The sequence below is a fragment of the Carassius auratus genome, chromosome 2, assembly GCF_003368295.1.
Source record: "Carassius auratus strain Wakin chromosome 2, ASM336829v1, whole genome shotgun sequence".
NCBI classification, from domain to species: domain Eukaryota; kingdom Metazoa; phylum Chordata; class Actinopteri; order Cypriniformes; family Cyprinidae; genus Carassius; species Carassius auratus.
The window spans coordinates 3,457,709-3,582,069 of NC_039244.1; the positions used below are offsets into that span (position 1 = coordinate 3,457,709).

Genomic DNA, 124,361 nt, shown 5'->3' on the forward strand with positions numbered 1-124,361 from the left:
AGATCCATTGTCTATTGTCAATAGTGTAGTGATGCATGAAGCACAGCTCACTTTCAAACCAAGTATCATTCTGTTGGTCATTGAGACAAATCTGTGCGATCAACTTGAACCCATTGTGAAATCTGCATGGGGAAAACATTGTGAAAAATGTTTAATTTTTCAAAATGTTTTAACTTCATCTTGACCTTGAATTTTAGATTACCTTTCATGATATATCATGCAGCAAATGTTTGAATGATACGTTTTAGTGCTTTCCCTTTAAATGCAGTGATTTAATTGATGAATTTGTTCTTTTTTAAAAGCTTTTCCATTTTCCATCATCTTTCTTCCTTCATGAAAGCACTTGCAAGTCACATTCACGAAGCTAAAAACATTTATTATTAAAGGGGGGGGGGGGAATGGCCTGCAAATACACTCTGGAAATGAATCACACCATATGTGCTTTGTGAGATTTTTTTCCCTACTGTATACTTCCAGGGTACAAATATTAATTTATTAAATTATTTCCATTTCCTGTAGGAGACCAAGCTCTTTTTGCTTTTTTTGATTAGCAGAGAATTCAAATTAGAAGAAATAGATTCCAGAAGGGATTCAATATGGGGGGTGTCATATCATATTCATTTTCGTAACCATCTTCCTGTATGTGAGATTAAAGTGTCTCGCAAATCATGGAAAATGAAGTGCCTATCCACTGTACTTGATTCCCGTTTCTTCCCTGAGCCCGTCACCAGCCGCAGTGTTCCTATGCATGTGTATATAAACACCCCTCACCTGTGATGTGCCGTTTCAAACACAGAAATAGTGTGGTGTTTTAGCTTGTTATTCTGAAGGTGGATGTGGTTTTAATTAGATGCACTGTTGTCAAGACGTTTGTTTTAGTTTGTTTGTATTATCTTATTTCCAGTGGTTCATTTTCTATCTGTATCTCTTCCTCTTTTCCAGATTGATTTTCTATTCATAAGTTTACTGGATCATGCTATTGATATTTTCTTGCTCAATAAAAGTTGTGTAGATGGTGTACAATGATTGATCTCTGTCCTTTAACCCTCAGTTAAATATCAAATAAGAAAAACTTTAATTAAACGTTTATCTGGGCGAGAAATCATGGCTTGTGTCCAAATTAGTTTTTTCAGTTCAGGTACACTTTATGGTGAAATGACAAAAATGTGTTCTTCACATTCAAAAAAGTAGGTTTTCATGCAAGCAATGTGCTTATTCTGATATCAAAAAGGCTAAATTTCGGTCTCATCACACCATAAAACCTTCTTGCAAAACCATATCTGAGATGTCAGATGGCATCTTTGACCGTAGCTTTTCTTTGTGATTTGTGAGAAAGACCTGAGAACGTTCGGAGCTCCTTTAGATTAATCATTGGTTTCTTGGTGGCCTGCATGGTCAGTTTTTGAGGACATCCTAATCTTGGTGCACTGTAAGTTGCTTTAGATAAAAGTGTTTGCAAAATATGTAAATGATGTGAAAAGTTATTGTAACTGATCTTCTTCCTCGTGTTTTTCAATCACTTTTCTTGAGTTACTTTGGATTTTATTTTATTTTTTTTTACCTGATTGCGCAAAATCTGATTAAACTTAACATTAAGTGTGAAATTAGTGTCAGTTAAAATGGAAGATACATAAAAATCTACTCAGAAATTGCTGAATTAATGATTTATACAGACAAATTATATTAAGCTTTAAAGAACAAAAAGTGCTTTCTTTTCCAGTGTGAGTCTCCAGCAAGCTGAAAAATGAATTGCTGTCTTATCTTCTTTTGCGAGCAAGGTCAAGTTATTTTGGTCAAATTGCAGGTGGTTACTGTTTCTTGATTCTGTACTACTGCCTGGCTTTTCACACTGTAAAGTCATCAGAACAGATCTGGAGAAATTTCATCACTTGCTCACAAGTGGATCCTCTGCAGTGAATGGGTGCCGTCAGAATGAGAGTCCAAACAGCTGATAAAAACATCACAATCAGTGCTTTAAGTGGGCCGGTACGCACATACTCAGTACTGCCACTTCCAAATATAGCTCTTGAGCGTACCACCACCTCTCCGTGCACCCAGAACGTGCTTTTAGCTTACCGGTGCGTTTATTTTGGTTCTGTTTTTCTGTTTTAATAGAGGTTTTAATCCTTTGCCTTCACTGTTGCTTTTCAGAGCGCCCTTCACATTGCACGCTTCCTAATTCTTCCTAGTTCGCTATGGAGCTAGTGAATCATTTGAACCGGTTCGGGAGTTCGGAGCGTGATCGCAAATGATTTGAGTCAGTTTGGAGCGGGTTCGCGAATAATTTGAGTCAGTTTGGGAATCGCAAATCATTTCAATCAGTTCGGGAGTTCGGAACTGCTTCGCGGATCATTTGAATCAATTCGAGAGTTCGGAGCGGGTTCGCGAATCATTTGAGTCAGTTTGGGAGTTCGGAGCGGGATCGCGAATCATTTGAGTCAGTTCGGGAGTTTGGAGTGGGTTCGCGAATCATTTGAATCAGTTTGGGAGTTCGTAGCGGGTTTGCGAATCATTTGAGTCAGTTCGGGAGTTCAAAGCGGGTTCATTGAATCAGTTTGGGGATCGCAAATCATTTGAATCAATTCGAGAGTTCGTATAGGGTTCGCGAATCATTTGAATCAGTTCGGGAGTTCGTAGTGGGTTTGCGAATCATTTGAGTCAGTTCGGGAGTTCAAAGCGGGTTCGTGAATCATTTGAGTCAGTTCGGGAGTTCAAAACGGGTTCGCGAATCATTTGAGTCAGTTTGGGAATCTCGTCGCGAATCATTTGAATCAGTTCGGGAGTTCGGAGTGGGATCGCGAATCATTGGAGTCAGTTCGGGAGTTCAAAGCGGATTCGCGAATCATTTGAGTAAGTTTGGGGAACACGAATCATTTGAATCAGTTCGGGAGTTCGTAGCGGGTTCGCGAATCATTTGAGTCATTTCGGGAGTTCAAAGCGGGTTCGCGAATCATTTTAGTCAGTTTGGGGATCGCGTAGCGAATCATTTGAATCAGTTCGGGAGTTCGGAGTGGGATCGCGAATCATTTGAGTCAGTTCGGGAGTTCAAAGCGGATTCGCGAATCATTTAAGTAAGTTTGGGGATCGCGAATTATTTGAATCAGTTTGCGAGTTCTGAGCGTGATTAATTTGAGTCAGTTCGGGAGTTCGGAGCTGGTTCGCGAATAATTTGAGTCAGTTTGGAAGTTTGAATGCAGTAATGCAGTAGCTCTTTCTAAGGTATTTTTTCAAAATCCTTTTGCACATTTTATTTATGTTCAGTAGTTCTTTCTAGCTCAAGCAAATCCACAAACTAATAAAAGGATTTATTATTAAAGTTGCCTGTTGACTGCTGTATATAAAAGTCCTTCAATATAGTTATTGTTACCTCAGGGGATGAGGGGAATCATCAAAAAAAAAAAAAAAACAGACAATATTTTTTGGGTGCTATAATAGAGTACCGGCACCTCTTTTGGGCCACTTAAAGCACTGATCACAATAATCCACAAGTAACCCACATCACTCCAGTCCATCAGTTAATGAAGCAAAAAGCTGTGTGTTTGTAAGAAACAAATTCATCAAGTCCATAATAATGCATCCTCCAAAAAATCACCTCAGTTTATTTTTATTAATCTCATTAATATGCAACAACAATAATAATAGGATTTTGAAGATTATTTTTCTCATTTATTAATGATCACACATGTATAACAACATATTTAGCTGTGCTAACATTAGCCATTACATGTAAACCAATAGGCAGTTTTTAGAGTTTTGTTTTTTTTGAATTAGTGTTTCCATAGATGATTACTGTTCTGGACAGGTTTGCTTTGGACAGATTCATTTGCATTTATTTCATTGGCAGTCTGTTTTATCGAAGTGACTTATAAAGTGAAGTGACATTCAGCCAAGTATGGTGACCCATACTCAGAATTTGTGCTCTGCATTTAACCCATCCGAAATGCACACACACAGAGCAGTGAACACACACACGCACACTGTGAGCACACACCCGGAGCAGCCATTTATGCTCCGGCGCCCGGGGAGCAGTTGGGGGTTCAATGCCTTGCTCAAGGGCACCTAAGTCGTGGTATTGAAGGTGGAGAGAGAACTGTACATGCACTCCGCCAACCCACAATTCCGTTCGGCCCGAGACTAGAACCCACAACCCTTCGATTGGGAGTCCAACCCTCTAACCATTAGGCCATGACTTCCCCCTCACATAAGATGAGATGGTGCACCATCATATAAGATGGTGCTTGTATTGTTCTGTTAAAGTTACAGTCGCTGGAGATGCAAAGGAAATGAAAGAATGGTGTGCTGTTAGTAGCATAGCACTATAACAGATCCTCATTTATGGGTAGAAGATACACAAACCTAAAGAGTTATAAAACTCAGGACTGCTTTTAGAGACGTGTAATAAAGTGATAAAGTCTTTATCTTGGCTTTTAAACCCATAATGAGTTTTTGGATTAGATTTGGGAGCTCTTTCTACTGGGGTGAGTGAGTTTGATGTCTTTAAATGTGTTGCAGACAAGTGCTCAAAGGGAACCAAAGAAAACAGCAGAGAAAATACACACAAAAAAATTGTCCTTATTTATTCACCTTCATATGTGTGTGTGTGTGTGTGTGTGTGTGTGTGTGTATTCAATCTTCTTTTTTTTCATTCACTTCAACATGCTTCAAACTGATCAAATCAGATCTATAAACCTCTAACCAAGGGTCAACAAGTATTACAATAAATTTTACATGCACAGATAGTTAGTTGCACTTATTTCAACAATGCATTGAAATTATATGCGCTATCGAGACGTAACCGCATCATTTTGCCTTATGTGTGCTCATAGACATAAGTTATATTTATGCTAATTATAGCTTTCATGCTTGACTGAGCAATTGTGCCTCATTGTGGAAGAAATCGGTTGTCAGTTTTCAAGTGGCTTTTCTTCAGAATAACAGCCAACTGAGAAAAGTCGGCCATATTGTGTTTTGGACTGTGGATTTGGCTCAGGGTTTCTATGGCAACGGTGCAGAACATTTGCAGTCCGGTTTTGGAATCCATTTGGCCGGATCTTTGTGAGCTGTGTTCTGTACATCTGCTTCGAAACATGCTTTCAAGGAAGCTTCTGGAGCAACTGTAGATTTTTGGCCAGTTTAGCCTAAACTAGTCTTTTTGGATATACAGTATTAACCCTCTTTTTAATTTATATTACTGCCTACATCAATTTGTACTGTAAGTACATGGGAAAATATGTAATATTGACAGCTAGCGGTTGAAATGGGTACTGCAGTCTAAATTCACAATATTGGATTGCGGTTTTGATCTCCTTCAGACTCAACACACACAAGGGTTGCCAGATTGAGGACACGCAACAGCAACAAGCACAACTGAAAATGGAAGGTGAAAAGCCTGTAAGTTGATGAGTTTTAAAGTGTTTTTCTGAAGTATTTTAGGTAGGGTAGAATCTGCAATCTCTGAGCCAGTTCATTTGCTGGCTTCCATGACTGAAATAGACTGTGTTTTCCACCAACTGGCAACGCAAGGTGTCACCCAGGCACGTGCACAGGTAGGGCTCAACATGTGCAGAGCACATGCCCTTTTGCCCTTACACTCCGAAGTGCCCTTTTTTTGGTGGTGTTTTTTTTTTTTTATTATTAAACAATGCTATTGGTCACCCTTTACGTCTGTCTGTCTGTTTTACAAATATTTAGCAAATGAAAGTTCTTAAAACGAGCTTGTGTAAATCTTATTCGATCCTCAAGCTGTCAGTAAGCTGATAACTCCGCCCCCTCTATATTCATTGAATCAACTGAAGTTCCACAGCAGCCGCACAGTAGACACCAGCTGAGCTGAACAAAGTTTTGCGAAGGGTAAATAAATATCTTGTTGTTTGAATAAGTACTACTAAACACAATGGGTCTCATTCATGAAACACGAGCAGAACTAATTTTTGTGTAAATCGTGTGTAAAGTGGTTCTGTCGTAAAATTTCGGATTCATTAAAATGTTCGTATTTTCCAAATGTTAGTTGGTACGAAAGAAATCTACACCTGCTCCCAGCTACGCGTAAATAGTGCGTTTAACATCTGAACATTTTGCTCATTAATACGGCTGCATTTTAATTCACCTTAATCGGGTACATATTTACACAGCATTTTGAAAAAAAATATATTATATAAAGTAATTACATACGGTTTTTCTTTTTACTTTTATTATGAGAGTAGCCTAGTAGTATGTAGATATATGCTCGATGATGATGGTGGTCCTCCTCCAGTTTGAATACGATTTTTTCGAAGTGAACTAATTTGTTTTTTTGCTGTCAAGCTTCATGTCGAACCATTTTCTTTTCACTTCTGGGACTATTCGATTAACAGAAGAAACTCCATTAACAGCATCTGTAATATGCTGCCTAGCTTCCTTTTTTTAGGACCTGATAGTACGCCACTATGTACGCTTGAAAATAAAATGTGGCGTTTTGAATGAACTTCTGATAATAAAACTTCAATTTCTGCAGCTGAGAAATTGTTATTTTTCATTCGCTTTTGAGAAGAGACGTTGAAATCCTTCATTTGGTGTCATAATATGATGCTCATATATAGTTGTCTGTCGGATTTAATGGGCGGGATTTATGGTTATTGGAAAGAGCGTGCACGCGCGACCCATTTACGACTGATTGGAATTCATTAACACACACACACATTTCACTATCACATCTGACGTTTACGAAGTATTTGTGAATCAGGAGAAGGGTTTTCGGGAAGGTCTCTTTACGCGCAAATCACTCCCATATTTACTCATATATTTACGAATGTTTCATGAATGAGACCCTATGTCTATAAAGGCTCATATTTTATTTATTTGATGTCTGACTGACTCACTGACTGAGACATGTGGGACGTCACCTGAGAGAGAGGGCTAGCATTTGCCATCTAGTCATAGCCAATACATAGCCAACACTTAAATAGCCTGTGCATATAGTTGCATTTCATCTTTTATAAAATGCTATTTTGGCCAAATGCATTTTACCACAGGAAAAACTGAGCGCTCCGTATATATTGCTAAAAAAACTAGTTTGTAACATTAGATGAAAATGTAATGTGATGCCGGTGTAGCAGTCGATTCTGTTCCCCAATGTCTGTTTCCCCTCGGGTTGCCAGGTCCGTGTAATAAACCCAACCAAATAGTTAATCAAACATTTTCCCAAAGTAGCCTAAATTCCGCGGATTTGGCAACATTCCCGCATGAAAATACACCAAACACACCTGGATGTAAGGAAAGCAAAAAGGGACAAATTTCTTGCTACACTGCAGCATAGTAAAATTATTCTCACACTCCCGTTTATGTTCTTTTTTTATTATTATACATCTTGCAGTTGTTCCGTTATTTTTGTCTTATGTTTTTACATTTCAAGTTGAAAAACCTCTCGTCTTAAATTTATTTTCAAGTTTAAGATTTAGGACGGTATTTTGAACTATTTGACTTGCCGTACATCCAGTCACGCTTCTGGTGCACGCTAGTTCTGATCGTACGTACAGTAACTCGGCAACAACGCCAGAATTGTAGTATGTTTGCGTAAAGGGGAACAGACATTCCGAGGGGAACAGAATCGACTGCTACACCGGCAGTGGCAGGCGCCGTCGCCGTTTTAATGACGAAAAAAAAATAAAAAAACATTCACATTTGCACACATTCGCTGGTCAAAAACGATATATTGATAAGTAATACAACAACACAATTGTTTTTACCATCGGAAAATCGTGCGCCCCCGCGCTGTTTCGTTCTGGAACTTACACAAAGCGACGAGTGATCCTCGTCACCTAGATAACATATATTTCTAAGAAATTTATTCTTTGATTTATGATTGCTGATACACTTAATTTATTAACATTTAGGCTATTCATGTTATGGTATACTCTCCGCTCGTCCTCACATGTATAAAATGTTGTAAAACATGGTTTTACTACAGTAATGTAGTAGTAACTAACAAAAAAAAAATTACAGAAGATCACTGTGAAATCTTTATATTTTATCATGCAGAATGTAATTCATGATTCATTCCTAGGCTTCATTTATTTGATCCAAAATACAGCAAAATCAGTAAAATTGTGTAATATTTTTACAATTTTAAATAACTGTTTTCTATTTGAATATATTTTAAAATGTAATTTATTTTTGTGATCAAAGCTGGATTTTCAGCATCATTACTTACATTACAGTGTCACGTGATCCTTCAGAAATGCTTTTCACTGCAACTGTACTTTTCACACTATTTTTTATGTATTTTTTCATTGCTGGCTTATTTTAGGGAAAGTGTAGTGAATAAGAGACATTCAAGAGACCAACATCCCTGGTCCACCACAGTATCAAATTTTTGCCAGATACATGGCTCACAGAAGGTTGCTGTTGTAATTAGGTTTAAAGAAGCCCTTAAAACCCTGTTTATCTATATTATCTAATATTATTATTATGGTTGTTATTAATCGTGAATAAATCTAAAGCTTTTGAGACTATTATTTTGTGTTATTGAATTTGTCATGAAGATGTGACAATTTCTTCCTTTTATGCAGGGTTACTAAATAATCTTGATATAAAAAAGGGAGGGGGGTGCCCTTTTTCAGTTTCAGCACATGCCCCTCAAAAGGTCTGTGCACGGCCCTGGTGTCACCAATCAGTGTTTAATGTTTATTTACATTAAAGTCAAAACAACAAAAATAATAAGAGCACAAATTAGATCTGGAACTTCTTTAAGTCTGTCAAAATATCATTTAGTAATTGCAATGTCTTCTGATCCACATCCTTTCCTTAGGAAGGTGTGCTACATACTGATTAATGTAACATAAATATGCTAAACATATTTGTATATTTTGCTACTGTGTTATGGAGTGACACTTTCATAAACTTTTCTATACCCCTCTGATAATATAATAGTAAATATTACAATACCTATAATAATTAGGAACCACAGTTTGCACAAATCTCTTCACTTGATTGGGATGTCCTCTTTTATTCTGGAGGGCAAGGGCAATGACCGTAACATCGAGCGTATTTTGCAGTATTAAACGTGTTTATACCGATTTCATCAGTCTCTGAAAATTCTTCAAAAAGAACACAGAGAATGTTCTTCTCAGCTGCCATAGTTGTAACTCTTGCGTCATCAGAACAGAGTGTTCAACTCACCACCGTTTCAGTTTAAAAAACGTTTTGCACAGTTTTTCCAAAATGTATCAAATTGTAAGGGCAGTTTCTATAGAAAGCAGCTAAATTTAAAGTATTGTTCATGTGTGTAGCAAATACAATCAAAAATAAAAATAATGCTTTTTGCATATTAATTTATAATGCATTTTCTGCCTGCTGTTCTCTAAAGTCTCTTTTACGAGGCTTTGTTGGAAACACAGTTTCAACTTTATACTTGTAAGATGCAAAAATACTTCACCAAGTAGAAAATGTTGCTATGGCAACAAAAGAACACTTGTCTCTGATGCATAGGTTGAATGTTCTGAGAGTAGCCATAATTCATCAGATCATATGAGCATTAAAAGTTAAGCATAACTCACAGAAGTTTAGGAATTGTTTCCTCTAAGGCTTGTAATGATAATAAAGCAGGCGCTGTGATCTTTCACTGGTTTTCCTTGGTGCTGCTCACTAAAAACAGGTCCCTGGTTATGCTGAGCCAGTTTCAGAGTCAGAGCAAAAAGGCATTAAAGCAAATTAACTGACTCTGAGAGAAGTGAAACTGCAGCCTGATGTCAAACCAGACACGTTTTAAGAAACAAAATACAAGTAAACTGAAAATGAAGCTCATTTGGGAACCTGTTGAATTTCTGTTGATTTTATTTTCATTTATTATAACCATTTAACCGTTCTCTGCAAATATATGAAGTTGGGTCAGTGCCATGATTAGACATCATCTAGAGCTGTTGTTTTGCATATTTCCTTTTTTTAATAAAGCCATAATTCATAAACATTTCAGCTTTTAGTTTACAGTTTTAGTTAGTTTTCAGATTTTTGTTTAGTTGATTTTGTTTCATGTTATATGTTCTTTTAAAAATAAATTTGTCTAGTTGATTTCTACTGTATTTGGATGGAATAGAACTGCACAAAGATCTCTTTTCCATTTAATTTTTTTCAATTCTATTTTAGTACCCATTAATATATTGAATAATCTTTTATTTTTTTAAATGATATATTTTTATTTTTATTTGTCTGCGTAATTTTATGCATTTTTATTAGTTAATTAGAATTGATTTCTATATAATTTTATTTTTATTTTTAAATTTTAGTTTTAGTACTTCAACTTTAACTTATTTCAGTTAGTTGCCAATTTTAAGAAAACTTCTTGTTATTATCCTAGCTGCAAGTGAATCATATTTAATATAAGGTTCTATTTAGCATTTACATTACAGTTCTTTTGATAATCGTTTTTGAAGATGATGGCGTATCATCGTCTTATTTAGTGGTTAATTTGCTCTGAAATAACATATTTGATTGGACTTTGACATTACATTTAAACAATATACAATTATATGAGTAATTTTCTGTTATTATTTGTATGCAGCATTGTTTTCCCGTGCTGTGAGCGTCAGCACAGACCTGCGACCCACCGGTTGAGATGCTGCTCAATTTCCAGAAGTGTCTTTTTGTGTCGAGCGGTCTTGACATCTGTAACCTTCATCCTCATGAATTCTACTTTTTCTCCCCAGCTCTCAGTGCCATTACTGTAAATAGATCTGCATGAGTGTACGTGAGTGGGTCTGTGCACAAGAGGGTCTCTGTGGAAACTGTCTTCATATAAATACCATGACATATCCGTTTGGGTACCTTCTGTAACGTCTGAAATAGTTTCAGGAAAGAAATCATCAAAATATGTTTTTTAGCTAAAATATGTGCCGAATGCATTCATTAAATCGATTGGGTTGTTTTTCAAATCTCAACATTCTTTTCCTGTAAAGACACAAGGCAATATTTTATTCATGAAACATCTCAACATTTCAGCTTCTGGAACTTTTTTCAGTTTTGGGTTTTATAGGTTTCAGATTCTAAATTTGACCAAATTTATATTATAATTTTAAATACACATTTGTCAAGGTAGTTTCAACTGTCTTTATATAGAACATGGATGAATAAACATCTCATTTCCCATAGAGAAAATAACACCATTTAATTATTTTTTTTATATATTTATTAATATTGTATATTTTCTGTTTTAAAATTTTAGTATTTTTATGTACTTTTGTCTAGTTTTGTTTATTTACTTTTTAATATATTTTTAGATTTCACCTATTTTATTGTATTTCAGTTTTCAAAAACTGAAACTAAAACCTTCAAATAAACAAAATAAACGATAACTTAAAACAAAACAAAATAGATAATTTTAGGTAGCCAATGCAACATTTCTCATATTCATTTTGTTTAATTTGATGTACTAAAACTAAAATTAAAAATCACGGAAAACTAGACATTATAAAAAACTACCAACAATTACAAAAAGCACAACAAATTTACTACAACTTTAAAATGAAAATGAAAATAAAAACAGAAATATAAAAATAGTAACACATTCAAAATAGAAATAAACATCTATAGTATATTGATGATAATAAAATAACACTGTTTTAACTTTAACCTGTTTTAAAGTTAGTTGCCAGAGAAACATTTAACTTTTTTGAATTTCAATATTTTATTTTATTATTTTCATGACAGCCCCAACATGAGGATGAGTCATGTAAATAATGAGATCATTTACATTTTTGGACAACCTGCTTCTTTAAGTCTGGTCAAGATGAAAACAGTAAACGTTTCTGAATCTGAAGTGCCACTGAAGGGATATTGTGTTGCCAAATTTAAACCAAGCGAACAATACAAGCAAAATCAGGCAACAATTTAGTCCTCGTTTTTGCACTAATGTAAAACACAGGGCCCTTTACTCACCGGTGCAGGCTGGGAGTTGCGTTTGATTGGTCGGTGTTCTCCTCCCAGACGCCTGTGAGTGTGTAGATAAAAGCTTGTGTGGTGAGTTTTGATGATTGCGAGGCAATGGTGAATAAAGGAGCCAGAACGCTGCCGCACACCAATCACAGCCTAATCAACATGAGCAGAGAGCTCTAAAGGCACAGGACTTCGTTTTCAACTGCTATTTATAAAAGATCAAATGCTGCTGGCCGCTCACTGATATTTCGGTCAAAGCACAGCGCTGTGGTGTTTATTAGATGGCAATTTAGATTCGACCCCAGAGCTGTTGTGACCGGCCTTTGTTGGGTGCTTATGACCCACTTTATAGTGTGCACGTATATAAATACATGTGCACATATGGTACCTCGCTGATTGTGTGTATTCAAACCATTCATTAGAATGCACATCAGTCTGGTCGAGAGATCCACCCGGTCCGCCCCTTTCGTGGAATTTCGTACCCGCTCATCAAACTTCCACACTTCCACAACAGACAATTGGGAAAGGAAACAGAATTCACATTATTAGAGGTGAGTGTACCGTCAGAATGATGTTGAAACGGACATTTCAAGTTGCTTTAAACAAATGGCCTTGTGTTCAGAGGATCTTGGATGTATGAGCAGTCAGACTCATTTAAGTGTTTGAGTTTCTACATCTCGGCTATGTAAACAATATTTCATAATCCACAGATAATGTGTGGGACGATACTTTTTTTTTCTTTTTCTGGCAGGCTCCTCGCTTCAAGGTGAAGTGTGTGATTCCTGCAGCTGGCATCAATGTTGGATGAGCCAATGTTTCTGTGTTGGGCCGCTTTAACAGATTCATGTGTTGATAGCCCGCAGTGTTTACTACATTCAGGAAAAGCAACTTACACAGTTTTGCTGCATATTAAGCTGAAAATGGAGGAAATTAAACACATCATCTTTGAAATAATTCATGGTGATCCAAGCGTGAAGCACTGATCAGATAAAGCTTGTAGCCATGAATTATTAGTGTCATGGAGCACTATTATTTGTTATAAAAAAGAATGTATATAATTATAAGAAGCTTATGATTTAGATTAACATTTTGTAATTACATTTTTTGCAGGCATGTACTAGACTGTACTAATTTAATACAGTTTTCTGACGTCTAAAAAACTTTTAGTATCCAATCAACTGCTGATGCAGTGTAATAAATAAAATATGTCATGCACCAATAGATGCTCTGCAGTGAATGGGTGCCGTCAAAACAAGAGTCCAAACAGCTGATAAAAACATCACAATAATCCACAAGTAACCCACACCACTCCAGTCCATCAGTTAATGTCTTGTGATGTGAAAAGATGTTTTTAATTAAGAATCTTTGCTTTTTAAAGTCTGTAACCTGCTTTATAAAGTCCATCTCCTGTTCTTATCTCACATCGAAATCCACAGACAAATCTGTTTTGGCTTGTAAGAGGTGCTTGATCTGTGCATATTTCTCTCCTGATTCAAATGAGACTTCTTCTTTAATACTGGAGAAGGCAGTATAATGGATAGAAGACTCATATTTTAGCTGGAAGCAACGGTTTCTGAGCTATTGCTTTAATGTTAGTTTTAAACCTTGCTGCTCCTGGTGTATCATTTTATTTATAAAGAACAGCATGAACATCCTTCAAAACATCCCAGAAGAAAGAAAGTCCAGTTTGGACTGACATGAGGGCAAGTCAATTACATTTTGGGTGAAGTAATGATCTAAAAAGAGCCTCAGTAATCCTATAAATCGTTTTCACTGCTGGAGAGCAGACAACATTATTCAAACATCATCTCATGGGCTATCAGAATCCCAAAATATTAGCACTCATCTGCATTTAAAGTGGGCATACTCACATTCAGAACTGCTCGATCATCAGAGCGGTTGGGCAGTTGAACACAGTAATTATGGTTAATGAGTGTATGATTATATGATATTGATTTGTTCAGTGTGCCTGAAATTATATATATGTCCTCAAGATTCAGTAATGCCCAAGCTTTTTTGTTGCCTTCTGCATTGTTAATTTTTTCTTTCACAATCGAATACCAAAAGAATGACATAATAATATACTGTGTAAAATCTCAAATATTTTATATTAAATATTGCATTTTTTAAAAATGAAGAAAATGAAAATTAAAAACAACTAAAATTATGATGATGGAAAAATTAAGCTTAAAGATGAGCTTTCGGTGTATGGGGAAAATATTCTGAACAACAAAGTCAGTAAATGTCATTTTTGAGTGTAGATAGGATAGTGAAGTTAGGGGTTTGAGTCCCAGCAACTTGGTAAATGGTATTAGATCACAGGAACATTCTTTTAAGCTCTTGTTTTCTTCCTTGCCATTTGTCTGACAAATATAGCTCACAGTTGGTTCATTACACAATCTACAGTAAATTGTGTCACGCTAACATTCATGACATGAATCTGGCACAATGTTTAAAAATCAATTTTAGCCATGCACTCAGTCCTAACACTGGTATCCTTTGGAAGACAAGTAGTTGATGATGTGTAGGCATGGAAGTGTTAATGTGGGGGCGGTCATTAATTTCTATTATGTTATTATAAGGTGACAGAAGTGCAGAACGAGTCATTTTTGCAGCCTACTTTCAATGAATAATGGTTTTGGACTTGTTAAGAAGTTGTGCAAATGTTTTCACAGAATACTGAACTTTTTATCACAAAAAATCAATTAAAATTCAGTTCATTGGATGAGTATTTGTCCCTTTGGATTATCCATAAAGACCATGGTTGCATCACATAAAACACTAAAGCAGTTTATCCAAAGGCAAGCAGCCACTAGAAATGCATTCAACTATAAGTGTGTGATCAGAAGAATATGCAAATTGCAGTATATGTTATCATTAGTGGGTTGTTTTCATACTAATTGCGAACTGTGTACTGGAGTTCACATGAACCAAACCTATTAAAACAGACCTTTTTAACTTCAGTAAAGTGCTTTCGCACCAACCAAATGAATCAAACTCTGACGTCAGTCTGACTGGGATCACAACAGAAAGGTGAGAAAGTGGCCTAATGCTCAGTCACTCTGAGTTTGAAATTAGAGTTCGTCTTTCTGCAAGACTTATACTTGCGAAGTGTCAGAATGCATATAAAAATGAAAATGTTCTGTCTGGTTTCAGTGCAGAAGCATCTCCTAATGAGCATGCTGTGCTGAATGCAGCCGTTTCACTTAGACTGATGAATCAGCCTCAAATAAACACGTCCATCCGTCCTTACAGCACCTCCGTTCTGATATCTGCATATGTCATCTGTGATTATAATTTTACATTTAGAGAAGACAGATACAGTCGGCCTAAAAAATAGTTGCTCCTGCAAAGCAATAAGACTTCTGCATCCCAGAATTCTGTGTGATATGTCATTACTATCTTATTTTGCTTGGAGTTGTTCATTCATTACGAACCAGTACCTCATGAGTCTTTTGAGGTCATATATGAGTTTGTTGTTATTTGTTTGTGAAATGAATAAAAGAGGATCAAGTATTTTGATTCAAAAGAACCAGCTCATACAGTAAGTGTCTTTTTTTTTTTTTTTTTTTGTGAATCCGACTGCACTGTTTGCACCGTATGTTTTTGATTCACTAAAAAGAACTGGCTCAAAAGAGTCATTTGATGGTGAATCTGAAGCTTTATAGTGCCATATAAATGTAATTCACTAAAAGGAAACTAGTTATGCTGTACTAGTTAGGTTGTTGATTTACTTTAAAAAAAAAGGCTCAGTCAATTGTTGTGAATTGGAAACTTTTTTATTTTGCTGTCTATACTTTTTAATTCACCAAAAGGAACCAGCTCATGAGAGTCATTTTTCATTATCGAACACTAGTTAAGGAACTAAACTAAAGGAACCATTTTTACTTTTTTTTATTACATCCCAACCCTGGATGATGATTATGGTCTTAATCATTTCTCATCAAATTATTGTAAAGCGAAACAATTGGGGCTGCTAAATAATTTTTTACACTCTTTCTTTATGTCAAATGATTTATTTCTGTATATATACAGAAAAACTGTTTATAAAATACAGAATTTTATAAACAATTGAAGCTTTTTGAACTTTCCCAAGCTATAAATGAGCAACAAAAGTACCTCTAGCTCAACTATGGCTTTTAAAACCCACTTTATTGTTTTTCATTTTCAGTCTGGGTTTTTGAAAACTGTCTGTCATCAACATTCGGTGGCCTCTCCTTATTTGACGTAACCTGTTGAACACTCAAGATAATAGTTTAAAATGTGCTGTGTGGATGGTAAAATACTTTGTCCGATAGTTTAATATGCAAAGGCAGCTATAAGCATGACATTCTTATTTTAACTTCCTGAAGAGTGCAAGCAGCTTTCACAACACTGCTCTGTTTGACTCGACAAGTTTGCAACAACTTAAATGTTTCACCAGTATTAAACAGATTTCGATTTGCCTTGTCTGCTTGGTTAAAGCACAGGTACTGTGTATGTTTCTCTGATGTCATTAACTCCAGCAGCTCCAGAGTTATGGCTTAAAACCAGTAGGGTTCAGAGGTGAGCATCTATGCACAAAGATGGGGATCTTCAAATCATATACTTCAGTGGAGTAATTGATTTCTCCAGGTATGATGGCTCTGCTTGCATTCTACTGTCCAGAAGGTTTATTGTGGAACAATATATATACTACTATTTTTGAAAACTAGTAGCTAGTGTTCCATTCCCAACATTGGCGAAGAGCCAGTGTGTCCAGTTTTATTCCAATCATGAGCATTATATCCTCCTGTCAACACTGGCTCTATGGCTGTTGAACCGCTGACTGATGGCCATCTGTGATGTGTCAAAAGCACCAAATTAACCCACACAGATAGCAGTGATCACTCTAGTGTACCGTCCCAATGGTTTTATGTGTGTGTTGTTCAGGATTCAGGGTTTGTTGTTGTTGTGAAGCCGTGTGGACACTTTCTCCTTATCTGTGGTAAAAACACATATACTTGTTTATTTGGGTTTTATTTAGGTGTCATGAACAAGAATGATCAGTAAATTGAAGTATAATGTCTTAAGTTTTTCAAATCTTTTATATTCCCCCATGTTAGTCATGGATTCTTGGGCCAAAACTGTTTAGTTTTCATGACTACTTCCCACCTTCTCTTTGGCCTTTAGAATTAAACAGGCTATTTCTGCTGTTGTGCCTTATTGACTGTGTAAACACTTTTCACATTGCAGGCTTTGCTGCTTTTCCTCCTAAATTGCAGGGTTTCAAAATAAATAAATTCTAAATAAATTAGTCAGCCTCAACAACTGACTAGTCATTCAAGTTTTTGTGTAATGGTGAACTTAATGGTTTAGTTTCAGTTTAATGCATTCAGTTGCCATTCATAGCAAGTCATTTTTGTAGCATAGTTTTTGAAATATGCTCTTTGCATGGAAGTTTTGAGTTATTTATTAACTGATTATATTTATTTTTTATGCAAACCCTCAGAACTATCTTGCTTTATTCATATTTTAAATTTAATTGAACTGAATTAATTTCATTTTATATCTTTTGTTTTAATTTTAAATAGTTTTTATTAACATTTTGAATTGGCTTTCATTTTTATGTTTTCAATTGTCATTTTTATTTTAGTTTCATATTTTTAGTAAATGTGCTATGTGCTTTTGTCAGTATTATTATCATTTTTATAACAATAAACTAAAATTATATATATATATATATATATATATATATATATATATATATATATATATATATATATATATATATATATATATATATATATATTACATTTGACTATAATTAACTTATTTCAATTAGTTGCCAAGGCAAAAAAAATTCTACTATTAAAATCTTACTTTATATAACAAAAAATGTTTTATAGTAGAATTCCACAAATTTTTCCCAGTAACAATCACACTTCATAAACACTTTTTTTTCTCACTCAGTCTTTTTTTCCCAAAAGCAATTAAGTCCCTCTCTGTATTTCCCGTGTTTACATTGTCAAACTGAAATTGCTCAGAAAATCATTCAGGGGATGTTTTGTCCTCCTCATTAGGAGACATGTGAATGACGTTAACATGCTCATGTGGAAGACGAGTAGCCCATTTAGTGTTACTGTCACTAACCTTCCCAGTCTTTTTTAATGAGCATGCATCACATCAGTGCCGGGATTCAAAACACCCCCCATCTCCTTCTTCACGTGCAGACTTATTCATTTATTATTTCCTGGAGACGTGTACTGGAGTTATGAATAATCAAGCTATTAGCGCTCGAAGGGAGAGTCGCATCTGTTAAATCGACCACCAGAGATGCTGCAAACCATAGTAGCTAATGTTTTCCAGGAAATTAGAGATCGAAGATGACTGGAACAACAGGAAGGAAATGGTGGTGTTATTACTGAATATGATTCCCTCCCTTCTTACAGGAATGCTTGGAAATTCTCAAAAATTTAAGGCAAATGGATGGAAATGAACTTCTTTCAAAAATCTTGCTGACCCCAAACTTTTATTGTGTAAGGTGACAGAATAACAAGTAAATCCATTTTAGAGTATTTTATGGTACATAGATGTACGAAGTGAGAGGAAACAAAACAGGTTTGACTTGCTGTTCTCAATGCAGACGCTTGTACACAGGTTCAGATGGAGGTTTCGGCAGAGGCGTAGTAACTATTATAACTAGACAATTTTGCCACCCTCATTTCTGTGCAGATAATCAAAAGCCATGTCTTTAATGTGTCTCTCTCCACACTTGTCAAATCATCCTGGTTTTGGTTGGTGGAGGCATGCTGGGAGAATTATTGAAACACTGAAGCAGCTCTTTAGACACACATTTGGTGGAAAGAAATGAGTATATTCCTCCTGAAGCATTCAATAGATCAATAATTCATAGTCAAAAGATCTTTTTGACTGGTGCTTCGTTTTCCAAGTTGTGTCATGAATAGGGATAAATCAAGATCTATCTTTCAGTCTTTAGAGGATATGAAGTGTTTTAATTTAATTAAGAAGAGTGGATGGGTAACTGTCATGGGAGAAAAAATAATATTTATTTTTATTTTAATGTTTTTTTTTTATTATTATTTTTTATTTATTTCCCTATGACCATACAGAGGATAAGCAGTATGGAGGATGGATGTATTTTATTCTATTTTATTAAATGAAATGAATAAGTAAATCCACAAAGTATATTTGTACAATTAGTTGTGATTCAATGCATTAATATAAAATGTGCATTAATCTAATTTTTTTCAATGGGATCCAGTTGGAGTTGGACCTGTCTGTTTAATGAATATTAATACATTTTTAGGTTTTTGTTACATTTATAAATTGCTTTGGTATTCTTGGCACTCTTGCTATTTTTCTACAGTACATCTAAAAAAGTGTATTGAGAAATGTATACTTGCTTAATAAAAAATGGTTGTCCAATGCTAGCATGCACATACAAAATATATATATTTTATTAGTATAGAAAGGAATATATATTTTAATAGTATAGAAAAGAATATATATATATATATATTCCTTTCTATACTATTAAGGACTGCCCATTGGCAACACATCTGTTGCAACTTTTCCAGTCAGACCTCAGACATCTTTTAATGCCCTTCTGTACAATTTATTCTCTGTAAAAGGTTTCCCATCGATGCCACAAGAGAAGCAGAATAAGTCCTCAACTTCTTTGTGTTCCTCCTCACGTGGTGTACGAGTCAAACTGACACACTTGAATGAGTCGTGTCGCTGTGAGCCGCTGTCAGTCTCATGATCTCACGCTGACATTTCCTTTGAAGCGCGCTCCTATCCACCGCGTGACGGCGGAGTATGGAGAACATTGTGACGGTGTTTGTCAGAATCAGAATTTCTCTTTCATGTCTCCCCACTGGCAGCCACTCAGGACGAGCTTTAATAACAATACGAGGAGGACGTGACAAACTGACTGATTTGTCACAAAAGCACAGAGAAAATATTTATTTATTCTTATATGAAGACAGACGTGTAAAATCCCAGCGTACAGAACTGAATCAAGGCCTTTCGGGATTAATTTTAACAAATGAAATAGAAGTTGAGGAGAAATGGGTAAGTTTTAGGTGTGAGGTTGTAAAGTGCTCTTAAATGAGTCCTGGAGGATTGTAACGCACAGTCATGATTGAAGCGGCCTTCTTCTGTCCTGTCGTATCCAGCTCTGGCTTTGTTTTCTTTCATCCGTTTTTTTTCTCTTGCCATCACAAGCTTCTTTTTCATCGCATCCTCTTTGTTTCTTCCTCTTTTTTTTCCCTTCGTCACATTAAAGTCAATGATGTCGGTATCCAAAGAAACACATTTCCTCAACCATCTTAAACACACATGCAAAGCCGAAAGATGGATGAAGTCAACTTGTTTTTAAGGCAAGACACAACAGGTGAATAGGGTAAAAAATAATAATTTATAGATATCATCATATTCCACCAGTTATGCTTATCAGGGTTGAATTTATTTGATCAAAAATACAGTAAAAACATTTTTACAGGATTCTGTGATGTATTAAACATGAAAAAGAACAGCATTTATTCAACATAGAAGTAGATCATTAGTATCACTTTTCACCAATTTAACATTTTTTATTTTCTTTAAAAAAAAAACATATTATAATGAATTCTATAAGATCACTGAAATCTGGAATAATGATGCTGAAAATTCAGCTTTGAACACAGGAATAAATTACATTTTGCAGTATACTGAAGTATTTCAATTTTATTTTCACAGTATTAATGGTTTTACTGTATTTTTGATTAAATAAATGCAACAAAATCTTACTGATCCCAAACTTCTGAAGGGTAGTATATGTGCTTCTGAAGCGGTGTTTTGAGAAAATGACCTTTAAAGATGTGTGTATAATTAATATATACAAAGAATACATAAAGTGCTATAAAATAAACATTTAAATGGTACTTTAGATGTTTTCTTTCCCAAAGTCTGAATAAAGGCATGTTACGGAGGCTAAATAGCCCAAAGGTAATGAGAAAACAGAGGATTTGCCTGTAGTGTTTTTTTGCCTGGGCTGATTGTCTCTAGAGGGATATTCCAAGAGTTTTCCAGGTTCAGTGGAGTGGAGTAATTACACTCGGCATCAAGAGGCTGTTTCCATGCTTCTTGCTAACGGCACTCAGCATCAGATAGAGTCATGTGACCATTTATGTGTGCTAAAGCATTATTAATAATCATCCCCTTTAACTAGGAGATATCTAGCTCTGTATTGTTTGAGATTTATTACATACAAAATACTGAACATAACTCAATATGACATTGCACAGCATTGCAGTGTTAAAGTACACCAAATAAATAACTAATTATTTCAGATTTGAAAATGGTTTTTACTGTGCTGATACTGTTACCAAATGCCATTGCCATTATTTATGTTGCAACAGAGCATTTTATAATAATCGGATCGGTATTACGGTTGTGTTTGTTTTCTTTTGAGTTATGTGTCATATGTTGCGATAGATAGATAGATAGATAGATAGATAGATAGATAGATAGATAGATAGATAGATAGATAGATAGATAGATAGATAGATAGATAGATAGATAGATTTTACTCAAAATGACATGTACCTTGAAACACTGTTCTTGTTGCTATGGCAATAGGATGGGAGCCATATTATTTTCCATTTCAGCTAACTATCTAATTAGCGGTTGAGTGCTGTTGGTACAAGTTAGCTGCATGAAAACAACAATCTTCTCTATTAAATTACTTAATCCCAATTTTGGATGGCTGATGATTTCGAAGACGACAACATTTACTGTTTGAACAGGTTAGAGCAATTTGCAGAAGCTTAAAAAAAATAAACATTAAACATTTATTTGCATTTCCATGTTTTTAGATAATAAGTGCTGGGGGCGTGGTCAGATTTTGCTGCTTTTTTTGTCTCTAGCCGATCACATGGCTTAGCTTTTCACTTCACAACACATTAATTAATGGACTGGAGTGGTGTGGAACACTTGTGATGTTTTATCACAATAATCTCACAATGATTGGACTCTCATTCTGACGGCACCCATTCAAGTGATGTAATTCTAAGTTTCCCCAAATCTGTTTGCCATGAAGAAACAAACTCATCTACATCTTGGATGCCCTGAGGATGAGCACATTTTAACACATTTTTATTTTTGTGTGCACTTTTTTATCTAGTATTTGAAGAACAGCATACAGTTACAAGATGGTTATTTTTGCAGCCAGGAAGACACACAAACACAAATACCTGTGATTTTCTAATGATCACAAAGACATTGATTAACAGGCTCAGGTGTGTTTGATCAGGGATGGAGCTAAACTCTGCAGTGCACTGGTTCTCCAGGGCAAGATTTGAATAGCCCTGCCATACTGCACACCTACTGACCAAAACATTACTCAGTGTTTCAGCATTCATACAGAATGACCGGCATTTTCTCAGTGTGAATCAAAAGTGAAGAAACAGTCCGAGGTGAAGTGGCTAATCAAACAAGCGGGGTTCCAAAGCCTCCAGCCCTCGACAGCACGCTAGGCTCGCTATTAAAAGATCTCAGTGAGTCAGAAGAGAGCCGCTGTGCTGAAGGGTGTTTGTGGACCAGCTCCAGTATTTATAGTCATCCATCAAGAAAAATCTGCAGGGGCCTCATCACTGTAGATGATCGGCTACGAGCCGGCTAGAAATGCCTGCCAGTTCAGACCACTTCTCTACACCTCTCGAAAATAAGTGTACTCTTTGCAAGAGTTGGGCTGTTGACAGATTTGTTGTAGTATCATTGATATACTTTTATTGTTTATGTTAATATTTTAATTTTAGTTTAGTTTTTTATGTTCATATTGTTTGTTTTTAATTACATTTTTAGTTTTAGTTTATTTAGATTGAGTTATTTTACTTAAAATGAGAAATATTGCCTTGACTACTAGCTGAAGTAAAATACATTTATAGATTTTAATTGTAAAATATATTTTTTTAATCAATGCAACTTGAAAAAATGGACTGCTGCTAGAAAAACAAGCATATTTTGCAAATGAATTTTTGAGACACAAAGCCTTATGATAGAAAATCTTAATAATAGATTTGAATGATAAAATATATTTTTGAAAATCTATAAAATTTACATTGTATGCCTAATTTTTTTTTTTTTTTTTTTGCAAGATCTGAGCTGAGAAGAATTTTAGAATCATTGATTCTTAGTTTTGTTACTATTTTGATTTTGTTTGAGTTTTAGTGATTTTGTCTGGTTTTTGTGATTTTTATTCGTTTTTATAAATAGTAAATAAATAGTTTTCGGTTTTAGTATATTTAGTTAGCTAGCTGAAATACAATGATTTTTTATTCTTTTATTTCAGTTAATGTTTCTTTAATTTCGAGCAATGAATTTCTTTATGCTTGATTTAGTTGTTGACAATTAAAGCAGTTTACAGCAGCAGTTCTAATCATTAAACTGATGCAGATGGCATGTCTGTGTTTTATATAAAATCAAGATCTGACTACAAAATCTTATGCTTTCTGAACTCTAGACCTGCGGGTTAAACATCTCAGATTAAAGCTGTCTCACTTTCTCTCACTCTCCAGAGAAAGGGAGACCTGTCCATCCCATTACAGTAAGTGTTCTGTCTGTAACAAAGCTGCTGGTGGTAAATCACGATACAGAACATTCAGTGTAAAAGCCAAATTATATTTTTGATGAATGAAATGTGAGTGGGCGTTTGGTGCAAAATGTGGAAACGTCAAACACGATTAATTAGCCTATAGTGTACTTATTAAGTGTTCCTTGTTTCTGCAGAAGTAAGAAAATGTCCATGCCAGATGTGAGTGACATATGGTGTCATGTGCAGCAAGTAAACAGGTAAAAGTGACCAAAAATGTGAAAGGTTCACAAACAGCTCAAGAAGGTCACACACTGTATGTAGGTGTTTCTTAAACTATGTACTTTCAAAGCACACTTTAACAATCTTACTACTAATATGTGTCTACTAAAATTTGGCTGTATTTATTTTGTGCATATTAATATTATTAATAATCTAAAAAATCAAAGTGTTTCTAGTTGAAGAAACACCAATGCAAAGTGCAAAAAAACCTAAGCTTCAGTGGCCAACTAAGCTGATAAAGCTTTGGAATATTATATTGTTTAGTCATTTTATTTGGCAAGAAATGGCTTCAGCTTTATTAATAATCACTTTGTGAACAATGTCAGGCCATTTCCCATCGAATCTCTCTTTGCAGCTGTTTGAGTTGCCAGCTGAGCCAGAGTTTGACTTGCACCCAAACACTGAAAACAAGGCAAAACATGTACATAACACGCCACAGTTTAAATAACAGCATGAATATTTATAAATAGCTTGATGCAGTATTAATCAGGTCAGTCAGTAGTACTATTTGTTAGCAGTTGAACAGTGGAGTAAACTTTTATTACTTTCTTTTGGCAGGAAACAATATTCAAGGTCAGAGGTCATCTGATCCCTGTGGTGTGCGGGTGAGGTCAAATGATTTTTTTCCCATACCACTTTGGTATTCATGCTTGATTTTTTTTGCTTGACAAATCTTTGATTTTAGAGTGTTTTATTCAGTCAGAAAAGCTGCAGTGAGTTTGTAGATAGGAAATTATGCAAAACCAGCTGAGAGTGCATCATACAGATTTGTTTCATGATTTGCTATTTGTGTCAGTTTTGCACTACAATCATTATATCTGCACTGTTTGTTTACTTCACTGCTTTGCACTCTATCTGCCATGTGCCTTGTGCTGCTTTACTTCATTTTATTTTATTTTTTATTTTTTTATTAAATGCCCTTATTTGAATAGTTTTTTTTTTTTTTTTTTTTTTTTTTTTTGCACCAAGAGTCTGAGAGTAATGCAATACTCAAATCTCTATATGTATGTGCTGTACATGTGGAAGAATTGACAATAAACTTGACTTGACACCCTCAGGCCATCCACGATATAGGTGATTTTTTTCTTCAGTAGAAGAGTAACAATGTTTTTAGCTGAAACCGTGGTCCCTGGTGATAAATAAAATGCAAGTCAGCGGCTGCCTGTTATTGAGAATAAAAAGCATATCAAGGAAAAATTAATACCTGTGGCTCCTGATGATATATTGAGGTTTTATGAAGTGAAACGATCGGTCTGTGCAAGAAACCGAACATCATTTATATCATTATTACCTGTTTTCCGCTAAATGGTTGACAGTATGTTTCAATGAACTGGTTAAATTTACTAGTTCATTTATGTAATCTCACAATCCTGTAACATATACAAAATTATATTATTAAGCACCCAATAAGCATGTGAAATGTGGACTTTTCACATGCCTAAAGCATATAAAGTGAATAAACTAGCACAGAAATAATAAAAGCGTTCATTTCGCTGCTTCATTCAAGTGCTCGGTTCAGTTTAGTGACTGTTGAAGGAACTGGAGCACTGAATGAGTTTGATAAAACCAGTATCATAGGATCATATACGCTGGGATTTTCACTCATTTTGAGTCGGAGTGACTCTCAGGCACACCCAACATTGAGTTGTGATTGGGTAACTTTGCTTTGCTTCACGAGCTGTGAAATGTTTCAAATGGTTCAGTCCGATTTGGTGAACTGGTTCAAAAAAAAAAAAAATGGTTCAAAAGATTTATTATTTTACAAACCAGATGTCACTTGATTATTACAGGAAATAATGTTGTAAATAATGTTCAGTTTCTTGCACAGACTGATCATTTCGCTTCATAAGAACCTTTGGTATTAATTTTGTGCTCCTCCACGGTTTCAGCTGAAACAGTCATCTTTACTTTTCTACTGGAGAAATAAAATCACTTGCATCTTGGACATAACAGTTAACAGCATTTATTTATTTATTTATTTTAACATTGGCTCATTTTGAAACAGTCCGATACGTTACATGCTTAGTTTAATCATTGCTTCTTCGGATGGCACCACTGCTCATTTGGTATATTTGAAGACTAGCGATAATACAACCGTTCTTATGAAGTCTGAAACAACCATTTCAAGTTAACCATGAGAGAACAGGCTGTCCTCCAAACAAACAGTCCTGTTAATGAAGTGCTTACGTATGTACCGTACTTGAGAGCATCCAAATCTTCTGTTCTAGGCAATGTCAGCACACACTGCATGTAAAAATAACCAGCAAAGTAAAAAATGTCTCATTCAGACGAATATGGTTCTTCTGATGTTTGTTGGGTTCATTAGTTATGTTAGTGAGCTAGAAAAGAGGCTAATGAGAATGCGTTTACCTGTGGCTTCCAGCCTAATGAGTCGAGATGTGCTGCCAAGAGCGAAACGTGAACATTAGGACGCAGGCCGGTCAGGATGATCTTCCAGCTCTACATAAATAGCCAAAGCATTAACATTTAATATGAATACTAGTGATGCGAACAGTCAGTGGTAATAGATTATTTTTGTTAACTAGTTAACTCATGCCTTGCATGTTAATGTTGTTTTTGTTACACACTCAAGGAAACGTCATTCTGATGCTATTTCAACTCAATTCAGAGGAATTTTGGGGAAAAATGTGAAGGCCTAAAGTGACAATTCAGTCATCATTTGAAAAATGTAGACACTAAAGATGTGTTTTTCTGAAATAAAAAGAGATATAAATGAGCAAATTGTAAATTTGATTACTTCTCATATTTTGTCTTATTCTTATGAGTAAAACTCTCCAAAGTCTACATTTTCTCTGCATTTAATCTCATAACTAGGAGAAATAGTTGAGATTTATTTGGATGTTTCTCTTTTATTCTGTATTCCATCTCAGTCTTGAGCTGAGAAATGGATGCTGTCATTGGTGAATAACGGTGGACCATGAGATGCTCTTTCTCTCCATGATTTTCTGCTCTATTGTCAATAAGAGAACCAAACAGATGGAGGATGATCCATTTTCCAATTTCCGTTCAGATATTGGCACCCATCCCCTCCAGGCGTTCATTTTATGGAGTCATCATCGCCATTGATTTTACTGTCTTGGTAAATATTTTCATTTAGAGATTGAGATGAGATGTGGAAAAATTAGTGAATTAATAAGCAAGAGAGTGCTGAACACAAACAAGCAACTAATTGAACTGCATTGTTCTGAGTGCTCATGCTGATTTCGTCGCAGTTTACTGCCCCGCACCAAATGAGGACGTGTGGAAATGGATTCTGTTCTGCTCAGGAAGGTAAATTGAGTCCTTGTACATATATGGGTCCGGAAAATGCAGAGATGAATCCCCTAAATTACTGATCCATGTGTTTGCAGAGAAAAGGAATCACTAATGAAATGGACTGGTTAATATAAACATATAAAACCATATAATAATGATAGTAATTATTGTACACATTGTAAATGTATCATCTTTGTTTTTGTCTTTGTCTAATAGTAAATGGGTAATCTCCACATTTTCACTTGAGAATGGTGGCTGTTTATAAAAAATAAAAAAAAGCATGCAAATGGCCCAGAAAAAGGGGCCATTTATTCACAAACCCAATAAGTAAGAATATCTATTGGCCAAACCAATTACAGATATCTCTAGTTGTATTTTTGTCTCCAGTTCTCCAAAACGTTCTTCATTCATGGAAACTGCCAGGTGTAGTGTGTGCGTGATGCTGGTTTTGGTTCTCTGCTGCTAATTGAATTCAGAACAAGGAGAAGACTGTCAATTAAGCTCAGTTTCAGGCAGCTTGACCAGTCACGGCACGTCTCGAAACAGTGGAACAGAACCATGAAACATCTGCACATCAGACATGCTGTACGGAAAGAAGAGGACAGGCGGACGGGGAGATCAGAGGAGGATTGAGAGAATGAAATGCAGTTTGGAGGTAAAAGAGAAAGAGTATCGGGAGGGCAGCTCTGTCAGCACACAGACATACTGGACCTGTCCGAAGCTTTAATGTTTGTTCGTTTGGGTGCAATTAGGAAGGCCTAGTGGTACCTCACCAGCAGGAAAGTGACTTATTTCTTAGTCTGAGAGCTTCCCCAACCAGTGGACTTTACAGCAGGTCGAATCAGCCATTACTAGACAACACCATCGACTCATATCAGACGCAGAACAGGTGATTAACGTCAGAGCTCTAGAACTGACCTCACACCCTTCCACATATTCACTGCTCATTCACCTCTGGACAGTAATTGGAGAAAATGTCTATCACTCGTAGCATCTTTTATTATTGTGCGTGCTCGCAATCCACAGCTAACCGAAATGAGTGAAATGACTGGAGAATGTGGAGAGCTGTGGCCACCTGATGTGATCGGTTGAGCAAGCTTTTCTTGAGATTATATGATACTGACACTGATGCATTGTTGACTTGGGAATAATAATTACCATAAAATTTATGAAAACAGCTGGGCAAATTGATGCACTTTAGCATAGATGCACTCTAAATGCAGGTGCATGAAAAATACATAAATATATAAACTATAATTTATTATTAATGTTTTTTTTTTTTTTAAGATTAACACAGCTAATGATGTCCTTATTGCTAGAATTGCATATACATTTAATTTTTTTTTTTTTTTTTTTTTTTTTTTGCTGCCTTTGATGTAATGGTTAGATATTATTAAAATGTGTTACACTGCTCTGTGAGATACCTGATTTATCCAAATACAAAAATATTTGTACGGGCCCCTCCAAACATTACTGGTTAATGCTCCTTAAAGCTGCGGTAGGGAACTTTTGACGCTCTAGCGTATAGCGTCAATAAACAGAACTTCTTGCGTCTTGCGGAAGAACATTGTAGCCGGGACTACTTCTCTCTGTTTATGTCTATGAAGAATCACAAAGGTACTGGGTTACTCCGCCGCGGTATCCCCGAAGCAATCTAAAGTAGTCCGAATATAAACACTTATTATAGGTGCACCCTAGTGATTCAGGACAAGCTAAAAACACGGTTTGGAAAATGGATTCATGGTGTACTCGCTTATTATATACATTTTTCTACATTTTGAACACAAACAAAGTTACGGACCGCAGCTCTGATTGGTTGTTTTTTACCGGGAGTGATGGAGTTTCTGCAAATGGCAATAGGACACTGGGAGGAGCCAGAGGAGCTTGATTTTTTCACAGATTATCTGTCTCATATTCTACTGTCAGGACATAATGACAGGTTTAACAAATATGTAAAAAATACATTTTTACAAAAGTTACCTACTGCAGCTTTAATGTTGTCTTTTCTGAGGTAAATAACATTACAGGACTGTTCACAAGCTGTTTTAGTATAAATGCTTGGAAATAATATTTCATGTTTATTTGTAGTGCACCAGACACACATTAATCACAATAAGCATTTTGTTACTTTTAATGTAATACAAATTGTCTGTAATTCTGTAACTTTTATCACAAAATACAAACAATAATTAATTTTTCTGCTCTTTAATGTGGTGTGGGATCACTGCATTCACCTCAATTCAAGCGACATGTGGATCAATCGTATTTTCCTCTTTTCTTCTAGTCACAGCACAAGATGACATGAATGAACATCAGAAGATATGTTGAAAAACGTAATAAAATTAATGTCTCATGTAATTGATAAATAAGTGTTTTTAAAAAAAATCGTCAATAAAACAGAGTAGGTGGAATTTTCACATTAATGAACTTCATTCACACAATATAACAACTTTAATTTGGACTTTATTCTAAAAATATTATGCCACTAAAATGCTGCCTTATTTAGTAAATTACTTTCACACACTTGTGAAAGAAAGAAAGAAAGAAAGAAAGAAAAAGAAAGAAAATCTAGATAAAAATGAACTGAATCAGCAGGAAAAGCACTGAAGCTTGAAGGTGTGAGTGGGGTTTCTGAGTCTGGCATCACACGATTCTGATTCAGAAGTCCAGGGGTTTCACGTTCAGTGTGATCAGCATGAGAAACAGTCCTATTATCTGTGTAATTAAGGAGCGACACCCCCTCACACACCACAAGTGACTGCCCACTGAGCTGGAAAATTTAGAAGATGATGATCTCCTAATTCACTGTTCTGGGAATTGCTCTTCTTGTCATCGAGGTGACAGCGTGAGCGCTAAAAAAGAGCACTTCAGCTTACCAAAGCATTTATGCTGTTTTCTTAGTTTTCTGTTGTCTCATAAACGGAGAGGAGCCCAATACACGGAGCCCTTATGCAACCTATGTTCAATGCTTTGAGATCAGTTTAGACTGGCATACTTTACCTTCATAGGTTGATTAGCACTTTTGCATTGCTTTGAAGAGATGCATTGCTTGTTGCATTTTTTATACAACGTGATGGATGAGATGCAGCAAGCAAAACTTGAGCTGAGCTGATTCAGACATCATGTTTTGTATTTACAACAGGTTTAGGGTGTTTTTAAATCCCTATATCCATAAAAACAAGCAACAGCATAATAGTAATAGATAATGTGTGACTTGGAAAACAAGTATAAACCCTGTAAAGATGGATATGAAATAATATAGCCAGAAAAATCTGTTTTTGAAATGGAACAGTTTATTGAACCTTTAGTCAAATCTAAGAAAAATAAAAATAAATAATAATATATACTGTATGTCTTTTGTTGAGTCATATTTGATGCAGGCTTTTATGGATCATAGTATGATACAGGAGCATGTGGAGCTCATAATTGAGGAAAAATGAGCAACAATATGCAATTTGGTGATATTTATTTGGCTATATAGCTTTTTATGGCTTACAAAGCAAATAATGCAATGCAACACAGTTATGATTGAGAGATGAAGAAATAAACGTCTTTCAAAAACCTAATAGATCATATCTGATACATTTTAATATTATTTTTCTAAAAAAAACGTAGTTAAGTTTCTTCAGTCCAGTAAGTTTTTACCATGCTGAGGCCTTAGAAATGTGTGCATATATGATACAGCAGGCTTCATAGGGTTACATTTTGATGAATGACTCCTCATTCAAGCAGAATGTACTCCTCAAATCATTAATTCGATTTTTTTAATTGGATGTTCATTTATAAGTTAACTGAATAAGTTTCTGGTCCTTTCTCTGTCCCCGTGTTGGTCAGTCAGTGGTTGTATTTATGGTCATCTTGTAATGATAAACACAGATGGGGTTTCTTAGACACATTTGGCATCAGTAGGCATCAAAATAGATCTTGTAGGCATTAAAGAGGATGAATCGCGTCGCCCACACGTTTCACATGTTGTTGTTCTCAATCCTTTTTCTTTTTCTCTCACTTTCATTCTCTCTTTTTCCATTCTGTTTATTGTCTTACTGTACAATTCTTCCGTCTCTAATGGTACAAAATATTACCATGGTAACAACAGTATTTGCCAAAATGCCATAGTTACAACACTGTAGAAAATTTGAAAATGGTTCATGGTTGCCTCAGCAAGCAATCAGATTTAGACTAGACACCCAAACAAACCTGAGGTTCACTTATTACTCTCTGTTTGGATTCATTTTGAAACGCAACCTCTCGGAAACAGGTGAAATAGTCTGATACCTTCTTCAAAAAAAAATATCATAACCAACCAAACCCCATGTGCTCAAGAGATATTGTGGAGAGGTGATATTTTTCAAATGACAAATTAATGGAAATATGTGGGCATGTGAAAACGTGAGCAATGACCCGAAACGACCTGCTCGATATTGACAGACTTCTCATACAGCCATAATAAAACTCTATTCTCTCTTAAACTCACAGTAAATAAAGAGCAAAAAGGCCAGTCAGATTTGAGATATCACATCAACTTATGGGAGGTGTGTAACTGTTGATGTTTTTTTCAAAGGATAAAAATGATTTCCAACTCCACTTCACGATCTCGGCTTTTGAGCTGGGACATAAATGAATGTGTGAGAAATCGAAACCTTCATGCAACTTGTGCACTAGAGAGTTACTGAGAGAATTCATTACTGCACTAATGAGCAATATAAAACTAGACTTTAGGATGTAGTTTGTCCAAGATATGTCAAATAAAAAAGGACAATTAGGAGTCATAAAACATGGCAAACAGCTCTAGAAGTTGCATTTGCAAATGTACCATAACATTTTTATTCCAGTGTGAGGAGAGCGTGCAGGACAGTCCATGCTTGTTCAGAGGGCACGGTTCGTTTCTGGTCATTATAAGTTGCTTTACACAAAAACAACAGAAGTTAAAGCTACGTCTTCTTTCAGATAGCGAGGTAGATGTGTGCGTGCTTTAATTGTTCTGACAGGTGTGAAACAGACACCAGCTGTGATGTGGAAATGAAACAGAGAGAGGTGCCCGGGTGCAATAACAGCAGTCAGACCCACGGAGACAATAACTCAGCATCCACACGCTTCCCCTCAATGAAATTAATGTTTTCTTAAGGCTAATTGTAGCTTCTGGCCATTGATTTTAGTGTTGCTTTTTAAATCACATCCCCTGTCGCCGAATGTGTGGTTCATAATGTTATTTGCTAAAGAAATCACACAGTATGACAAGACACATACTGAGAATAAGAAACGGTTTTATAATATCGGTGATGCAAGTAATTAAGAAAGATAAAATTGCAGCTCTATCCCACATCTTTGTCAGTCTTTTTGCTACCATAACATTAACCATGGTTACACAGAATTTACCATGGAAACCCTAGTTTCTGCTAAGCATTACTACAGTTCCATACTGACTGGTTTGCTGGTCTTAGCTGGTTTAAGGTGGTTTAGTTAGTGTCAAAACCTCTCTTAATCATTAAACTAGCCCAAACTGGGAAACACCTAAAACTGGTTTAAGATGGTTTTAATACTGTAAAAATAGTATTTTATGATGGGATCTCTTTCTTTCACTTTCTTTACCTTCCATTCACTGCTAGCTAACACCAAGTTTTAAAAAGTAACTAATTTAATGTGTTATGTAAAATGAAAAAGAAATGCATTGTCCAGAAATGCAGTGATAAATGTCACCTTGGCTACTGTAAATGCATTGATCATGGAAGGCTTTTCAGCACTGGTCTCCATCTACATGGCTTAAATTCTGCATGCATTGTGTTATTGTAAAGCACATGAGTCACAGTGCAGCTTTAAATGGTCTTCGTTAGTCTTCTAATGTACATTCAGATTCATCATTAAACTTGTGCATGTACAAATGATGAAAGCGTCTCGGTGCAGAAAGCTAATCCCTTGCTTTCAAGACCCCTCTCTGGAGTTCAGATGCATGGATTCTTTTGGCTTCATTGCTGTCGCACCCCTGCAGTAAGTGAGCGCTAAGAGACTTCCTCAGTGGGGGGCTCGTCTCTCCACTCTAATTGGCCACTGTTTGCATGTAAAATATCTCAATACTAATAATGAAAATAGCTCATAGATGCCTCACATAAACCAGTCTGAGTCTGATCAGCAACAAGAAAAAAAGATTTTATAAAATAATTACCCAGAAACTATATATAGATAAACAAGAAAAGGGATATTAAAAGGGAGTGTTTTGTTTATTTTATTAAATTGCAATGCAATGGAGGTTTCATGTAAGGTTTAATTTCATTTTTTCATTTTTTTTCTAAAATGCCTAAAATGTCTGGAGAAACAGAAACAAAATATTGTGGATAACATTAAATTATTTGATGAGAAATGATCTTTGCAGTATTTGGCATCTTGGTATGGGTGAGCTCAGTTTGAGATGTTGAGAGACTTTGAAACACTGTCAGGAGAAACATCTGAGAAGCAGGAGATGTGAGCAAGAGTCTCTTCATTTAATCTCATTCTGTCTGGGAGAAACAACTGAGATATTAAAGAGATCTCAGTCCTTTTATGTGTTTCACCACCCATCAGCATTAGTTTTATCAGTTTGGCTTTTCTCCCATAATTTCTGATATAATATTTATGATATAAAAGTTTTTTTATTGCCATTTTTAATCATAATTCTCAGACGGTTTGTATGATCTGTTAATTAAAACTTGCAGTGGATGAGGAAATGACACTCTGATGTACATATAACAGTTAACCATGTTTCATTCGGATGTCCTTGTCTATGACACTGATGAGCTGTTTTATGATGTCATGTAGCCATTTTTTAAATGTTGAGTGGTGCTTGGCGCTGGTTTCATCCCATTCACATAATGTCAAGAAGAACTCCGTAGTCATTTAACAGGTCAATAGATTATAATAAGAATTAAAATTGTATTTCCTCTCAAGATTTCTCTTTAGAATCCAATTTTCCCCCTTGGTGGTGGCCATTTAAATGTGAAGTGTGTAATTTCTTGTCCATAAAACAGGACCAAATAGAATTGAAAAAAATTATTGCTGTGTTCAATTCACAGGGTCGCTACACAGTGTTGACTGCAATGACATCATGCACAGCCAAACCTCAAGATGAGCAGATAACACTTAAAGGTGTTTTAGTATGATTGTACTTTCATATGGAATCAATTGGTTTGGTTCAGTGTATTGATATTATGCATGTTGTGCGCGATGCAAGATTGGAATTGTACAGAATATCTTACAACATCAATTTCACATTGCAAATTGAACATGCTACAAAAAAAAAAATCCCCTCATCTTCCATTATTCAGTTGATGATGAAGCATGGACTTCAGAAACAAATCACATTTATAAAGTTTATGGCTCCTTCTGGCTGATTTTGTGTATCGGAGCACACAAATGATTCTTCCCAGTTTCAGTGTGACTTTTGTGCCATCTTGAAATGGCTCTTGGTGTCCTTGATAAAGCCAAGAAAACTTAGCTTTTTGGCTCTAAAATGATTCTTTAACAAGAATATTTGCCAGAAGTGTGAAAGGTCTTTAGTGCGAGTTGATACAGGCCACTCTCGTTACCTTTCTGCACACTTCTTTCTCTCAGCAATGGACTTCATGATCAAATGAAACCTCTGTGGTTAACACACTCTTTCCACACAGCCCGGATCAACCGGATAGCCTTATCTTGGTCTGCTTCACCTCTTTCTCATTTCCAACCCTCTGAACACCAGCAGGAAGCCCAGGCAGTGCTGCTGGAACATGTGGCACGCGTGTACCGGGTCTCTAGATGGGTGTCAGTGCACATGTTGCACATGATTAAAACCTTTGCGATGGATTTCTTCAGCTCATGGGACTCTCTTATATAATACCATCTCAATAATGTGGCTCTTTCTCATATGGTCGATTTACAGAGGGATCAATCCACCTAAATGCCACCTCACAAAGGAATAGCACTGGGTAAAAGCGGTGAACTTGGCTCTGTAAGGCAGAAGCACGTGATCAATATTTCCTCTCTTTTGATAAGTTTTGGTTGGTCAATAGTACATTGAATATCTAAGACTGACCCAGTACCAGAGACGGCAGGCGACGCCGCTCTCCAGTGCTGAAGTCAATTATGGAAACAAAGGCCACTCCAAAATGCCACTATAGTCACGACTGATTCATTCAGAGCGTACAGAGCACAGCTGTTGTGTTCCCATTTACAGACGTATGGTAGAAAAGAGAGTCAACAGCAGTAGTTTTAGCTGTAGTATCAGCCGCCGGGGCAACTTTCAATTTCAGCACTCAGTGTGTGCTGCAGAGAGATGGGAACGAAGGGAAAATAACAAAATATATCACATTTCTCAAACTCACACCTCTCCCCGAGTAATTTGCAGTATAATGGTTATTTACGATGGAAGGCAGCTGTAAAGTTTCTTTTCAGTCTCTGGAATCAGCCAGTGAAAAAAGCTCAGCGTTTACAGGTTATTACCAACCATAATAGTTAACTGCTGTTCCTGCAAAAAAAAAAAAAAAAAGCTTCAGATCCAAACAGGTGCTGAGGCTTTTTTCTCTCCAGATTTTGAGATGTATATAAGTAAGTAAGTTAGTAAAGTGTATTTATAGAGCGCTTTTCACAATCACAAAGTGCTTTACAAGGTACAACCACATTAATATTCAAATAAAATTAAAACAAATAAAAAGTCCAAAGTAAATTTAAGCCCAGTCAACTAAAAGCTTGTTTGAATAACAGTGTCTTGAGATGTATGGAGGTGGAGAGAGAACAGCGAGGTGTTTTGGAGGTGCAGTCCTGAACACCCAGGGCTTGACACTGCTCATCACATCACCTTCAAAATCTCACACTCCTGTCAACAACACCTGCAGGAGAGAACATTCACTTTCACTTTAACGTCTCAGTTGTTTACCATGTAGAGCAAATTGAGATTTTTTATTTTTATTTTCAAGCTTTCAAAATATATATTCTTTTCTTCTGAAAAAAAAAAACTTGGAGTTTCAGAAGAGATCTCAAATTGTGACCGTGAACCACAAAACCAGTCATAATGGTCAATTTTGTTTAAATTGAAAGCTGAATAAATAAGTGTTCCATTGATGTGTTTTTTTTTAGGATATGATAATATTTGGCTGAGATACAACTTCGAAATACTGAGAAAATCTCCTTTAAAATTGTCCAAAATAAGTTCTTTGCAATGTATATTACTAAACAAAAATAAGTTTTGATATACTTACGGTAGGAAATGAACAAAATATCTTCATGGAACATGATCTTTACTTAATTAATATCCTAATGATTTTTGGCATAAAAGAAAAATTTTGACCCATACAAATTTTTTTTTTTTTTTTTTTTTTTTGTGGCTACTACTAATCCTGTTCCTCGTGCTCTGCTCCTTTATATTGTGCTCCTTTCCCTTGTTCCTCTGCTGGTTTGTTGTGGTGTTTTCTTATTCTTTGTTTGGAAATTATCCTTTGATCTTGTTCTAGTGATTTATTTATTTACCCAGTATTTTTGTATCCTTGTTTCTGTTTTATTTTCTCTAGTCCTGACTAGCTTTAGTTTTTGATTTGGTGCATTCTAGGCTAGTTTAGTTTCTTCTTCAATTCAGAATTGTATTTATTTTTAATTTATTTTTAATTTTATATATGTATTTTATATATATGTCCGTGGCTATCTCGGGTTGTCTCGGTGTTCATCCCTCCTGCTCGTATTGTGTCGCTCAGTTTGGACTGTTTCACTCCTCATCCCCCCTGCTGTTCTAGGCTACGTCTTATTAACAAAATACCATTGTCTGCTCCTTTGCATTTGGGTCCCATTTCTTGCAGATCCAATACTGAGATTTCAATATGAAGCCAAATATTTTCAACCAGTTTTAAACCAAATGATCAGTGTCATGTTAGTATCACAGAGTAATTTTGTGGTTTTATTATTATTATTATAATAAGTTTTTATTTTCAGTTTTCGTTATTTTAGTACATCAAGTCATGCAATATGAGAAATGCTGCCTTCACTTCAACTAACTGAAAAACATTTAAAAATAAATTATAATGAGAATGTATTTTTATGGTTTTAGTTATAGTTAACTATAATAGCCATGCAAATTATATGAGCTGCTGCCCAGTTTTATATGGATGTGTTACCATGTGCAAAAAAAGCATGGCTATTCCATTGTACATTAAGAAATAACAGTAAACACAAATGCAACTTCAGACATATCAGTACAATTGCTTAGTTTTGCTTATTGAAGGAAACAAAGTTGAAGTCAAAGTTAAAGTGAAAAAAACAATCATAGATCAAGGAAGAAATCTTCTGGAAAAAAAACTGGTGGCACTGTGATAAAAGTGTTGGGGGGGGGGGGGGGGGGGGACAGACAGTATAGCATTTTAAAGGTATTAGCCAGCCTTCAGGTGGGTATTTGTTCTCTTTCTTTTGAGTATAAGTTCTTTAGTTCACACTTTGTTTCATTCACCCTCTTCCTGCTGCTTTGCCAAGATTGCTGTGTAATTATGGTGTTTCTATTTTGAAGATCTGACATATCTGTGTGGATAATCAGCAAACAATTTTAACATTATATTTCACATCCTGATTTCTAACATAACCAATGATGCTTGTTTGTTTGCTACAGCTAGCATCATTACGACTATTGGAGTGGAGTCAGTGATTTGATTTTGAAGGTAAAGAAAAGAATGAAAGGAGTAGGTCATAACATAAGTCATTTATGTAGACTAGATAAGTTCTCTCATTTATGTATTAAATTCATGCAAATGTACAATCAAGAAACATGCTAATTTATAGATTTAGGAAGCTCTGGAGACTTGAGAGCCATTCACCCAGAGAACGATAACTATTAAGATAATGATATAACGATAATTAAATTAGCACCCACATCAATGCATGATAACACTCTGTTTATTATAAGCGTGGGTAGCAGTTTTGCTTCAAATACTTGAGCTCTTTAAAGCAAGAAGGATTATGATTGGCTGTCAGAGATTTCAACTGGGGAAAAAATAAACAAATGTTTTGAAAGTGATCCCAACAATATCATTTCTTTCTGTCATTATTTATTAACTTGAGGTGTGGACTTTACTATTCTCATATAACTTGAATGATTATTAAACCTTAATAGTTCCTTAATCGTTATCATTATAGTTGATGTCCTTGATGTGAATGGGCCTTTATTGTAGTTCTCAGCTGAACTATCAGCTTTGTAGGATGTTTTCTCTTAAAATAGACACGAATGAGACAATAGTTGACATACAGTAAAAGTATAGAGCTATAAAATTAATGTGGCATAGCTCAGATAATCTATTCTTGAAAGATTTTGTTGAGAACTGCTAGAGTTTCTTCCTAAAAGGCTGTGAGATTTTTCCTGGTCTAAAGTCTAGAAGAATATAATTTATTTTAGTGGACTTGGCACAGTATGATTGGGCTCGTCCTTTATAGCTCAGAGTTAAACCAACCTTTCAGCCTCCTGTTGCTGGACAATTATTTCCTTGATTTCTCATCCTCGCCGACAGCAGACCTGTTTCAGGACCGACCGCTGTGCCTTCGTTTGCAGCCGTTCCTATTTAAATTCCCTCCCTGCCAATTAATCACTCTTTTAATTGGATCTGAGCATCTTAATTGCAAAGGGCATCTTGGTTAGTTTCAATCTGTGACTCTGATGTAGAAGGAAGGAGGTTTTAATCAAAGACTTGGGTTTGATACCAGAGATACCCCACTGTTTTCCTTCACCACAAGACCCCATCTAGCCCACACTCTCTGTGATAGATAACAGCAAACTCGTCAAAACACTGTCAGGAAAAGTGTGGTTTGTAAGCATGCATGTTTTCTGCAGAACTACAGAGATGAAATAGTATCTGTCAAGTGATTTATGTTATGAAAGTAGAAGCGTTCTGGTCTTTGTGGCAGTCACTGTCCCTGATGTGGGAACTCTCTTTGTGATCCTGACATCGAGAACAGAAGACACTGAGCACTCTGGGTATTTGTGTGGCCGTTTCCTGCAGCACCACTTGGGAGTATTCGTAATCCCGATGACGATGATGAATGTTTTAACCTAGCAAAACACTCAGCTATTACAATAGCACCTAAAAAGCATTTAGCAACCAGAGATAGCAACTGTATTTTGCAACAAGTTGCGAAGTTATTGCTCAATTAAGGATAGCGTTTTTAACCACCTACTATAAACTGCATTCTAGTAAAATCACTTTCCTAAAAACCTTAGTAATGACTTTTAAATATTCATATAACTACACATTTACACTCTACATTGTATGCTCTCATATATATATATATATATATATATATATATATATATATATATATACATATATATATATATATATATATATATATACATATATATATATATATATATATATATATATATATATATATATATATATATATATATATATATACATACACCCTATATTTTATACTTTTATATATATATTTGTCAGGACAAATTAATTATATATATTTTTTTTGTTTAGTACTTGACTCACCCAATTTTTTTTCAATAAATTCAAATAAAAAATAAACTTCCAGTTTTTATATGAATGAATGAATTAATAAATTAATGAATGAATGAAGTTTTATTATTGTGTCATGCGTATAATTACGCCCAGCCGCATGGACTTACAAGACACCAACATTAATAATCATAAGTAAGAGGATTAATATACAAGATAGATGTACCAGATAGACAGATCCAAAGTACATAGAATACATTGCTCCCCAAATAATAGTAATAGAATTAATAATAATAATAGTACATATGTGTTCAAATTCATGCATGTATGTAATCCTATACACATGTATTCTCATTTATTCACATAATCACCCATAAAAATCCATAATCCTACACAGAACAAAATTAAATCTAATTAAATAAAGAGGCTTGCCTTCTTTTCCAAGCCTTTGAAACAAAGTTTGCAAACTTAAACACATCATAGTTAAACAAGCACAATAATTTTTGATCATCAGCATACCAACATATTTCAGAAATTTGTTGTGTAACTTCCAGAAACAACGATTCCCTTAGATCATCATAACGTGTACAATACAAAAGGAAATGAGATTCATTTTCCAATTCACCAAGATCACATAGCACACACAATCTGTTTTCCTCTGGAGTATTTTTGAATCAACCAACCTCAATGGCTAAAGGCAAAATCCCACACCTCAGCTGTGCAACCAAAGATCTTTGGCTTCTAGGTAAACGAGATGTAACATAATTCTGGACTAAAATTCTGTTTGATATGCATATATGTGCTTAATTTTGGCTTTAATAAAACATTTTCAAACCATTTTTCTTCATATTTCATTAACAGCTTATGTTTAAGCGTTTATATTTGATAGAAATATTTCTAGGTTTGATGTAAAAAAAAAAAAAAAAAAAGAGTAATCTGGAAATTGAGTTATTTTAACTTCATAATTACGATGCAAAACATTACTATACTGAAACTGTGTGATAGTGACTGGTTTGTTTGTAAGGTTTTTTTAACATATTCTTAAATCAGCAGAATTTGCTAATATACAAATATGCACACAATGCACAGAAAATATTAAAATATAAAAAAATCAAATATTCACACAATACATAGAAAACTGAATGTAAAATACTGATAATGCACTGGTGACAACTAGACCGTACCTCTCTCACTATCCTTATTCTTGTGCCCTTTTATAGTCTACAGGTAAGTATTTATTTCCTTATGGTCCAATAATCAACATCAGTTATGATCATGTACATTTGTTTTTATGCTTTGCAACTTTGTTTAAATACTGTTGTTTTGCCCATGCTGACACCAAGCTAAATGTATCAAGCTGACTGACATAGATGCGGTTTTGTTATGTTAAATTCGGACAGTCGTGGATGATAAATGACTAATGTTTTGCACTGTAGGCTATGCCTTCAGTTTCCAGTTTACCATAGTTTTTGATAATATTACATTTTCATTTATTTATTCGTTTCTCTTTGTTTTTGTTTTTTTCTGAAAAAAAAAATGCATGGCAATAACTTCCCTGTAGAAACCCCTATTTTTGCCTAAAATAAGTCCCTGACACCAATAGAGAAAGTCTCAATTAGCATATATTTTTGTGACACTGTCACTGGCATTAATTGTGGGGGACGTCTCTGGGGAAGGGCCGGGGTTAAGTGCCCTAATCAAGTGTACAATAGCTAGAAGTCAGAAGTGACATCTTAATAATATTTTGGTTGCACAAGTCACTCCTTCTCATAAATGATCATGTGACCTTTATAGGAGAAGCACTAATCCTGAACCATTAATGTGTGCGTCCACATTGGCTTTCCAAATCCTTGTATAGAGCTGGATGGCAGACACAAGCAAGAGATTTTAACATTGACAGTGGAGTGGAGCAAACAGTGAGGAAAGAAACATGATTGCAGCCATTCTCTGAGGTGTCTGGCACAAATTGCAACCTTGAATGAAAAGTTCAATAAAAAAATTCAAATGACATTATTTATTCACTCATGTCATTCTAAACCTGAATGCTGTTGAACCCAACAGGAGCAACAACAATACAGAGACCATGGTTGTAAAGCTAGCAAAAATACACTCTCAGAATGAAGAGCGTTTACCCTCTTTACACCCAAAGTGTACATACTAGTACCTTAATGGTACATCGTAGTGCCTTTTGAAAGGATACCACTCCAGAGAGAACTTTTGTACCCTATATTCCTTAAATTGTACAGAAAAAGCACATGATTTAGAATGAGCTATTTGAGAGCTGCAGCAGAGAGGAAGATTTTCAGTGAATGCCTGTATTAATTTCACACAGCAAATGCATTTAGTGCAACTACAGCATGAGTTAATGATGACAGAGCTCTCATTTCTGTGTACAGGGTTCTGGCATTCAACACGTTCCATTACTGGCCGGGTGCTAAGATCACAAACTTCCCGCTGTGCAATCAGATGACGAGAGAAAGTTCTGCGTTCCCCGTGGAACTCTCTGGTCGCTGCGCTGAGCTGCACATATACGGTTGCTATTGGAAACAGAGGCTTGGAAGAGCTCTGGCGGGTATAAAGTGATCTCGGCCGCTCCCAGCTAAGATCCAGTTTAAAGCACATAAATCCAGGGCAAGACCTTCACTATCAAACATCAAAACTACAATCAGTTCTGCTTTCAGTTCTATCCACCTTATTTTGAGAGGGATTCCGATTGTCATTAGATTCCAGTTCAAAAACAGCTAGATATTGCAAATTGTTATATCTTATATATTCTTATATTTCTTCTAATTAATTATCTATAAGGGGCTAATGAATCAAAGTTACATGCATTCACAGAAAAAAAAAATATTGCAAAATAAAGTGGATTGTTTTCTGTGTTTTGGAATTGCATGCTCATTGTGGAAATCTTTTTTCCTCTTAAATATTTATATAATCAATAGTGTTACATATAACAGTCTCATTAAATATTCTGCAGAACGACCATAAAATGAGTTAAGAGCTGTCAAGCAATTTTTTTCCCCCCAAGGCAGGCAAAAGTCTCGAAGGTCTGCACAGGGACGCTTTGGCAATGTGTTTGCTGTTCAGCTGCCAGTGGCTGCCACATGAAGCAGCTTCTCTCAAGCTGTCAGCGGCCATGCATCTTACTCACAGCTTGTCTTTACAGGTTCACAGCTGTGGAGAGGCCCATATTGCATCTAGAGCAAAATGAGAAAAGAGAAAGTGAGACCGGAAGAAGCATGGAAACACGAAATTGGCAATGGCATCTAAGAAAACTGAAGAGTATGTTATGTGAAGTGAGTTTCAGTTCTGATAGCAATTAGAATAAAATTGCACAATGAAGAAATATGTGACGTATGTGCAAGAGATTCAATTGTTCTTGAGATCTGTACATGGTTGGATAAGTGTGAGTGTCTGAGAGCATTTATAATCGAACAGTGCCCTCTTTATTTGAAGAGACAAGTGAACAATGGAATAATCAGATTATTGCTCACAAACATCTGCTGCCCTCTGCTGTCGGGATCTAGTGTACTTTACTCTGAGAAGTACTCTAGAAAGCTTCTATTTATTTGTGAAATAGCAATCATATCAAACTACACTATTATGTCTTTCCCATATTTTGACTATATTGGTGTTTAAAGTAGCCTAATATTATTAGGTCACCCAAAAATTACAATTCATAATTTACTCATCCTTATGTCGTTTCAGAAGTGTATGGATTTCTTGTCTCTGCAAAACAAAAAATATATTTTGAAGAACACTTGAGTCCAACACTGTACCCCATTGACACCGAGGGTAAAATAATTCGAAATGGCCAAACTGTCTCTTTTATTTGACAAAACGTTGTGCATTTTTAGGCTGGTCTGCCTCAGTGTTTAAATGACTGAGATGGGCTTTAATGTTTCGGGGGGTAATGTGAATACCTAAACAACTTTACAACTTTTACAAAACAAATGTTAGACTGTAATATCCAGGCATGCAAACTATTTAGCCCTTATTTGTTTATTTATTGTCAAATTGTGTTGTTTTGAATTGAAAATATATGTTGCTATTTACATGATTGATATAATTCATATTTGACAAGACAATAAGTCTTTTTCCTTTTCTTAACAGATTAAGCATACAAATAATAGTCATTACACTGGGTATCCTCCTTTTGTCAGATTATTTGATTGATTTACATGACAGCACTGTAGGTTTTCTGCTTATCTGCTACACTTTATATATTTCCATGAATCTTAAAATTAAATATAAATGTCTGCATAACATACAGCATCCACCAAGACCAAGGCGACTTGATTTAGACATTGATATAAATTGGGGGTCTCTAAACTCGGTCCTGGAGGGCCGGTGTCCTGCGGAGTTTAGCGCCAACTTTCCTCAACACACCTGCTGGGAAGTTTCTAGTGTGCCTAGTAAGACCTTGACCAGCTGCTTCAGGTGTGTTTAATTAAGGCAGGAGCTCAACTATGCCGGAGTTTAGAGACCCTTGAGAAAATAAAAAATTAAATTAAAATTAAACATGCAATACTAGATGTGTCCACTAGATGTAGGCAGAGTTCAACAATTGTGTCGTTTAATTAAAGCACCGTTAAATTATTAACAGCCTATATGTACAATATGTTCATAACTTACTCTTTTAATTCCTGTCTTCGTATATAAAGGTGGTTATATTATTATCGTTTTGTGAGGGACATTAAGAAGAAGAAGAAAAATTATTATATAATTCCATGCCATTTTCCATGCTATGTTAACTAGTCAGATAAAATAAAATAATAGTAGTAGTTGTAGTAATCACAACAAAAACGATATAATAATAATAATTATTATAATAATAATAATAATAGTATAATCATATTTTAATTTTAATAACCATTATTCACATTTTCTTCGTAGGATAAAGTACTTTAATGATTTGCAGATCATAATTATTTCGTTTCTTTATTATTATTATAAATCGTATTGACAATTTCCCGTTTGGCATCATTAAAAAAGTATATTTATCTAATCTGAAGTGCGAACCATCCATGATTTATGCAGAAATGTGTTCTATAACGCGAGACTTATGTGGAAGTAATAGCGCTGTGTCAGTGCACACTGTTCCCTGAGAATGAGCGACACACCCCGGCAGTGATTGTGCCGTCGACCAAACTTGACAGTTCCTGGTTATCCGCCTCCAGAACTCGAGCTCGCACAGCTCCCGCCTTCTCTCACTTACTCCCGACTTGTCTCCCTGTCAATCATCCGTGGCCGTGTGGAACCACTCTAGTGTGCGCGCACGCAGCTCCGTCCGCTGATGTAGGAGGAGACGCTGCTGTCATCTGCTAAAAAAAAAAAAAAAAAAAAAAAAAAGTGGCATAACGTTTATCAATTTTTAAAGACAACTGGCTTTTCCCCCTTCCAGGAATTGTATTTTTCTACGAGTGTTGTGACTGAGCGCTCCCGTGTTATAAAACGACACAAAAGGGAATGTTTTTGACATTGTTCAGTTGCTGGTTGTGAGGCAGTAACGCTTCATCCACCCGATCGGACAGCTATTCTTCCTTTCCTGAGGGGGGATCTGTTTTTCCTTCATTTGAAGGGGTGGAGAAGGGGGACATAGGTTAAGTGGATGTCGCGACTGTGCGATCTGTCCCGTTTTCAACGGGACCCGTGTTGCTGGTGAGCCGCCGCGGATCTGTTGTGGGAGTGTCGCACGTACGCGAGGATAGTTTGCCCTGGATTTTTCAATAATTTGCGAGATAAGGCTCCTGGACCTCCTCCTCGCCGTCGTTGTCGTCGACGCTGCTCTCCCTTCCTCATCCTCCCGGTTTTTTCTTCATCTCTTGCCTCCGTTATTTTGTCGAGCACCGCACGCGGGGTAGAAGCTCGCGCTCACCGCGGGAAGACTGAACGCCGCGCGCGAGGCCCCCTCGGCCCCTCCCCCACTCTCACTCTCTAACCCCCTTCAGATCATCTCCTCTTATTTCTTCTTCTTAATATTTTTCCTCAAGAGGAGAAGGATTGGGGGATTATTTCATTTTTTTACCCGCTTTCTTCCCATCGGTCACTCGAACCGAGTGATATATATTTATTTTTTTTATTTTTCGCGTTTCTGAAGCCCAAACGAGGCCGGGCTGTGTAAAGTAAAGCTGTGGGGATGACTTTAGAGTCGATGATGGCCTGCTGCCTGAGCGAAGAGGCCAAGGAGTCGAAACGAATCAACGCCGAAATCGAAAGGCAACTGCGTCGGGACAAACGCGACGCGAGACGGGAGTTGAAGCTGCTCCTGCTAGGTACGAGAACCGTCGTTAAACTCACAAACACACACACACACAGTTAGTCGACAGGTTTCGCTGTGGTTTTCAGCGGTGAGTCGTGGTATTAAACACGCCACCTCCGTTTTATCGCGGTGGCGGTTTTCTAAAGTAGGTTTGAGGTTTTTTAGCGGTTAATGATCATTTTTTATTATCGTAATAATGTTTTGTATGCAAGTGAATAGTATACAGGCTATCAACGTTAGCGAATATGCTAAGGCGTTAGCGCGTTAGCATATGCGGGCCGAATACTGGACAGGGCCTGGCATGCAACAGGACACAAATCTCAGCATGCTCATTGTTTGGTGTATATGCATGTACACGTAAGTGTATACCAGAGGTCTGCTTTAAAGCGAAATGGTGGTATGCTGGCTATCAGTTTTTGACCAGTGGTCTGATGTATGATAATGCATGTTGCATGCAGTTTGATAGAGCTAAGTTAGAGAGGAATGTGTGAAAATGAGCAATGGAGAATGACAATAACGTCAATGTAAAGCTGAGTTGCTTTGCAAAGTGTCATTAAGTGCAACGTAAACGACAGTGGTTTGTGTAACTGTATGAATCCTCTTGGATTACAGTATTCAAATCGTAGGTAAATCAGCTGAGGTTTGTGAGTTGAGCGTTTATTTCTTTAGTAAAGGAAGTATCAATGCTTTTTATTTGGAGCAGATGATTTTTCCTTTGATAATCTTGACAAGTTAATGAGAAAATAAAAAGTATTTTAAGTATCATCTTTGAGTGCGAAGCATCAATCAACAAATTCATCTTGGGAGCATTGCTATGTCAGCCTGTGCCACCTGTCAAATCTGGGACGTCTCTGCACTTTTACCAATTATTCCTGGGTTGAATTATCTCAAAATGGTGGACAGTTATTGCCTTGTGAGGGCGTGATTGCTCTGCTCACTGGACTCTGGTTACTCCCAAGGAAGGAGAATTGGATGCTTTATCAAGCTGTGAAGTTTGGTTGCTGTGCTGTCTATGACTCAGTAAATTAGTAAGCAGTGATATCTGACACGGACAGCCTTCATTCACTTCCTATTAGTCAGGACTGTTTTTTCCGCTTGAAGCCACAAATTGAGCTGCTTGTATTAAAAATGGACAGTACAGTAGGATGAAACAATGAGCTGATGGCAAAGACCGATAGGGAGAGATGGATAGAAGTGTGAGTTTTGGTGAAATCACGCTGAGATAACGTCCAAATGAAACTCGATAAACTCTGGCCACCTTGGTTTTGGTTGCCAACTCCGAGAAGCTTTAAAGAACATCATAATGAAAAGAACTTGATAAGAATTCCTTTCAGTAAAATGTTTTTGCTCTTTTCTGAAGATACACCTCTATAGGGGCAGAAACTTAAACCAAAGATATCTGTTCCATTTATTTGGTTTTTAAATTAAGTTAATGTATCATTCATGATCATGTTTTACTGAAGATGTTCAGAGAAATTTCCAAGAGGTCTCTGGGATGTTCTGTGAAGCTGGGAACGGAGTGTAAGGAAGGGTCAATTGACTTAAACTTGGTGAACCTGTATGGAAGATTATTTTACCTTTCATTTAAAGTTTTCACCACCAAAGCTTGCCAACGCAATCTGAGCTTTGCATAAGCGTTCTTGAACTATGGATAGAAACCAGAGCATTTCTGTAACAGTGAAAGATCCTAAAGACACAGTTGCTCCTATGTGGATCTGTGACCTCTGTGAAAATACACAAGATTGACCTTTACCGCTATAAGAAAATTAATAAGTAAAAGTTCTGTCCCTTTCGCTATCCCTGTGCCACCAAAGAAAGAATTAAAAAGCAGCTTGTTGGTGCTCAGTCATCCTATTAATGGCCCATCCTAAATAAGTTAAAACTGTCAGCCTAGCGCTGGATAAGTCTTGGTTAGTCTGGATTAGCCAAGACCTTAATAGGCTTTAACACATATTTGCTCCATTGCTGATACCATAGCTGCTTTGTGTTAACCAGCATCTCACTCTGTAAAAACAGCTTAGTCTAGATAGTTAAGCTTTGACAAAATATGGCTATTAGTAGGGCTGGGTGATATTTCAGATATATTAACAATGTATATGCCATAAATTCTGCGTTCTTGTCTTATGGTTTGGATGTACGAGAGCATTGTCTCTATGTGGCGATATTCATGTGCTAAAATGTTTGATGGTAAATATTGCTGCCTATGTGATATTTTGGTTCATATATCATTCTGTTAATTTAGTGAAAATTAATATGCAGCACATGCCATGCCACTGTTTAGTATGTCTTAGCATACTTAATTTAATATTGTGCATTTAATTGACTACAGCTCTTTAATCAAAATATTGGTTTATTTGATTGAAAAAGGGTATATATATATATATATATATATATATATATATATATATATATATATATATATATATATATATATACTCACCCCCTTTTTATATGTATTATTTTTATTTATTATTATTATTATTATTTTATGCTATATGGCCCGGTACTAATTCTTTTGTATTTAGCAGAATAATATGTTAATGTTTAGTATATTTAAGTATATAAAATCCATATGGTAGCTGCGTTAAATAAAAAAATTCTCTACATTTATGTATTTGTCAGATGCTTTTATCCAAAGCTGCACTGAATGCAAAAACATTTAACATTTAACATTTGTCTTAGTTCTTACATTCCCTGGGAATCAAACCTGTAATCTACCTGTACTCCAACAGTAGAACAACACTGAGGTCATAGGTTCGATTCCCAGTGAATTCATGAACTAATGAATGCAGTGTCAGGGCTGTTTTAAATCCGATTCAAGTTTGTAACTCCAATGCCTGTTTTATCATCACTTTTTAGCTTTAAAGTTTGCTTGGGTTACACGTAATGCAGATTCACTGTTGAATTCAGTTAAATGTAGTATTTGTCCTATTTTCGATTGACTTTCATTGCACATATTCACACTGAAACATACTGGGAGGACAGTGTCCTACTTTCAGTGGGCTGCAAATTGAAAAGCAAGAGTACTGGGTGCATTGTTTTAAATTAACAGAACAAACATAGTAATGGCTGATTTCCTCATCAGAGGTGACTGGTTCAAAACAATAATGAATTGTTTTAATGTCATTGCAAAAAAATGCCTTGTTATTTTAAATTAAAGTTTATGAATTCCTTCCTGTCTATGGCTAGCGCTCAAGTAATGTGCTGTGTATTGTTTGAGAGCTCAGAGTTTTTATGTAGCTGTGACCCTTTGAACAGAAATCTGGATATGTTATGTCATTCACAATGTGAGATATTAAATCATTTCAAATGTACAGAGAATATAATTTATTCTCTAATAAAATGACTGATTCTTTTTGTTAAAGACTTTGTCTAGTTTTTCAGAGTGCGAACCATCTACAGTCTCTTCTAAATGTACAGAGAAGCCTCATATTTTCTGTATGACCTCTGAAAACAAAATAGTCTTGTGTTTTTGGCCTTTAACCGAACTTACTAGTACAGCAGCTCAGTCCTGCTTCTGGAGATTTAATTGACTGTAAAGGTTAGTTAGCCCCACAAAGAACATGGGAAACAGGATATGATGCCATGCTCAAGGACTTCTGTTTTTAATAAATACATTTGGAAATGTTAAAATATGCTAATCCATTTTCCTGCAATCCATGCATCTTAAAGGTTTGTATTGAGTTTATTAAGAGGTTAGTCTGTGTTGTTTAGCTTCTCGGATCTCCTCAGAAATTCTCATTCAAAAGTTTGGTATAGCAACAAAACATCTATGTATATGCACTACTTAGTAGAGTAACCATTAAAATTAAGCATGATTGCTCATTTAAGAAACTTCAGAGATTCCTAATTATGTAATCAAGAATCATTCAAAAATATGATGCACCTTGCTGTCATATGGGAACCAAGTTTGAGATCTTTACCACTGTGTGATCTCATACATGCTTCCAGTTATGGAAATTTTCTCCTGATGATATAATCATATTGTTTACAGTGTGTTCTGTGAACCACAGAGATGCTTTCACCCATGTAACTTTTAATGCATTGACAAGTATGTTGTAATAGATTGAATGGATTGTCAATTATTGAATATATTGCTATCATATGGGTGTTTGAAACGGTAAAGTGTTAGTTTTATCCAGCTTCTCGATGCTTTTATCCGGCTTTGTTTAACAGGGCCATGACTTCCTGCCAGTGCCAGTCGCTCACTTCACTGAGCTGGCTGCTCCACCCTTTCCCACTGTCCATGCGGTCTGTGTTGCCACTGGTCTGCCCTGAAGCCCTTATCAGGTTATGGAAGGGCCAGGCGCACTAGGCCGTGTCACTGTCTGTACTTGGTCAAAACAGATTAAAGCCAGAATTTCTTTGCCCACCAAAATTAAGTGTCCTATATTGGAATGGACAGTATTGTAGAAGTGATTCTGGTCCTTAACTTAACTAGTAATGGTTTGAGGTGAGCTGTTGATGATTTTTTTTAATGTGCTTTTGTCTTTATTATTGTTTTATTTATTTATTCTTTTTAGTTTTATTTTTACTTCTGTTTTAGGTTTGACATTAAACTTTAATTCTGTATTGTGTAAGTGGTTTAAATAATGTTCGGAACACTTCTGAGAGGGGTCTCTTTTCACTGTTGCATTGTGGCGAGGACACAGCTGTATGTGTTTCTTAGCATGAAAGTTCCGAAAATTAAGCTGTAGAACAAGTAGAACGTGATGAGACACAGAAGGACGTTTTCAAGCACCTGCTGCTTACTAACTGTTTGGAATTATAAATATGAGCATAATTCATCTGTTAATATTATGCCTTTTTTGTTTGTTTGTTTGTAACTCTGGCGCAGACAGTGCACTGCATGACACAAAAAAGTAATATGGCCAAAACCACTGCTGTACATGCATGTTGATTTTACCTGACGATGTCACGATTATAAATGAGTGACTCCTGGTTAACATGTATTAATGGGTGTTTTGTCCCTATTTAGGGTGGAATTTCTCTACAATATTCACTCATAATAACAGTATAAAATAGGCATTCTAGGTCAGACTACTGCAGTAGACTATTTCCTCTCTCAGTAGAAAATGGGGTTTACACCCGGTCATGCATGAAAAAAAAAAATATATAAATCGTCATATACCATGAAACCGGTATAATTTAGACAAATACATTGATATAATTTTTTGGACATACCTATTTCCAAGGCAACATTGCCGATTTGATTTCTTTTTTTTATGCACCAAAAACTGCCTGGTGATTTGGTGTGAGTTTGCAGTGTTGACTGCATGTTAGCATTGGCAGCTGTTATTTTGAAGTGCTTTGTTCCTGGCTGCCCTACTGAAGATTAAACTTTGCTTCTGACTGCCACGTCATGTTTCATCAGTAAGGGCCTTGGCTTCTACACACTTTCACTTTCAATTGTAGTGCTCATAGGACACATTTGTCTGGTTCATTTTCATTAGCAATCCTTTAACTAAGCCCGACCTTGTTTTCAAAGCAACAATTGAGCTGTCCCTTTTTCTATTCCCTCCCAAGCAAGGCTTTACGGTGATTTCCACAGCCAGTGCAAACAAGAGGATTTGCTCTTTGGACTATCACCTAGCAGGTGACGAAACTCTTGGCAGGCGCGCGCATCAGGTGTCTACGCAGGGCTTTTGTTTGATTGCGACCCGCCGTTGTAGTGCATAATGGATATATGAACATGCTGTGATATCAGTCATGATCAAATAAGGCAGTGCAGTCATGACTGTGCCTCTGTGAAAAGCGGCTATGACAGGCCCATCTAGAGCTGAAGGGGTTGCTTCCTGTCACCCCGGTCCATGTTAGGAGAGTTGATTTTATCACAGAACCGTCTGCTTTCTCTTCTTAGAGAGCAGTGGTTCTTTGCTGGATGTTAGTGCCAGCCATTGAGATGATTTTTCTCCTTATCACTACCAGGAGCTAGGATACTCAATAAAAATCCCTAAGATTCACCTTTATGCTGTAGCTAAATGCATTGTGGCATTATGATGTATCTATCAGCTGGTTTAGTCTGTTTGACTGTTACAGCCCTATCCACATTAATACAATGTTTCAAGAGTTAGCCTCCCATTAAGCTGATTGATTACATTTCAGATTGAACAACCGGCTCCTTTTCAATTCATAAGTGTGAATTTGAATTGACCAAAACACACATTTAAACTGAAATGAAAGGAAGTGGAATGGAATGAATTCCAAGAGCTTCAACAGGAATTTTAGAAAATAAAAAGCACTGTTCACCCAAATGTAAATTCTACCATCATTTAATCACCCTCATGTTTTTCCAAATTTATATGACTTTCTTTTTTTAATGAATGGGTTCAATGTTTGGTGAGTAAAATGACAGAATTTAACATTCTGAGCCAACTATCCTACTATATTAGTTGTTTATCCACCTTAGTCCACAAATCTGTCTATAAGGTTTCTAAAACTTTCAAACATCAGGCCTTTTGAATTTTTATTTAAAAATTTTAAATAAGGCTGTCAAGTCAACATTCAAAGTTTGCCTTGACTAAACACAATTGTAATTAATGTAACTAATATAAATCCTGTTTGCCATTTACTATGTCAGTTCAAATTCTGAAATTCCAGAAACTAACAAAGCAGTGTACACAATGTAAACACTGGAAATTGAAGTTTCTGAAGCATTTCTTTTTTTTTTTTTTAATGCTGACATTTGTGGACAACAGTGACATCATGAACATGGTTTGTAATAGTTGTTTATAAATATTGAGTGCTGAAATCTGACAAATGGCTTTTTGACTATGATAGTGGATGCCGGGTTGTATTGTTGTGGTCAGCTGTTGTAGGTTTAATTACATGTTTTTAAGTTTTAGGAAGTATTTTGTTTGTTTGACATCAGGAAAAAGGAACTTCAGTTGACATACGCTTTGGCACAGTTTCAGCAATTCCTTGCCTTGCATTATTATTCCAGTATTTGTATTATCATATGGAGTAACTGTAGGTGTCGACGGAATTTTTTTACATTTTTTTTTGGTTCACATTTATACAGATATTTTCGGATATTATTGTAAAAGTTCTCAATTGCACCCACACCGAATTTGCCCTAGATCCGATCACTCGCCTGTCTGTCCTTCAAGGTTGTATCAGAGTTTTGCATGACAGTGGAATCCTGAAGTGTCCCTAATGTGATCTACTCTTTAATGAGGCTGGATTTTAATTGGCCATGAGTCCCTGCTGTTACTCTTACATAAGCAGCCCCCATCCTAACCAGCCTGTAGAGAGTGCCGTTGTCAGAATGCTCATGCTGCCACACACGGCGTCTAGAACCAAACGGGGCCAGGTGCTCTCGGAGGAGAGCTTAGGGAGAGTGAAGCGATGCAGGCTATGGTGCCTTGCCTTTACCATGTTCAGAACAAATTGTGAATATTTTCATCCCAAACCTGCCTAACAGTGAGATTTCTTTGAAAAGAGTCTAATTTTCAATGACATGCATATATTTATAAACATATTCTCCGTTACCCCTGATGAAATTCTTCAAGGAGGTTGTCTCAGTTCGTCCGCTGCTCCCCCTGTGGTAGTATTTATAGAACCGGGGCCTTTCTCCAGCAACACCACAGAGACCTGCAGGGATGGATGGCACACACATGTCATTCTTTATTAGACCCCTTTCGTTTCATAATTTTTCTTCTGCTTAAGCTCAGCCGCATTATATTGAAAAACAGATATTGGGTGGCCAAAAATATGACTTTGTGTGGTGACTGAGTATCTAATTATACACCGCCAAACCTCAAATGGTCTTTCCTGTCAGCCATGTTGTATGCATACATGCATTTCCTTTTCTTATCCTTGACACATTTAATGGATCAATTTCCTCTCAAAGTAGGCCAAAGAAACACAAGCCCACTAAAGGGAAGGAACAGATGAGAGAGTGGGAGCTTTTAGCACATAGATGTGGAATACAGGCAGTATCCTTGCCATCTCATTGCTAGCAAGCTTTCTGTTAATAGTATGCTGACACGTAATCGCAGATGCTCGACTGTATACTGTAAATGCTCACATCCCAAACAATGCAGAGTTGGAACTTGAAATGATTTGCTTCTTTGTTAGGCATTGGCTTATTGCTGGTGTTATTTGAAGGATACTTGGTGTTTGTCTACAGGTTTGATGGCAAGGCCTATAACCATCTGGTTCCCAGGGCTGTGCTTCATTCAGAACTGAATTGAGAACGGCTTTTCTAGATCAATTTCTGATTTTGTATCGAGGTAGAAAACAGGATGCAAAATTTAATTTGAATTTGAATACATGTAGGATTAAAATGATTTGAAATTCAACGGAATTATGTAACAATTTTGGCTTGATTAAAATATTGGGTTGAAAAAAAAGTTTCAAAAGTTTGATTGATTCAAATATCACCTATAAAATATTAATTTATATGTTTTATGATATTTGATCATATTTAATCAATTCACTTTGCTGTTCCATAGTTTAAGAACACTTTGTTTTCTGAGAATGCATTACCTGTTCAGTTTCTTTGAATTACTACAGTTCAGTAAAGTTCTCTTCCTGTCATTCTAATTTAACTTCCTGTGTGTTGTGGGCAGTTCAAGTTCAAATCAATTTAAATTCAGCTAATGAGCTGAAAGGAAGCAATTCTGAATGTTGCAAAATCCTGCTGGTTACTAGCATGTGTTGTGTTTTAGATACTGCTCTCCAGCTTTGAATGTTGGTGCATGGAAAATATCTTTTGCTTCAGTATTTTTGTCTTGTTTTCAAGTAAACATGACATTTTAAATAACAAAACCAAACAACTAAAGTTCAGAAACTATTGGCCAGCGGGGTTGGAAAAATCAACTTGTTTTCCCTAAAAATAAAAAAATTCTGACCCCATTGGATTTTTTTTTTTTAGCCTACAGATCTCTAAATTAGGTTAGAATTCTCTGAAAATAAGACTTTTGAAAAGTAAATTAGTCTTTAATTAGTTGAATAAGTCTTGATTAGATTGACTTAGATATGTATACAGGTAAGCCAAACATCTTAGTTTTGTCGTTCCATCAGCTAGACCAGCACCCAGAACAGTTTTAACTAGTGCAGACAGGCATTTATTTTTTTAACCACATTTCGTGTTGATAATGCTTTCACATTGTCGTCTAGAAGAATGAAGCGCCGAATCATTGTTTTGTTTTTGACAGTTACTGTTCATCGTCTTTGTGGAAATGAAAGACTTCTTTAATTGTTATTGGCTCTGTCCCTGCAGCATTTCCTGTTTTGCTGTAGTAGCATTGAGGCATGGAGTGTCCCTGGTTTTCAGCATTTTCCTCAGTCACTTATAAAGAACACAGAAGGAACAGTAGGCGACTCTACCAGTTTACAAGTAGCCATTCATTTACATTACATTCCATCCAGACGGCTGCTATAACTAGGAATCATAAGGCAACTAGTGTGAGGGACCGAATACTTCTGAGAGATGATAGACGGCTCCAAAATGAGGACTTTTTAAGGCCAGTAAAATAGTCTATGGTTCCACTAATAACCTTTTAAAAAGAGACATTTTTGTGGACAGTACGTCCACATAACATACTAACATTTTGTTCAGATATTATTTGTATTTTGTTTTGCACTCCTTGATTTTTGTTTTGTTATGGAGTTTGACGGTGGTCATGTGATTCTAGAGATGGTTGTTTGTACTTGTTAGTTTGCCATCTCTCTGTTCATGAAGCAGGTAATCAAGTGTTAGAAGCATGTTGAAGTTTGGAGGGTTTTTAAATGTCTCGTTTCTATTAGTAAAATAGCATACGTCTGTTATGGTCCCTGTTACATTACCTCTGTATTTAATATTATTTAGTGCTATACCACACATTAAAGTGTAGTTTTTGCAACCAAAAAAGTAATTGTTGCAACCCACTGTAAATAAATGGTAGTATTGAAAGGAACTAAAACAGTCTATGGCCATCTAGTTTGTAGGTAATGCTTTTAATCTTTATACCTTAAATATGTAAAACTGGTATCTCATTGTGCAGGTGGAGCAGATGAATCTCAATTACTGATTTATACATTAATTCTATTATTAAATAGAATTCATGTTTCTATATATATATATATATATATATATAATATTATTATTTGTATGCCTTTTAAGACATTGCTTAGGCTCACCATTGCTGCATTTGCTTGATCAAAAACATACGGTAAAAACTTTTTTTGAAATATTGTTACAGTTTAAAATAACTGTTTTCTATTTGATTATTTAAAAACAGAATTTATTCCAGCAAGGGTAAGACTTCAGTGTCATGTGATCCTTCAGAAGGATCCAGATTTGGGCTTTATTATTATGTTCTATGTTAGCCTGCTGGATAACTTAATATTGGTAATAAATCAACAGCCTATATTTCTTGAGTTTTGATCCAATGGGATTTTTTGTTTTAAAAAGACATACTTGAAGTGTTTAGTTGGCTGAACTGTTGCCGTCATGTGACATTTAATATCACATCTCTGCAGAATTAGATCCATTTTAAAGCCACATTTATAAGTCAAGCTATGAGACTTGTTGGTCTTTTGCTGAAAGTTTGCTGCACCTTGTGCAATTCGATTTCACATAGTCAAATAAAATAACCAAGCACTTCCTTCTTGAATCATGTAAACCTCAGAAGGTAATCTCTACCGCCCATGCAAATTCTGTGGCTGCTGTTTATCTGATACACACATCTCAAACACTTCACTGCGGTTACGACTCGCTGCAAATGGCCTACTGGTTAGATTTGCATGCTTTCCAGGAGCAGCCGTGTCACTTCCCCCTCACGGTCTGGGTGTCTGCAGTGATTCAAACCTGCGCTGACCGTAGGGTTAGTGTTACATATGGAGGAGGGAGTGCAGTGGAAGTGGGTGCAGCCTGTTGTGTGCTTCATTCTGCTGAAATGCTTTATTAAAACTGAGCCGCCTTTGCTGTTTGACCCCAAGTTTGGAGTGTTGTTGTTTTTTTTGTTGTTTTTTTTACCAAATATCTCCTCCTCTTCCCAGCATCAAGTCCTCGCTTGACTGCAGTGAGGTGATAAGATGAAAGTGCATTTGTTTTATACGTACACTCGGGGATTGAAGCGGTGGTTTGCAGCGGGGGGGTTTGGCCTGTCGCTATGGCAACAACACAGTTTCTCGGCTCTGTCCACCCACAAGGTGCTCGCAGTCTGATTTGTTGCCCCCCCCCCCACACACACATAGCCACACAGTTTCAGGCCGGTCTCTGAATGAGACTCCTGCAGGACTTTAGAGACAGTTGTAGCCTAGATTAGAGTGACTTTTCTGGCTCGCGCACTCAACTGCTGCCAGCATCTCTGGTGTTATACAGGCCACTCGTGCTGGGCGGTAGCCCGAGGTGCCGCCATATCCTACATCCCAAACTGCTCTCCTGTTTCCACTGTTCTTGGAGTAATTATTGGACCTGAGAATTGGCTGAGAAGTGGTTTGTGGATTTAGTTTTGCATGATTTATTGGGTGAACATTGATTGTGTCAGTGTCAGAGTTTTGAGATCCAAACAATGACATGTTACTGAGCAACAAACTAAAATTCATATATTCGCTACTGAATATATTAAGTGTACTAACATGCAGAAGTTAGTGGTCAGTAATGTCTTTGATCGTTTTTATTGATTTGTTTTCTTGCCAAGGCTACATTTATTTGATCAAATACAGAAAAACAGTAGTACTGTGAAATATTACAATTTAAAACAACTGTGTTTTATAAATTAAATGTATTCCTGTGACATTAAAGCTGAATTGTGTTGTCTTCAGTGTCACAAGTTCACAAAATATAATTGTAGATATTAAATAATTAATTTTGGTCATACAGAAAAAAATTATTAATTTGAGAAAACCAAATGTGCAGTGTAATGCAGTGCTCTATGTGCTTCCAGTGTAGGCCGCTTTTATTCTAGTGGGAGTGATGGTTTATGCTATCTAGTTTTGTCTAGAGTCAGCTGATCCAGACTGAGTCATTGTTTTGGAACTTAACATTGTTAGTATTCTCGTCCATTGACGAGATGTATGGCTTCAGAAGACTAGAGGTTTACTACACAAGTTATATGAACTAGTTTTTTAGCGCTGTGTAATTCACCATTCACTATCAATGGAGTGAGTGAATTTACAAAATTAAGTCACCTGATAAGTCATGTATCTGCTTGCATTGATGTTTTTTTTTTATTTATTTATTTTTTTGCTCTGTTATAGCGGTGCTTTTCATTCCCCCAATAAAAGGTACAAACATACTCGTTCCCTCCCTAGTTCTCCTCCAACAGAGCCGGTTGTCCTGTCCGGTGTTTGGTTTAGTAAGGGAGCAGAAGCCGAAGCATGACCGCAGGCCTGCACCGTACCGGCTGGAGACTATAATAGCTGCCCCCTTATTTCTAGGTTGCTTCAAAAAATAGCATAGAGAAACATTTGAGTTATGAATATGCCTAATACAGGATGAGGAGGAGGGCCGGCTGTTCAGAGGAGCTAAATGACTGATTTAAGAGGAGTGTCTGTCTGTCCTTGTACACAAAGCAGAGTGAGAGGACGGAGATAACAGCTGCCGGCTGCTGGAAGGGTGGAGTGTATATTGGGTGGGGTGGGGGGGGTATAATCTTGTGACAGGGTCACGAGAAATAAATCAGATGTTTTAAAATTATTCTGTTTCTTTTCCTCGGCACGTCTGGGAAGGGTTTGGAGGAGGATCCACTTGCTTCATGAATGAATGAGTGCGTTTAGAGCTCGTTCGGAGGAAACTGCATATTTGATTTGATGTGAACAAAAACAGCGCTGCGAGCGACAGAAGTACAGGACGTTCAGTGTCATGATGTCCTGAGGTCACGTCTAAAATCACCACACTTCAAATCAACGATTAGTCCTTGTCAAATAGATCAAAGCCTATATCTATCTATCTATCTATCTATCTATCTATCTATCTATCTATCTATCTATCTATCTATCTATCTATCTATCTATCTATCTATCTATCTATCTATCTATCTATCTATCTATCTATCTATCTATCTATCTATCTATCTATCTATCTATCTATCTATCTATCTATCTATCTATCATGGTTAAATACGTACCTCTCAGTCCGGTTTGGTTCCCATAGCTTGGCACATAATAGGTTTTTTTTTTTTTGCAATTTAAAACTAAATTTTTAAACAAATAGATTGCCAAAGGAGTGGCTCAGATAACTACAAGAACTTTTTTTCAGGCAGGTACCCAACTGATTTACTAAAAAACTGAAATGTGATTTCAAATTTCACAGTATACTGTAGCAAGTGATTTTTCTGATTCTTCCTTCTGTAACAACTCCTTCACGAGAGATCCAGCATTTCTGTGACCGAAACTGAACTACGGCACACTAAGGGGTGGCATTGTTACTATAGCAACCAAATGACTGGCACTTTGAATGCAGATTGTTTTTCCTTTGAAGCATTGCAATTGTTTGTTATCAACCTTTTATTCACACATTCTTAGAGGTATAGAAGAGTTTGTGAAGCAGTGCCGGATGTTTGTCTTTAAGATTTCCCATTTCAGTTGAAAGCATTGTGAACATGAGTCTTTTTTGGGTTAAAGGTGTGTGCTGAATGAGGACTTGCCTTTTATCTTTACCTATTGTTTTGACAGATTTGAGATATCAATGGATCTCAGTAATAGAATGTAACTGAATGAGACTGTTATTGATTTGTAATAATGTAGATGGAAGCTTTAATTGGAGACCTTGGTATTTTGGCATATCTGAGCACAGTTTGAGACATTGTTGAGATCACTTCTGAAACTCTAGAGAAGGCACATGTGAGTTTCCTGGGGTCTCTTTTCATAAGTTAAACATCGTAGAAGCAGGAGACTTCAACAAAAGTCTCCATTTAATCTCATTACTGTCTTGGAGAAGCAAGTTTGGATTTATTTATATGTTGGACAGGGCTGAGACGTTCAGAGATGATCACATACTCATTAGATACTTTTCAGAGCTACAACAGATCTATTCAACATCAGACATTTCTAGAAAATTCCCTGCTACCTGAAATGAATCATGGGTCATTAGAGCCCAATCTCATCTGTCTCTTCCCCTAATAGGCTCTGGGGTTTGTTTTGATGAACATCCTATAATAAGCCAGGAGTCTCTTGGCCTTAATGCATACCTTTATTTGAATAAGATGTTTTTTGTGATCGGGAAAATCCCCTTTTCAGATGCTCTCAGCGTTCAGGACATTTCATGGTTGTGAGAGCAACAAAGATCCGATTAGAAACATTGTGGTGTGTTGCTCGGTTGAAACATATTGACACCCCTTGTTTTGCGGGTTGCACATGAGTTTTGATCGATGCACATATACTGTAATTTGATGCAGTTGGATTTGCATCTGTTTAATATTTAAAGGAAACACAGTTTGTCCTGTGAAACTTGAAGCTCATCGACTCTCCAGAGATTCAGCCTAAACATGACAAAATCAGCACTGACCCATTAAAAACCAGCTCAGGTTGACCTCTTCGTTTTTGCTTTGGAACAGCAAAGTACACTCTTTTATCTTCTCTCTTGGTTAAACCTTGGGTGTTGCCACCTCAGTTGTGTAATGCATCACGTCTTAATGTGTTTCCATTTTGGACCTGCTACACAGTCAGTGTGTTTAATGCATGAAAACACTGAGAGAAAAGAGAAAAATAACATTAATTTTGTTTCTCCTTAAAGATCAATAAGACTTATTTCTATAGTTTTCTATTTGGTACTTGATATCTGCAGAGATACAGTTGAATTTGACCTGTGTGATTGTGAAATGTAAATATATATATTTTTTATGAAAGTATATGCACGTTTTTATAGGGGCAGTAACTGCACTATAATGTTTTCTTTAATCAAAGAACCTTTTCTTTATTATAATCACCTATTTAAGTGTTTTTAATATGCAAAATAGAATTTCCATTTGTCTGCGTTTACACTGCAAAAGCCTAATGCACAGATCTGTCATGAAACAATGAATTTTCTATAATTGTGTACTTTTTGAAATTGTAAGAATTAATTTTTTTTTTACTTTGACAAAATGATGTAAAATTTTACTAAGTGTACATATAATTGCCATTGTGCCATTTAATGGCACCAGTTAATTAGAATAAAACAATTTGTCAACATCTATAATACATAAAAGCCCCCCCCCCCCCTCGCTAAAAAGTAACAAATATCAGTTATATAAAATATCAATTTTTAGCTTGAAATAGGTTGACCCTGCACAATAAATGCAGCCTTTTTGTTTAAAGAATGTTTGTTGCTCTTTTGTAAGATTAAGTGCTCCATTAAGTGAGAGGGATGCTCTGCACTCATTCAAGTGAACACACACACAGCAGTGAGTAGTGAACACACACACGCACACACCTTGAGCAGTGGGAGGCCATTTTTGCTGCAGCACCTGGGATCAGTGCCCTGCTCAAGGGTCTCCCCTCATTCGTGGAATGTAAAAAGCAAATGGGTGTGAAAAAATGCTTCATATAGGGAGTTTGGTATTGTGAAAAATATTGTGAAAACTCAAAAGTTGCATATAGAGAAAATGTTTGGAAAAACCTTCGGTAGTGGTGCTTGTGGACAATAAAAGTCGTAGAAAAATCTAGCAGATATTGTGCTGCAAGTAGTGTTGTTATTGCTCCAAGCAGCTTAACTCTTTAACCACATTTACCTTCCTCGCAGCCTCAACATTTTTCCAAAAACTTGTACAGATAGGCTCGTGCCCCGTCACTGATCGGTTCACTTCCTGCAGTCACAGAGGGGGTGAAAAAAAAAACTTTTGATATTGTTGGTGTCACTCAATAGGTTTGTGTGTCCAACACCTCGTTGCTCTTTAGAAAACCTGCTTGAAGAGTTTCACCTCCTTCTATTGTGGCTACAGTTTGAGAGAAGCTGCTTTACACTCATAGCGATACCACAGAAAAGCCATTTTTGGTTCCACAAAGAAACTTTCAGAGAGCAGTTCTTACCATTTTTTTTTTCTTAGTGTGAAGTAGGGATGTCAAATTTCGATTATTTCCATGATCGATCGTCGTTTAAATTAACGATCAATTAATCGATTAATCGTTAACCATAATACTGCAAAATGCGTCTATTGCAGGCACACAGTCAGCGGTATGACAGGATGTGCAAAAGCCACACACACACACACACACAACGCTTTCTCACTTGAATTAAAGAGGTTTTAGTCTGAATAAAATGCTAGTAGCAGGATTATAAAATGAATAGATGCGATTATGATCATTTGATAAAATGAAGAGAGCGCGCCATACTTTTGAGGTCATTTTACTTTGTTGACAGTTTCCAATCTCGCACGGAGAACGCTGAACGCCCCTCTTTAAATGGTTTTGTGGTGCTCGTTGTTGTATTTTAAAGCACAATTGCGATGTTTTCAACTGACATTATTGTATAAAATTATCCGAAATGTGGAGCGCGTGTGACTGCGCTGCACATTAAGTGAACTACATCGGCGCTGCTGCACCAAAACACAGTTGCTCACATTAATTTGATCCTGCTGGATTCTGTCCTAGAAAATGTCAGATTTTTAAAAATCCGGCATACAGCGCATTAGATCGTGACAGTGCATGCGTGCAGTCGAGGATGAGCGAGCGCGGATTTGGCTAGATTTATTTGGAGGTTATTGCTCATGTCTCATTCGGCACAAATCGAAATGTTTCCATATTCGCAATGTATTTGAATGTTAAACTATTATTTATAATGTAAACTAGGCTTGTACTTAACACGCATTCGCATATAGACGGAAAAGATGATCCTCTTCATATGAGCAAAAACGTCCTTGGCATAACAGCAGAGTGGACCGGTATACTACGGTCTATTTAAACTGAATGCTCCAGGAATGTGTCGGTCACAGCGCCTATTAATCGCTGTTTTGAATCCAGGAATTATTTATTTAGAAATGATAAGATCTGATTATGACAAGTGTGGTATAAAAGCTTTGTTTATTAGAGGAATAATAGGTTAACTGGAAAATGTTACATCGCGACCATGCTTTTGGACCCCATAGTCTTCATTTACGCGGCTTTGTTCTGGTTTGCCGGTTGGTCACGAATTTCCACAAATTCAGTATATTTAGGCATTGTTTCTTTTCCTAAATCTTCATAGTCTAACCCTCTAATTTCCCAGGTTTATTTTATTATCTTTCGCTTTTAATAACTGTTTTCGCATCTCTTACTGTGGTAAAAATGGGAAGGGAAATTAAAGATTTCATGAATTAAGAATTCGTTCGATTTATTAATTTGTTCCCTTATTTCACTTAAATAATGGGTTATTTAGGGAACAAAATTAATGAAACATGGACAATTGCCACATTAATAATTCGTAGGAATGAATTAACAAGTTGTAGGAATGAATAGACTACCTGTCCTGTCACTGTGTCCCGCAGCCCTGCAAAGCGCACGATATAAAACAGTTATCTGATGAAATGATTAGTAACTACATTTCTATTGCATTTAATGTTGAAGAACTTTTATGTTGTTTCTATTTTAATGTACTTTAAAGTTTAAATCACATTAAAAGCTTAATTTGTACATTGTGAATGAATGATGATGCTTTTATACAGTATTGTTCAAAATAATAGCAGTACAATGTGACTAACCAGAATAATCAAGGTTTTTAGTATATTTTCTCTTAAGGCTGTGCAATTGGGCAATTAGTTGAAAGGGGTGTGTTCAAAAAAATAGCAGTGTCTACCTTTGACTGTACAAACTCAAAACTATTTTGTACAAACATTTTTTTTTCTGGGATTTAGCAATCCTGTGAATCACTAAACTAATATTTAGTTGTATGACCACAGTTTTTTTTGGCATGGAGTCAACCAACTTGTGGCACCTCTCAGCTGTTATTCCACTCCATGATTCTTTAACAACATTCCACAATTCATTCACATTTCTTGGTTTTGCTTCAGAAACAGCATTTTTGATATCACCCCACAAGTTCTCAATTGGATTAAGGTCTGGGGATTGGGCTGGCCACTCCATAACATTAATTTTGTTGGTTTGGAACCAAGACTTTGCCCGTTTACTAGTGTGTTTTGGGTCATCGTCTTGTTGAAACAACCATTTCAAGGGCATGTCCTCTTCAGCATAGGGCAACATGACCTCTTCAAGTATTTTAACATATGCAAACTGATCCATGATCCCTGGTATGCGATAAATAGGCCCAACACCATAGTAGGAGAAACATGCCAATATCATGATGCTTGCACCTCCATGCTTCACTGTCTTCACTGTGTACTGTGGCTTGAATTCAGAGTTTGGGGGTCGTCTCACAAACTGCCTGTGGCCCTTGGACCCAAAAAGAACAATTTTACTCTCATCAGTCCACAAAATGTTCCTCCATTTCTCTTTAGGCCAGTTGATGTGTTCTTTGGCAAATTGTAACCTCTTCTGCACATGCCTTTTTTTTAACAGAGGGACTTTGCGGGGGATTCTTGAAAATAGATTAGCTTCACACAGACGTCTTCTAACTGTCACAGTACTTACAGGTAACTCCAGACTGTCTTTGATCATCCTGGAGGTGATCATTGGCTGAGCCTTTGCCATTCTGGTTATTCTTCTATCCATTTTGATGGTTGTCTTCCGTTTTCTTCCACGTCTCTCTGGTTTTGCTCTCCATTTTAAGGCATTGGAGATCATTTTAGCTGAACAGCCTATCATTTTTTGCACCTCTTTATAGGTTTTCCCCTCTCTAATCAACTTTTTAATCAAAGTACGCTGTTCTTCTGAACAATGTCTTGAACGACCCATTTTCCTCAGCTTTCAAATGCATGTTCAACAAGTGTTGGCTTCATCCTTAAATAGGGGCCACCTGATTCACACCTGTTTCTTCACAAAATTGATGACCTCAGTGATTGAATGCCACACTGCTATTTTTTTGAACACACCCCTTTCAACTAATTCAACTAATTGCCCAATTGCACAGCCTTAAGAGCGTGCATATCATGAATGCTGGGTCTCATTTGTTTTCTGAGAATCTACTGAACCTACTGGTAACTTGTTTGCCACGTAGCAATAAAAAAATATACAAAAAACCTTGATTATTCTGGTTAGTCACATTGTACTGCTATTATTTTGAACAATACTGTATATCGTCACCGTCACTCACAGCCGCTCGCACGTGTTGAGTGCGCATGAGCCGCACGCAGCCCAACATTGAATCGGTTAACCGACCATCGATAGCCTTAATCGATTGCATCTCTTATCGACAATTAATCGATCATCGATTAATCGTTGACATCCCTAGTGTGAAGAACATTTAAAAAATCTAAACAGTCTCTTTTTCTTCATAAAGAGCCTTCTGAGGAGTGAAAAGGTGGTTTGGACGTTGAAGGTTCCTCATAGAAGCGTAGATGCCAAAAAAAGTACTTTATTTTTAGGAGAGTAGATGGGAACAGTCAACCAATTACAGTCTACTTTATTGTGCTCTTTGAAGTGATTCATGCTCTTTTAAAGGACTTGCTGCCTCTTTTCTCATTGAATACCCTGTTGCAGAATTCAAATGTGAGCGTCATTTCATGTTGACTTCAGTCTGTGTTTCTGTATGAGGGCAGGCTGCGTGTGTGTGTGTGTGTGTGGGCGAGTTCATGTGTGACAGATCATATGAACCCTTTTGAAGTTCAGCCTGAACACTAGGCTTCAAAGACAGTCAACATTGTATAGAATGTTGTTTTTTTATTATTATTAAAATGCTTGAATTAATGAAGCCCAGAGGTTGCAAAAGTATTTTGTCATTTGAACCTCTTAAATGTTGAATATATAAAGTTCCCCCTGAAACTGTAAATTGATATTTCAGTGATGTAACAAGATATTTGCATATTCATGGTTCACTAAAGTTAGTTAATAGTTAAATTGCTTGGTTAAATATTTAATATAAATATTTAAAAAATATTACTGTTGTAAATAACAGTTGAACTGTCAAATAAAAAAATAATATTTTATAATTATGAGCAATTAATTTTACACTACAATTTACCAATATTTGTTTATTTAATTTTTTTTTTATTTAATTTTTCAGTTTCAGTCATTCAAACCATCATGCTTTTTATTTTGGCTAAATATTGGTATAATTATGGAAATGTGTGAATAGTCTACCTAGTTCACATTGCATTACCAAAATGCATGCTAAACTCATATTGCATCGAAAGATAAAGCATTTACTGTGAATTGAGACTCTCTTAATTATATTGTGATTTCTGTTTTCATTTTGGTTTATTGTTTTGCCCCATCCAGCTCCTCTTTGAACCCACAAGGATTCGCAGACCCCATTTGGGAAATGCTGATTTTACACAGAGCATAAAATGAACCAAGAAGTGTGCCGGTTAAAAATTAAACAAGTAAAATAAATCCCATAACTTACACTGAAGTGAGCCTTGTTTGAAAATGGATCTGCAGCTAACATCTCACAAGCACGTATTTGTTTCATTAATTAGAAGTGGCTCTTTTCCCTCAATTGAATGGGTTTGTTGTTGTTTAATTAAGTAATTTCCAAGTGTCCTGATTTGCTCCCACACATGTGAACAGACGATTATGAATGAAGGATGCTGTACCGATGGTCTTGAACGTAGATCAAGAAACCTGACATCTGACCTTTCCCTCTGCTCTAGGCACGGGTGAGAGCGGCAAGAGTACGTTCATCAAACAGATGCGTATCATCCATGGCACCGGATACACAGACGAGGACAAACGCGGATTCACCAAACTGGTGTACCAGAACATCTTCACCTCCATGCAGTCCATGATCCGTGCCACTGAGACTCTGAAAATCGGCTTCAAGTATGAGCAGAACAAGGTGAGAATGATTCATGTTGAGTATTTAAAATTAGACCGGTTGAAACTGATGAAAACATGTCTGGGGTCATGTTTCACACCTAAATCATACAGGAAGTTGAAGCCTTTGTTATTGAGATATGACAAATGTAGCATAACATCACTTGCTGACCAATGGATGCTCTGCAATGAATGGGTGCCGTCAGAATGAAAGTCCAGCTGATAAAAACATCAAAATAATCCACACCACTCCAGTTAATCATTTAATGACTTGTGAAGTGAAAAGCTGCGTCCATCAAGATTTTTTTTTTACTTCTATTCGTTGCTTCTGACTAAAATACCTCCTTTATACATAATATTGCTTTTTTCAGTGGAAAAGGTTGTCTCTTCAGTATCAGGAGAGAAATCTGCACAGATTAGGATTAATTTAAAAAAAAAACAATTATGTAGGTGTTTTTTATGTGTGAGGAACACAGGGGATGGACTTTTTCACTGGGGGAAGCATTATTATGGATTATGCACTCATTTTTTAGCTGAAAGCAACAGTTCGAAGTTGAAAATGTCTTGATGGTCTTGTTTCTCACAAGAACGCAATTTCTTCCTTCACAAGATTGTGAAGTGATGGCCTGATGGATGGGAGTGATGTGGATTATTGTGATGTTTTAATCAGCTGTTTGGACTCTCATTCTGACGGTACCTATTCACTGCAGAGCATCCATTGGGGCGCAAATGATGGAATGCTAAATTTCTCCAAATCAGTTCCCATGAAGAAACAAACTCCTCTACATTTTTAGGAAGATTTTTATTAAAAGTATGTTAGATATTATCAAGTTTTCTCCATTAGTTTTGCCTTAAACTGTTCATCTGCTCTGGGCTGCAGGCAAACGCCATGCTGGTGAAGGATGTGGACATTGAGAAGGTGTCGTCATTCGAACAGCCCTACGTTAATGCCATTAAGATGCTGTGGACAGATCCAGGCATTCAAGAAGCCTACGACAGACGCCGAGAGTACCAGCTGTCAGACTCCACCAAATAGTGAGTGTATCTGTCATCATTTTTTACTGTGTAGAGTATTGACAGAAAAACACAGAATTGTTGACAATTTTGCACATTTTTATTAAAAAAAGAAAAACTGAAACATCACATGGTCATAAGCACTGTTGGGAACGTTACTTTAAAAAAGTAATTAGTTATAGTTACTCACTACTTGTTAGTTATTAACTGAATTACTCTATGATAAAAGTAACTCGTTACCAGGGAAAGTAACTATTTGCGTTACTGTAAAAAAAAAAAAAAAGAACAGTTGCTATATGTCAGAGAATTTGTACTTTTTTTTTTTTGCAGTTTTCACAAGTCAATTGAAATGAGAATGAGAAGTGTTCGTACATAACTTTCAATATTTATTGCACGTCAACAGACAGCAAGAGTTTTATCCTGCACTTCAAGTATTATCTTTGTAAGAAAAATGTTTTTGGCCACTAGCTTTGTAGATGCGTGTGTCACACATTACATACACGTTCTTGCCTTTGAACACAATGAATTTGAAGTAGTGCTTATATCTCCACCTTGAAAATGCCAACTTTTCATCGGATTGCTCCTGATTTGCCATTTCTGCTGCTGCTGCAGCGATTATCTGTGTAGCTGGTATGTGTGTGTGTGTGTGTGTGTGTGTGTGTGTTTGACGCCGCTGGCGCGTGTGCCGGCATGTGTGTAAAAATACTGGCTCTGATTGGCTACCATGAAACACCTGACTCTGCCTTAGCCAATCATAATCGCTTATCTCGTTATTAACCCACCTGCTCACTCGCTGTGTGAGCCAGGGGTGCGTTCGGATTGCAAAGTTTATTAAATCAATGCATAGTAACGCACCGCACCTAACGTTCAGTAACGTTAACGGCGTTGTAACGACGGGGAAAGTAATTTGTTAGATTACCGCGTTACTGAAAAAATAACGTTGTTACCTAATGCTGTTCTTATAAACGCCGTTATTCCAAACACTGGTCATAAGTATTCAGACCCTTTGCTCAGTATTTAGTAGAAGCACCCTTTTGATCTAATGCTGCCATGAGACTTTTTGGGAAAGATGCAACAAGTTTTTCACACCTGGATTTGGAGAACCTCTGCCATTCCTCCTTGCAGATCTTCTCCAGTTCTGTCAGGTTGGATGGTAAACGTTGATGGACAGTGATTTTCAGATCTCTCCAGAGATGTTTAATTGGGTTTGAGTCAGGGCTCTGGCTGGGCCGTTCAAGAACAGTCACGGAGTTGTTGTGAAGCCACTCCTTCGTTATTTTAGCTGTGTTCTTAGGGTCATTGTCTTGACGGAAGGTGAACCTTCGGCCCAGTCTGAGGTCCTGAGCACTCTGGAGATATGCCTGTACTTGGCCACATTTATCTTTCGCTCTATTGCAACCAGTCGTCCTGTCCCTGCAGCTGAAAAACACCCCCACAGCATAATGCTTCACTGTTGGGACTGTATTGGACGGGTGATGAGCAGTGCCTGGTCTTCTACACACATACCGCTTAAAAATTAAGGCCAAAAAGTTCTATCTTGGTCTCATCAGACCAGAGAATCCTTCAGGTGTTTTTTTAGCAAACTCCATGGGGTCTTTCATGTGTCTTTCACTGAGGAGAGGCTTCCGTTGGGTCACTCTGCCATAAAGCCCCGACTGGTGGAGGGCTGCAGTGATGCTGACTTTCTACAAGTTTCTCCCACCTCCCGACTGCATCTCTGGAGCTCAGCAACAGTGATCTTTGGGCTCTTCTCCCCCGATAGCTCAGCTCTAGGAAGGGTTCTGGTTGTCCCAAACGTCTTCCATTTAAGGATTATTGAGGTCACTGTGCTCTTAGGAACTTTAAGTGCAGCAGAATTTCTTTGTAACCTTGACCAGATCTGTGCCTTGCCACAATTCTGTCTCTGAGCTCTTCAGGCAGTTCCTTTGACCTCTGACATGCGCTGTGAGCTGTAAGGTCTTATACAGACAGGTGTGTGGCTTTCCTAATCAAGTCCGATCAGTATAATCAAACACAGCTGGACTCAAATGAAGGTGTAGAAACATCTCAAGGATCAGAAGAAATGGACAGCATATATAGTTAAATATATGAGTGTCACAGCAAAGGGTCTCAATACTTAGGACCATGTGATATTTCAGTTTATATATATATATATATATTATATCTGCAAAAATGTCAACAATTCTGTGTTTTTATGTCAATATGGGGTGCTGTGTGTACATTGAGGGAAAAAATGAACTTAAATGATTTTAGCAAATGGCTGCAATATAACAGAGTGAAAAATTTAAGGGGGTCTGAATACTTTCTGTACCCACTGTGTGTGTGTGTGTGTGTGTGTATTCATACCTTTGTGCATGCTAACAATCTACATGAAATCAAAACTGACCCCATTTACGTTCCTGTGTTCCACGTGTCCCTGGTGATATTGTAAATGATTAATGTTGAATGTTATTTTATTAATTGTAAAACATTTCTGGAATATTGTTTTCATTGTTTACTCCTCAAGTCATTCCAAACCCATATGACTTGATTTCTTTTGTGGAACACTAAAGGGTTATGCAAATTACAATGAATGAACTGAGGCTTTCTGGCTTGCAAAAGTTTGATTTGACTCTTGTACTCTAGTCAACTCAACTCATATGTTAGCTGTGTGTGGGGAACAGACTGAAATTTGAGCTTGTAATCAGTCAAATTCAGTCTTTAATTCTTTACTCTTAAAATCAGTCTTCCAGTCATCCAATTTGCAAGGTGATTCAACTGATTCTTTGAAAAAAAAAAATTCATAAGATCAAGGTCATTTTAAATTGACATTTCGCACAACACTATTTCTCATGAACTCTGAACGAGAGCAATTTTCAGTGAATAACTTGCACAGCGCTATCATGTGACTTCAGAAGATTTACAACATAGCACATGAGTCATATAGACACATTTTATGATGCAGTTGTCCTGTTTAGAGCTTGAAAGATGGTGTTCCTGTGCACTGTAAATGACAAACACAATACTTAATACATTCTTCTCTGAAAGAAAGAAAAGTCAGATATGAAAAGATAGGAGGCCAAGTAAACAAATTGTTATTAAATCTGGAAAAAGAAAGGGGGGGGGGGTCAATTTCTGTTTAAAAATAACATGCTTTTGAGCTTGTGCAACACATACAAATCAGTTCACGTCTTAAAGACGGTTTTCTTTTTGTCAATGATGTTGCGTCCATGTCTATGATCTAATTGAAGAGTTTGGTGGCAGTCAGTCTTGCCCCATTTCTTTTACTGGCCTGATATAATATAGAGGCAGTGTGAATTTCACCACAGTAAAACACACATGTATGAAGCCTGGAGTTTATTCAAGAAACATTGGCATCAGAGGGATTCACACCCCCTGCTGGTTGTGTTGGGGTAATACAGATCACAACAGTACAGCTGGAATATCTGGCTCAATGCAATCAAGTGAACAGATTGACACAAATAATCACCATTTAATAAATTGACACTTTATTTATACAAATTTAACCACATTAATACACAGCATTGACAAACTACAGGATTTGGCTTAATATCTTGCTACAAAATCCAACGGTATTGAAATAAATGAATCAGTTCACTCAAATGAATCAGACTTTTCCAGCACTACATATGAGAAGATGGGATATTCTACAAAAGCATTTGCTTATTGATTAGGTTGATGACTGCAGAATATATTGTATTCTAACTGGTTAAAAAAAAAAAAACGGGTATATTTTAGCTTAATTGCGAAAACAATTGTCAGGGATGCATATGGACCCATTTAATTTAAAGTGTTAATTTCTACGATTTTTACAGCATTTGCTGAATTAAACATACAACATAAAGAGGTCATGTGACAACACTATAGCCAGAGTACTGAATAGTATGCAATGTACATTAGGCATGTTGCCTGTTAAATTTAGCATATGCAATTGAGGAATAATTGTTGTTTTGTTTGTGCAATATAAAAGTAAGAATGACTCGAAAAATAGAACGTAAAAAATGTACTAACATTGATTTTTTTTATTCTATGAATATTTTTTATTTTAATTGCATGAAAGTAATGTCGCAATGCAATTAAAATCTTAAGTGTTCTAAAAACATCTTAATATTCTTTATCCAGAATATAGTTTCTCATTTCTTTTGATTTTGGAAAAGTTGTTGCCAATTTTCATGGTGTTTTCCTTCTCATTCGACGTTGTTCAAATAAGACAATAAAGAGATTTATGGTTGCATACAGCATTCTATTTCAGCAATATTAGACCGTATGCATTGTACATCCTGAAAAAAAAGTTTGACCAGACACACACCACATTTGTCTTCCCTATTTAGCCATTGTGTTTTTTCAGATTGTCTCACAAGACAGCGTAATGAGCATCCTCTGAGATCTGCTGATGGGAGACGACATCTGACTCTCGAGAATTCTGCTGGAAATATTCTTTACCAAACCACTGCTTTTGATATAAAGGGGTTAATGATGTCTCTCCTTCTTTTTCTGTAGCTATCTATCTGATCTGGATCGTATCGCCGAGCCCTCCTACCTTCCCACCCAGCAGGATGTTCTGAGGGTTCGAATCCCGACCACAGGGATAATTGAATACCCATTTGACCTTCAAAGCATCATTTTCAGGTAGAGGACACGGACCAATTATTCATCAGCTTCCATTTGAAATTCAGGAACTAAGCACTGAATGTAGGTTAGCATTGAGAATACATCCATGGAGGAGAGTTATTAATATTTCCCCAAACTGAAGCAACTTTCTAGTGTGTGACCTACAAAGATGCAGTCACATCCCACATCAGTCAAAGTTGTCTTTGCTGCACTTCTGTAGGGTAATGTAGGGTTTTTCAATGATTTTGACAGAAATGCTCACCAAGGCTGCATTTATTTGATCTCAAAATACAGTTAAAACTGTAATGTTGTGAATATTATTACAATTTTAAAATAAGTTTTTTCTGTTTGAATATATTTTTTAATAATGTAATTTGTTCCTATGATGCAGAGCTGAATTTTCAGCATCATTCCTCCAGTCTTCAGTGTCACATGATCCTTCAGAAATCATTCTAATATGCTGATATAATTTCTGATATAATTTAATTTGCTTTGAAAACATTATTATTATTATTATTATTATCAGTGTTAAAGACTCTTGTGCTTATATTTAATGTTTTTAATATTTGTTAATATTTTACTGAAAACCTTTTTTCCCAGTCAGTATCTTTTGATCTATTGAAAGGATGGGTGGCACGGTTCGGACATTTCACCCCTCACGGTTCGGCACGTGCTGGGACCATGGTTCAACTTAAATCTGACAAAGCATCTGTAATACGGTTTACTATGAAGAACATGTAGGCCTAAAACAAACAGGGTTCAGCTAATATGTGACTCCTGTATTCTGGAATGTGAGCAGTCATTTATTCCGTCATCACCCGGGTGCTGATCGTGCGTGCTCACAGATGAGATCTGAACAGCACACGTTAATATGAGTTTAAACTAAACTCATTTAAACTTTGTCAGTTTAAACATTTAAGAGCGGCAGGACGCGAGCTCACTCACACAGTGAGAAGAATTCACCCAAAGCGTGCAATCCTGCATCTCAGAACGTGCGCAAATATTACGCGCTCTCTGAAGTATTATTTAAATTGACTAATTCTAATAGACCTACTGGATCAGTGCATTCTCTTAAAGTGACAGTCTTGGTCCAACAGCAACAACAAAGAAATCACTCACTGCTCTTGATTAAAAGGTTTTGTAACTTTAGTAAAGAATAATCTTTAATTTATTCAGTCCAATATGCAATGCTGTTTTACATTTGAATACTTAATTCAATTTCTGTACCTAAAAACTTATGCTAGACCTACCTAAAAAAAAAAAAAAAAAAACTGAAAATCACTGTTTATTGTTTGCATCTTTACTCTGTTGTATTTATTTGTGCTATTGCTTGTAGTTGGATAGAACTTTTTTTTCTCTTTTTCTTTTTTTTAAGTATAGTTTTTTCATAAACAGCACATACCGAACTGTACCGAAACGTGACTCTAAAACCGTGAGGCAACCCCTAATTGAAAGTATTATTTATTTATTATTGTTACATTTATTTGAAATGTAAATCTTTGTAACATTATAAATGACTTCAGTGTAAGTTTTGATCAGTTTAATGCATCTTTGCTTGGTAAAAGTATTAATTTTCCTTTACTGTAGTGAGCGCAGGGACATAGAAACCCCTTGCTTATTAAAAGATGTTCATTATATTTGAACAAAGTTTTTTTTTTTTTTCATGGTCTCAGTTTAAATGACTCCAAGCAGAAACCTTTTTGCATGGTCGTTGTGGTTAAACAAATGCACATGTGGTAAATGGTAATCCCACCATGGTTAGCATTTACCAACATCCACTTTAAGCAAATCAGATTTCTAGATGATATTTTAAACTTTTTATTGGTAGCACTTTGTGTGTTATTGCCTGCGTCTGATAAACGCATCTGCTAAACAGAGAGGGTGAACATCATATAATGTTAATATTCATGACCCAAGGTGTGGCCTATGTAGACAAAACTAGCTTAAAAGAAATTCAGTATAAATAATGGTTTGCAAAAGAATGAAAACTAGAGATCCGCCAATATAGGGATTTACCAATATTTTTCCCCGATATTTCAGCATTTTATCATAATTGGATATCGGTTTTGAAATATCGGATTCACCGATAAATGAATCTTGTGGGTGTTTTGAGAATTGCGCAGGATCGCCATTGCAGCACGCGTCTGAGTGGAGACGAGATAACAACAACGCTGATTTGTTGTAGTTAGTAAACTTTATTTAACATAAAACCAGTTATGAACAAATTAAATGCATTCCATACAATCCTGATATGTAGTTTATTTAGCTTGGCTCTAAGAAATAGAGACCAACTCACGGAGTCATGTAAAATAGTCCATCAAGTCCTGTCCCAATAAAGGCGTAACTTTACCTGAATTAATATGCAGCCATGAATGAGCACATGTTGGAAATAAAAGTGCTACATTTAATTCTCTCACTGTGTTATGGTATGGAAATTCATCAAAACACACAAGAGATTATTTCTGCCATATTGACTCCATAAATGATTACCATCAGCTGTTTGGTTTTTTTAATCTCTGTAAAACTGTCTTAAACCCTCACGCACCTCACGTCTATCTTTTCACGTCTCTCTTTCGTTCTTTCTCTCTGTTCTCCTGCCAAAGTTCGCTAAGTGTGGATTGAATGTGGAGACTCGTCCTACATTAAAGAGCGTGTGTATGTTCAGAAGTAGGTCAGCGAGCCCCTGGCTGAAGGAAATGAGGACGCTTCTATCTGAAGGAGCTTTATTTTGGGCAGCCAATCCTAGAGGGCTTCATTTATCAAAGCTCCCTCTGTGAACTGCTGGCTCAGGACTGGAGTTCGGACTCCACTAGGGGGCACTGTATAAATCCAAAATCAGCCCCAGTTCTGGCTGCACACATTTACCATGTTTCTGAAATCTAGGACTTCAAATATGTGCAGAAAAGTATGCTAAAACACTACCTCTACTCTTAATACAGTATGCATATTGTGTATAGGATGCAAATTTCCACATTTATCTTAACTGACTCGTTGATTGGAATAACAGATATTAAAATTTTACACAATTGCATTACATTTTGTTTGTGTATTTAATTGTTAAATATTTTTATTTGCACGTAATGTAAACAAGCGACAGCAATGTAGCATACTATTTTAAATATTTATACTATACATACTACATATAACAGTATACTGTAAGTACACATCTACACATCTGTTTTTTAAATGGCATGTAAAACTGAAAAAAGTATGTATTATGCCATGGTTAATAAACAGTACTGTAGTATGTTTTTGAGTTAAAAAAAAAGTTTGGGTTTATTTTACCCTTTATTTTAAGGTTTTAAGGTGTCCTTGTTACAGTATAATTATGCATTTAATTACTGAGTAATACAGTATTAATTGACAACATGTACTTACTTTATGGTTAGCGTTAGGATTAGGTTTGAATAGGGCTACTTGCTTGTAATAATGCATAATTGTTCTTATAATAGTAGGTACTGTACATATAACGTGTAACTATACATACTGTATATTTCTTAATATTTTTTTCATATGTTAAAAAAATGTATGCATTATGCAATGATAAACAAACGTTACTAAACTATGATGCTTTCGCCATATTGTAGATTCAACCCAGTTGTTATCTCAGCGATGAATATAGTTAATTTGCTTTTTTTTATTAAAATATGCTTTAAATTGTCTTAACTTGCGTATAATAATGTGTTAAAAAGTGTTTATCACTTTCAGTGCATTCAGCACACGAGACTGTAAGGTCATTGCATTATGGGATACAGTGCTCCATGAATGTACTGTGCATTGTAACACGTCTTTTCATGCATACAGAAGATTTGCATACTGTGCACAGTAGAAGCATGAATTATTAATGTATAAAAAGTCAAGAACAAATCAATAATGCAAACACTCGCTCTCTTTGTCTTTCAGGATGGTTGATGTAGGGGGTCAGAGGTCAGAGCGCAGGAAGTGGATCCACTGTTTTGAGAATGTGACGTCCATCATGTTCCTGGTGGCTCTGAGCGAGTACGATCAGGTTCTGGTTGAATCGGACAATGAGGTAAGCAGCTATAGATGTGTTTATCTTACCCCTCTGTGGTGGTCTCATAGTTTTTAGTATATTTCCTAGTGGAAATTTGATGATAGTGTTGCCAACTACAGTTTGCACAGTGCATACTTTTTCACTTTTTCAGTTTATTTATATAGCACAATTCATACACAGTGGTTGAAAGTGCTTTCCATAGTAGGGATGTAAAAACAATCACAAAAAATGCATAAGAAAGAAATAAATAAAAATATCAATAGATTTTTGGAAATAAAAAATATTAAAATATTAAATCTAAGATATATTGCAACATTTTAAAAAAATTAGCATAGTCTTTGCAGTAACTGCAAAATGTTAATTATTTTACCAATATAAGAGGGATCATACAAAATGCATGTTATTTTTTATTTAGTACTGACCTGAATAAGATATTTCACATAAAAGATGTTTACATATGGTCCACATGAGAAAATAATAGGTTAAAAATGACCTTGTTCAAAAGTTGTGTTAGTACGTGGATGATCCACAGCAATTTTGTTTTTGTTTTTTTGTGGTACTTCATGTAAACCGTTTAGGCCAAATAAAGGACTCGTCACAAAAACAAACAGCTGTGGGTCATCCAGGTAACATAATTATTGGATCAAGGATTAAGAATCAAGCAAATGAAACCTTTTGAACAGGGTCGACTTATTTTCTCTTGTGAACTAGGGTGGGAATGTATGGGTATCTCACGATTCGATTATATTACGATGCAGAGGCCCACGATTCGATTCGATTACATTTTGCAGATTTTGGACTCTGTCCCTTAAACCTCAGTGTTTTTATTTGTCAGCAAGTTATTTTTCAATCTGCATTTTGAAATATATGACGATCCAATCTTGTGTTTGTGTTCAGAATCGTATGGAGGAGAGCAAGGCTCTGTTCAGGACGATAATCACATATCCCTGGTTCCAAAACTCTTCTGTCATCCTCTTCCTAAACAAGAAGGATCTGCTGGAGGAGAAGATCACCTACTCCCACCTGGTCGACTATTTCCCAGAATTCGACGGTGTGTTGGATTCCTGTCATAGTCTTTTTCATATAGACTGGTTTTATGCAAACAGTCCCAATTTAATGTAATAATAAATATTTCTTGAGCAGCAAATCCGCATATTAGAATTATTTCTGAAGGGTCATGTGACACTGACTTCATCTTTCAGCTGTTTAGTTTGTTACTATATATATATATATATATATATATATTAGGGCTGTCACTTTTTAGAAAAATCTAATTCGAACGGATATCGAATATCGTGCAATATATTCGAATATCTATGTGCACAACCCACCACTAAATTTATTAACAGTGACAGTCATAAACAGGACTGTCTGGATTATAATTTTTTTACTTAATGTTAGAAACAGCCGTTTATCAACTTGTATGAAGTGCCACTATGCATAACCCACAAAATTATGCTATATGAAAAAAAAAAAACCATTCAGAACAGGCACAAACAATAACATGTAACTTAAACAGCAGCAGGAGTAAGGCATTGTTTGCAAGAAACACCAGTCTATCAACTTGATCTGGATCAAGTGCGGCTCTCTTTTTATTTACGATGTTCCCTGCAGTGGAGAACACACGTTCGGAGCGCACAGACGTGCCTGGCACACACAGGTATTTGCGCGTCAGTGTTGAGAGAAGTGGGTATTTATTGCAGCCTGTGTCTCTCCACCAATTGTAATTGTCCGCTCAAGCTGGGCGTTCTGTTCGTTGGCTTCCATTATCAAAAAGGGTAGCTACTAGCTATTATTCGCTTGATTTGGTCATGGGCCTATGCTACAATATGGATAAGATGGCAAAGAATAAAATAAATTACAGTCTAATCATAGACTGTAAAAAATGCGCTACACATGGCATTTTAAAAACCCGATAGTTGATTTATAGATAGATTACGGATATTTCACGTCATGTTCGCATGCATATTCGAATATCGAATAAAAAGTGGCAGTCCTAATAAGTGTGTGTGGGTGTGTGTGTGTGTGTATATGTGTATATATATGTAAGTGGTCAGGTCTCCTGAAATGTACATACTGTTTTGTAGGGCCCCAAAGAGATGCCCAGGCTGCACGAGAGTTCATCCTGAAGATGTTTGTGGATCTGAACCCAGACAGTGACAAGATCATCTACTCTCATTTCACCTGTGCCACTGACACGGAGAACATCCGCTTTGTGTTCGCAGCGGTGAAAGACACCATCCTGCAACTAAACCTGAAGGAATACAACCTGGTGTGATATGTGACGAGTCCGACACACGAATCAGTATAGAACAGGCACCCACAGAGCGTGCGCACACCTACGTCCACACACCACACACACATGCATCATGCACACTTTCAGAAACACACGGTTCTTGTGATTTCTCTTTCCCAGCTTCCAGAGTTTTCTCTTTCTGTCCAGCGGAATAATAACGGACATGTCCTGCTCATCGTTTGTTTTTTATTTGTTTGCCAAAGTCTATCCGCTCATCCCTGGCAGCTCTCGTCAAAGGCCTCTTTCCCTTTTATCAAATTTGACCACCAAAAAAGAAAAGAAATGGCTCGGATTTGACAAAGGGCGTTAGACTCCTATTAGCCACTTCAGCATTCACATATTTCATGGAGATGTTGGATTGACGGAGCTACGATGAGAATGACCTGTGATACGCTGGCCTGAAAAAACTGGAAGTGACGTTCCTTGTCCTGTACTATCACTCGCTCCAATCACATCATCTGCTCTGAGCGTTTCTCTGGAATTCCGCCTGGATGAATGGAAAATTTGTTTTTCACAGCCCTGCAAAAAGACCAAAAAAATTAATAAATCACAACATATTTACATACTTGTACATGGACACATGGACTAGTGCTGTGGTGCCGGAAGTTCCGAAACGGATTCTGGAGGATTCTAGAATCCAGAGTTCCAGCGGGTTCCACTGATGGTGTGGAGAACCTTTCACTCGCAGAGTCTTCAACTCGCATCTAGGAATGTAAAGCATCGCAAATGCAAAAAAAAAAAAAAAATCCCAAAAAATTATAAAGAATGAAAATATTGTAAGAATGCCTATGTAAGCAAAACGATACAAAGCACGCAAGGGAGAGATGAAACTAATTAAATCTGTGTATATTGCTGAGATGATCATTTTAAAAACTTTTTAACGAAAAGTAACTATAGCTACTTCTACTGCTACCGAATATAAAGTAAATTATAACGGCAGTCGAATTAATGATGGGTAAGGGACGTTAAGGATTTTTAAATGTGTGCAAAACGGGATTATACATTTATGATCGGTATTGTTCTGCAGATTTCCACATTTAACGTTGAAAATGATTGCATTGCTTCCTTTCCCCACAGTTGTTATGTTTTATCCTTCTTCCTGTTTCATTTAATTTCACAATCTAAAAAGGAGTTTTGGAGTGCGCAGTTATCTTTTTCCGCTCATGAACAGATACTTTATTAATTCAAAATCCAGGCTGCAGACTTGCGGGTATCGTCGTCATCTAGCGGCACGGAAGCACACAATCCATTTTTTTTTTTTTTTTTTTTTAAATAGTCATAATCCAACTTTTTCTGATCGACAATTTCAAGAATTTTGCGCGAGTTCAAGGAGGATCGCAGGAGGACGAGGTTGGGGATACAGGAAAGCATTTATGCGCTGAAGTTAATTGATTGTGTATATTTATATTTGTAAATACGTATACACATTATTGCTTATGTACAAAACGTCTGTGGTACACTATCTTTGGCAAAAAAAAAAAAGAAGAAATCACTTTTAGTAATTGTGTACGGTTCTTTTTGGTTTTCTTATGAATTACAATATTATTGATACTGTGATTCTTCGTTTTAATACTAGATTTTTTTTTTTTTTTTTTCTCTATCAATACGTAAAATGATATACACATAGCTGTACCTGACGGTAATGTGTGGAGGATGAACGTAATGAGCAATAGTCTAGAGCAGGCTTGGGAAAGCGTTTGGAAACATCAGAGATGGATAGGAAAACAGTCTCCTCTATGGTGTGAATGTTATATAAGATAAAAATTTAATTATGATTTTTAGGCAAAAGAAAAAAAATCAATAAAGAACATTTTATTTATATAATTTATGGACCAGATCTGAAGTTGTTGATAATTTGAATGCTATTGTTTCCACTTTTCCTATTTGAAGCACTCCCATGTTATGAGACAGAAATAGGAGACTCTAGTGTCTGTACTGCTGTATAAGCCTACAATGAAACCCCCCCTACAAACGCAATATATTGTACTATAAATATTTTTCCCTAACCACAGTTTTCACATTCCTACTGATTTTTTTTTTTTTTTTTTTTTTTTGTTACATTTCCAAATTACGTTCAGGTGAAGTATTTAAAAACGAACATAGGAAACGTACCATATGAAAATAGACAGCTTTTTATCTGTAATTGAAGATCTATTTGGTCGATGCTTGCAAGTAGTGACTTTCAATTCTGATTTCAATTTGATTTCTTTATAATTCACAGCTTGTTTCCTTCATTGTGTATGTGATGCACAGATAGGAACAAAAGTGTTTTACGGTTCTTTTACAGTCTATTTTATACAGGTGTTGTTTCATTCATTTTCATCAAGGGCTACGAAAAACACGTCACATGAAAACCAGAAACGATTGGTCACAGCTCAATGTGTGATTTGGTAGCAGGAGATCACAACGCAATCACAAATGCACCCATTCCACCAAATACTCATGCATTATACATTATTTTATCACTTTTTCTGCCATGCATCCGAGTTCATCAATTGCCATCGGACGCTCTACTAGAGAAGCAAACTCCCAAACGATTTCTTGATGGATGTAAAACCTGACGTGTTATTTGTAAACTTAATTCAGTGTTTCAGTGGGGTCTGGAAATGCCACACCATTTTGTAAATCCTGCAGTGTTTTCTTCGATGTTCGTAGTGAGTTAGATTTGAAGAAACTGATGATACAAAGCAAACTGAGCACTAAATCATCTAAAATGCATTTCGCAACTTACTCTAACGTGTTCAAATGGACCTCAGTTTACTGCGACTGGTGAGTTTGTCTCTGCTCACTAGGAGAATGTGTTGCTTTGTTGGATCAAGTAGAAGGGGTAGTTATTTGGCGCAGCTTGATCGTTCTCATTGCACTTTTTTTTTTTCTTGCCACAAAGCAAACGCCTAGAGCAGCAGGCCGATCATTTGAGCTCCACATATCTATAAATGTGCTCATCCCAGAAGTCTCGTATTCAGCGTTCCCTCAAGAACCTCTACCTCTGTGATCCGTGAGACGTTTTTCGGGCATTTTAGGATTGGTAGTCACGTGACAAGCACACTTCACCACAGTCAGTGAGGTTTGGAGGCCAAACATTGTATATTTATCAGATATTGCCAACCTTCATGTATTTTGTTCACCTTGTACGTTAAACACAAATCAGCACATTTCTCAGGCCAGAAAAAAATCTTCCTTAAATGTCAGGCGGTAGTGGTACATTGAAAATAACATCTGTTCTGCTGCTGGGAAGAGAATCGTATGCCTGTGGCTTTGTTTCAGTGAATAGACATATCAGTCATGAAGGCTTTGGCTGTTCTGGGTAACAATTTTGATATAATTTAGTCTAGAAGATACCATATAATAATGCATAAATGCTTGACCAAAGCATTGCAAACATGTTTTGTTGATACAGTCCTCAGTACTCGAGAGGGCACTAGAGTTCCCTTCAAATATCTGTGCCATTAAACCAGATGTTATTATTCCTGAAAAGGAAAATTGGCTGTGGAAGTTGCTTTTGTGGCAGCTAAATTCACTGTATTTACTTTACAGTTATCCGGGTTGAAATGAATAATACGCATTCCTATCTTTCTCTAGTGTGCATAAAATAAGTCTCAGTCCAGGAGCATAAAGTAAGATCTCTTGCCTCTCGAGTTCTGTGTTTGCTTTAGTTCTCGTGATGGTTGTGATTCAGTTCAGCGACTCTTTGCTTTTGATTGCTTGTGAAGACTCGCTCGGTAAGATGCAATGAACACATAAGCTTGTCGACATGGAGTCACATTTCTACAGATGACAGAGCGAGACTATTATGTTATTTCCATGTACGCATGTTTACTGGTACGGTGAGGTGCATCTGTGTGGTGGACGGTTGAAAGGTTGACGTTTTGACCCAGTGAAAGAGTCATTCATTTGATTTCTGCTTTTTATCCCCTGTTCTTTCATTGTAATACATTACCTGAGAGCCGTTATGTCCAGGACCACTAGATCATGTACATTTTACTTGTTTTCTCTCTCATTCTTTATCTGCGTCTTTGTACCCTTTTATTTTGTGATTATACCACCAAATGTAAATGTTGTATAATATTGTGCGTGCCAATCCCCTTCTCTGAGACTGACTCATAACAAGTGCCAATTGTTGTCCAAATCACTCGCAGACCGTGAAATCAGACACGGCCCCCTTTTAAAAATGAGTACAACACTAAAGAAGAAAGTAAATTAATTACTTTGTATTTAAGTTTGAAGATAAACTGCTGTTTTTCCTCTTTTGTGTGTGTGTGTAAGGAATTGTAATCATTAAAGCATGTGCTCTTTGTCCAGCCGAGAGTTTTGGGCTCAGACAAGCAACAAAATCTTTGAGACGAGGAAATACATTTTACCACATTCTCGCCATATTTTATTGTTGTTTTTATTTGTATTTGTTTCATTTCAACCACTGTTGCCTGAACCTCATTCAAACATGGAAATGATTTTCATAACCGCCTTCTAAAAAAACAAACAAAAAAATTATAAAGTATCTGTTTTAAATTTAAATAAATTTGTTCCTATACTTGCTGATGGTCTTGTAACGTGTTTTCTTTGAAATGCTGAAGTGTTTAAATCCTATAGATTGCTGCTTTTCAGATGTCTCGAATTAAAGTAATTTAATTTTGTTTTATCTGAAATTATGATTTCAGCACATAAAGTCTCTCATGGCCTTTATTTTAAAATTGTTTGCCAAATAATGTGTTTTGTTTTTTGTCCAGTAAAGAGCTTGCATAAAATGTCTAAAATATCTAAAACTTATAAACAAATGGTGACGTAATATTATCCTGGAAGTCGTTATCAGCACACACCTGTAATAATCTCTGCTCTTAGAGGTAAAGTTGTTAATAAATCACATGTTCACTACAGTGGAAATACTCCCATGGGTGCAGTTGCCAGTGTTGCAGAGTGGAGTCGCTGTACATTGACCGGGAACAAAAGCAATTCCAACACCTTCCACCAACAAAACACACTTCCGGCCACTGTCATTTCATCCATTTGACGTCTTAAAATGGGCCTCCTGAGCGCCACCTTAAATCCTGCATGCGAATGTACCAAGGGACGAATCCTACTACGATAAAGGATTGTCTCATGAATATTAATGACGCAACGTGGCGTTCTCCCGGTGCGCCTTTCGGATTGGTTGTAACGCAAACGCTTCTAATTATTTCAACGCTACCAAAAAAAGTCTTCCAAGTACATATTCTTAAAATAAACAAAAAGCAATAATAGTATATCATTACACATATATTTACCTTAAAACACTAATTTATTTGTGTCTGTGTGTACTTGTATTTTTATGATTTCTATGACAATAAATATATATTTGTGTTGTCAAAGAAGTGCAAAATAACACAATAAAGCGAAATCTCATCCCTCGCAGGTAATTACATTAAATAAAAAAATCAATATTTAAGCAAGTAACTAAATATAGTAAAACGTAAACATACGCTCCGGAAGGTAAGCAGGCAACGCGCACACGGCGTAATTAATATTCATGAGTAAAGCCGTTCCTGTAGTAGATTCTGTAATTTAGCGTGTCGCATCAAGAGTCCTGAAGCGGCGGAAGAGGCATGATTTTCCAAGCGCAGTCTTCTCTTTAACCGCGCATAGACAGACACACGCACGACTAGCGAACACACGACCAGATTGTAACGTTTTTCCTCGTTTTCAAACGCATTTTGTTCATTTCCTGCTATATAAACTACTCTGTTAGCATTAGCCAGGTAGCTTGCATCTGGAAATCCGACAAGTATGATCAGCCTGGCGGTGGATTAATCGGCCTATTGTAACAGAAGATTCATTTTTCTCACGTGAAACCGCGATGTCACACAGTGTAGTAAAGATTGATTGTTGTTTGTGTTGTTCCAAAGGCGCTGTCTGAAGTTTATGTAACGTTACGTTAGGTTTGTAAAGCTTAACAAAACCCAGGAAAACTGGAGATCACAGCCAGGAAATATCTTCAGGAGAGCAGACTAAAGCCCTTTCTGCCTTCAGACTCGTCAGTTTAGAGCAAACAAAGAGGATATCCATCCAAAGCCGTTTCATTCCATCTGCAGAAAGAGAATAAAGCAAAAAAACCAAAAAAAAAAACAGGCTGATATGATGTTTCCACAAGCCAGGCACTCGGTAAGCTTCTCATTCTCCTTCATTCATGCCACACAGCCGGTGATGTGGACATTTAATCACTTAAACCTACACAAAATTACAATTTTTTTATTTCTATAATGTCTTTTTTTTATTTTATTTTTTTATACAAGCACCATGGGAATACAGTGTTTGTGAAAATGGAATAGTGTTAAAACCATGGCAATACCTTTGTTTTTAGATGCATCCGCTTACAAAAATGTACTCTGGCAGTAGCATTGTACAGTGATTGTATCAGATGTTACTTTGAAATGTATCTTTTTATATATGGAAGTCAAGTTTTTGTTTTATTCTTTGAAATATGTCGGCGTTGCATACAAATACCATGCTATTTGAATATGCTAATGATTCAGTATCGTGGTATTACAATTAGTACTTCAACAGTATGTTGTACCAGAAATGGTAATAACAATTTTATATATATTTGATAAACTCATGTGATGCACTAGATATTATAATAATGTTAAACTGTTTATATATATATATATATATATATATATATATATATATATATATATATATATATATATATATATATATATAATGTGTGTGTGTGTGTGTGTATATGTATATATGTGTGTGTTTATAAGCTTTGTTATTTACATTTTAACATTATTATAATCTCTGGTGCATCACGAGTATGTCATGAATCACCATTGTACACCATTGTGTGTGTTACACTTTATTTAAGGTCCAATTCTCACTATTAACTAACCATTAACTATGACCTCAATTAACTCCTAATTGGCTGCTTATTCATAGTTTATAAGGTAGTTCTTAAGTGTAGGGTATTGGGTAAGAGTATAGATGCCATGCATTACATGTACTTTATAAGCACTAATAAACAGCCAAAATGTTAATAATAGTCATGCTAATAGGCAAGTAGTTATTAGTGAGAATTGGACCCTATACTTAAGTGTTACCATATATATATATATATATATATATATATATATATATATATATATATATATATAAGTTTTTGGTAGAAGTGCCTAGAGTTACATAAATCATATTATTTGAATGCACTGTAAAAAGTAAAAATGAGCCTAAGAAAGCATCGATTTACCAATATTTATCAGTGTTTTATTACCACTGGAATATGTTAAGATTTTAGCATCTAAATCTGCTTCAGAGTTCACCTCAAGAGAAATATTAGAAGACTTTTAATCTCTAAATATTATTTAGTTGCAATCATTGCAATTGCCTCTTAATATGTTTGTTTCTTTGTTCTCTGGCTAATTTTCTTCCACATGTTTGGTCTTTATATCATGACTCTGATATCAGGTTTGCAGGGAGCATGTCTAAATGAAAGTGTTTCTGATTGTTTTTCTGGTTCAGGTTGGGTTGGAGGAGCTTGTTTGCACACCAGTTGCCTGGTTCCCTCCCTGTAGAGGCTTAATTGTGTCGTTTCCATGAATTGTTCCTGTGCACACAGTGGGCAGCTTGTGTTAATGAGTCCCCAGTCATTATTGTGTTTGCATTCAAGCCTAATTGCCTTTTTTTCTTTTTTCTTTTTTTATACATGTGCACACAGACGCATGTGAACACAAACACAGGGACGCTAAATGAAAACCTCACGAGTGGATGGATTTGGGGGTGTCTCTTATTGAGGCCCTTTTGTTAATTCAGAGTGGAGATTTAGGAGAACATGAATCTGAAATCTGAGTTTGAGAAACATCCTGAAACAAGTCCTGCATTTAATATTTCACTTTGTAGTTTGTAAATGATGGTGTTTCCTGTTGGTATTGATATAGCCTTATAGATTCATTAAGTGATAATTAAAAACCCATAACATGCTCAAACCATAAATAATAATCCATTCAATTAGTTAAAACATATATTTTTTATTTTTGTTCATCTTCATGTATGCACACTTTTAAATATAACATTAAATTTAAATAATTAAAACACGTATTTTTAATACATAATATATTCTTAAATGTATAATGTCAGTCTAAATGTCAACATCTGTAATGTCAGTTTATTTAGTTTGTAGAGAATTTTGGTTTAAACCTATTTGGATTGTTTTCCAAAGTACGGCAGTGACATTACTTGAAGACTTTTTGTTGTTGTTGACCAGGCTCTGGTGTCAAAAAAGAACAGATTAATACCTCAAGAGCAAAAAAAGACCATGTTAAAGTCGTTATTTTGACATGTCTTACTGCCGCTGATGAATTCTTAAGTACACTGAACAAACTTTGATCTTAAACCTCTGAGATTTCAGCAGAAGGGAATCAGCCGGATTTACTGCGGGATCCCAAATCTTGGATTAGGAGTTACAGCCGACTGCTCCGTTTAATCTTAGCCTCAAAGATTTACTGTGTTCTTTGGAATTCAGGATCAGTTTGTCTTCTCAAACCTCTGAAGTTACTTAAAAACAGACTTCTGGTCGATGGATTTAAGAACTTGTTGTGGGACAAATGCTTCACAGGACTAATATTTGGCTGAAAACAGTGGCGCTTGTGCTCACAGTCATTTGAGAATGATTTATTTTCAAAATAATTTCAAAATTCTGAATGAAGTGTTTTAGAAACCATTACTCTTAATCCAATTGCTGGTCCTTTTCGGCTTGTTTGTGGTCATCATTCAGGTCCAGTGGATTATGGGTAGGGATTACTGCCTCAGATGGGTTTGGTGACCGTAAGCAGCTCTTCGTCAGATTGTGTTGACCATCATCTTCCTCTCTCCATCTGAACTCTTCAACTCCGTGGAGATGATGGACGAAAACAGACTCCATTTCTCTGAATTCAGCAGCCGTCTTCTGCTGAGAAAACATTTTTGTTTTGGTCATTGTTTTGTGTTCCTTCCTTTTTTCCTTTTTCGTAAAGTCGTAAAAATTAATGTTCCAAGTAGAACCAGCGTTTGCTTCTGCTTGCTTGTGGTTATGAGCCAAAGCAAAGCACTTAGAGATTACTTCATCGAGGACCGTCTGAACTCCATGCACAAAGAAGCGTTTATTCTCTAGTGCTTTAGAAAATCATCAACGTACAGTACCAGTGCTTTAAAGAAGTCAGAAACCAAAACACTGATCTGAAGACTTTATAACCAATCGTCAAGAGCTTTAGAAGGATCCAAAGAACCATATAACGTCTCAACATCACATGGTTGTTTGAATATCTGTTATTAGTGTGATGATTCATCAGGAAGTTCTCAGAAAGACTGATTGTAGGTCAATCGTCGTCTTCTGGGAAATGAGTGATTCGTCTTCTTTCAGCTTGTTCTTGTGATGGTATAACTGAGCCACTAGACATGTGATTTCTGTTCTCCGCTCATGTTGTGATGTCACAGATCTGTATATTTCACTTCAGAATTCTGAAATCAGGAAGCCAGCTGTGTGTGTGTGTGTGTGTGTGTGTGTGTGTGTTTCAGTCCCATATCAGTCATATCTCTCTCTCATCACATGTCCTTGTGTCGTGGTGTTTGCTAAGGTTAGCAGCACTGTTATTATTGGTCATACTACACAAGTTAATGATTTGAACTAGGGCAGCAAGATTCACGTGAAGGCAGCATTAGTGAAAACAGACAGGGACAATGATAGCTTCAGCAACATTAGATTTCCAGAGAACCAAGAAACTCTTTTGGAAAACAAAATCTGATGCGTGATGCTCACTTTGTCTGGACGTCCGCACACAAAGCATCGGTATCGATCCCTCTTTCAGAAGCAACCTTTGCTCAACACCAGCACTGAGCTGACTCTTGTTTGAGAGGCTTTCTGGTGTAAAATGATCAGCACAAACACAGTACTCTTCCTTTTTTTGGTTCTGGGACATTTCCTTTGAAAATGAAATGTAATCACTGTGTCCTGCTGCTTCTCACTCAGGCCTGTGTCACGGTTTGTCTAGAGCTCTGGCTTCATGGTTAGTTTTCTATTTATCTATGATTTTGCATTATAAACTGTTATGACTTCTTGTAGAGATTTCTTTTGACTTGGACTAGCAAACAATTCCCTAAAAAATGCATAGCAACTTGCAACCACATTGTATCACATTGAATCCATTTTTAAATGTTTTTCCCTTGTGTTTCTTTTTAGCATGATACTCTCTGTCTCTCTCTCTCTCTCTCTCTCTCTCTCTCTCTCTCTCTCTCTGTCTCTCTCTCTCTCTCTCTCTCTCTCTCTCTCTCTCACACACACACACACACACACACACACAGAGCAGTCTGGGTTCATTATGTGTGTATTGTGTTGTGAGGGTGGACAGGGCTCTGGAAGACATTATTAAGGACAACTGAATTAACAAGACCCCCCTCTCACTACAACACCCCCAACAGAGAGAGAGGTTAATCCCTCCAGCACGCGCACACACACACACACACTTTCATATTCTCTGGAATAATCACACACACACATACTCTTGTGTGTTATCTGTGTGTACAGCTACCGCCAACACACCACACCTCGCCGCTGCTGCAGATGTGTAAGTGAACCGCTGAAAGATCAGTCACACTGTGAAACCACACACACATTTATTTATATATATATATATGTATGTATGAATATCTGTATGCTTTCACACATGAGCTTGAGTGTAATTGTGAGGCGTTTTTTGTCTGTGGTGTTCAGCTCCCCCCTGAAACATCTCACTTCCTTTGCTACTATAACACACACGCACATACACACACACACACTAGCAGCAATTTCGGAGACGAAAAAAGCAGATAAGAGCCTGAGGGCTGTAAGTGTGTGTGTGTGTGTGTCTGTGTGTGTGAAGCAGATGTCTGGGTCACTCAGCCCAAAGTCCCTCATTAGCATCACAAAGGGTGTAACAGCAGAGCCTTTAGCCCTGCCAGCCGCCAGAGGAGAGAAAGATTTGATTTACTACTCTCTTTTTTTTTTTTTTTTTTTTTTTTATTATTCTAGATGCTTTTTGTTTCCATTTATTATTTTTTCAGTTCCAGTCTATAGAAGCTTCAATTTATTAATATTTGTATTTTTTATATGGAAACTTATTTATTTTCTGTTGTATGATAGAGGCTTTTTTATTAAATTTTCATGAATTTATATTTAATTAAGATTTTATTTTTATATTCCAATTCCATTATTTTTTTTTTGTATTATTTTTTTTTGTTCTAGAGTCTTTTCATTTTTATTTGTTTAATTTTTAAAGCTTTTTATTTTTTATATTTTTATTTAATTTAATTTTTATAATAAAAAATAAAATATGATGGAGTATATTTAAGAATATATGATGTTTGCTTGTGTTAAACTCACAGTGCTATTTTACATTTTTAACACTAAGAGTGCATTTCAGGATCGTGTTTTTTTTAGTCTGCAAGAAGTTGCAGATCTTGTAGTGTGTGCACTATTTGCAGACGCTACAGCAGTTTTTGTGCAAGCAAAAGAAAGCAAGGCATTGTGAAGCTCAAGCAGAAAAAAAAAAATCTTATTTGTCTTTTGCAATTGTTCTGTGCAAATGAGTGTAAAAACTATTTATTGCAAAACAACAAAACCGAACACGGAGTCTTTGAGTCTGTGACCTTCTGTCCTGTAGCGTGTGCTTGGCTAAAGGTGTTCTGACTAAGGTTTAGTGTCGTAATGTCATGCTAATAAAGCATAATAACACTGAGAAGGACGCTGGAGGAGGAGGAACAGCCCCATGTGTTCAGCGCTCACAGGTCTTGCTGCTGTTTCTCCTTCTCTAATTGATTTCTAATAGCAGGGATAGACTAGAGGGATTTACTGAAACACACACACACACACACACATCTCTCCTGCCCCTGGAGACACTATCATCTACTGGAAGAGAGACATGACGGGATGGAATGTGAGGGAGGAGTTGAGAAAAGTGCTTCAGTTAAAACCTTAAACCTTTTCAGTGTCTTTTCATGAAGTGGATAGTTCTGCTTATAAAGAGAATGAAGAGAGAAAAAAACATGCATTTTAACTGAATTCTGCATTAAGGTGCAAGTCTACAGGTCAATAATATCACCCAAAGCTAGGTGAATTAACCTTTATTTTTTTTTATTTTCTCTGGATAGAAGTCACAAAGAACAGTTTGGAATAGGATAGAAGTATGAACAGAAGTATTTACATTTTCATTTAGACACTTTTATCAGAGGCATTTTTTCCATATGCTTTTTTTTTTTTTTTTTTTTTTTTTTATAAATGTAATTCATAAATATTTGTATATAAAATTCTTTAGTTCTTAATACACACAGTTGGCATCATTCAAGAAAACAGAAAATAATTGAATCTGCATTGTAAAAATGTTAATTCACAAGACATGCACATTGACAAATGATTCTGCAGAGATGGGGGGGAGTGAAGCAAGCATTCCCTGCTGAGATGTTTTTATTCAGTCTGTGTGTTTCTCCTCTGGGGGCCAATTGTGTTTAAACACACACACACACACACACACACATCCAGCAGTATCTATGTATATCTGCTTTCAGATGGCTGTGTGACCATAAAGCACACTGAACACAGATGCGTATCCCGTTTCTCTCTTTGTAATGTGTGATGGTTTGTGTTGTTCCTGTCTGTCTGGTCTTAAAGTTCACAAGCCAGTGACCTCTGGAAAAGCAGGTCGGAGGTGAAAAGCCAATGGCCCTTCTTTTCTATTTGCACGAAGCTTTAATTTCAGCCTGACCTGACCAGCTGACCTCAAACATGCGATGCAATCACTGGCCCTGTAATGCCTGTTTGCATTAATGAAATGTTGTTGTTATAACTCTGAGCAAAAGGATTTTCATCATAGCTGGGGTTTGCTTTTTTTTGTGCTCATAGTTCAAACATTTTGTGCATTTTATTTTAGCATCAGTTTAAGTTAAATTTAGCTTGTTAACCACAGAGGAAGAGTCTTACCATTTGAAAATCTTTTCTGGTTCATTGTGTTGATCAACCCCTAGGTTATTCATCAGGATATTTAGTGTTTGTGTTGAATCCAATCTCTCATCTGTTGTCTTTGTTTTTCAGGCTTCGTCTCAATCGACACAGTCGCTCAAATTCACCACGTCAGACTCTTGTGATCGCATCAAAGATGAATTTCAGTTCCTGCAGGCCCAGTATCACAGGTAAACCAAACACATGTACAATACTGCTCAAAAGTCCCAAAAGTATGTTTTTTTTTTTTTTTTTTAATCAGTGAAAGTTTATTCAGCAAGGATGCATTAAATAGATCAAAAGTGACCTTAAAGACATTTAAAATGTTTCAGAAGTTTCTATTTCAAATAAATGCTCATTTGAACTTGTAATTCATCAAAGAATCCTAAAAAAATGTATCACCAATTAAAAAAGAAAGTTGGAAAAAAAAGTAATGTGACACTGAAGACTGAAGTAATGAAAAATTCAACTTTGCATCACAGGAATACAATCCATTCTAAAATATATTAAAATAGAAAATAGTTTTTTTTAAATGTAGTTATATTTTTTAAAAATTATCACATATATGCAGACTTGGTGAGCAGAAGAGACTTTTTACATAAAAAAAAACATTAACCATGAGCATAGTTAATCCATTCATACACACAAAATAAGTTGAACCGTTATTTAACGCACATTCAACACAACCCTAAGAAGCACACTTTCACTCTACACCCTAAAAACACCCTGTCCGTGTGAATTCCTCTCTGGGACGTCAAATAGTGTGAACACAGCCCCACCCGGAAAAGCTTCCTGTCATCATCTGTCAGCAGCAGAGATAAGAGCGATCACATCAGAACAACCACGGACGGAGGAAGGAAGAGGGAAATGGAGAAGGATAAACAGTCAAACGTGTTGATGTTTTTAAGATCGTTCAGAACACACTGTAGTGCTTTTGGTGTTTGATTTACTTAGACTTTGCTGAATATTCATTCCCAGCATCGATAGGCTGTAACTCTGCTCAGCTGTTTAATACCAAATCACGGCCGCTTCGTCTGACAGCTCCATGTCACACAAGTAATGCTAATTAATGAGGAACTATTCTGCGGAGCTGCTTCTGATTGCATAATATTGTTCTTATTATTGCTTAAGTGATTAAAGACCTCATAAAATGGCCTGACGGTTGCAGTTTTCTCTCTTGTTGATTGCGTCAGGATGGGCTGATTCTAAAACGAGTCATTTGTTTTAAGTAGTCAGTCGGCTTTAGTTTACATCTCAGTCATAAAGCATGATTTACTACTGCTAGTCAGTGGCAGGTGGTGTTGGGGGAGGGACGTTCACATTCTACAGTGCATTTGTACATTTTTATGTCCAAAATTAGACCATAAACCAGTTTCCAAGCATAGAATGAATTGTAATATTTAAATGCATAAACAGCATAGTTTATTTTGTCAACTTTTAGGAGTACATTAGCATATAGATGACATCAAAGCTAATTGATGTGCACTAATGTCAGATTATAATTTCATAGTGCTTAATCAAAGATATATAGTACTGTATTCTTTTTTAAAGAAAATTTTATATTCAGCAAGGATGCATTCAGTTGATTGAAAAATAAAATTTTCAAAGCAGTAGTAAATCTGCACATTAGAATGATTTCTGAAGATCATGTGACACTGAAGACTGAAGTAATGATGCTGAAAACTCAGATGCGCATCACAGAAATAAATTATATTTTGCAATATATTGAAAAAGAAAAGTTATTTTAAACTGTAATATTTAATATTATTTTACAGTGTTTTGGATCAAATAAATGCAGCCTTGGTGAGCACAAGAGACTTAAGAAAAAAGTCTTGCCAGCCCCAAAATTTTAAATGGTAATGTACATGTAACACAAAGTATTTAATAAAGAAAGTTGAATATGAAGGAGAAAATCATACATTCTTTTGTTATTGCATTCTTCTAAAGACATGACCAGCCAATCACAAGCTTTCATCAGTCAGTCCAGACAGGAAACTGGTTGTCATGGTGATAGAATGGTGCAGAATTCTTCTTGTTTTTTTTTTTTTTATCGCTTTGAGAGAGAGAGAGAAATTGAGGTGAAGTGCAGCTGACAGCCTCAATGAAGTGTGTGTGTGTGTGTTTTATGGTGAAATGTAAATCTTGATGCTGTCATATACAGGCGGTGTCATTCAAACCCTGGAAACTTCTCCACGTTTCCATTACTCAAAGAAGCATCATGTAACTTAATTTGCAAGATGAGTAATGCATCTCATCTGGTCTTGTATTTTTCAGTCTGAAGCTGGAATGTGATAAACTGGCGAGTGAGAAATCTGAAATGCAGCGTCATTACATAATGGTGAGTAATGCATGCATGTTTTATCAGTTATACACAGATCATATGGAAGCTGTTCCCACCACGGTATAAAAAATAATAATTGCAACTTTTTTTATTGCACAATTCGTGCTTGGAAGGATATAAACTATTGATGCTGAGAAGAAATGTCTGAATTGTGAATTGAGTTTTGTTTTGGCTTTAGTTCTTCTATAAGTTATTTTTCATGTGATTTGAATATTTTTTTCTTTTTTGATTTTGCCTGTAACCCTGTGGGCATTTGCAGTAATTCATACACAAGCGTCTCATCGATCAGTTGTATGATGAGTTGTAAGTGTGCACAAGTGTATTGACGTCTTGCTGACGGATCGATGTGAATGCGTGTCTGGAACAGCTGTGTCTTTAGCCCAGAGCAAAGCTCCTTACCATGAGCCCAAATCACAGTCGGGTCAGGGTCGGCTCGCTCGGAAGTGTCAAGAAAACTGATGTTTGTAGCAAATGTCCCAAAATGTGAATGATTAAATGTGCAGCTATCATGTTATCTGTTGCTGAAAATGTTAAAATAGTGAGGTATTACTACCGTTTTAAAAGAACTGTTCTCTATTTGAATATATTTAGAAGTGTGATTTCTCTTGCCTCTATTGTCTTCTCTTTCCTGTTCCTCTGACTGCAGTATTATGAGATGTCATACGGACTCAACATTGAAATGCACAAGCAGGTGAGAATCTGAATGTTGTACCATTGCATATTTTCTGCATTAAATGTGGTGGAAAGTTATTAAGTATTATTCTATGTGTCAAAATATTTAAGAATTAAATATGGCAGGAGGATATGTCGATCTTTAGATTGATAGTTGTGTAAAATCAGCAGTTTTCTTTAAACCATAAGTCTATTTATATGGTTTATACACATGCAGCTTCCTAGATTCAGTAGCATCTTTTCTAAAACACGGTTGGTCAGCATGCATTATCATGACTGTGTGTTTCTGTGCAACATCAGCAGCCTGTAACGCATCCCCAGCTACCTTATTAATGGATGTAAACCCATGAGATGTGCTTGTGTTCTGTCCACAGGCCGAGATTGTGAAGAGATTGAACGGAATCTGTGCTCAGGTGTTGCCTTACCTGTCTCAAGAGGTCAGACTGTGATTTATATATGACATATTCTCTATAATGACCCTCAGCTTCATTAGTGACATAAATGTGCTGCTGCTTTGTGTCATTGGTTGCTTTTATGGACCAAAGAGGCCTTAGTTGGGTTTTGTTCATTGTTCCTTTACCTGAAGAGATTTAATGCATGCTGAGATAAGTGTGTGTGTGTGTGTGTGTGTGAGTAGCACCAGCAGCAGGTCCTGGGAGCGATTGAGCGAGCCAAACAGGTCACCCCTCCTGAGATGAACTCAATTATTCGGGTACGGACATCACAATGGTCAATTTTGTGTTATTGTGTAGGGCCTAAAAAAATATTAAAATTTCCATTTTATATTATTTGAGCAATGATGACACAAGCATATCTTTCAATCATAGATCTATGTTTGCATGACTCATGTACAGTTTCAAAGAAACCAAGCCTAACACTAAACCTGTTTTTGCTACTAAATAAATCTAGATTTCCTTATATTCGCAAAGCAAAATAATAGCGAAAACGGTGATAAAATAAACTGCAACATAAAAAGTACATTAAAATTGTTATGTTCCTGTCAGTAAGTCTTGTAAATTCAAAGTAATCAGAGTATATTTATTCTGCAAAATAGTATCACTATAATTAAATGTACAGTAATGTGGCTTTGTCATCAAGTCGTTTGTGGCTAAGTCAAGTTCATATGAAAGTTGTACGTGATCTCTCCCTAACCTCCATGGATGTTTGTCTGTGTAAACGCAGCAGCAGCTTCAGGTTCACCAGCTCTCTCAGCTTCAGGGTTTAGCGTTACCCATGACCCATCTGCCCCTGGGCCTGACTCAGCACTCCCTGCCCGCCGTCACCTCCAACTCCGGCCTCCTGTCTCTGTCCAGCATCCTCGCATCCCACGCGCACCTGGCCAAGGAGGAAAAGAGCTTCCGCGACGCGGCTGACGGCCACCGTGACGAGGACGCCGACAAATCCGACTAGCCTCCACAGAGACAGTTTGATTCTGTCATGACGGGGTGCAGAAAGAGAGGAGGAGGGATCGTCTCAGAGGATTGGGTCTGATTCACTCTCTCTCTATCTCTCTCTCTCTGTTCACACTGCAAATCTTTATTCTGTAATTTTGTTTGACTTAATTTTTGTTTTTTAATTAGTGATGTTTGCTAAGGCTCTAGAACTATTGCTCGTACTTGGGGTTAGTGATTTGAACAGACCCCTAACCCGGAGTATTAAACTTCAGCATGTAACATACCTCAAATTGTGTGTCTTGTTGAGGAGAGCTGTATTATTACTGTAAGTTTGACTTCTGGTTTTTCTTGGCAGTCAATAAAATGGATGAAAAAATGCCATAGATATTGACCGAGAGACCCAAATCGTATCCAGAGACCTGAATATAATAGTCTTCATGATGCATCATCCAATGCTCTAGTAACTGTATAGCGGCCCTGGCCACTTTTCTAAACACACTCCAAACAACTTGGCAAGAGCACAGCAGCGCCCTAGCAACTAATCAAATGCCCAAGTCTTTGCATAGTGCATTAACAAGCAACCACAGAGTGAGACCCTAGCAACCACATAGCAACACCCTAGCAACTACAAAACTGCCCTGGCAACTACTCCAAACACACATGTGCAAACAAACACAACGAGCGATGCCTTGGCAATTAACCAGATTGGCCTGGTAGCACTCTAGCAACAGTAGCATTAATATTGTTATTAATGTTTAGAGCATTTTTAATATAAATAAGCACCAGTTCAGCTGCGATACCAAACAGGACCAGAGGAAGATCTCTAAACCTGCTTCCTTAACCTGACTGTACATGCTACTATACGGATCCATTGAGAATAACCAAAACAACAAAACACCGTTTTTATTATAAAACACTCAAAACATTCGAAACATCTAAAACACACATCCACCTTGGCAACTATCCAGAAAGGCCTAGCAACCACCTCGTAACATCCTAGCAACTGCATATCCACCCTGGCAACCACCTCAAACACAGCAGTGCACAAAACAACCAATTAGAACAACTTCCAAATAACGACGGCAGCAACCAATCCAAATGCCCTAGCGTTTGCATAGCAATGCATCATTCATAACTCTTAAACAACCACCCAGAATGTTCTGTTAGTGGCATAGCAACATGCTAAAACAATAGAACACCCTAGCAACCATACCAATGCCTTGGCAACCATCTGAAACCAAGCATCTGTGTAGGAAAGTGACAGGCCCCAGAACACCCAGAGATATTCCCAGTTCAGACCCACATCCTGGAATCTTTTCTGTGTCATCCTGGCTTGCAGTGAATGTGGTTTCATGTTTGTCCAGCAGGTGGCAGCCACTGAGTGTGTGTGTGCTGAAGGATTGGTGCAGATGTATTGGGTTATTTGAAATGGCATACTATCATACTACTACTACAGCAGTGGTTTTCAGTAGTTTTTAGCTTTTTGGTTGATATTGACTAAAATGATGTTATTAGTAGCTATAAATATGAAAATAATTAAACTAAAATGCAAACAAAAAAAATCAAGATTTAAGACTGAAATGTATTTCTTATATAATATAATAATAAGAATACAGTAATGAAATTACTTTTACTTTTGAAATATTTTTTTTTATCTCAATAACTATTGTTTAAATGAAGTTATTGAAATCTCTAAGATAAAATACTTCACAATAAGGTCTCGTTTGTTAACATTAGTTAATGCATTAAGTATATGAACAATGGATTTTTAACACTCTTATTAACCTTCGATAATGTTCATGTTAGTTTAAGTTATCAGATAGAACTTTTGATTTGAATAATTCATCCCTAAACATCGAAATTGACATTTAAGATTAATAAATGCTGTAGAAGTATTGTTCATTTCAACTAATATAGTTAACAAGTGAAACCTTATTGTAAAGCATTACCAGTATATCAGTGCTCACAATTTTTCTTAATAAAAAAGTAGCTGTCATAATTTAAGGCAGTTTAATAAATCTAACCGTGATTTGCAGAATAACCTTTTTTTTTTTTTTTTTTTTTTTTTTTTACATGGACACTACTTGCTGAATGAAACCTGCAAAATGACGAGCTCATCCCAATGCGGCACACAGTACTTAGTATGCTAGTATTCCAGGCTGTTTTAAAGACAAGACTACCTAAGGTTGTACATAGGCACTGGTGCATTGTGGGTATTTTATGATTGTGCATTCCTGGACATTTATTTCTCGTATGTGTCTAGGGAGTATTAGTTTGTCCCATGATGCTTTTGTATTTTCTGTTTTTCAGTACACCAGTGCTGATTGATGTATGCTAAGAAACGCTCACCGTTGAGCCCTTGGTTTCTTACGTTAATCTCTAAATTAAGTTTTCTGACTTTTATTCTTTAGATGTTTTTGCTTGATTTCAAAAACTGTCTGCCAATTTATATACATCATGTATAAATATATCAATATACATTTAATTTTGTAAACAATTTTGTATGTATAAAGCTATGTTTATGGTGTATGTGGCCCAGGCTATACAGAAATCTCTGATCATTTAGTCGTCAAATCGAACATTTCCGCTCTGCTTTGTTCAGTTGTGCGTAGCACTGGCTGGTCTCGACTAGTTCTAGTTGCTAAAGGGTAAATGATTTGTTCAGAGGTTCTGACTTGGTCTCAATCTCATGAACATCAGCTGAAAAAGCGTTCTGTAAATCCACTGACACGAGCGATTCCTGAAGCCTCCGTCTTCGGACAGTTCTCATCTGATATTTGCCACATTTTGAAGCTTTGTAGTAGTTTTTTTTTTTTTTTTTTTTAAATGTGCGTGTGTTGTATGTAACATGATGTTCTTGATGGAAATGTATGTTGTTTGTGCTATTATAACTTCATTTAAAGATGATTGTTGGAAGAAAAAAGGTTAAAACATTTACTATGAGAGATTGAGCAGTAAGGAAGTATTTATGGTGCCTTACAAATAAAAGCTTCATTGGACCTTTATCAGTGCTGCTGTTTGTTTTTCATTTCATTGAGAGAACAAAGAATTCGTTCTCTCCACTGTAGCGGTCTATTATCATTGAGTACCATCTGGCGTCAGCAATTATTTTATTTATTTTTTTAAAGAAATTAATACTTTTATTCAACAAGAATGCATTAAAATGATCAAAAGTGACTAAAGACATGTATTATGTTACAAAAGATTGTTTTTCGAAGAAATGCAAAAAAAAAGCAAAACTGTTTTCAACTCTAATAACAATCGGAAATGTTTCTTGAGCAGCAAATCATTCGAATGATTTCTGAAGATCATGTGACACTTAAGACTGGAGGAATGATGCTGAAAATTCAGCTGTACATCACAGAAATAAAATACATTAACATATTCAAATGGAAAACAGTTATTTTAAAATGTAATATTTCACAATTTACCTTTATTTTGAACCAAACTAATGTAGCCTTGGTGAGCAGAAGAGCTTAAAAACATTTTTAAAAATGTACCAACCCCAAACTTTTGAACAGCAGTTTACACTCATGTTTAATTCATCTTTTTCTTAAGCAACTTCTACAAGCTTGAAGATCTGCTAACTGATATTTTAAGGTTAAAACTTGACTACTATGAACTATTGCTTTTTCAGGAGACAGTTTCTGTTCTGTACACCAGGTGCTGCTCTTGTTATACAGTTATACACCTAGTCTTAGCTGCCTGTGTACAACCGACCGCAACAAGTCCGGTGAGTCACCCCGTCTGATGGATCCATGTTCGGGGATTGAACCGGGAATGCACTTGAATGGCTCTGGCTTTAGTGCTGTACAAAAACAAAAACAATATCTATTTTTCCAAACTGTGAATCACGCTAGAGTACTCTGGGACGTTAAGTGTAAACCGAAAGGAATATTAGGCGGACATTTAAACATTCGCAGCCTAATTTCCAAAAGGGATCAGATCTCTGTACTCCTCTTGGACTCAAATTTGGATTATCTTTGTTTAACAGAATCCTGGCTTCACAGTAATATACCAAATAATATGATAGACATTGCTGGATATCAATGTTTCAGAAAGGACAGAAATACAGGCAAGGGGGGAGGAGTTTTGATATACATAAAAGATAAATTTAAATGTCACATAGTTGAATTGAAAACAACTCTGGAATGTCTAGCTTTGAATGTTATTTTATCACCTACAATGAATTTTAATATTGTTGTTATTTATAACCCACCTTCATATAACACTGCTTTTTATGATGAATTAAGTCTTGTTGCTAAGCAATTTGATTCTTATAGAGAAACTGTATGGTATGGTGATTTTAATATTAATTGGTTGGGAAAAAGTGGTAAACAAAAATTAAAAACAATTATGACAAAATTTAATTATCTACAAATGATTAAAGGGCCCACTAGGATAACAAGGCAGACCAAGACCCTGATTGATATGGCGTTTACCAATAAACCAGAACATATAACGAGGACGTACAATCTGATAACAGGTCTCTCAGACCACAACATGATTCTGACAGTTAGAAAACTGACCAGAAAGCGGCTACAGTATTTTGGCAAATCTGGTTGTGATAAATTATCATTTATCATTCCTGAAGCTAAAACTGTGCAGTTCGAAAGAGAACTTAATAACTTAAATTGGGAGCAGATCATGGCTGTGGATGATGTAGATGAGTGCTGTAATTCTATGACTACAGCTATTTCAGGATTAATAGACAAATTTCTAATAAAAAAAAGATGTAGAAAGAAAGACACTGTACCATGGATAAGTAATGAAATCAGAAAGCTTATGAAGAAGAGAGATCTGGCTCTGAAAAAATCATTATGCTCAAAAATGAATACTGATTTGTTAACCTACAAAAGTCTAAGAAATAAAGTGGTGTTAGAACTACGTAAAGCAAAAGTTTCATATTATACTCAACTTATAGGTAATTCTAAAGGCAATAATAATTCCATCTGGAGAAACAATCTGACTAATAAACCAAATAAACAGGGGATGAAGGAACTTAACATAAATGGAAAGAACATAAATAATAACGCCGTTATGGCTAATGAATTAAATTCATATTTTGTGCAATCAGTAGAAGAACTAATAAAAGATTTTGAATCTAAAGACCTCAATTATACAACTGGAGTGACTTCTGTAGATTCATTTCATATTACAGAGGTTCCGGAGACAAACATCTTAGAAATTATTAATAAATTGTCTAATTCCAAAACAAATGATTTATATATGATGAATAGTTGGTTTTTAAAAAAATATGTAACAGTGTTAGTTAAACCTCTTACATATCTTGTAAATCTTTCTATAAGAACCTGTACATTTCCTTTAGGATGGAAAAAAGCAGTAATTGTGCCAGTATTTAAATCAGGAAGTCAGGACTCTATGTGTAACTATCGTCCCATATCTATTTTACCTATTTTATCTAAAGTTATTGAGAAAGTTGTAGCAGCACAAATGGTTGATCACTTAGAAGCCAATCAGTTCCTCCACTCACAGCAGTTTGGTTTTAGATCAGGTTATTCCACTGAAATTGCAAACTGCTGTTTTATTGAAAATGTAAAGAAATCACTGGATAGGGGTGATGTGGTGGGAGCTGTTTTCCTTGACCTTAAAAAGGCATTTGATACAATCAACCATAGTTTACTTTTAACTAAAATGTCATCTTTTAATTTTTCTACTAAGGCAGTACAGTGGTTTGCGTCTTATCTTCAGGCTAGAGTACAGTGTGTTAAAGTTGACCAGGAAAAATCCTCACTCTTGAACATCAAAAGGGGCATACCACAGGGCTCCGTACTTGGTCCTTTGTTGTTCAGTCTTTTTATTAATGACCTACCATTACACTGTTCAGGCGCCAACTTCCAGCTCTATGCAGATGATGCAGTTCTTTATGCACCCGCTAAGTCACCAGAGTTGGCTGCTGATGTTCTCTCTGCATATATGGCTGATGTCGGACAGTGGCTCAATCAAAATCAGTTGGTGCTAAATTTTACAAAGACAGTCTCTATGTGTTTTTCTATTAAGAAACTTGATCTAAATAAAAGATTTAAAGTTAACTTGCAAAATGAAAAAATTCAATCTGTAACAGAATTCACATACCTTGGATTGGTTATAGATCCTCAACTTAATTTTACTAAACATATCAAGAAAATCTCTAAAACAATACAAAGAAATCTCAACTGTTTTAAATTAATCAGACACTATATACCAAATCAGGCTGCCCTACTGTACATGCATGCTATGGTGTTTTCACATATTTCATACTGCATGACAGTTTGGGGGCAAGCAGCTCCGTCTGCAACAAAACACATTGGTTCACTTTACAATCGAGCAATAAAAATTATGGATAAAAAGCCAATCCGCTATCATCACTGTTACATACTGGAGAAATATAAAATATTAAGCTTTGAAAGCTTTAGTAATTTATGTTTCCTAAAATTAATCTTCAAGTGTATTAATAATTTAGCACCTGAGCCTCTTAGTAAATTTATTGAAATACAGAACAACCAAAGAGTTACTAGAACTAGTACAAATCATAACTGTACAATACCATACTGTAGGACAAGCTTTGCACAGACTGCCTTTTCTGTTAAGAGCTGTAGGCTATGGAATGCATTACCATCTGATATTAAGGCCATATCTGACTTCAAAAAGTTCACTTCCAGGATTAAGCTCTGGCTAAAGACAAATCAAAATTGTATACATTTTTAATTGTTGTTATAATTGTGTATGATTAGGTATGTATGTATGTGTGTATGTGTATGTGTATATGTGTATATCTATATATACATAGTTTTGTAGTATTTCTTGTTTTTATGTATGTATTTGTTTTATAATGTTCTTAGAAATGCCCAACCATGGACAGGAGTTGAAAATTAGCACTAGCTATAATCTCTATATGCTGCACATCAGTTACAGGCTTTGTATTGTAACTATGTTTGCTTGTATGGTCCCTGTTAAATAAACTTTAAATAAATAAATAAATAATGCATGCTTTTCACAGTGCAAGTGGTGATATTTCATAAATATGAGAACAAAATCCTTGTTTCAGTATCAACATTAAACATGCCGTCAAGATGATTAAATTGCATATTTGTTTATAGTCTAAATCACTTACGAAACAGAAACTGCTGATGTTTGTCCAGCTTCATTTGTGTGTTATGATGAGCAGAAATTACAGTCATCAGTGTATCCTTCTCATCTGCATGACAGCGTGGCTTTAGAAACACACCATTAACCTGCACGCTTCATCCGCACTGTGTCAGCATCTACAGAGGGATAATTAACACGTCAGGCATTATACCACACATCACATACAACTTACTCACATTTTTATGCTGTTCAGATTTCTGCTTTTTATTTTACTTAAGTTTTAATTTGTTATTTGATTTGGTTTCCTCGTGACCATACAGGTGTTTTATTTTGTATGTGTTTCTTTATTTGTTATTTTTACCTTATTAGCTGTTAAGTTTTGAAGTGATTTTCAGTTATTTTTGGTTATTTTATTTTTAGCTATTTTATTCAGTTTTAAAATTATTTTTTATTTTTAGTTATTTTTACATTTTATTTTCATAGTCTTAGTTATTTATTTATTTTGAAGTTATTTATTTATTTAATTTTAACTGATTCATTTTCATTTATTTTTTTTTATGTCTGGAGTTCAGTGTGGTTCTTATAATATTCAGTCTGCAATAATTATTTTCACCCAGTGGAAAGTATTAAAACCAGTGTCTTTGATATATGCATATAATTTTTCACCTCTATACAAGCAGTTTTATTATTATTATTATTATTATTATTATTATTAATAAAAATAATAATGGTTGTATATTTTCATTTAGATTGTGTTTACATTTAGAAAGTGTTCTGAGTTTATATGATCTACTGAAATAAGGTAACAATTCACCAGTCTATCTTTGTCTAATAGAGACAAACCAAACTGTGCACTTTCTCTCTCTATCTCTCTTTATTTCTCTCTCTCTCTCTCTCTCTCTGTTCATTTCCTCTGGTTGATGGAGATGTGGCCGGTGGCAGAGCTCTGACATGATATTTCATTAAAATCTTTCAGGCTGTGTGTGTGTGTGTTGTTGTGTGTGTGTGGTCACTGTCTCTCACTTTTCATTCCTCAGCCTGTCTTCATCCTCCCATCTTGGTTTTATTTCCGCCACACTGCACCACTCCTCCTCTCCACACACAAATGCATATATGTATGTGTGTGTGTATATATGTCATATACATTTTATGCACCACAAAATCGTCACATCCTTTGTTGAAGGGAATTTAAAACACAATGGAAACAATGTAAAGTGATACGGAAAACAATATTCCTAAGAAAATATCCAGTTTGAGTTTTTAGTTTAGCTGTATAAAAATTAAATCTGCTCAGACAAAGGTTTATTTTTTAAGGATTTTTATTTTGATGCATTTAAATTTTATTTTAAAATTTGTATGCAAATGGAAAACATTGAATTTCCTTTAACCGGTTGTGTTCATATTGTTTTGATTTTGTGATAAAAGACAAACGTATAATCATGATTAGCATCTTAATCCTTGAGTTTTAATATTTCATTCGATGCAGTCTAACTCGTTAACAGGCGATTCGCGAATGAATCATTCTTTTGAACGGTTCTTTTTGGTGATTCAGTCGAGCATATTTGCAGAGCGTATGCACTTTTTTACATTTTCTTTGTAATTTAATTTAAAATTAATTCCAACTTCATTGTATAAGTACAATATGTATTGTGTATATACAGATATCAGTTCGCTTACTGCACACTGATTGGCTTTCCGTCTTTATTATGATGGCGATTGAGAAAGTAAAGGACTTCATTACCCATAATGCAATACAGTCGCACCTGCGCTGAAGTCCTGCTTCGCAATTGGTCGAAAACAAAGCAGATGTAATAACCCAACGTGGGCACTCAGGTCACTCATTGGTCTTGCCTTTAATCTTGTTCGCCATTCAGAGTCCAGTCATGAAAGAGACGTTAAGGCTGCAGTGTTTGTACATTATGTTCTGTTATGACACGAACGGCTTCCCGCTTTGTTCTCTTTCAAACAGGATTTCATTTTAAATAGCTCAGTTTATAATACTAATATAACATATTAATTTAAACTGTTTTTATCACTTGTATTTTCCCCGTTTTATCCTATTTAGATAGTCTTCATAAGCAAATGTAAGCGGTCGACCTTAAGAGCAGCCTTGGCTCTCCGCAGTTAATGTCAGTCTCATCGCTGAGAAGAGCTGCGTGCGTTTTCTTTTCTCTTCTGATCTTTCACCCCTTTCTCTTTCCCTCTCAATCTCTCATATATTTATTTAAGATTAAGAAATCCAATACACCACTTGCTTGCTGCAGTTTGGCTCGTTGACAGCCAATTCGAGAACGAATCATTGTTTTGAACCGGATCTTTTTAATGATTCAGTCCTGCCGAATCGCAGAGCGTTCGTATTAATTATTATTTTGACATGTGTTTATTACAGAATGATTGCTATAAGTTCCCTCAAAATATATTCAACTTTGTAGAAATCACATTACAAACGACAGAGATTATAAATTTGCAGTTAGACGCAAAGAGAGATTAACATTTTCGAGCCATAAATTAATTTAGGATTTGCCTGTGGGTTTTCGCGGTTTTTAAAATGGCAAGTAAAAATTTCGAGATGACGTCACTGTTTTGTTCTAAAACCGACATATTCATGCCTAAATCGTGAATTAATTTGGTTAATTTCCTTCTCTCTCCAAACCCAGCGGTGACAATACCTCAAAATCCGCGGGTAATAGTATTATGATATTTTGGCTGTTTGACATGGTGCTTATTTAAGAGACTCAAGTGAACCATCTGTGAATTGTTTGAGCGAACCGATTCGCTCGTTATTCGGACAGCGTGTGCGCGCAGGGTCAGCGCTGTTTATGTTCTTCTGATCTCCGACGCGCGCTCAGCGTGCACGCGCTCCACTCAGGATGATTTTGTTACATTGTAGCGCGGCGTAACTGTGCGTCATAAAGGGGAAGAGCGTTTGATCCAGGCGTATAGAACGTTTTCAAACTTTTCATCGGATACCTTGTAATTCTTAGACTACTCGAGAACGTTTGGAGCGCGGGAGAGCGAACCTGATTTACGCAGCGGACGCGGGGGGTTCGGTGTCAGACGGTGATTCCGGACTCGGTCCTGACCATCCAGATCCCCGTGGATGACCTCCAGAACCATGTATCCGCACGGAAGACCCCAGGTACCGCAGCCTAATGAACTTTCCTTTCCAGGTCGTCTCTAGCGGATCGCTGAGTCGCGCGCGGTGGCCCGTTTTAACGTGCATTATGTTTGGTGTTAGGGTCAGGGTTACGGTCACGATGAAGAGTTAATTACAGCCCTATGGGTTCAATGATTGATGCACGGACTAAGAAAACACACAGGCCTGGAGTCCAATTACAGTCACCGTGAGATATATATAAATAAGTCTATTATTAAGCAGCCTTCATCTTTTAAGTTGTTCATGATTCTGTTCTGCATACAGAGTTTTATTTATTTATACACATCATTCTATATCTCAAACGCATATATATTATTTGACTATATTATATTTATCCTCATCTATATTACTTTACATTCAAGAAACCTCAAAAGAAACCAAACTCAGCCGGGGAAATCCTCCTGAAGCTGAATACAAAGCACTTATACATATATGTACATGCTCAAATGTTAATTAGACCAGGTGTAGCATATACATGCAAATAATAAAAAAGTAATATATAAATAAATTAGCACTTTTACCTGCTTTTAGCTGAATTACTAAAATTAAACAAAACATAATATGTGACCCTGGAGCACAAAAGCAGCCTGAAGTCTCTGGGGTATTAGCTAAAAAACATTGTATGGGTCAAAATAATCAAATTTCCTTTTATGATAAAAATCATTAGGATATTAAGTAATCACATTCAATGAAGATACTTTTTTACATTTCCTACTATAAATATATATATATATATATATATATATATATATATATATATATATATATATAATTAGTAATATTCATTGCTAAGAATTCATTTGGACAACTTTAAAGGCAATTTTCTCAGTATTTTGATTTTTTTGCTACCTCAGATTCCAGATATTCAAAAAGTTGTATCTCAGCCAAATATTGTCCGATCCTAATAAACCATACATCAGTGGAAACCTTATTTATCTCAAACTCAATTTTGAAAAACATTTATTATATTAACTTAATTTACTTTCATTTTTTATTATTGTATATCAAACAGACATGCCAATAAAACTCTTTGAATGTAGAGATGGATGGGCAGATGTGCATGTGCAGAAGAGGAAGAATGAGGCATTATTCAAAGCAGAAATAAAGTAGAAGGACACAGGGAGAGACTTGTGGCATGAGTTTGCTCTGTGTGGCAGAGGAATGGACAGATGGATGGACGGCTGAATGAATGGTTTGTTCGAGTTATTGTTGCATGTTGCTACATATGGGTCCAGGCCACACCACTCTCCACTGCAAATGTCATGTTCCATTATCGTTACTGGGCAACACGATACCACACACACACACACACACACATTCTCACACCGAGCTGCACTTCAAAGCTACCTTTGCTATGATGGCATGTTATTACAAGCCCATGGAGACCCAGTTTTGTGGAAACATGCATCAGATTTAACATGAGGAATTTTCGTGTGCATAATGAATAACCTTTAGAGACTGTGCAAGTGTGGTTTGCTTTGTTAGTATGTGCTGTTTTTACATCTGTGTGTTTAGTGGACAGTATGTGGTAATACGTAATGACTGTGTGTGCTGTTGCCTGCTGGGCCGCTGATGATCTGACTCCAGTGGGCAGCTTCTGTCTGCTCTCAAAACCCTGTGGGATCTGATACAGGACGCTCGTGCCTGCTTTACACCTGGGATTAACATCTGCCTCTGTGATCCCATCCATTCAGATGCTGTTGTAGTTTTTAGAAATATTTAGATTTTTTATCTTATGTTTTTATTTTAATATTAGATAATTTTTTGTCATTTTTGTCAATTTAATTATAATTTTTAATATTTATTGTAGTTTTTTCAACTAGATTTTTTACTGAAATTTTGTTTGGATGTTGTGTTCTGTCCTCTTCTTATTAACATGTTTAGACTGCAGCAGCATCAATTTATTTTATTTTTTTATTCATATTTTGAATTAGTTTTTATTTTAAGTTTTTTTTTTGTGCATTTTTGTCATTTTTATTAGTTTTTGTTATATGTCTATTTACATTTTATTACATTTTGTTTAAGTTTTAGCACAAGTTAATCTAAATGTTGTTTGTTTTTATATATTTTATTTTAGTTTAGTTGATATTTATTTTATTTCAAGTAACGACAAGTTTTTGTTCCTTTTTTTTTTTTTTTAACAGATGAATGAGTTGAGTTTGCAGTCCTTTGTTATTGTTAAGGATGCATAATAAACATTATTATGTGAAATTAATTGAAAAGACAAAGGTAGTCACTAATGAGGAAACTAATGACTAATAACCAGTAGTCATTCTCTACAAGTATTAAAACAATATATTAGGAGGATTACTAAAAATGTATAAATAGATATGGAAATATCTAGGTATATTTTATTCTCAGGGATGCTCGATTAAGACAGTCGCAGTGCTTCATGGGAGTGGAGGGTCACTGCTGATCTCCTGCTTTTGGCGCATCTCATGTTATTTTTAAAAAACAATTTCTGCATGGGGAAATGAATGTGATTTTTTTAGGTTTGGGAATCATACGGCCACACTCTGTTCAGTGCTGTGCATTTGTGATCGATTCACACGATTGTGACATTAATACCAGATTTAAGAGTCCTCAGCACGGTGAGAATATGTGTAAGAGTGATATCTGCATGTAAATGTGTGTGGTTGCCTGTATCTTTCGCCATCTGAGCCGTGTTTAATATCATTATATTGATGGTGTTAATAATTAGATCTGACACACACTAGCTTTATAACACTTAACATAAAATCACACACACATTTTAACACCTCTCAAAAGCCCACTCTGTCAGTTTTATATGCACATTTTTTAAAATAAAAATTAATGTTAAGTTAATATGGTTAATATTGTATGTTGAGTTAATGACAATTTAATTCTTACATGTGTTTTTGGATTTAACATATGCTTTTTAATAGCAACATAATTTTTTTTTTTTTTTTGACATTTCCTAACAAAAAGCCATACACATTTTATTTTGGCATTGTCTAAAAAACCATTCAATACAATTCACTATTCAAAATATGGATAACTCACCTGTAAAATTAAACCAATACACAAAATTGGACTGTATTTTTACAGACTTGTCTTAGAGTGCAGTCCATTACAGTTAATCACATACATCAATATTTGCGAGAAAAATGCCCACAAATAAAAAGCAATGGAGGCATCACTGACCTACAGTGCACTTCAGTGTTTTTCTGTCCTGAGATGTCAAACAGCAGAGTGAGGATCTGTTTACAGGATGTTGTTGGACTCGATCTGTGCTATATTTTTATCTGTGTACATGTGTTGGGTGGAGTGATTTGGCCGCTGTGTCACGTCTAATGTCTGGCAGCATTAACACTGTTGTCAAGACACTGTCGTGTTGTGTCAACTTAAAAGTTCATCTTTGAAAACATATTCATTCTGTGCCGTCTGCTCTCAGTAAATGTGGCTTAATGAAATATATAGCACATAGCAGCAGCTGAGACTGTTCTAGCTGCAGAATTTGCAAAAATGCACTTAGGTGCTCCTGTCGAGCTTGAATTTCTCACATGGTAGAAATAGTTCCCTTAAAAATAAACATTTGCTGAAATGTTACTCATTCCCAGGCCATTCAAGATGTAGATGAGTATTGAGAACAGATTTGGCGAAGTTTAGCATCACTTGCTCACTCAGCAGTGGATCCTCTGCAGTGAATGGGTGCCGTCAGAATGAGAGTCCAAACAGCTGACTGAAACATCACAATAATCCACACCACTCTAGTCCATCAGTTAATGTCTTGAAAAGAGTAAAGCTGCATGTGTGTAAGAAACATGCATTTATTAAGATATTTTAAGTTTAAACGGTCCCTTCTGGCAAAAATATCAATTATGAGTCAACATAATCCATAATAACTCTTCTTCCAGTGAAAAAGTCCCTCTCCTGTTGTCCTCTCACATTAAAATCCACCCCAGCTTTGTTTAGAGCTGGTTTGGACAGTTTGCTTGTAAATCTAGGCAGATTTCTCTCTATAGTTGGGTATCTTTTTTTTCTGAAGAAAGCAATATTATGTTTGAAGGACTCTTTATTTATTTCTTTTTTGTCATTGTGATGGTTTTAAGTTACTGATGGATTTAGTTCTTACAAACATGCAGTTTTTCACTTCATAAAACATTAACTGATGGACTGGAGAGGTGTGGGTTATTGTGATGTTTTTATCAGCTGTTTGGACTCTCATTCTGACGGCACCCATTCCATTGGTGAGCAAGTGATGGAATGCTGAATTTCTCTAAATCTGTTCTGATGAAGAAACAAACTCCTCCACATCTTACATGGCCTGAAGGGGAGTACAATTTCATTTTTGTTTGAACAATTGCTTTAATCATTATTTGTTTGCACAAATTAATGGCGTTAAATGAATATATAAAATGAGCAGCCCTAATAAACAGATAAAGTGCAGCGGCTGCATGCGTGTGTGTGTGTGTTGGAGGCGGCGGTGCATGGTGTCAGTTCTCATCAGAGCAGTATTGTGTATCGAGGCCTTAACAAGCTGCTCATCAGAGCTGATGTACAGTACAGATTCAGTCTCTTGGAATGAGACGATCCCTCCGAACAGATGTGCGTGTTTTTTTCCTCCCAAACTGTGCTGTTTTTTGTCAGTTGCAGCAATCCGCGCAGGAAGCATCGATTGGGAAGGCAGCAGGTTCATGTGTCGTTTGCACACTCGCGGCTGTTACTGCTCTTGTATTTGTGCCACATGTGCTGAATATTTCAGCAGCCTACGGTTATTCACGGCTCTGTGATTCCCCCTCCCCTCTCCGTCTCTATCTCTCACAGTAAACAGTGTGAGATAGATGACTGCGTTCTTTCAGGGCTGCTGTGAAAGGAACAGTCTGTGTGACAATTCATGGCTCTGTCCCGCTGGACAACACCCTCTTGTTTCCTGACCATAGCCTTGATTCCTCTCAATATCTGCTCTTCACCATAGAAATATATCGCAATACTTCATTTTTTGGCATTGTCTATCAGACAAAATATTATTTTATTTTGATGCAGAAGGCATAGTGCAGGTATCATCATTTGTCATGTCTAACTGACTTATTGGTTTAGAACAGACTAATAAACTAGTTAATATATTTTTATGTCATTTTTTATTGCAAGGTCTAACAGACAATTTTTGTTTCTTTTCGTTTTTAATGTAAAAGACGAGTGCGAGTCCATACATCATTTCTGTTTTACAGCTTTACAGTGTCAAACAGGAAAACAGTGTGTCAGTAATCCAAGAGCACAATAACAGAGTCATTGTTCCTGCTAAAGTCAGTTCATTGATGATTCAGTGATGTCATCATCCAGTTCAGCTCTCTTTCAATGGTGTCTGTGCAATCGCTCAAGCATCCCCAACTTAGCAAGCCAGACAAATGTTGTAGTTTGTTAGAAGTGCTGTTAGCTGTTAGTGCTTATTTATTTGCCAATTTGTAAATATCTTTTTTTTTTTTTTTTTTTTTTTTTTTTTTTTGTGTGTGTTGTTGACTCTGTGTACTGGAAGCTTATGTCACTGAAACAAATTCCTTGTATGTGTAAGCATACTTGGCAATAAAGCTCTTTCTGATTCTGATTCTGATGGTCTGGCCTCGATCAGGGGTCATATGAAGGTGTATATTGAATATATGCCTAGTCAGTCTTGTGTTTTTGATAAAGCTGACAAAACAAAGCTTTTATTGTCAACGGCAGGGCCATATAAAGTGTCCTTTGTGCAGTCAGTGTGCGTGTGTGTATGTGTATGTGTGTGTGTGTGTGTGTGTGTATCGGAGGATTAATTAAAAAAGCATGGTGTTTGTTTATTCAGTGTATTTTATTTAATTTAATTTCATAGAGCCATAAGTCCCTACAGCGTAATCATACAAGTTGTTTAGCAAAATGAGAATACACACAAAATGCTCAATTTATAGTTATGCAATACCAAATAAAACTTTCTTTTTTTTTTTTTTTTTGAAAAACATATATTACATGAATCTTGTATGTTAAATGAAGAACTGAAAGTAGAATATGTATTGTATTGTCCTCCTGAGATTACCTAACATCATCACCAAGCTAGTCCCATTACAATGTAGAAATAGTTAATAAAAGGCTATATATAATAATGATAGCTGTTTTGGAGTGATGTCCCTCACAATACTCGTGTGTTTTCAGGCTCCGCTGGTGTCAGGCCACGCCGGCATGAAATTCACAGTCCTGGAAACTCTCGACCATATAAAAGAGGAATTCCAGCTGTTTCAGGCCCAGTATCACAGGTACAGACACAGCTCCTTCATTTCACCTCATCCAGGAGGATTCTGCACACAAACTCTCCAAATGTAACTCAACCGACTCCTGAAATCCAACCAGAGTTGAAACGCTTCCCGGGTTCTTTGATGTTTACTGCTGTTTACTTCATTTTCTATAACTGCATCTACATTTTACTCAATTACGCTGTGATTTAGATGATCTACATCCTCTCTGAACTGCAGTTGCGATCACCTGTGTAAAGCTGATGAGATTATCAAACCATAATGCTCTAAAATCACTCCAGCAGCTAGAAACGCTTGTATTGGCTGATACAGACTGTTAGCCAGCTAATCCTGATAGTCTCATTAGGACCAACTACAAAAACTACTGAACCTCTTTCTTTAGAGCAGTAAACATCAATGGAAGTTATAAAACTGGATTGGCTTCACTAATACAGTATAAGTCTATAGTTGAAACATATTTATTGTAGAAGTGGTTCTGTTTCATGTTGGAAGGGCTGATATTGTGGCCTAATCCACCACTGTCACATGACGAGGACACAGTGTCACATGACCTCACAGCGTGTGTTGTGTTCTGTTTTTCAGTCTGAAGCTGGAATGTGAGAAGTTAGCGAGTGAGAAAACAGAGATGCACAGACATTATATCATGGTAAGAGTGAAATCGAGCAACATTACCCATAATGCCCAGCTGTGACTGAGCTGATAGTACTGGTTGATTGATAATGTGTTTTTGAGTGGCCAGTTTGCTCTTGACCAATATAATGGCAGTGCAGATTGTCAAAGACGCCACAGAAATCCTGGGATAAAGTTTTTGTTCTATCCAGCTGTATTTACTACAGCATCCTAGTGAAAGATATAACACTTGAAAAGAAGATGCCCAAAAAGGTGGCCTCCCCAAAATTGTGCATGCCCCCTCACTTTGTGTGTTGTGCACTATATGAATGCACTATAAATCACTTTGAATAAAGGCGTTTGTCAAGTGCATAGATACAAATGATGATCTACACACATTAATATGAAAGACAGTGAGTGTCAGGTCTTTCTCTGTGAATATGGGTTAGTTCTGGCCTCTGGTAACACATGTAGAGTATTTCTGTCATTTAGGTGGATGGAAGTGTGATTTATGTCGTGTAACTGAACTGCCCTTGTTTCCTTCCACAGTATTATGAGATGTCTTACGGGCTGAACATTGAAATGCAGAAGCAGGTGAGTGACTGATGTGCGGTTTGCAGCCTGATTTCATTACAGATCAGCAGGATCTCTGTGTAATGAGCTTTACAGTATGAGGTGTCCTTGTGTGCGGGAATTATGGGGTCTGGTTGGCAGGTTGCCAGGTGTCTGATGCTATTAGATGAACAAATGAATAAAAGTATTCATATATTTCAATAAAAACCATACTGACCCCAATTTTGAATGGTGGTGTACATGCATTGCTGTGATATGGTTAAAGGTTTTGAACACTTGAAATGGCTTTGATAAAACTGTTTCTGTTGCAGCTTATAAAACACATATTATTATTTATTAAACACTTCTTATACCATGTAAAAAAGTGTATTAGTATATGTGATATATGTAGACTTGCATATGAAGGTGTATTAATACAGATGTAGAGTTAATATTTATGATGCGTGCCTCTATACTGTATTCTGTTTTACAGCAGCTTTAACGTTGTTCATCCAATCAGATTTCAGAGCTAAAACCAAACTATCTCTGATTTCCTCAAACATATTTAAAAGAAAGCTTAGGGTTTTTTTCTTTGTCGTTTTGAGGAGAGATGTACTGTATCCATGCGATGTGCCTGATTCAGTGTTTTGTTGGGTATTTACTCTGAAGCAGGGTTTAAGCCTGACTACTCTATATGAGCAAACACACACACACACACGCTAGAGTGGGCTAATCCAGATAAGACCCCTGCATCTCTCCTCGTTTTCCAGGCCATCTGTTGGAAATGCCTGGATTTGAGAGTGTATGTGGGTCAGAGTGTGTGGGATCAGCCTGAATGGAAGTGTGTGGACATATGTGTGCTCTGTGTGTGTGTGTGTGTGTGTGTGTGCGGTGTATTAAAAACATCTCTGTCAGTCAAGAAAGATATCTATCTATCTATCTATCTATCTATCTATCTATCTATCTATCTATCTATCTATCTATCTATCTATCTATCTATCTATCTATCTATCTATCTATCTATCAATTGTTCTTTTGTTGTCATTGTTCTATCAGCTCTTTTGTTTATATATCACTTTATAAATCATTGTTTTTTAACTCTTCATCATTTTCAATAGTTTTTCTTTTATTGTTTGTCATTTGTAGTTTTTCTTTCCACACAAATCCTTAAAAGTTTGCGAATATGTCATTGTAATCATTTGTTTTATCATTCATTGGTAATAACTAACTTTAGTAAATTTTATTTTGATGGCATGTATGTTTTGATGATGAAATGAGATTTTTGTTAATGATATACAAAAACGGTGTCAAACTGTAACAGACCAAACTTGAATCAGATTTTATTAATCTATCAAACCGCTGATCTATAGATCAGGTTAACAAACACACAGGGCATAAAAGATTTCTTCAGATATAATAATAAAATCTAATGTGAAACGGTCCTGAATGAACAGCACACACTGACGCATTAGCTACTGTTCAAAGCAGTAACCCTGAATTAGCCTGTTTTCTTCAGTATGTGGTCTGTTGTTTGATGGGAACTGTGTGTTTGTTTCTGCAGGCAGAGATTGTAAAGCGGCTCAGTGCTATATGCACTCAGATCATTCCACTGCTGTCCCAAGAGGTGAGCGAACACACACACACACACACACACACACACACGCTCATCCTCTCCAAGCTGCTCTCCCCCCGCGGGCTGTTTACACATGAATTATTTATAGCAGAGGTGGTCATCAGCAGAGAGCTTCCAATCGCGCAGCTCTTTCCTGGATCAATATTTCATACTGTTCTTTTCTAAGCCACGCTGAGTGAATTCGGTTATTTTGTAATCGCAATGCCTTCTGGGAACATCAGGTCTGCCACAGAGACAACAACAACTCTTTTCAGTTGACCTGCTGTTTGTGGCACACGCGATTCTGCTTTGTTTGTGGTTCTTCACAATGAAAGGCGCAGTCGTGTAGCAGGTTTTGCCTTGGGTGTAGTTTTGCATGTTTGGTCTTGATCTTTGAATCTCTTCTCTGTTAGCTGGTTTGTTTTATTCATGCTTCGTGTGTGACGGTGCATGCTGAATTTGTGTGTTCTTGCAGCATCAGCATCAGGTGGCTCAAGCAGTGGAAAGATCCAAACACGTTAGCATGGCCGAGCTCAACGCTATCATCGGGGTGAGTCTGTTCTTTCACCCTAATCAGTCAAATTTCAGTAGAGTTTTCAGTCTGACCGATAAGAAGAACAAGCAGGCCCTTGATCAGCCTCATGTCTTTCAGCTCTGCTCGCGATTGTTTAAGCTGACTGAAACGAAAAATGTATATAATAATTATGTTTAAAATAACTTTTATGAAAATAAAATGTCAAAATATGGATGAAATAATTTCCCATCATCATTCAACATAACATATATATTTATGTAAAAATGAAACATCAATCTTATCAATCTTAAAAAATTATACAAATTAAAAGTGATCATATACATTTTTATTGTATTTTAAATGATTAAACACTTCTGGCTGACTAATGAGTAAAACCTAGTGGTTTGATGAATGGTGAAAGATTTAAAATGACAATTAATAAGTATTTTAGGCTCTGCAGTGTGATCACTCAGTACTTATACACTGTAATAAGGACACCTTAAAATAAAGTGTAACCAAATGCTTTTTACATAAAAAAGGTTTTACATTGACTTGAAATGCTTCTCTCCATTCCCTCTGTGTAGCAGCAGCAGTTTCAGCATCTATCCCATCATGCCCAGGGCTTCCCTCTGACGCCACACCCCTCAGGACTGACCCTGGGGCGGGTGTAAGCCTCATGGCTCTTCCCGGGGGCTTCCCGTTCCCCCCGCACCTGGCGCCTAAAGATGACATCGCTCTCCTCGAGCCCCTGGACTCCAGAGGTGTGTGGGAATCTAGAGTTATTTCAAATGATTCTAGTTCTTCTTGTGTGACATTTAATTTATGCAAAATAACTGTTACCACTATCACATGAAGCCTGAACGCTTTTTGCATACTATATACTAGTAGGGAAATATATTCAGACATGGACGCTACAATTATTGGCATTACATTTAATGAAATTTTCCTTCACCTAGAGAAGTAGTCCCACCTCAAAGTGGTGACTTAGACATCCAGACAGCTCAAATAGCAACTTTTGTACAGATTTTAAACTTGACAGTTCTTCTGAAAAAGGCCCAAAGACTTCCATTGTACGTGCATTGGTGCAAATGTGATTTTTGCTTCTTTTTTGATGGTCTGTAGTAAGCCACAGCATGCCAGAGATTTGCTCCGTAGACATTAGATTGAAGTTAATCCGGAATATTCCTGATATATATTGTGAATGCTCGAGATAACAGGATCATCAGGTTTCAATGAGTCAATCCTTCTGTCTCTCTTTGTTTCTGTAGATGGAGCTCTAAACAGGGTGAGTATTACACCTCAGTGCTTTGTGTATAGTCAACTTCTCATTGGTCCATCCATTAGAGAAGATTATTATAGTGTCTGCATGTAAGGATTGCACTGCTGATTGGATTTTAAATGTTTAATTTGATTTTTGTATAGAATTGCATTTTTGGTAAATAATGTACCATTTTAAATGACATGCGTGAGTGGGGTGGCCAACCTTAGCTCCGCCCCTTTTTATACACTGTTTAGACAGTTATTTATATTAACACATATAGTCTACATATCTACACATGCAGATAGTGTTAGATTATAGTGTGTTTATTGTGTGTGTGTGTGTGTGTATTTCAGAGCGCCAGCGGCTCTCCGGTGGGCCTTCGTCTGGGTCTTCCTCCTCCTTCCTCTTCCTCTTCCTCTCACGCTGATATGGACACTAAACGGGGCGGCGCAGAACAGACCAGCATGGGACGAACACGGAAGGTAAGTCGAGACCAAAGTTTAGAGTTTCTAAGCGTCTCTTTTACGATGCGTTACAAGTCTGTGTTATTTTCACTTGTGCTGCCATGTTCAGCTAAACGACATCACCAGACTGCCGACTGTGATTGGATATTAATGCTCATTATTTATTTAAAGTGATATCATTTCATCCCTGATTCACTGACTTGTGAATTCACTCACCAAACCAGAGACAAACTGCTCAGATGTTGCTCTTTCATATATAAGTATTAATAAATCTCAGATGTTTTTTCCATAGTTCCTTTGGAGAAATAAAATATAGACACAAATGAGTCAATAGTTGCCATACAGTAGGGTTATGGGCCTATAAAATGAATGAACGTCAATATTGAGGTCAGTGTTATTTTAGTGTTAAATTAGTTTTTGTTTTTACATCTTCAGTTCTTATTTTAAATATTTTTTTGTTATGTGCTTTTGTCATGTTTAAATATAACTGTTGAGCTTTGATTAATTATCATTTTGGTTTTGGCTTCTATTTATTTTCAGTTTGTTATTTCAGTGCTTCATCTTAAACCTACTTCATTTAGTTGCCAAGGCAGCATTTATAATTTGAGATTTTCCACAAAAAAAGACTAATCTAATATTTTTCTATCTTCTTGTATTTGCTGTGTTTTCGATGTTATCTTGACAAAGTTTGGGACAGTTTAAGAAATGTTTGCGATCTCTTCTAAGACTCATGTACAGGAGAAGTCTCCTCACTGAAGTAATTAGTGTTGGTCTGATCATGTGTGTTTCTTGCAGGAAAGTGGCAGTAAAAGTGAAGACGCTCTCAGAAGAGACGGCACTAAAGAGGTGTGAAAACAGTTTCTGGCTTTCTCTCTCTTTCATTCAACGGCAGTCGGTTTTGTTCCAGTAAAGCTGGTTACATAGTTATTCATTTCCTGTCACTGAAGAGTAGCCTGCAGCTGATTGGTCCATATCAGTGAACATTCTGAGCCCTGTCTGGTGTAAATACAGTGCAAAATCATTGGTCTGTGCTTCAAATGATACTTCTCAATCGCACAGCCTCAAACACTGTTGTAGTTGCTGATGCTTTGTTATTGATGACATCTTGTCCTGTCTGTGTTTGCAGAAAAGTGCATCACCTGCAGGAGTCTCTCCCAGATCACCGGAAGGGAACGGACTGAACAGCTCTCCAGCGCTCAGAAAGAATCCGTCCAGAGAAGACTGTTCCTCTCCTCAATCTCAGCCGCGCTCGCCCGGACTCTGCAAGAGCCCCACTCAGGTACGGAGCGGATTCATTAGGAAATGATTCATACAAATACACAACATTTCCCATAAAATAAGGTCTGAAACACACCATTGATGTGTTGAACGATGTCCTTTTCATGCTATTTAAATGGTTTGGTAATCATAGTTTATCAAAAATATCTAGGGCTCTATGATATCCATGATACAGAATCACAGAATCCAGTCATGCAAATGGATTTTTACTGTATAATGTGAAAAGTCATGTTATTTGCCAAAGTTTGGAAGAACAGATCAAAAGTAGGGCTGTACACTTAATCAGATCTCTATATGGACTACATATAAGACTGCTCCTGAAATATGAAGTGGCCAAAGAGCGAAGGCAGTTGTTCCGATTTATTTAATTCGATTTCAAAAGATTTAATAAATTGTTGAGATTGTATGCATTCCTTTGATTACCTCCATTTTTGAAAATAAATTTGTATTAAATCATAAAGCACAGAAATGATTATTTTGTTAAAGTTTTGTGAGTTCAGTACGATAGAGATCCTGTTTTGATTAATAGAATTGAAATATACCATTAAAAACCTGATCCAGAAAAATTAAAAAGCAAATCATGGCATTTAAAAAAATTCATCTTATTGTTAAAATTGTAATTGATTATTGCATTGTTAAAATTTTAGGAATTCATTGATTAGACATTCTTTTTGATTATTAAAAAGAAAAGAAAACAGAAAACAGAAATTATGGAAACATAACATGGAATTTTTAAAAACAAAACACTTTTCATAGACCCCTTATATTGTTAAAACTGTAAAAAATTATTACATATAATATTGTTCATTTAAATAAATAGACATTTTCTTAATACAATTTTATTAAACCATTAAAAGCGTGATCCAGGACACAGAACAAAACAAAATTAAAGGAAAAATATGCATTTCATATTTTCCTATTGTTAAAATTCTATTAAATGATTATTAAATGAAATGATTGATTAGACATCCTTTTAATTAAAGACCCTCAGAATTTGGGGAAAAATAATATGTATTTCATAGTGCCCTAGATATTATATCTAATAGTTTTCTTATTAAGAAAGAGGGCTGGTTCAGTTGTTTTCCTCTCTGTGCTCTCAGGAGAAAGTGAGATCTCCTTCTCCTTGTCCTTCAGCGTCTCCTGGCTCTCCAGCACCTCCCCGTCCTCTCTCGTCTCCCGCTCTCAAACACTAGGTACGTCCTGACTCCTGCTCTTACAGCTCACAGTAAGCGTGGGCGGCGGGGGGATGGTTTTTCAGCCGGCTGTGATTTCATCTCTCGCTCGGCTCCAAATGGTTTTTCCAATTCCTGCAATTCCTTTCCAGTGACGAATGCTTGTGCACCTTGACGTCTGGTTTTCCTCACAGGACCCACTCCTGGCCATGGAGTGAGACTAGTGAAAGACAGCCGCTACCCCTCCCCAGCCCGCCCTTCCCAGAATGCACGGGGCCAGTCCCAGAATGCACCGGGTCGGGCCCCAGAGTGCTCGGGCATGGGCATCAGGTGCCTTGTCAGAAGCCCTTCATCTGTCCTTGTGACCCTCCGAGCTGAACTCTGAGCGAACCGCATCTGTGTTCTCACACGCCGGGAGTAATCAGCCAATCAGCTGTCTGACAGCTCTGTCAGCCAATTAGAAAGAAAGCTGAAGATTCTGGTGAGTTGTGTGTGTGTGTGTGTGTAATGTATTATTTTTTTAATCTAATAATATATTACATTAAATATATTTACTTATATTTATTTTATATAATTTAGTTTTTAATATGATCATATAATTGATTATATTATTTAATATCATATTATAATGTTTCTTATTTTATGAATATATATATATATATATATATATATATATATATATATATATATATATATATACATATATATGTATATACACACACACACAAATACATTTTATTAAACTATTAATAAATTAAACATTTTCTTTATGGCTAACAACTAATGATAACTATACATGAGCTTATTTTGTCTAAAACAATCTATTTACTAAAACACTTCTTTAGTAAATGAATAATTTAAAAGATTTTCAAAAACCTTTACTGAAATGAACATATAATTTCCAGAATGTTACATTTTCACATTTCATAAGTCATGTGTAACTGTTAACATAAAAAGTCCAAATTCTAAATGTAAATAAATAGACATTTAAAAAAACAACAAAAATAATTAAAACTAAACTTTTTATTTAAAATAAAAAATGAAAACATAAAAAAAAAAATTGAGATCTAATTCATCAGTAATTAATTTTTATTAAAGTGTTGTTTAATGATCATTGCTTCCAAGTGGACATACCTCGATTTTTGATGAAAGATTACAAAGACAATAAATAAATCTTAACACTTTTAAGTCCGATATTAGTTTTAATCATCATTTCATGAAATTCATTGTTCATTTGATGATGATTTATTTTGTGGGCTATTCATTTAGATGTTTCCTGAAAGCATGGTTACTGAAAAATATTGAAAATTAAAGCATAAATCCAGCCAGAACGATCTCTGATGTTCTTTAACTGCAGCTGATACGGTTTCTGTTGTCTTTCAGTGTGACGGGCTTCTCCGTATCATCTCCCACACAGAAATGCACTGAGATGCTTTTACTGCCAGTTTTGTGTCAAAATGAGTTCAAGACTAAGACTTCCAGACAAATGGATGTTAAGGAGTTCCTGTTACAGCACCATTTCACATTTCTCCCCCAAGAGCTTTCAACGGTGTCAGTAAAGAGCTCCAAACACCCTGAAGTTTCCCCAGCACACTTTATTAAAACTGTCATTTAGCTCCATTCGAAGAGAAATGATGCAGTTTTTGCGTGTAATAAACAGGCTTCTGTTATTCAAATATGAATACTCACTTTAAAGCATGAGAACCTGTACTGTATTGTGAATAAAATCATAGTCAAAGTTTGCTGTTAGTGTTTTCATATTCACAATACAGCACAATCCGGAGTTCTTGATTACATTTTAAAATGATTAGTGCATAATAAAGACAAATTGAGTACGCAAAGTTTGATTGAAATATAATTTTATTAAACAAATTCATGTCTGTTTTTCTCCTTTGGATCATATGCACAGAAAGCCACCTAGAAATGAACTCTGTATGTTTGAACTGTAAACCAGGACAGGTCAGGCTTTAATCAATCTCTGGGTTTTAAAAGGCTGCCATCTTTTGCTGTACTGCTTGATTTCAACACTAGGCGGCGCTATAATCAAACACACATCAGTCAGAGCAGGTGTACGTTTGCTTTGCTCCATGTGGAGCTGGTTAAGAGACCTTCACCCGCTATCTACACAAATGTAATGGCTTGACTGCTTATTTTCTAACTTTTCCAAAACGGGGTTAACGCAAACTGATAAAAATAAATTCAAATGTGTTGACTCCTGCTCAGCTGACGTCAAACGCTAATAGATTTGGTGCATCTAAAATCATTTAACCGACGAGCCAATCTTTTGGCTGAAATGGCCACAGTTTATCAGACTGATGTAAGACAGCACCATGAAATACCACAAGTCAAATGCAGGTCAAACATCCCAGAATACTTTGAGGATGAAGCACTGGAAACATTTCCTGGTGTCTTCACATTAACACCAATTCTTGACGAATACCGGGACAGAAGTGTAAAATGAAACCTTTGGGTATCATGGGGTTTTCATTTTAATTTAGGTGGAAACTGCCTTCTCACAAAATTATTTTATTTTATTTTTTTCTTGTCAGTCACTCGATTTGTATCAACATCCACACGGATTCAAAAACTGATTAAGGAATCTTGCATTGGAATATGATTTGGTTTCAAACTGATTTCTGCTCCATTTCTTGAATTGTCACCTTAGAAAATCTTACTGTGCTCACAAATAAATATTTTGCACATGTACTGCATTCTCTTCTGCTGTTATTAGCATGGTTTTTATAAACCAAATCATAAAAAAATGAAATAAATGTAAACTAAAAATAAAATACAAAATACCTAAAACTTATTTTATTTCAGCTAGTAGATAAGGCAACATTTCTAATTTTAATAATTTAAATATGATTTGTTAAAATAAATAAAACTATATCTCAAATAATAATAAAAAAATAAATCTTGAAAAAATAAATATAAAATGGAAAATATAAAAAGTCAAAATTTCTAAATATTATTTTTTTTCTATTGCTAACATCCTTTTGTCCAATCTGTAATCACATTTTCAAAACACTATACACAATTATAGTGTATACACTATATTGTTTTCACACAATATTCAGTAAATTAACACATTTCTAAAATGCTTAGTTTACCCCATACCAAAATCATAGATCTTTCTTATCTTTTTTAACACAGCATGACAGAAATGAAGACCTAATGTTCCAAACTTTAAATACAGTGTAAAGCCTCTCTACTTCTGCAACAACAGCAACCCAGAAGTATTGAAAAATATCTCTATATAAAATATTGTAACAACTGATAAGCATTTTTAATTAGCAGATCACTGAAATATTTAGAAATAGCTGATTCCAGTCTCAGTTGGAGGAATAGTCAGGTGTAGATTCTCTTTCCATTACATCAACAGAGTAAAAAATTCCTCTTTGAATTGGTTTTGTGGATGCAGAACAACACAAAGAATCAAAGAGAGTAAAAAAAAAAAATGCCTGGAGGAGGGAGAGGAGTACTTGGATCAGAAGAAGATAGGTAAGAGAGAAGAAGAGGTAAGGGAGGGTGTAAGAATGTGTGCTGGACTGTATATTTCGGTTTGTTTGTTTCTCTCTCTTACACATGTGGAACCTCTGAAAGCTTATTTCTGCTATGGAATATAAAGGGTAATTATGACACAGTTGTCTCACAGTTCTGACTTTAATTTCTTGCCATTTTGAATCTGATAAAGTTAGAATTGCAAGATGTATACTCGTAACTCCAAGAACAGAAGTCAAAATTGTGAGATAAAAAGTTTAAAATTACTGTTTTTTTTTTAAATCCTGAAACAAGCTTGCATAGTAACTAAAGGCCATGTATGCTGTAATGTTGACAAGAACGAACACATTCAACACGTAAAATTGTTTTAGTTGAAGGTAACTACATTACTAAAATTGAATTGAATTTTTGAACAATTAAACATTTTTCTATTGTCTATGCAAGTAGAACTGAAACGTCTATGTAAAACATGGAGAAGAAAGCAATGCCGTTTTTGTAAAGCCATCAACTGTAGTATTTTGACAGTCAGTGTTCTATGATTGACTTTATGTTCCTATTGGATAGAAAGTAGTGCTAATGTTTTGTCCAAATGACTTGATTTTGAATTGGGTTTGTTGTGTTTGATAGGGTTAGCATAAGTAGAAAAAGATATTCAGCATTTTGAAATGTAGAGTTTGTATTACAGTTTTTTTCAGTCGCTAACAAGCATTTGTCCAAGCAGTTGTCACATTTTCAAAACTCTAAACACAATTGACACAGCATCGGTCTATTGTGGCCATACCATTCACACATTTCATGTCGTTTTCACACAATATGGAGTCATTGAACACATTTCCACAATGCTTACATTTTCTGAACAGACAAGCTATACCTCCCAACAAAATTATGGATCGTTTTTGTAGTATTTACAAATGTTAACACACAACATCCCACAATAGCAAAAACAATGTTCCAAACCTTAGATACAGTATAAAAACCTCTGCTTCTGCATTGATATCAGTTCAAAAACAATATATCTTAGCTGATTTATGTTGTGTAAATTGGGCCAACCACAGCTGATTCCAATCTGGCTTAGACTCAATTGCAGGGGTCATTTTTTTCTATTACATTGACACTTAT

The 124,361-nt window shown here is 36.2% G+C and overlaps 3 protein-coding genes and 1 pseudogene across 4 annotated transcripts in view; all 4 read left to right on the plus strand.

The window, feature by feature from the left end:
• The window catches only part of LOC113112697 (C2 calcium-dependent domain-containing protein 4C-like), a 6,633-nt gene extending 5,625 nt beyond the window's left edge, over window positions 1–1,008 (plus strand). The window contains exon 2 of the mRNA XM_026278477.1: window positions 1–1,008. This exon is cut by the window's left edge and continues 3,835 nt beyond it. The gene's annotated coding sequence lies outside the window, so the exon portion shown is untranslated.
• Window positions 1,009–44,830: 43,822 nt separating this feature from the next.
• Window positions 44,831–82,950, plus strand: LOC113112706 (guanine nucleotide-binding protein G(q) subunit alpha-like). The gene is made up of 7 exons (XM_026278489.1): window positions 44,831–45,734; window positions 66,313–66,497; window positions 67,356–67,510; window positions 71,990–72,118; window positions 76,004–76,133; window positions 77,013–77,166; window positions 78,203–82,950. The coding sequence occupies exons 1-7, from the start codon at window positions 45,599–45,601 to the stop codon at window positions 78,391–78,393; spliced, it is 1,080 nt and encodes a 359-aa protein (XP_026134274.1). The 5' UTR covers window positions 44,831–45,598; the 3' UTR covers window positions 78,394–82,950.
• A 980-nt stretch (window positions 82,951–83,930) lies between these two features.
• On the plus strand, window positions 83,931–98,799 carry LOC113112714 (amino-terminal enhancer of split-like). Of its 2 annotated transcripts, none has more exons than XM_026278500.1 (7): window positions 83,931–84,546; window positions 91,481–91,578; window positions 93,662–93,725; window positions 94,375–94,419; window positions 94,775–94,837; window positions 95,038–95,112; window positions 95,583–98,799. In XM_026278500.1, the coding sequence occupies exons 1-7, from the start codon at window positions 84,520–84,522 to the stop codon at window positions 95,808–95,810; spliced, it is 600 nt and encodes a 199-aa protein (XP_026134285.1). In that variant the 5' UTR covers window positions 83,931–84,519; the 3' UTR covers window positions 95,811–98,799. The 2 variants fall into 2 exon arrangements, with proteins under 2 accessions (XP_026134285.1, XP_026134292.1); XM_026278507.1 differs by having other exon boundaries at window positions 83,933–84,546; window positions 95,586–98,799.
• Window positions 98,800–105,590: 6,791 nt separating this feature from the next.
• Window positions 105,591–121,576, plus strand: LOC113112728 (transducin-like enhancer protein 4; annotated as a pseudogene).
• Window positions 121,577–124,361: the final 2,785 nt, after the last annotated feature.

What these genes read in the sequence shown, in the direction of transcription:
- LOC113112706 (XM_026278489.1), top strand. Translation starts at nt 45,599, where the DNA reads ATGACTTTAGAGTCGATGATGGCCTGCTGCCTGAGCGAAGAGGCCAAG. An exon ending in GTTGAAGCTGCTCCTGCTAG is followed by an intron (nt 45,735 to 66,312) that starts GTACGAGAACCG and finishes CCTCTGCTCTAG; the next exon opens with GCACGGGTGAGAGCGGCAAG. An exon ending in TGGTTGAATCGGACAATGAG is followed by an intron (nt 76,134 to 77,012) that starts GTAAGCAGCTAT and finishes GTTTGTGTTCAG; the next exon opens with AATCGTATGGAGGAGAGCAA.
- LOC113112714 (XM_026278500.1), top strand. Translation starts at nt 84,520, where the DNA reads ATGATGTTTCCACAAGCCAGGCACTCG. An exon ending in TTCCACAAGCCAGGCACTCG is followed by an intron (nt 84,547 to 91,480) that starts GTAAGCTTCTCA and finishes TTTGTTTTTCAG; the next exon opens with GCTTCGTCTCAATCGACACA. An exon ending in TGCAGCGTCATTACATAATG is followed by an intron (nt 93,726 to 94,374) that starts GTGAGTAATGCA and finishes CTCTGACTGCAG; the next exon opens with TATTATGAGATGTCATACGG.